This window comes from Martes martes (genome assembly GCF_963455335.1).
Source record: "Martes martes genome assembly, chromosome: 10".
Taxonomy (NCBI): Eukaryota; Metazoa; Chordata; class Mammalia; order Carnivora; family Mustelidae; genus Martes; species Martes martes.
Genome location: NC_137898.1, coordinates 406357 through 508526, shown reverse-complemented (window position 1 = coordinate 508526; position 102170 = coordinate 406357). Strand labels below are relative to the sequence as shown.

Sequence of the window (102170 nt, the reverse complement as noted above, 5' to 3'; positions counted from 1 at the left end):
GAATTCAAGAACTCTGTGGAGGGCTGGGTTGCTGTTGGTGGTGGTGTTGTTGTTTTTAAGATTTTTATTTATTTATTTGTCAGAGAGAGAGCGCGCGCGCATGAGCACAAGCGCACCAGCAGGCAGAGGCAGAGGGAGAAGCAGGCTCCCCGCCAAGCAAGGAGCCCGATGCAGGACTCCATCCCAGGACCCCGGGATCACGACCTGAGCCGAAGGCAGTGGCTTCACCGACAGAGCCACCCAGGCATTGCGGGGCTGGTGTTTTGAATGAACCAGACAGACTAGAGAAGGAAAGTAATGGGCTCAAACTCCTGAGCGCTCTTCTTGGGGCAGCGGGAAGCCGCCCCGTCTGGGCAGCCGACTTCTGACCGCCGTCAAGCTGAAGTCAAAGCCGGCGGGACCGGCTTGTTGCCAAGCAACCACAGAAGCTGAATCTCCGACCTCCCCAAATCTGTGGCAGAGCGGGAGGGCCGCTGTGGCACCTGTAGGGTCCAGGGACCGGACCACAGTAAATGGCATAAGCTAGGGGCCTCCGCCCCTCCTTGGCAGAAGGCCCCCTGCCAGCCTCCACAGCCCCTCTTCCCTCACTGGATGAAGTTGTCCCTGCCCCTGAAGATACTGTAATGACGTCCCTTGAAGGAGTTACTTTGTAGGAGAAAAGTCTGTTTCCCTCAAAGCCCCCTGCCCCCCCACCCCAGACCCGGGAGAGTCGGGTTGCCAACATAAAGCCACGCTCCGACGGGGAAGGCTTAGCCACCAGGAGAACAGGGAAACACAGGAAGTAGGCTTGTGCCGGCAGAACTCTGCAGAACATGTGTGGGACAAATTCGGAGAGAGTGGACCTGTCCCACAGGGCACCCGGCGATCTGGATCAGCCGGGCAAGCGTGAACAGCCGACAGCCTGAAAGCTCGACTCTGGGGCCCGTGTTAAAACAGGCTTGAGATGCCAGAAATTCCGGGCTCTAATGCAGAGAAAGGAATTCAGAGATTTCTTCTCTCCCAGCTCTGGCAGCCAGACGGCAAGGTGTGGGCCGGGCCGGTTCCTCCTGAGGCTGTGGGTGAGGACAGGGCCCAGACCCCGCTTGGCTCGGAGAGGCTGCCTCCTCCCTGTGTCTCCTCATGAGGCCCTCCCTCTGTGGCCCTCTCTCTCTCTCCTTCTCTGTCCAAATTTCCCCTTTCCACAAGGACACCAGTCACACTGGATAAGGGGTCTGCCCTACACCAGTATGAACTCAATTAATTCCATCTGAAGTGACCCAAGTAAGGTCACATTATGAGCGACTCCAACATGGGAACTTTTAGGGGACATGGTTCACCTCTTAGCAGACGGTACTGTGAGCACGTGCAGGACAGGATTTTGAGTCTGTGCCCCCTTTCCATCCTGGCTGTTTGAAACATGACTTTGACAGCTGGGGCTCCATCTCAGATGACGACGACGGTCCCTCCACTCGTCACTACGTCAGCCACAAACTTCCCGTGTTCACACTACTGCCACCATAATTGGGGGCCCTGCTGCCTCCCACCCAGTCAAGGGCCTACTTAACACCTATTCCCACGCCGGACGGCTCAGGTGTCATTGAGGCTTCTGGGACCACAGGAGCCGAGGCCTGCCAAGACACGCCCCACCCCGTGGCTTGTGTTCAAGACCCCTCACACTCACCCCCAGGGAGCTCCGAGGGGCTTGCGGAGCGCTGTCAGTCATCAGTAAACGGCTTCAGGAGCCATGCAGCTGGTGACACCAACCCGGGGAGGGGTAAAGGAGCCATCTATGAAAATCCAGCTGTCCCCACAGGGTGCTGCTAGATCAGGCTTCCTGTCCCCTCCCCCAAAGGAAGGATCCATGACCTTCAGTTTCCCTAAGTTACCTGCTGAAAAACACACCCTTTGACTTTTTTTTAAAGATTTATTTATTTATTTTAGAGAGCGAGCGAGCACGTGCACGAGCAGGAGAGGCAGGGAGAGGGAGAAGGAATCTCAAGCCCTCCCAGTCCGAGGGAGCTCAGAGCCTGACACGGGGCTTGATCTCAAGACCCTGAGATCATGACCTGAGCTGAAACCAAGAGTTGGATGCCCAACCAGCAGAGCCCCCCGGCGTCCCCACTCTGTGACTTTAAAGGCTAGACCAACCGTGCCGGCAGCCAGCCAGCTGTCCGTCACCTCACGGCATTGGGTGTTTTGTGGCAAAAGGGCATCCTTCTGGGCCCAGAGCCACCCAGCAAGTGTGGCCTGATGCAGTATACGTCCACATTAAGATCGGCCTACGAAACCCAGTGTCGGGAAAGCAAACACCTCAACTCAGTCCTTCCTGCTCTACTGCGCCAGGGTCCTGGGGCAGCCGTAACAAATGACACAAACCGAGGCTTAAAAACAAGAGAAATCCAGCTGCCTGGGGGGCTCAGTTCTGTGTCTGCCTTCAGCTCGGGTCATGATCCTGGGGTCCTGGGATTAAGCCCCACGTCTGGGCTCCGTGCTCGGCAGGGAGCCTGCTTCTCCCTCTCCCTCCCTCTCCCTCTGCCCCTCCCCCTGCTGTGTTCCCTCTCTCGCTGCCCTTCTCTCTCTCTCCCTCTCTGTCAAATAAATTAATTAATTAAATCTTAAAAAAAAAAAAAAAAAAAAGAACAAAGAGAGAGAAATCAATCCTCTCCCAGTTGTAGAAACCCGAAGTCGAAGACGAAGAGGTCAGCTCTGGGAGAGACCTGTCCTTGCCCCTCTTCTAGCTGTTGGCGACCGCCGGCGTCCTTGGCTCAGAGCTTTGGAACCCCAGTCTGTGCCTGTGTCATCTCCAGGTCTCCTCCCTTGGGTCTGCGTGTCTCACATCTCCCTCCTTTCTCTTACGAGCATTCCTGTCATTGGATTTGGGGCTCACCTTAAACCCAAGATGATCTCTTCCTAAGATCCTTAGTCACATCAGCAGGGACTCTATTTCCAAACGAGGTCACCTTCACAGGTGCTGGGCTTTGGGACACGGACAGGCTTCTGGGGTCCTCCATGTGCCCCACTCCACCAGCAGGGAATCTGGCCCCTTGGTCTCATCACACACACCCTGCCCCCCCGTTGGTACGGGGTATTTTAAGGTTGGTCGTGGGATGATGAGAAGCAGAAAACGTAGCACCGGCATCACAAAGCGCGCAGCCCCCTGCAGGGCCTCGCACCCATCGCCGACACCTGCCTGGGGCCCATCCCCTGCCTTGCTTCTGCCTGGACACCTTCATACCCGATGGCACATGATACCCGGGTCACAGGCCTCACCGTGGCCAAGGCCAGATGGGCTGGCGGGGGCTCCCACGGGAGACACAGACAGAAAGCATGCTGCGCTGGCTCCGAGCTAAATCTGAAGGCCTCCACTGCACGTGAGGGTGCCCCCTCCTTCCTTCTAGCTGTGGACTCTGCTTATCCCAGACCCAGGGAGGATGTCTCCATCCATGAGCAGGGGCGACTCAGCAGCAGGAAATGCTGATGTGGGTCCCTCTTCCTGGGCTTCCGGCCTCATAACTGGAACGTTCTGAGGTTCAGGAGTGAGATTACACAGTCAGTGACGGTGGGCTGGGCCCCGCCCTTGGGGCTACCACTGGCTGAGGCCTCCCCCAGTTCAAATAGGACGAGTCACGGGTTGCCCCTGCTGGGAAGGGCCTTGTCTTGTGCTGACTTGGCAAACGAGGAGAGGCCCAGGGCCACTTGCGAGATGAGGACTCCCCACTCTCACCACACCCAGGAACACACAAGCCTAGCCCCCAGAAGTCCAGCAGCCACCAGGCACCTCCAACAACCAGGTGCACATGCTCTTGGGGTGTAATGAACTCCCCGTAGTTACTTAAGGACACTTTCTTTTTTTCTTTTTTTTTTTTTAAGTAATCTCTATGCCCGACATGGGGCTTGAACTCATGATCCTGAGAGCAAGAGTCACATGCTCTGCCGACTGAGCCAGCCAAGTGCCTTACTTAGGGACACTTCTGTAGCTGTCCCAGAGGGGCAGCCCCAGGTTAGGGTTGCACGGCTGGCCAAGTTCTCTGAGGTGGGGTGCTTTGGCTCTGAGGGTGTCCCCAGAGCATGGAGGGGTCATTCAGTTGGCAGAAGGAAAGCTTGTCTTTGCACGGCCCCTTGCTCCATGTGGGCGTATACCTGCCCTCTTCTGTCCCTCCCCCCTACCCCCCACCCCCGCCCCGGTGCGGGTGCCCATTGCAGACAAGTAGGGGACAAGGAGAACAGTGTGAGGGCGGGCCAGACCTGGGCTTGAAATTCAGAGCCTGAACCTCTGTCTGGGCATCCCACACCCAGCCCAGGTACGGTGGGCTGCCTCAAAGGCAAAAGGGCCAGGAATGGGGCTTGGACCCTGGGTTTAGGGACCGGGCAAGGGGGTTATACTCCAATTAACATTCAATTTAAATAGGATTTAATTTATTGAAGTTACAAATTCAAAACTTAACTTTTGGAGCGCCTGGGTGGCTCGGTCCTTGGGCTTCTGCCGTTGGTTCAACTCATGATCCCAGGGTCCCGGGCTCCAGCCCCGCATTGGGCTCCAGCCCCGCATTGGGCTCCCTGCTCAGCGCGGAGCCTGCTTCTCCCTCTCCCTCTGCCTGCTGCTCTGCCTACTTGTGCTCTCTCTCTTTCTGTGTCAAATAAATAAATAAAATCTTAAAAAAAAAAGATTTCATCTATTCGATAGATTAAAATTTTGAATGTGGTGAACCCCAAGTTGTCTCAAATGTTCCTGAAACATGAAATACCAAACAAGTCCAGGTTTCATTTACTATGTGGGCGCTAACACTCTGGTTCTGCTTCACTTTAAACCTTACTGCAGGGGTGCCTGGGGGGCTCAGTGGGTTAAGCCTCTGCCTTTGGCCCAGGTCATGATCCCGGGGTCCTGGGATCGAGCCCCGCATCGGGCTCTCTGCTCCGCAGGGAGCCTGCTTCCCCCTCTCTCTCTGCCTGACTCTCTGCCTACTTGTGATCTCTGTCAAATAAATAAATAAAAATCTTAAAATAAAATAAAACAAAATAAACCTTACTGTGGCTGAAAGTTGTGCACCCATTCGAAGTCAGTTTTCTATCCAGGTTCTAGGGCCCCTTGGCATCCACCAGCGGGGAGGGGAGCCTGACACCCCAGAACCCTGCGGGGGGCGGGTTTTGCACTGTCTCTCCTTCCTGCCTGCTCTCGAGTTTCAGGCAATGCTGGCTCAGAGTGAACCCCAAGTGGACTTTGCCGTTCTTCTGCTCTGAAGACCTCTGACCTGAACGGGAGCTCATTTCGACACTGAATCATGCCTGAATGCCTTTCTCACTAGACCTTTGATACTACGGGGTCTCCTTAGCATCCCCAGGACTGAGTAGGTCCCTGGACACCTAGCAGAGCTGACTGGGGTCCTCTCCAGAGCTCTGCCTGACCTGGGGTCACTACCCAAAGGTCAGGCCTCAGGGCTGAGCTGGGTGCCAGGAACACGGAGCCGCCTGTGGCCACGTGGGTCAGCGCTCGCAGCGGCTCCAGGCCTCTCTGGGAGGGCTGCGGGGGGTCAGCTGGCAGGAAATGGGGAAGAGAAAGAAGGAAACAGGACTAGGAAGAGAGAGAACGAAGTTCGGTTCAGAAAGAAGCGTCTCAGCGGCGGAAATGGGGAAGCGAGCCAGGCCGCGCGCCCCGGGGCTGGAGGGGCCGAGCCGGGCGGGGCCGCGCGCCCCGGGGCTGGAGGGGCCGAGCCGGGCGGGGCGGCCGTGCGGTTTTCTGCGGGAGACTGCCCGGAACAGCTAGGGATGGGGGCGGGGGCTGCACCCAGAGCAAAACGCCCGGGGACGAGAGTCGCTGGCCACGTCGTGCCCGGTCCCCGCGGTGCCCATTCCTCCTGACCGCGCTGGGCCGGCGGGGGTTCCGCTGCCTCTGGGGGGGCTCCGGCCTGTGGGAGCTGCCGCCGGCCGCCGCAGACCCTGGAGGCAGGACGGAGCCCCGGGGCTCGGATGGCGGGGGCGCTCGATGCCCCGGGGCCACACGGACGCTGCCTGCGGCGGAGGACTGGACAGCGCTTACTCGGGGGCATGTGGGGGACGTCGGGGGGGGCAGGAGGGAGCGTGGCCGCCAGAGGGGAAGGAGGGGCGCCGGCAGACGCGACTCCCGGTGGTCACCGCGTGGGCGCCTCGCGGCCAGGCTGGAGCGCCAGCCCCCGCCCCTACCCTCGCGGTCCCCCGCCCGGGCCCTGTCCCGGGCTCCCTGCCCTCTGCCCCGGACCGCGTCCTACGCCAGCCCCGGCCCCGGCCCCGCCCCGGCCCCGCCCCACACCGGGGCCCCGCCCCCGGGCTTCGGCCCCGCCCCAACCCCGGCGTGCCGTGCGCGGCGGCTGCGCTCCAGCGTTCTGGGGCGGGACTTCCGGCAGCGCCTGCGAGCGTCTTCCGGTCGCGCGCGAGGGTGGTCCGGCCGGCCTGTGGTACGTGAAGGTGAGCTCCGTGGCGGCCGGCCGGGGTGGTGTCCGCGCCCCGCGTCTCGGCGCCTGCTGCTCCTCCTGCTCGCGCGGCCTCAGTCCCGCGCCGCGAAGTGGGCTCGCGGGGGACGCGTGTGAGAGCAGGAGGCGCGGCCCGAGGGGGCGCGGGTGTGAGAGATGGAGCGGGGAGCGTGCGGGCTGCCGCGAGTGCGGGCGAGAGCGTGCGGGGCCTGCGAGGGAACCGGTGTGAGAGTGAAGGGGTGCGAGCCCGTGTGTGCAAGACAGGGTGGGAGGGAGGACCTGAGGAGACGAGTGTGACCAGCACGCTTAGCGTGACTGAGGTGGGTGTGAGCGTGCGGGGCCGGTGAGAGCGGGTGTGAGCGTGCAGCGCTGGTGTGAACGGGTGTGTGTGAGCGTGTGGGGCCGTTGTGTTTGTGAGTGGGTGTGAGCGTGCGGGGCCGGTGTGGGTGTGAGCGGGTGTGAGCGTGCGGGGCTGGTGTGAGCGGGTCTGTGTGAGCGTGCGGGGCCGGCGAGAGCGGGTGTGAGCGTGCAGCGCTGGTGTGAGCGGGTGTGTATGAGCGTGTGGGGCCGCTGTGGGTGTGAGTGGGTGTGAGCGTGCGGGGCCGGTGTGGGTGTGAGCGGGTGTGAGCGTGCGGGGCCGGTGTGAGCGGGTCTGTGTGAGCGTGCGGGGCCGGTGTGGGTGTGAGCGGGTGTGAGCGTGCGGGGCTGGTGTGAGCGGGTCTGTGTGAGCGTGCGGGGCCGGTGAGAGCGGGTGTGAGCGTGCAGCGCTGGTGTGAGCGGGTGTGTATGAGCGTGTGGGGCCGCTGTGGGTGTGAGTGGGTGTGAGCATGCGGGGCCGGTGTGAGCGGGTCTGTGTGAGCGTGCGGGGCCGGTGTGGGTGTGAGCGGGTGTGAGCGTGCGGGGCCGGTGTGAGCGGGTCTGTGTGAGCGTGCGGGGCCGGTGTGGGTGTGAGCGGGTGTGAGCGTGCAGCGCTGGTGTGAACGGGTGTGTGTGAGCGTGTGGGGCCGTTGTGTTTGTGAGTGGGTGTGAGCGTGCGGGGCCGGTGTGGGTGTGAGTGGGTGTGAGCGTGCGGGGCTGGTGTGAGCGGGTCTGTGTGAGCGTGCGGGGCCGGTGAGAGCGGGTGTGAGCGTGCAGCGCTGGTGTGAGCGGGTGTGTATGAGCGTGTGGGGCCGCTGTGGGTGTGAGTGGGTGTGAGCGTGCGGGGCCGGTGTGAGCGGGTCTGTGTGAGCGTGCGGGGCCGGTGTGGGTGTGAGCGGGTGTGAGCGTGCAGGGCTGGTGTGAGCGGGTCTGTGTGAGCGTGTGGGGCCGGTGAGAGCGGGTGTGAGCGTGCAGCGCTGGTGTGAGCGGGTGTGTATGAGCGTGTGGGGCCGCTGTGGGTGTGAGTGGGTGTGAGCGTGCGGGGCCGGTGTGAGCGGGTCTGTGTGAGCGTGCGGGGCCGGTGTGGGTGTGAGCCGGTGTGAGCGTGCGGGGCTGGTGTGAGCGGGTCTGTGTGAGCGTGTGGGGCCGCTGTGGGTGTGAGTGGGTGTGAGCGTGCGGGCCCGCTGTGAGAGCGGGTGAGAGTGCGGGGTCCTGGGAGAGAACAGGTTGAGAGCCGGTTTGTGCCAAACGGTGTGGGAGTAAGCGTGGGACAGGAGGGTGACCAGCACACTTAGTGTGACTGGGCTGCTGAGCCAGGGCGTGGTGGCCACCCTGTCCCAGAGGCCAAGCCAAAGTGCGGGGCAGGTGGCCTGTGCTGGTTGGGGGACGCCGGGCTGGGTCCCTCTGCGTTGGGCCGCAGGCCTTGAAAGCCAAAGACGTTGCGCTCTGGAAGGTGACTTGGCCCCTCGCTTCCCGCAGAGCCAGGGGACAGCGGGTTGGTGGCAAAATGGACCTCGAGCCCCCTGCGGCGTCCGGTGTCCCCGGCTGTGTCGGGTGCGTGTAGCACGGGGCCGCGGGGCAGCTTCTTCACTTCCGGGCGGGACGCACTCCGGTCCCTGGGCCCGGGCCTGGCACGCCGCCCCGGGGGCAGTGAAGGTCCCCAGGGCCAGGCTCGTCCTGCCTCTCCCGCTGCCCTCACTTCCCAGAGCGGTCTGGCCCCTCACGCGGGAGCGCGGTCGGCTCCGGGACGGGTGCGGCCGAGACTGCGCGCCACGGACCGTCGGCTTGCGGCGAGAACGGCTGGACTCTGTTAGCCAGACAGTGGCTCGTGGTCCGCCGCATGTTGGTGACACACTCAGGGCACATCGGTTAGCATTTCTCATGCTGCGTAGGACTCAAGAGTGAGACCAGTCTGATGAGTCAAAGTCAGTTTCCCTTTTTTTTTAAAGACCTATCCATTTCGGGGAGTGGGGAGGGGGGACAGGGAGAGAAACGCACTCCCCGCTGAGCGGGGAGCCTCTCTCGCCTGACCCTGACTCCGCGACCTGAGCCGAGAGCGACCTGAGCCGAGAGCGAGCGCTGGACGCTCAGCCCACAGAGCCACCCAGGCATCCCTAGAAATCAGTTTTTTAAAAGTGAGGATAGGAAAATTTGCAGTGTTTCCCCAAGCATGGGCAGCTCTGGTGAGCGGCTTTCACGCGACACACGCCTGTGCACACACGCACACCTGTTCTGGCCTGTGACACACCGCTACTGTGGGTCTCACAGAACACTTGAAAGTTACTGCTGTGACGTGCTGTCCTTTGGTCGGCACACGGCTGACAGTCCTCCCAGGAGCCTGGAGTCCCCGGAACACAGTGGCTCTCGGTCGTTAGAGCAGATCGGAGACCCCTGCCTTCCAGGGCCCCCCTCGGGGACCACAGACATGAAGTGGTCACTGACACCACAGTCTGCGGGCCCGTGCTGCCTGAAGGAGGTCACTGGTGTGTGTGAGGAGAACCGACATGAGAGCCGGGGCTCTGCAGAGAGCACGATGGGAGAATTTGCCCTCAGGCCTCCGGAAGGATGGCGGGGGGGGGGGGGGGGGCCCGCGGCACGTAGCAGGGAGCCATGGGAGGCGCCGGACGAGGCCTTGCTGCTGCTCAGGTCCCCCACGGGTCCCGGCAGCTCACACGGTGTGTCCTCCCTACCACATGTCAGGCATTTGGCCTGGAAAGTGCACGGCCGGTCAGGGAGTAGCCCAGCACTCAGGAGCAACCCACTCACGATACCATCGCGCCTCATGCCGGGGCTGGCCGCTGGGCACAGTCGGTGGCAGTGCCAGTCCAGGCCTTGAGCTCAGTCCGGCTCTTTCCGTTGCTGCCTCCACTGTATGCGGAGCCTGGCAGGGCCCATCTCCCTTCCCCCAGACGCGCTCCGTCTCTACCCTTTCCTCTTTCTTCCTTCCCCACGGTGTGAAATAGGCCAAGGGGCAGGTGAGACATAGGCAGAGGGGTCTCTAGGTGGGTGGGCAGTAGGTGGGGCAGCAGTCCGTGGACAGAGGACCTGGAGGCTCCTGGGGCACACCCCAGGCTACTCTGGATTGCTTGAGGACCTCCCTACTGCTTGGTTTCTCATACTTTCCGTACTCAGTGACCCAGACCTCCACCCTGGAGCCGAGGAGGAGACTAAGGTCATGGAGTGGACCCCGGGGGGCTGGGGTCAAAGGTGGGGGTGCCTGGCAGAGTAGCCCCTCCGCCCCACTCCATGTGGCTCCTGCCAGCAGGTGCGCTTGTCCGTGGATGCACAGCTGTCCTCTCAGCTCTGCAGCCCCTCGTGCAAGCATGTTTGCTCAGGTGTCTTTCTGGCCTCCTGGTGGCCAGGCTTCTGAGAGTTAGCCCCTCACAGCTTGGCAGCCGCGATGTCAGCCTAACCAGATGAGTTCTGTGCCACTTGCCCTCTGCTGTGGCTGAGGGAGCCCAAGAGCTGTGGTCACAAGATGGGAGGGGGCAGGGACTGTTGTCCTTGATGATTCTGATGCCAGGAAGTGTCAGGAGAGGGGCTGCTGGGGAGGGGAGGGGAGGGGAGGGGGCAGAGGATGGCAATCTGGACCCGGGTCTTTGCTTCCTTCCCCACAGCCCCTTCAGAATTGCCCTTGCATCTGTGTCCCTTCTGTCCTCCTGTGAGGCCCTTGGGCCAGCCTTTTGTGCCTCCCTGCCTCTTGGGGAGGGACCTCCAGGGCTCCTCACCCTGGCCTTTGTTCTCCCAAGGGCAGGTATGCCTTGCAGCTGCCCAGGGGGTGACGGCCCGAAGCCATGCAGCCTGTGCTGCTCTGCCAAGGGAAGTTGCTGAAGAGGAGGGTTTGGGAGGAGGTAAAAACAGGCTCCCGGCCAGGAGGTTCACAGGGTGGAGGGGATGGAGGGGTGAGTGCTGCAGAGGGCCTGACTCTCAGCACATGACAGGGCGTACCCTGCCTGGGGCTCTGGTGACCCCATAGCCACTGCTCATCAGGAGGCTCTGCTGGCTCCCTGGGGCCTGTGGTGTCTCCTCTGGCTCTGCCACCAAGTGGTTCCTTAGCTGGTCTGGAGGGGGCAGTCCAGCCGTGAGTCTGTGGACCCACACACTTGCACACCTCAGAGCCTCATTAAGACTACAGCCAGCCTGGGCCTGCCTGCTACTCAACTGCCCTGGGAGTGAACAGCAAGGAGGCAGAATGGCTGGGGGGTGGGGTGGGGGGGACAGAACCTGAAGGAACTGCAGGCTCTTCAAAGGCCAGAGCAGGAGAGCCAGAAAATACAGCTGAGCCAAAAAGACGCAGGGTGATCGGCAGATAGCCTCCTCCTTTACTTTGTAGCATCGCCCTGTCTGTACCGTATACACACAGGAATTCTTAAATAAGGCTGGGATCCTTTTGCATGTGTGCGTTTCATAACATTTGCACCCACCAGTGCACCGAGCACCTCGGTGCCTGTCCATACTCAGCGTACGGAAGTGTGGGTTACCCTGTTCAGGCAGTGCTGTGATGAACCACCTCCGTTCCCCACAGAAGCGCAGGAGTCCCCCAGACTCTCATTTGTGAAAGGAAACGTATTGGACAGTATATTTATGACTAGATTGTCATCCAAAAGACTTGTGCAGATTTGGTGTGAGTTGGTGGTGCTCCAGGTCCACACTGTTAGCATCGTCATCTCTGGTGCTCACCAGCACTGTGTGTCAACTCTTTCAATTGCTGGTGAAGCGGAGGTGCTCTTTCTGGGGCTTAAGGCCTCTCTCTGTAGTCCAGGGGATCTCTGTATAGTCCAGGGCGTCTCCGCCTATTCCAGGGGATCTCCGTGTGATCCAGGGGATCTCCATGTATTCCAGAGGATCTCTGCGTATTCCAGGGGATCTCTCTGTAGTCCAGGGGATCTCCACGTATTCCAGAGCGTCTCTGCCTAATCCAGGGGATCTCCGCGTGTTCCAGGGGATCTCTGCCTATTCCAAAGCGTCTCTGCCTAATCCAGGGGATCTCTGTGTGTTCCAGGATGTCTCTACGTATTCTGGGGGATCTCTGTGTGTTCCAGGGGATCTCTGCATAGTCCAGGGGATCTCCACGTATTTCAGGGTGTCTCTGCCTAGTCCAGGGGATCTCCGCGTGTTCCAGGGGATCTCTGCCTATTCCAAAGCGTCTCTGCCTAATCCAGGGGATCTCTGTGTGTTCCAGGATGTCTCTGCGTATTCTGGGGGATCTCTGTGTATTCCAGGGGATCTCCGTGTAATCCAGGGGATCTCTGCCTATTCCAGAGGATCTCTGCGTATTCCAGGGCGCCTCTCTGTAGTCCAGGGGATCTCCACGTGTTCCAGAGCGTCTCTGCCTAATCCAGGGGATCTCTGTGTGTTCCAGGGGATCTCTGCCTATTCCAGAGGATCTCTGCGTATTCCAGGGGATCTCCGTGTGATCCAGGGGATCTCTGCCTATTCCAAAGCGTCTCTGCCTAATCCAGGGGATCTCTGTGTGTTCCAGGGGATCTCTGCCTATTCTAGAGGATCTCTGCGTATTCCAGGGGATCTCCGTGTGATCCAGGGGATCTCTGCCTATTCCAGAGGATCTCTGCGTATTCCAGGGCGCCTCTCTGTAGTCCAGGGGATCTCCACGTATTCCAGAGCGTCTCTGCCTAATCCAGGGGATCTCTGTGTGTTCCAGGATGTCTCTGCGTATTCTGGGGGATCTCTGTGTGTTCCAGGGGATCGCCGCATAGTCCAGGGGATTTCCGTATATTCCAGGGTGTCTCTGCCTATTCCAGGGGATCTCTGTGTATTCCAGGGGATCTCTATGTATTCCAGGCGATCTCTGTGTATTCTGGGGCATCTCTATCTATTCCAGGGCGTCTCTGTGTACTCCAGGGCATCTCTGTGTTACAGGTATCTCTGTATCTTGGGCATGTATAACGTGGGGTACTTCTGCATTATTGGTTATCTCTGTGTTACAATGTGTCTGTATTACACAGTATCTCTATTATGGAGTATGTGTATTGCGGGGTTTGCCTGGCTTTGCAGGGTATCTGTGATAGCATGTCTGTATGGGGTACCTGTGTGTTAGGGAGTTTGAGGTTCTGTGTACTAAGAGGTATGACTACACCTCTTTGTTTCCTATATTTTTGCAGTGGGGCATTTTTTGTTGGAGTGTCTTTTTTCTTTTTTGTGTAAGATTTTATTTATTTATTTATTTGGCAGAGAGATAGAGAGCACAAGTAGGCAGAGCGGCAGGCAGAGGGAAAGGGAGAAGCAGGCTCTTCATCAAGGAGGAACCCAATATGGGGCTCGATCCCACGACCCTGGGATCATGATCCGTGCTGAAAGCAGCTGCTTAACTGAGTGAGCCACCCAGGCACCCCTTATTGGAGCCTCTTATTCTTTTTATTTCTTTTTTTCGTTAACATTTTATTTATTTATTTGACAGAGAGAGAGATCACAAGTAGGCAGAGAGGCAGGCAGGGAGGGGGGGAAGCAGGTTCCCTGCTGAGCAGAGCCTGATATGGGGCTCAATCCCAGGACCCTGGGATCATGACCCAAGCTGAAGGCAGAGGTTTTAACCCACTGAGCCACCCAGGTGCCCCTTATTCTTTTTTTTTTTAATAAATATTTTATTTATTTATTTGACAGAGACAGTGAGAGGGGGAACACAAGCAGGGGGAGTAGGAGAGGGAAACACAGACTTCCCACCAAGCAGAGAGCCTGATGTGGGGCTTGATCCCAGGACGCCAGGATCATGACCTGAGCCGAAGGCAGACACCCAGAAGACTGAGCCCCCCAGGCAACCTGACTCTTTTTCTTGATTTGTAAGAGTTCTTTGCTCATTATGGATAGATAATGGGTAGGAATGCTTTGTGAAGTACGTTCTAATTATTTTTTTCTGGCTTATTCTTTAAATTTGCTTTTTTGTTTCCTAAATGAAAGTGTCGCTTTTTTTTTTTTTTTTAAAGATCTTATTTATTTATTTGACAGAGAGCGCACAAGCAGGGGGAGCGGCAGGCAGAGGGAGAGGTAGAATCAGGCTCCCTCCCCCCCGCCCCCGCCACCAGCAGGGAGCCCGATACAGGCCTCGATCCCAGGATCATGACCTGAGCCAAAGGTAGCTGCTTACCAACTGAGCCACCCAGGTGCCCCTAGAGTGTCATGTTTCTTTCTTTTTCTCTTTCTTTCTTTCTTTTTTAGGATTTTATTTATTTATTTGAGAAGAGAACACAAGCGGGGGTGAGGGGCAGAGGGAAAGGGATAAGCAGACTCCCCACTGAGCAGGGAGCCCAACGCAGGGCTCAATCTTAGGACCCTGAGAGCATGACCTGAACTGAAGGCAGACGCTTCAGCAACTAAGCCGCCCAGGTGCCCCTAAAGTGTCACATTTCTGTGTAATGAATTCCGTTGGCGTGTTCTTCTCTAACCTCCACACTGCTGGCGTACTTGGAAGGGCCTTCTCCGCCTGAGTTTACAGAAGCAGACACCCATATTTTCTTCTAGCCCTTTCCATGGCTTTGCTGTTTTACACTTAAGCCCTCCAGTAGCCTGGATTTCTTTGGGTTGGTGGGAGGCAGCCGCCGTTTTCCCAGATGGCACCCATGGTCAGGGCAGCCCGGAGGCAGTGGGGAAGGTTTTCTGACTAGCAGCAGGGAGACCCCTTTCTGGGCATCTGAAGAACAAGGGGCCGAGCAGTGCCGGGGGCTGGGCAGGCCGCTGGGGCTAGCCCAGGGTAGGGCTCTGTCCCGGGACCAGTGCCCAGGCCAGTGCCACGAGGACCCAGGCCCTATGAGGGGCTCCATTTGGCAGAGGGGACACCGCACACTGCTGGCGGTCATGTGTGCTCTGCTGTCCCCGCAGCCCCTGGCCCCCGAGGTTGGAGCGCACAGTGGCGCTCCCGCCATGAGGACACTGCTCAGCGCATTGTGGCTCGCTCTGGCCTGCAGCCCTGTCCGTACTACTCTGTCAAAGTCAGATGCCGGAAAGGCCGCCTCGAAGACGCTGCTGGAGAAGGTAGGCGTGTTTTGGAGGCTGGCTTCTTCCTGCCCCCTGGAGTTGTGTGTCAAGGCCTGTGATGCTGGACTCTATGGGCCCAGAGCCTAGGGCCTTGGCCTCCTTGGGCTGCCGGCCAGTACTGCCCCAGGCTCTGGCTGATGGCCTGAGGGGGAGCAGCTTCTGGCGATGGGGCTGAGGGTGTGCCGGCCCTCGCTAGCCCAGAGTTCGGCCTTCACCCTGCCTCTGCTTCTTCCCACGGCCACACTCGCATCCTGCCTTGTGGAGGTCTGTCATATGCGCCGCAGTCCGGCGGATCCGACGAGAGACCAGCCACGCCTTTGTGCCATTTTGCTGGGATGGGAGAGTGACTCCTTAGGGACTGTCAGCTCCTCAAGGGTGGGCCTTTCCCTGTGGGTTCCGGTCAGTGGCACTGTGTTGGTCCCAGGACACAGTGCCTACCTGATCAGAGGACCATTGCGCAAGGTCCTGTGGCCTGCCTGTGGACGGCAGGCCCTGACCGCTTAGTCCTGTTGCTTTCATCTCAGACTCAGTTTTCAGAGAAGCCTGTCCAAGACCGAGGTCTGGTGGTGACGGACCTTAGGGCTGAGGATGTCGTTCTGGAGCATCGTAGCTACTGCTCAGCCAAGGCCCGGGAGAGGCACTTTGCCGGGGATGTCCTGGGCTACGTCACTCCAGTAAGCCGGGCCCTGGGGCGGATAGGGAGGTCCCGAGGGCAAGGTGGCCACTGGAGTCCACCTCCCAGGGCTGCTGCCATGCAGGGGCATGGGGAAAGAATGATCGAACAAGTGACAGCCATCCCCTGGGTTTTCTGGGGACTTGTCTTGCATGGCACAGGTGGGCCTGTGGTGTCCCGGTCCAAAGGTGTCTCGAGGGCCCTCTGTCCACAGCTGCAGGTGCGCTCACCTGTTCTCCATTTTCTGCCAGTGGAACAGCCATGGCTATGACATTGCAAAGGTCTTCGGGGGCAAGTTCACGCAGATCTCGCCCGTGTGGCTGCAGCTGAAGCGGCGGGGTCGGGAGATGTTCGAGGTCACGGGCCTTCATGACGTGGACCAAGGTTCTTGCGTTGCTGCTCATCTGTGCTGGTCCTGAGGGCTCAGAGGGTGTGAGTGCATGTCCGCCTGTGTGAGTGTGAGGGTGTGACTCGGGGTGGGAGTGTGTGTATAGCTGAGTGTGTGTGCACGAGCGTGAGACTGTCTGCCATTGGCCCAAACTCTGTCCCCTTTGGCGGTTTGTACGCAGGGTCCAGGGAGGAGGTGTCTGGGAGGGCCCAGCTGTCTTGGCGGCCACCTCTGTGAGCATGCACCCAAGTTCACATAGCTGTTCTCCTCTGGAGTTTGAAGAGGGGATGTGTTAGCTAGTTGTGGTGTTCTGAGACCTGAAGCCATCCCTTGATGCTGGGAGAGCAGTGTCAGAGGACACAGGCTGTACAGCACTGGGACCTAACCCTCAGGCACCCTTTAGCTCCAAGAAACAGTCCCAGCCCCCTTAGAGGCCACCTTTCTCTAGATGTGGCCAGTGCCACCACTTGGTCTCTGGTGGCCCAGAGGTCTGACCTGCCCTGGCTGCTCCGCAGGGGGAGGAGAGGGGAAGGGAGAAGAAGGGAGGGGAAGAGGAGGGGGCTGGACCCACGGAGTCTCTTCTGCCGCCTCCCCTCTTCACGTCCATTGCAGGTGCCCCAGCATTTTCTCCCTCGGGAGTGGGCTGGGTCTTCCTGCGTCCCTGCTTTGACTGTCCTCTCCTCGTCCCACAGGATGGATGCGAGCGGTCAGGAAGCAGGCCAAGGGCCTACGCATAGGTGAGTCCGGTGGGCCTGGGCTGTCAGGGCCCCCAGCCCTTAAGCCACACGCTGTGAGGTAAAGGCCCTGGCAGGAGCAGGCAGAGAGTGATGCCAGCCCACCTGCCCAGTCCCAGGGCTCGCAGCTGGCAAGGGTGTTCTCAGAGCACAGTGGGATTAGCAGGGTCTGGGGATTGGAGCAAGGGAGCAGGTGACAGCTGCACAGGAGGAGCCATGTGGGGTGGGGCCGGCTGGGGACTGATCCAGGTGGAAGACAGTCCAGTAGGAGCCAGGCAGTGAGGAGCTGGAGGAGCTGGGGTCTGGGCATTCAGAAACTTGGTGCGTGCAGGGAAAAGAGGTGGGCGTTACCCGATGCCCCGCCCTTGCCAGGCCATATGGGTGCTCAGCTGTGTGGTCATTCTGCTGTGGTGGCCAGGGGCTACCCTGAGGGCAGGGCCAAGTACAGAGGGGTCACAATCCCTGTGTGGGTCTGTTCCCCCAAGTGCCCCGACTCCTGTTTGAGGACTGGACTCATGAGGACTTCCGGAATGTCTTGGACAGCGAGGACGAGATAGAAGAGCTTGGCAAGACCATGGTCCAGGTGGCCAAGGTGAGGCCTGGCACTGCATGGGGTCAACAGAGGCTGCCCTAGGCTTCCTCTTGGCCACAGAGGTCCTCTGGGCTAGGGAGGCCTCCCTCGGGAGATACCTGACTGCCCACTGCCCTCGCAGCCCTCCAGGCCCCCAGGGGTTGGGGTTGGAGAGGCGCATGAGTGAACAGGACACACGAGGCTGAGCCCTTCTGCTCCCGGCTCCTGTGGAGACCTCCACACTGCACCCTTCAAAGAGGGGCTTCGGGGCCTGCCATGACCTCCCTGATGTGTGGTGGTGGCCGGCTCTGTCACCTTCCCACCCACCCCTCCGAGGCTGTCGGACCCTCCCCACCTGCCCTGTGCCTTTCAGAGCCAGCACTTTGACGGCTTCGTGGTGGAGGTCTGGAGCCAGCTGCTGAGCCAGAAGCACGTGTGAGTGGGCTGTGTGCTCTCCCGGCCCCCCGGCGTCCTGGAGGGGGCTAAAGGAAGGACTGAGGGAGCGCCGCCACGGGGAGGGCCTTCTTCCTCCAGTCTCCACCCGGGGCAGGGGCGGCACCTCAGAAGCATCCGAGGGCCAGCGTCTGGCCCTCACCACGCTGCACGGATGGGCAAGGGAGTGTGATAAGCGTCCCCCAGGAGTGCCCGACCGGGGAGACCGGCCCAGGTGGTAACAGCAAGGGTAGGCCGGGACATGGGCAGGAGCTCCTCTACCAAGAAGAGGTCCGCAGAGTGCGGCTACAGAGTCATCTAGCACACGAGCAGCCACCCCGGCCCGCAGGCTCTACGTGCTCCCCTCACAGTGGCTCCCACACCGCCTGTGACCAGAGTGACCAGGCAGAGTGGGAGTGGTCAGGTGTCTCCTGCAGTGGCCACCACCCATTTCTGTCAGGGACATGGGGTCAGCCCCACAAAGGACGAGGGGTTGTCAAGCTCTCCTGTGCGGGGCGCTTTGAATGTTTGCACAGCAGAGCAGTGGTGTGACCTGCACGGGGCCGGGGCAACAGAGGCTGGCGGGCAGCAGAGGCTGGCGGCCAGCTACCCCTGGCTCTGGAACAGCCATCGCCTCCCTCTTCTGCCTGGAGAAGTCTCAGCTCCAAGCCTGAGCCGCTCCCCCACCTTGCTTCTCCATGCCTGTCTGCCCCAGCAGGGAGCCCTGGGCTCGGGCGGTCCCCCGTTTCTGCCCTGCAGCTGCAGGCCATTCTCTGTCCACTCAGAGGTGGTGTCGGAGTGCAGGTGGAAGGCGTGGAAGGCGTGCCGTTGGCTCTTGTCTCTGCCTGGGGCCCGGCGGGCCTGGGGGCTCCCTGCCCGGGGTTGGAGGGGCAGGCCTGGCTGGGCGGCTGTGGCTCCCACTGCACTTGGGCCCGAGTCTGTAGCCCCGGGAAGGCCCCGAGGCCCAGTTTGTGGGGGGGGTGGCTAGAGAGAACGTGAGCCAAGTTGAAGGGCTTCCCATGTTTGTCAGGAGCTGGCATAGGGCCAGTGTGCATGGGGTCCTGGCTCAGCCCAGAGACCCTCCTCACCTCTCCTCCTAGGCAACAGCCCTGACAGGGTGACCTTGCAGCACCTTCTGGAGGTGGAGCTGGAGCCCTTCCCCTGCAGCTTCTCACCAGGCAGCTTGATTCTGCCCGCTCACTGCAGGGGTGGACGCCTGAGCCGCAGCTAGGATGTAGCAGGCACGTGTGGCGGGCCGGCCAGCAGGGTGGGCAGGCCAGGTGGAGTGGGGCGGAGAGCAGCCAGCAGAGCAGATGGCTCGGGCCGCGGTGCTACCTGGGAGCCATCTCCCGGGACGGGATGGGCCGGGCTGCAGTGAGGCATGATGGGAACACTTCACGAAGCCGTCCCCACCTGTCACCCTCTTTGGGGCGTCTGACGAGGTGTATGAGGGCACCATTTCCTTCTGGAGAGGTCAGCCTGGAAAGGCCGTTGTGGCAAATGCTGTGGGGCACATGGCCTGTGCGGTGTGGTGGGGACTATGGCACAGCACTGCCTGGACGCCCTGGACTCCAGGGTCCAGCGTCCTCCGGCCTCCCTGCCACGTAAGTCCTCGGGAGGAGCAGGTGGTCTGAGCAGGGGTAGCAGGCAGGGCTGGCGCCCAGCTCTAGTGAGTGTCCTGGTCCCCTCCATGTGCGCCCAGGGCACGCAGGTGACCCTGGGTTCCCAGCTGGTGAGTGCTGCCCCAGGAGCACAATACCAGCCTTCCCTTCTCACAAAGATGCAGTCCCAGGGCCATCCAGAAAGCTAGGAAAGCTGGTGACAGTGCTGCAGACAACATGACAGCTGTTGGAAGCGTGGATGGGGCATGTGCCCTGCAAGGGCTTGACCGGAGCCCAGGCCGCCTCGTTGCAGGAGAGACTCCCCCGTGCCAGGCCCCACTCCAGCTGAGCCACGCTCCCACAGTCGGTACCCAGCCCATTCTCGTCCAGACGGCCGGGGCCACACCTGTACCCTGCGCATGTGTGTGGGGCCTTGAGATGGGCACTGGGCCCCGTGCCCTGGCTGTGCAAGGGTAGCCAGGACAACACCCACCGTCCCTGCTGGTGAGCGTCCCGCTGCCCCAGCCCCTCTGATTGGCCCCATGCGTGGGCACTGGACTCACTGTGCTCTGCAGACTGGGCCCAGGCCAGACAACCCAGAGGCAGCTTGGTTTCCTGCAGGGCTCCTGGGTGCCTGTCCCTTGGTGGTCCTCGCTGCATGGCATGAGGGGGAGGGGGAGCCCGGAGCCGGGTTAGTCTCCATTCCACTGGCCATACCTGGTGTGCCTCTAGGGGCCAGAGGAGCCCATGACTGCAGCTCCCTCTGTCCCCCACCTGGTGGCCCACTTCCTGTTGAGACATGTCTACGCCCAAGTGGAGAGTCGCACCTGCTGTCCACCCTAGGACTGAGACAGACGGCTGTGTCTGGGTCTTCCAGGCTCCGGGTGGCCACAAGAGGGGGCTGGGGAGTTGTGGCCAGTGCTCTGGGGCGCTAGGCTAGGACTCTGCCTCAGCACAAGGCCTGGTTGGTGCCGCTGCCCTTGCTTTTCTGGTCCCGAGGCACCTCTCAGGTGCTGTGTGACACCCAGTAGGTCAAGTGGTGTTTCATGGCTTGGGCTGACCCAGTCACCAGCAGGTCAGCATCCAGGATACCTGTAGGTCCTTCCCCACCTCGGGGCCAGGCTGTGTGTCTGGGAGAGTCCAAAGGTGATGGGATGCTGCCCAGACACCCCTTTTTTCCCCATGCCATTCTGTGGGTGACCCTGAGCAAGGAAGGACAGGAACCAGCCACATTCTGAGCAGGCCCAGTTTGGGGGGAGGGTGGCCCCTGCAGGACCTGCCGGGCTGCCTTGGGCGTCTGTGTGGTGCAGGGCCACACTGGAGCCCTCCAGGGTGGTAAGTACCCATACAGGGGCGCCTGCCCTGTAGCAGGTTAGGCTCGGGCCCCTCGGCTTCCTGCCCTTGATCTCCAGGTTCTTCACAGGGGTCTCATCCACATGCTCACCCACCTGGCTGAGGCCCTGCACCAGGCTCGGCTGTTGGCCATCCTGGTCATCCCACCGGCAGTCACGCCCGGGTAAGTACCAAGCTCGCTGAGGGCAGGCCGCTCCTTCCTGGTCGGTGGCAGACCTGGGTGGGTAGATGCTGTGGGGCTGGGGACCCACATCAGCCACGGCAGCAAGTCCTTGCACGGCAGCAGCGGAAGGCTGCGCCCTTCCCCCCAAGCATTGGGAGACATTAGAGGTTCTTAAATTTGAAGGGCCACGTCTTTTAGACACTTCCACTCACTCTCAGGTGCAGCCCTGGACCTTCCCCATGACATAGACAAGTCCTTGGGTGGTCAGGGCCATGTGGTCACACAGCCTCCTTCCCCAGCCCGGCTCTTCACCCTTCTGGACCCCGGGGGACAGGGAGGCTGAGCAGGCCAGGCCCTAGTTGTTGGAGCCGTGTCCCCTCTCCCCAGGACGTCACCTGGTGCCTGGCACCATGGATGCTCCAGCTTTGTCATGAGGACCAGGGGCAGACCCAGGGTCCAATGGCAGGACATTGTTGGGGAGTTGGCCACAGAGGTCCGGGTGGGACCAGCTGGGGGCTCTGCTTGGCGTTTGCTAGCCCGGCGCCGTGGCCCACGGGTACATGCTGCTCTCCCACCACTGGCCCGGGAGGAAGCAGCTGGCCCCCATCGAGTGGCCACAGGGTGGTGTGCTGAGGGGTGGGAGCCGCATTGGGGGGCCTCCGGGGCCTGGGATATCCAGCTGTGGTTCAGAGCCCAGCGGGCTCACAGAAGTACCAGTTGCCACATGGAGCCTGCAGGGCACTCCAGCAGCTACAACAGCTGCTCCCTGGGGCGGTGCCGGCCTGGCCTTCGTGCTCCACAGTCCCCACCACGTGCCACTAGAGGCTGTGGACCGTGCTCCCCTGTGCCCTTTGCTCTACCTGGGCATCGGCCTGCTAGCTGAGTTTTCTCCCCACGTTGTCAAGGTCCTCAGTCCATACCTGTGTCCCCAGGCCGGCACCTCCCTCCTAGAGCAGGGCGGGCGCTGCTCAGCCCAGGAGGGAGCGCAGCCGGAGCCCCATCTCTGCTCTTCATCCTGCACATACAGGCGTCTGTGTGCATGTTGGTGAATGTGCGTGGGGTGCGCGTGTTCTAAGGCTCTGGTGGGGGCCTGCTGCTCCCGGGGCAGGGGCTCTTGTGGCTGCCTCAAGTTGGAGCTGGGGCTGGGCCTGGAAGAGGAGTGTTCCTCTGCGAAGGCCGAGGGGCAGGCTCTCTAGAGCCTGTAGACTTGGCTACGGCACTTGGTGCCCATTTCCCGGGTTTCTCAGTTTCTGTGAGTGGCTCGGGGAGCAGGGGCGGCTTGGCCTTGTCATTGTTTGAGGCCAGGAGCCATCCGTGGGATGGGTGCAGGAGGCGCCGTCCTCAGAGGCAGGGCCGGGGTGCCCACCTACAGCCCTCTCCACGGAGCCTAGCGGCTTCTGGCACAGGCATAGGGCAGGGGTGCGGAGGATGTGCTGGAGAGTCGGGGTGGTGACGGGTTGGCCGCCCCTCAGGGCCACCCCCCCGGGCCGGGCGTGGAAGGGCAGGAAGACTGCGGTGGGTGCATCTGTGCCTGGGGGTTCTTACCCTGCGCTCCCGGCACTGAGGCGGGAGGTAGACAGCCCGCCCCTCACTCTTTAGCCACCAAGGGCAGATGCACCGTGCTAAGGCAGCTGAGGGGGGATCTTGGGGGGACCGTGGCCAGTGTGGTCAGGGCTGAGGGTGGGGCTTTCAGGTGTGATGGGCGCCCTCCTGGCTACCTGGGTGTGCACTGTCCCGGCTGTATGCCAGCCCGGTGTTTCCCCGAGGTTCTGGCTGGTGGTGGCCTGCAGGAGCTCATCCCATAGACGACAGGGACCCCGTACACACTTGCTGACAGCTCCCCAGCAGGCCCAGCAAATCCTGCGTCCTGTCATTTTCTGTGGCAGGACGTCATCGTGTAGTGGGACACCATCGTGCCCGTCGTCCACCTCCCAGAGGCCTGCTGGTTCGGGCAGCCATGTTGACTTTGAGCCCTGCCTCTGGGGTTGCAACCCTGCCCCGTGGAGCTGCTGCCCTAGAGCTGTCACTCAGCTGTGAGCTCCCGGTGAAGGAGGGGCCGAAGGCTTGAGTCGCCCCCAGGCCTGTGGGGAGCAGATAGGGAGGGTGTGGGCGGTGACACCTGCCTTCCACACACCATCTGTCAGGTGCCCAGCAGGGCTGCTGTGGGGGCTGCCCTGTGGCTAGTGGCAGAGCCCAGTGGCCACGCACAGAACCTACACTGACCCCAAGGAAGACTGGGTGCCAGAGAGCTGGTCGGGGCTAGGACTTGGGGTTTACCAACAATAGGTGACCCCTCTCTGGTGTCTGGGGGCAGATAGCAGAGGAGAAGCGGTGTAGCATCGAGCTACAAGCATGTGGCCCCCGGGGAGCAGGGAGATGGGACAGGATCCTCCCTGGGGAAGAGATCAGTCGGCACCATGAGAAGTGGGTCCCCTGGGGCACCTGGGTGGCTCAGTGGGTAAAGCCTCTGCCTTTGGCTCAGGTCATGATCTCAGGGTCCTGGGATCGAGCCCCACATCGGGCTCTCTGCACAGCAGGGAGCCTGTCCCCCCCCCCCCGCCTGTCTCTTTGCCTACTTGTGATTTCTGCCTGTCAAATAAATAAACTCTTTAAAAAAAGAAGTGGGGTCCCCGGCAGGTTGGGGCGACTGCAGCAGTGGGGCCGAGTTCAGACATGGCAGCCGGTCATGGTGATGGAGGAGGGAGGTACCCACCATGTGGGGTAAAGCAGGAGGGGCTGATGGCAGAGGGTTGGGAGTCCTGGGGAGGGCAGCAGCGGTGGAGGCGCACAGGCTGGGAGCTGCAGGAGGAAGTTAAGGGGAAGACAGACCCCAAGGCGGGGGCCAGTGGGCTGCAGGGCCCCACCCTGCCCAGGCCAGCCAGCTCGGTGTGTAGGAGGAACCGTCTAGACGGGAGGCAGGGAGGGCCGGGATGGAGAGAAAGGAGCCTTTGCGTGAACACCGGCGTTGGGCTCGATCTGGTGGCCCTCTCAGCCCATCCCTGCTCTTGGAGTGTGGCCCTGACTTGGCTACGGGCTGTACCCTTTAACTGAGTGACAAGTTACTTTCCAGGGAAAGTGACCTGCAGCCCTCCCAGAGTGGAGGAAGGAAGGGGCGTGGTCTGGGAGCCCCCACAGCCAGCTTGCTCAGTCCTCGGGTGGACTCAGGTGCCAGCTGGGGATGGGGCTGGCTGGGCTGTGAGTGATGGGCAGTGGAGGACACGCGGCTCTTGTCGCAGGACCGAGCAGCTGGGAATGTTCACACACAAGGAGTTTGAGCAGCTGGCCCCTGTGCTGGACGGCTTCAGCCTCATGACCTACGACTACCCCACAGCACAGCAGTGAGTGTCTGCGCCGAGGGCCCCATGGGTTCTGTGCCTTGGGACAGAGATGCTCACCTCCTCTGGGGCCTGGACACTGGACAGGCAGAGGGGGCAAGGCCTGGTTTGTCACCAGCGTGCTTGGGGCCATATGGCTGTCAGCTCTTGGTTCCAGGGACGTAGGGGGCCTGGTCCCTTTTCCCCTGAAGCCCACAATTGCCCCTGCACTGAGCAACCTTCACGTTTTCGGGGCTTGCGAGAGGGGAGAGGACAGCCCTCACGGGAACACCGTCGTGGGGTATCCATCTGTGCCAGCATAGTGGCCGCTGGCACTGGGCCTGCCTTGTTGCCAAGGAGAAGCTGCTCCTGTGGGTGGGGTCACTGCCTCCAAGGGAGCCTGGGGCGTGGGCAGTGTCACAGTGCTGTCCGCCACAGAGGCCTGGGTCCAGCTGGAAGGTGCTGCAGGAGGCCTGCTGTCTGCTGCCCTCCTTCCCCCACGCGCGGCCCACTGCGCCAGCCTGGGGTGCCCACAGTACATGGTGGGAGGCCTCTGCCTGCAGCTGAAACCCACTCTTCCCTCGCCCTCACAGGCCTGGCCCCAATGCACCATTGTCCTGGGTTCGAGCCTGCGTCCAGGTCCTGGACCCCAAGTCCAAGTGGCGCAGCAAGATCCTCCTGGGGCTCAACCTCTACGGCATGGACTATGCAGCCTCCAGGGACACGCGCGAGCCTGTCATCGGGGCCAGGTGAGCCCAGGGTCCCCACGACATGGCACGGCCTCCTGTGCTGGCCTGCGCCCCGGCCCTCGTTCCCGTGGGTCTACGGGACTCCTGGGCGTGGTGGCTTAGAGCTGGGGAGGGGCCGGGCGGGGTCTGAGCCTGTCAGGTTGGGGGACACTGTCCCAGCACTGCCGCCGGGACACCCCTTGACCCCTTGAGGTTCCGCCCTGTCCGAAGGCGGGCAGACCGCCTGCCCAGAGCGAGAGGCAGGCGGGCCTGGCCCGGGAGGCCCCTGGTTCGGGTGCACACCCACACTCCATGCAGGGTCGTCTCCTGCCCAGGGGCCCCTCGTGGCTCTTCCTTCCCTTCTGCTGGTGGCACATTTTGTCAGCCTCATTTGGCGTTGGTTTTTTGGGAGATACTTCTGCTGGGTGTGTCCCCAGGCTGTCTCGTCCCTGTCTTCCTGTTGCAGCCGTCCGGCGACACGGCGCCGGGCGCAGTTTGGTGGCCGTCCTTTCACGTGTTTTTCTTTCTGTTTTTTGCACTTGGTTTGCATTGAGTTTTTGGGACCCATGTGTTTATACTTTTCATGAAATTTGGGAAAATTTTGGCGAGTTTCTTCAAATTTTTTTTTCTGTCCCTTTTTTCCTCTTTCCTCCTTCGGGCTCTCAAATACGTGCGTCAGGTCAGTCGTCCCCGCTCGCCGGCACTCACGTCGTTTCCTCCTTCGCTCGGTGTTCATTGGTGTTCATTGGTGTTCCGTGCCCGTGGCTCGCGTGCTGTCCCCTCCCTGCCTTTCCCGCTCCCGTGCTGTGGGGCTCACGTCCAGAAGTCCGTGCTGGGTGTCCTGCCCCGTGTCTCCGGCTCCTCGCACGTGTGGGCTTGGCTGCTACAGCCGCACTCAGAGTCCGGCCGCCCCGGGTCCGGTCTGCCGGCGCTTCTCTCCCCGTGCTCCTGTCTGGCCGTTGCCCTGCGGACCTGTGCTCCTGGGGTGGACTCCAGATGTTGTGAACCGCTTCGTTTGGGGCGTCCGGACGCCATGCGAGCTGGCCGCTCTTCTGCAGCGCCGTCCCGCCGGCGTAGATTGGGTCCGCACGCTGCGGCCTAGGGGCCTGCCTGTCGCGCCTGCCGTCCTTGCGGGCGCTTTCTCTGGGTCACCTGCAGGCCTGCCTCTGCCAGGGATCCGGCATGTCAGCCTGGGCAGGGGGCTGACTGCTCAGTGTGCCGCCCCACCAGGCCTGTCTATGCCTGTCCGGACCTGTTGTCCATGGAGACCCCGCCAGCAGTTTCCGGGGGCGGAAGCTGTTCGGTTGGCCCTTGGCTAGACTCACGAGTTCCGAGGGGCTGCTCCTAGCCACCTACCCTGGGGGCCGGGGGGCTTCCCTGTTTCCTCCAGGCCCCTCCTGCTCTGAGGGCTGGGCTTCCAGGACAAGGAAGAATGCCCATGGTGGGGCCACGACCGCCTCTCACTTCGGCTATCCCCTCCATTGGGGGGCATCAGGATCTGCTGTGCTCTGTGGCGGGGACGAGTCGGTGGTGGCCCCACCAGGACCACGTCCCGTGTCTGCACAGCTGATGCTGGGGTCCAGTGCAGGCCTGTAGTGCCCACCCCTCGCCTGCCCCTGGCGCCGGGCGCACTCTGTTGGAACGAGGACCTGCCCCTCTCTGCTGGGAAGGGCCTGGGGAGGTGGCGTGGCCTAAACGGCAGGAGCGGAGACAGGAGGCCAAGGACTGGCTCCCCAGCTCCTGGGGCCTGAGGTGGTGCCTGGCCAGTTGGCAGGGGCACTGCCCCATCTCCCTGAGGCAGACTGGGGTTCTCAGCACTGGGCCGCCCCGTACCCAAGAGCTCCCCACTCCTGTTCACCTGTCCTTCCGGCCAGGGCTGCTCTATGCTCCTCCTGTGCTGCCCCTCCCCCACTGCAGCCCCGCACTGATGGGATTGGTGAGAAAGTTCTAGAAGTACTGCTGGGGCCCCTGCTCTGCCCCGCGTCCTTGACCAGGTGCCTGGCTCACGGAGGCAGTGGCAGAGCCGTGTCCAGAGCTTGGGCTCCCAGCACCAGCCCCCAGGCCTTCAGGGAGCCTCGCAACACTGTGTGCCGACCGGGCAGCTGGGCGTAGGGTCCTGCATGTGAGGCCAGAGGGCCCCAGGGCCCCCTGCCCACCCCTGCTCCAGCCTCGGGCTCTGCTGGCCCAGGCCTGTGCAGCCAGGAGGTAGAAGCCCTGCGGTGCTCAGGCCGCCTGCGCTCTCGTACCAACACTGCAGACCCTCACTGCCCCTGGTCCCGGAGACTGGAAGGCCCAGATGCAGGAGCGGGCAGGGCGCCCCCCCGCCCCCCGCCCCGAGGCCTCTCTCCTCAGTGTGGATGGCCGTGCTCTCCCTGGGTCCTCATGGGTCGTCCCTCCGTGCATGTCTGTGTCCTGATCCCCTTTTCCTGTAAGGAGCCCGGTCACACAGGATCAGGGCCACCCCGGGGACCCCATGTTCCCTCCAGCACCTCTGTAGAGGCCCCGGCTCCAGATGTGGCCACATCCTGGGGTGCTGGGGGTCAGGGCTCCAGCATAGGAATCTGGGGGACGCAGTTCTTCCCTGCCACCACCTCTGCGGGGAGAGTCACCGTATTCACTCGGGGTGGGCCCACAGCAGCACGTGGCGTGGATCGTCAGGCTTGTTAACCCCCAGTCTAGCCGTGAGTCCCGCACACACCCACTGGTCACATGCTAGAAGGCACCATGAGGCCTCCAGGGGCGACCAGCATCAAGCCTCTTACTGTGGGAGGCAGGGAGGCGGGGCCTCGATTACGCGAGCCCCCACCCACCACCTGCTCTCAGACTTGCGGCACTTCTGGCTGCCCCCCCATCCTGCTCCTCACCCTCTTCTGAGATGTCCCCCACTCGGGCTGCCAGCCCCCTCCCCTGCGGGCAGGAGGCCGAGGAGGGGGTGGCACGGCTCCGGCCTGAGGGCAGCGGGTTGGTCGGAGGCTGGTCTGCCGGCCCAGAGGATACGGCTGGGCCGTGTGTCCAGGATAAACACAGGCCGCCCTGACCAGTCAGGCAGGAGGCCTCCCCCCAGCCTCCGCGTCCCCCTGGCGAGCAGATGGCAGCTCAGCAGGGCCTCCCGCGTGTCCGAGTGGGCATAGTGCTGCGGCGGCGGGGCCACGGCCCATGCGTCTCAAGGGCACGTGGAGGGCAGGCCGCCGGTCCCACTTCAGCCCTGACTGGTGGGTGTGTCCCATAGAGAGGGGCTGAGGGGCCTTGGGTGGTGGTGACAGGCCCGTGGCCGGCAGGCAGGGGCGATACTATAGCCTCTGGGCATTGGGTGCTGACCGACCTGAGGATTTTGAAGCAGGCAAGGGGCCACATCTGCTTCTCGGGAGGGCCGTGGCGGCCGGCTGCCCCGGAGTCCCCTCCACCCCAGGCCTCTGCCTGCCTCACTTTAGAATGGGGCCAGGCCTGGTGCCCTGAGACCAGGCAAGAGACTGTAGTCCTGATGGTGGCTCCCGGGGTCCTCCTCATCCCCCGCCTCGTCCCCCTCCTTGTCCCCCCCCCGTTTCCCCCCTTGTCCCCCTCACAGCCCCCGGGTAATCACAGGCTGCAGGGCGGAAGGGGCTGACGCCGCAGGCTTTACCTGGTCCTTTATTTGCCTGTGCAGTGGGATCCAGGTGGATAAAAGTGTCATTAGTCCCCAGGGATGTTTGAGGGAAGGAGCAGGTGCCCCCAGGGGGCCCACCTCCTGCTTCACTTTCCCCTCCCCTGGGAGTTCCCCTCTGGATCCTGGTAGGCTGGGGGCCGCACCCTCCAGGGTGGGCAGGAGAGGCCATGGCGGGGGGGGGGGTGCCTGGGGGACTGGCTTCTGAGCCCTGTGAGGAGACCCCGGGGTCCCAGAAAGGGCTTCTCACTGGTCCAGTGGCAAACAGGGCTGCAGTTCCAAAAAGGGACCCTTGAGCCTTGAGCCCCAGATGAGGTGTGGAGGGGCAGACACGTGGCCCTCAGTGTGGTCACTCCCCACAGCCCCCCATGCGGTCAGATTCACGTTTAGGGGGCCTTTGCCAAAGCAGGGTCTCAAGCAGAGCATGTTCCTGGCATAGCACCTTCCCTGGGCTTCGCGGCACAGTGAGCTGGCCCTGTGGAAGGGTACACGGGGCTGCCAGGGATCGGGAGCGATGTCCCCGGCCTCCACAACAGGGGAGTCGAGCCTAGGGAGGCGTCACATCCCCCACCCCAGGTCAGTCTGGGGTGAGAGCTGCAGTCCAGACAAGGACCGCAGCTCCTGGTGAGAACAAAGGACACAGAGCGGGGTGGTGGCGGCTGGCCCCCCCAACGTGGGCTGAGCACTCTCCCCACACCCGGCATGAGCCCCCCTGCACCTGAGTGCCTCCCACCGATGTAACACCAACAGGGAGCTGCCCCTCGGGCCCCTGTGGGTCTGTCTCCACCTCCTTTGCCCACAGCCTGATTCTTCCAGGCAGTCCTCCTGGCCTGCAAAGGGGCCTGACATGGGTGCCCCTTTCAGGGCCACACCTCTTTGATCCGGGAGCCAGATGTTAGAGCTCAGCTCAGCAAGGCTCTGGATTGAGGCTGGGGGGGGGGGGGCTCTTGTCGGGCACCCTAGAAAGGCAGTTCACCAGGAGACACACCCTGGCCAGCCCCCCCAGGAACCTGCAGTGATGTACCCTGTTCCCCACACAGCTGACGATGGGCCAGGCGTGGGGTGCTGGGGGGCCCTGCAGTCACTCAGGCTCACCAGCTCTGCACCAGTAGTAGCCGGGGCAGCCTGTTTCAGGGTTGTCTGCCATCCCTATCTTGGCCTCTCCGACGCTGAGCCCTGGGCCCATTGCGGCAGGTGTCCCCAGTCCATTCCAGGGAGTGTGGGACCAGCCGCTTCACCATCTGCTCTGCCCCAGACGGAGCCAGGAGCCCGTGGTGGGGGCAGGAGGCCAGCTCCCTCAGGCCTGGCCTGTGGCCTCCTGGCCTCTGCCAGCCAGGCCTGGGTTCTGTGGCTGCCAAGGGGGCCTCAGGGACCCTGGTCTGCAGTGCCTGAGAGTCCCTCCCAACTTACAAGTCTCTGCTGGCCATCCCCAGACAGCACACAGACCTGTCATGACCATGGCCAGGCTCCTCTGTGTGGCCCAGTCAGTCTCCAGCTTTGGGGATTCTGGGCAGTTGTGAAGCCCCCGGAGGTGGTGTGGGTCTAGGTGCTGATCTATAGATCCCCATGCCTGCCAAGTCCTGCCCGAGAGGCTGTCCTGCTTCGCTGGTGGGCCGAGATGTTCCTAGGGCCTGGCCAGCCCCACAAGATCCCCAGCACCAGTCCAGGTGGATACCTGTTCTGAACCTTTGGGGTCTGCAGCCCTCACCCGGCGGGGCCTCTCCTGCCCCTGCCCAGGGATCCCCCCAGGACCCCAGGGAAAGGCAGCCCCAGCTGGACCACAGCCAGATGGGTCCCTAACGGGCAGGTCATGCTTGGCAGTGTCCTTGAGATCCAGGGCACCAGAGCGTCACGGGCACTCAGGGGCTTAGGGATGGACACTTCCCTGCAAGGCCAGTCCCTGTGGCCTGACAGCGGCGCTGGGAATCCCCCTCCTCCTGGTCAAGGACAGCAGGTCCATGCGAAGGCCCCATGGGCAGGGAGCTGTGGGGTGAAACTCGCAGGCAGGCTGCTGTGTCCCCGTCGCCGTGCCCCATCTCACTCCAGCAGCCCCTGGGCAGCCTCCCTGGGCTGCTTCTCGGGTCTGAGTTCCCACGGCCCCGGGCCTTCTGTCCGGCCCTGGGCCTTGCTTTGGTCTTCGTCCTCCTTTCCTTTGCTGGGTGCTGCCTCCCAGCGGCCCGCTCCTGTCTTGTTCCTGGGCCTCCTCGTGCACCTTGCTTGGAGTGTGCCCATCCGTCACGGCCCGGCTCCCTGGGTGCCTTCTGCTGTGCCCTGCCCACGAGGGGCAGCCCTGGGGGAGCCCCGCTGCCTGTCAGGGGCCCTGCAGGCCAGGGTCCTCATGTCACCCGAGACGTGACTGGCCGGGAACCCACTGGACTTCCCACTCCAAGGGGGCTCTGGGTTGGCAGGGGCTGCGGTGCGGTGGCTCTGCCGTAGCAGGACCGGCAACAAGGAGAGGCCACTGGGCATGTGGGTCCCACCCTTCGTGTTTGTCAGGCCCCGGGACTCCTGGCCAGTGGGAGGTCAGGAATCTGGGCTGGCGGGGACCCCTCCTAAGGTCGGGGTGCGGGCAGGTCCTCAGGCCAGCTCGGCAGCGGTCCAGCATGGACGGCTTAGACTCGGCCCAGCCCGTCGCGTGCCTCTGGTCTCGTGGGGGCAGGGGTCCCAGCGTGGCGTGCAGGGAGACCTCAGGCCCTGCCACAGAAGGTGAGAAGCCACAGGCTAGTTTCCTTTGGAGTGGAGGGGCCCCTGCACCCCTCCCACCCTCCACCGGGCCCTCCCTCCCTGGCTGTGGCGGGTCTTGCACACACGCACCCCGATTCTGTCTGGCCTCCGTGGTACTTTCCGATGTGAGGCCTTGTCGTGTCGTGGGAGGCGTCCTTCACACCCACGAACTCAGCGTGGCCAAGCCTGCCAGGCCGGCCCGTTCGGTGCCTTCATGTGTGCAGCTGGCACCTCAGATGCCATAGTCTCCTCAGCCAGAAAGAAGCCCTGCACCCTCCTGGCAGCAGCCCCCTGGATGACCGGTGACCACTGAGCCGCGTTCTGTGAATTTGCCTCTCCTGTGACACTCAGCAGTCCCACGAGCGCCTGCTCTGCCCCCAACGCACGTGCCCTCACTCTGTCCACACGGACACTCGTGGGGCAGAGAGGACACAGCAAGAGGCCTGGTCGGGACACCCAGTGCCTTGGTGCCGTCCCACACTTAGCTGTGCAGCCCACAGGTGCCGCCGGGCCCGCTGCTCCCATCTCAGCAGCCGTCTGTCGGCATCTCTGTCCTTCCCCTGCCCCCGAGGGAGGACTCGAGGCCCCCAGCCCACGCGGGCCCAGGGCTGAGGGTCCCAGGCGCTGTCCTGTGCTCCCATGTCACGGGTGCACATGTGACCCTCCCACAGTGGGTGTGCTGCGGGCACTGCCTACACCGACGGGGGTCGTAGCCTCTGTGTCCTGCTGCCTGCCTGTGACAGCCTCCGCTGGCGTGGCCCCTTCAGGTGTCCGGGCAGTCTCCAGGACGCCCACACCCATGCTGCGGCCTCCCCCAGGTACATCCAGATGCTGAAGGACCACAGGCCCCGGATCGTGTGGGACAGCCAGGCAGCAGAGCATTTCTTCGAGTACAAGAAGTGAGTGTCCAGCAGGAGGCCCTAGGTGAGGGGTGTGCCTGCCCAGGCCGGCCAAGGGCTCCGGGGCCACCAGCCCGAGCACCGCCTCCTGAGGGCTGCGTGGCCCAAGCCGTGGGACCCGTGGAGGGCCCTTCCCTGCGGGATGCAGAGACCTCTGCTGGAAGGGGAGACCGGGCCGGCTCTCCCTTCCACTCGGTCGGGGGTGGCGGGAGGAGCAGAGGCCGGCGGGAGGCAGAAGGCCCATCGTCTTTTGCAGAAGCCGCGGTGGGAGGCACATGGTCTTCTACCCGACTCTGAAGGTACGCGTGGGCCGGCCCTGATACTGGGAGTGGGGCAGCAGGTGGAGCCCCTCCCACAGTGACCCTTGCCCTCAGCGAGGCCGAGGGGTGGGGAGTGGTGGGTACGGGGAGGCCTGGCTGACGCTCCCTGCGGTGGCAGTCTGTGCAGGCGCGGCTGGAGCTGGCCCGGGAGCTGGGCGTCGGCGTGTCCATGTGGGAGCTGGGCCAGGGCCTGGACTACTTCTACGACCTGCTCTAGGCCTGGCCGTGAGCGGACGTGTGCTTCCCCAGCGACGCAGTGACCGGTTCACACTCGAAATACAGACTCTTCTCGGTTTTCCGTTCGGTGTCTGCTGCAGTCCTCGAGCGGTGGCCGAGGGGTCCTGGGAGCCAGGCCCCTTCACCGGCGATGTGGGGAGGGGCCGTCCTGGCGGTGTTGCCCAGAGGACGCGGGCCCCTCCCACGCAGCCCTCGCTACAGCCCGGGCCGGCTCTCTCCGCTGTGGACCCCCGGGCTGTGCTGGGGGGGGCTCGGCCTCTCACTGCCCACACCGGCCCGGTGAGCCCGGCGAGGGTGTGGGGGCCGCTGGACAAAGCCCAGCGCAGAGCAGCTGTTCCTGCCCCACAGAAGGACCCTTGTGGGCCCCTGGGTGCCCGTGGGCCAGGCGGTCATTGGGTTCTGCCCGCAGGCGTAGCCAGGCTCCCGGAATGAAACAGCAGGAGAGACTCCGGGACTGCCCGTAGCCAGACAGCTGGCCCCCTGCCCCCCCAGCCCCTCAGCTAGAAGGGCTGCCGGCCCCGGCTCCCCAGCCACTGGGCTCCGTGGGCCCGTGGGCTCCAAGCAGCACAGCCCCCTTGGTAAGCAGGGCCGTCCAGGGCCTGGTGCTGTCCACGGGGCCAGAGTCCTGCCGGGCCAGACCCGACTGACCAGGCAGGCGCTGTATGTGAACTTGGGGCTTCCATGCTGCGAGTCTGGGGGCAGAGGCCGTGCTCCCTGCTCTCCTGCTGTGGGCCATGAAGCAGGAAGGGCTCTGAGGGGCAGGGCCAGCCAGTGCCCTGTTGGAGTGGCCCCACGGAGGAGCCCCGCAGTTCCGAGGGGGACGGGGCCTGCGTAGAGGGACGGAGAGAGCGTGTGGGGGTGAAGCGAAGCTGTCACGGGAGGTCCATGTGTGCACCTGCTGCGGGTGCGTGTGTTCACATGTATGCCCATTTGCTTGGGGGTCGGCACATGGGGCATGTGGATCCCCCAGTCCCCACACCAGCGCCCCTGGCAGTGGGCAGGAGCAGAGGAGGGAGCTGTAGACACAGGCCAGCATCCCTTTGTCCCAGCTTCAGAGGCCTGGACAGGAGGGGAGCCAGGAGGCCGTGGCGCCAGGGCTGGGGTGCTGGGCTCTAGTATGTCTGCAGCCTCTTCTGGAGCTGGGGGTTAGACGGGGAGCCGGACAGGTGAGAAACACTGGGTGTGTGGGGGAAGGTGGGGCCAGTAAAGACAGAGAGCCGGGAGAGGGGTCCTGAGGTCAGACCCCCAGGGGCACCCACACAGAACAGTGAGCCTCGGAGAGCCAGCAGGTGGGGGTCTGGGCTGGAGGGCAGGGACCCTGGTGGACCTGGGCTCCAAGGCCACTGGAGGGTCATGGGGGAAATTGAGTCAGGGCTGGAGTCTGAGGGTCGCATAGGAGGCTGTGAGCGGAAAGGGTCCCAGGTCTGCAAGCCGTTCCCATGGGTCCAGTGAGCTTGCACGTGGGGTACTCAGGAGCAGCCGAGCGTGGGGCAGGTCTGTCTCTGGTCACACGTTCGAATGGGGGGGCCTGGTTCCCAGCAGGAGGGCTCCATGGACACTGGGGGGAGGGTCATGTGGGGACTGCTTTGCTGGATGTGCGACATTCCTGCTGGTTTTCCAGTTTGCGGCTGGTAGGTGAGAAATGGTTTAGTTTGGGGGCGTTAACCACATGCCCTGACATCACTACACTTTGGTTCTGGTAGTTTCCATGGAATGAGGACAGGTGGGGTCGGTGGGCTTGTGAGCACAGTGGCTGTCAGTCGTGCTGGCTGTGGTCAGTGCTTGGTTGGGCATCCCCGGGTGGGCCTGCCACACAAGGAGAGTGATACGGGGTGTTCCTGGGGGGGTGGGGGGAGGGCAGCACCTTGGAGCCAGCAGGAAGGAGGGCTGGAAATGGAGATTTGGGGGGCCGTGTGCCGCACAGCTAGTGAGGCTCCTGGGAGGGTCCCATCCTTCCCCTAAGCTCCAGACCCACGGCCTTCCCCGCGCCCATCGCTCCTGTCTCCGGAGCCCCCCTGCGTTGGTGCACCTGCTGCATCGCTCCCCTCCTGACAGCCTGACAGCCCGTACAGATGAGAAGTTCCGGGGCCAAGTTCACAGGAACAGAGAGGGCCCTGGGGCAGGCAGGGCCCTGGGACTAGATGGGGAAGGAGGCACAGGGCCGTCCTGAGACACTGCACCACCAAAAGATTTCTCAGAGGGGGTGGGGGCTGGCCCCAGAATCCCACCCCAGGCACTGGGCACATCCCTGGGGGTCAGGCAGCAACAGATGCAGGGGTGGGGGGCTGTCCACACACTTTATTAAGATGCACCCAGAGCCTGCCCAGGCTCTGCTGTGGAATGTGGGTGGCGGGGCGGCAGCCCCACCTGGAGCACCGGGAGCAGCGGTCAGCCCTTCACCCCCATCCCCACTTGTGAATGACCCCAGCCAGGGGGGCAGACACTGCTCTGGAGAATACACGGACATGAAATGTGCCAGGAGCCCCTCCCGCCTCCAGCACGGTGCTCACCCAGCTGGCTGAGGGTCTTGGCGGGGGGGGGGGGTGCAGTGGGGGCAGGGTTGGTGCTGAGTCCTGCAGCAGGAGAGGAAGTGGGGACACGGACACGGGCATCTCCCAGTGGGCCGCATCCTTTGGCAGCGAGGCAGGGGTGGCAGGCAGTGGGCACCCTACGCACAGTAGGTGTCCGCCTTCACCACCTGACAGTACATGGTCATAGCGAAGGTCAGACCCAGGATCTGTGGAGACACAAGGGGGGCTGGGCAGGACTGCTCCCGGAGGCCACAGGCCCCACCTCACAGCTTCCTCCCTGGACGGCCCGTACCCCACTTCCCCAGGGATGTCTCCCCCAACCCTGGCAGCTCAGATCCCTCCCAGCCACATCCCCGAGCCTTAGCATAGGGGTCACCCTGGGGACTCCTAGCGCTCAGCCTCCAGACCTGCCTTTCAGCGTGGCTGCTGTGGTTCTGCTGGTGGCTTCAGGGCCCGTTGGCTCCGTGCCTCCCTCCCTCCCTGCACATCCTCCACCTGGGATCAACTCTGACAATGTGTGACCTGGCTGGGACCCACCTATCACTGCACCCCAGGAACAGGGCTGCCCGATGTCCGGGTTTACTGACACTGGCCTCCAGCTCCTGCAGGGTCTGACACTCCAGGCTTCCACGGGGGCCAGGAAGCCTGGCTCCGGCACCAGGCCCTGGGCCGCCCACCCTTGCTCGGCACTGGCTGGGCCGTCCCGTGACTCACCCACCACAGCTGCCAGGCTTAGGCCACGGGAACAGGCGGGCCTGCCAGTCCCTGAGAGGTCAAAGGTCACCTCCCTGTGGCGTGGCCTCTGACCACACCTCGAACCCCACCTGTGCTCAGCCGTGAGGGCTCGGGGCACTCCCACCCGGGTGCTGGTGAGCTAAGCTGTGAGGTCAGAGACCGGGGTGGGTCCCATGGCTCCCGAGGCAGGCCCCGGCCAGCGTACCTGTACCAGTGCCGTGCACAGCCCAAAGATACCCACAGCCAGAAGGTTCTCCTGGAGCCACATCTTCACGGTCTCGTAACACGGCTGGAGGAAGGGTGTGCGTCACGGGGGCCGCGGGGCTGGCCCTGCTCCCCTCCCCCGGTTCCCCTGGGGCCAGGACGCCTGGGGAGGGAGGTGCTCACCGCCTTCCACCAGGTGCCGGGTGCGTGAAGGCCACAGCTCTCGCTGAACTCCAGGCAGCAGGAGTCGGGCACGCGGGTGGCGTTGTAGACCTCGAACCAGTCGGTGTAGTTGGAGACCCCGCAGCAGCGAAACTGTGGACAGGTGCAGGGGCTGGGATGGTTGGGGGGGGGGGTGGGCCGTGTCCCCTACACGACACACCCCCATCCCCTCTGCCTACACACACCCCCCCAGACTCACGTCGGTCTGGATGATGCTCCAGGCGTTGGTGAGGCCCACGTTGCCTGGGGTCCCGTACAGGTGCAGACCCTTCTTTAGGTCCTGCTGGGCGTACCTGTCGATCTGCAGGTGCGGTGGGTCAGCAGGACACCCCCCCCCCAGCCAGCTCCACCTCCCTCATCCAGACCCTACAGGCACCCTGTGCCCACTGTCTCCCTCCTTGGAGTCCCCTCCTCCCTGAAGCCCCCATCCCGATGCCCATCCCCACCCCTGGGTCCTCTGTGGTGCTGAGCACTGGTTGGCACCAGAGTCCGCTGCCTCAGCTGCAGGTACAGAGACAGACGGACACGCACAGAAACACCGACCGGTCTGTACCCGCGGGTTTTGAGCACACGCGGCTCCGTCTGTCCACCAAGGGGCCCAGAAGCTACGACGCCCCGGTGGCGACGAGCACACCGGCCCCCGGAACTCGGTTCCCCAGACCGTCCTCCAGCGAGGGAACCAGGGCTCCCGGAGGAGAGGCTGATTCCAGGCCTGGGGAAGGGGAGCCCAAGCTAGGTCTGGGGGGTCGCCCAGCGCCGGAAAGCACGCCGACGGGAGGACGCCAGAGGGACCCAGGAGCCAAGTGAGAGCGCCCAGCGGGCAGGGGGGCAGGAGCGTGAGCAGAGGAAGGAGCAGGTGTGGGACACAACCCGGACAGCAGGAGCTCAGCACTGCTCCCCTGTCCCCCACTTCCTGGAGGGCCAGAAACCTCCCCAAGCCTCCAGGCCACTGGCGTCCCCCTCTAGGCCTGGCCTCTGGTGGCTGCGGTTAAAGCCACGTCCCCCAGTGAGTGGATGGCAGAGGCTTTTGTCCACCAAGTGTGGGGCTTGTGACTGCCATTCCCAGCCCTGCCCGCACCCTTGTCACCCACAGTGCTGTGGCCCTAGCTGGCTGGTGAGATCAGAGCCCCCCCCCCCGAAGCTGGGGAGGGCAGGGGTGGCCGAACCTTGTCAGTGTAGGCGAAGAACAAGATGGTGACGGTGGCCTCCAGCAGGAACACCAGCAGCAGCGTCACGAAGAACTGCACAGGGGACCCGGCCTTGGTGACTTGGCCGCCTGGCCCCTAGCTGGCCCCCTGGCCCGTGCAGCCTCCCGAGGGTGGGGCCGCAAATGCAGACGGACGCCCCAGGGCTACAGGAACCTCCCGCACAGGTGTCCGTGCCCCGGAGACCGGCAGACGCCCCCCCCTGCTGCCCCACCTCCCTTGGGCTCCTGCCCTCTGTGGAGCGAGGGCTCTTCTCTTGCTCGACCAACCTCAGAAGCACAAGTCTCACCCCTGCCAGCACACATGTGTGCTTTGTGCCTGTGTCCCTGTGGCGGGCAGGGAGAAGGTCAGACCCAAAGACCCCGAACCGTGCCGGTTACAGCCGACAGAGCAGCCAGGGGTGGCCAACACCCCCTCGGGAAAGACCACGGTGAGGAGAAAGCCACCAGGAGCCTGCAAAGCCCCACCTGACCACACAAACCTTGCCTGCTGGGTGGCAGCCATCCCTCCCCTGCCCCGTGAGCACCCCCAGAGCCACACGCAAGCGGGGCAGCAGAGACAGCCTGCGTCCACCCTGCCTTCCCTGCAGACAGGAAGGGGATGGGCTGGGGAGAGCGAGCCCTGTCCTCCCCCGGGATCCCGATCTGGCCTTCCCTCAGTGCGGGCCCAGGACTCAGGGCCCACAGTGCCACCAGCAGGCCCCGCACTCTGGACTTCAGGTCACCCTGCAGGGAAGGCTGGGGCCGGGCCCCCCACGCACACCGCACCTTCCTGCCCCGGGGCAGCTGGGGACCCAGCCACACCCCCACCCTCTGCTCCAAGGGATTGGAGCCCCAGGCCCTGACGGGAGCCTGTGAAACCGGCTGAACACCCGGGACAGCTGCACAGATTGGGGGACAGGCCCTCTGAGCCCCACCCTGGGCAAGGGCTCCACAGACGAGATCAAGCTGCAGGAGGCCTTTGCCAGACACGCTAATTGGTGATGAGCCTGGCCCCTCTCCTCCCCGGTTTAATGCTCCCGAAGATGGGGACCCGCGGCCTGCCTGTGAATCTGTCTCCACCGCACAGGAGGGGACTGCGAGCCTCTCAGCAGAGGGTCCTGGGACAGGAGCTGGGCAGGGGCTCCCAGGAAGGGTGGTCTCAGCAAACAGGCCCGAGAGAGGCTGGAGGGGGCCCCGCCTGGCACTCGTGGGCACATGGGGGGGTCTCTCTCCTGTCGGGGGAGGCTTCCACTAAACTGACTGAGCAGCTCCCCCAGCAACCAGGCCCCCCCCTCCCCAGCCCCAGCCCCAGCAAGGTCCCCAGGGCCTGCCACAGGCCATGGCTGTGACCTGTTCCGGTCCTGCGGGGTCAGCACAGGTAGGGAGCAGGGGCCCAGAGATGGAGCCTGCGTGCGGGGGGCACTCACGGTGAGCAAGAGGCACTTGTTCTCCTTGATGGCCCCGATGCAGCCCACGAAGCCGATGGCCATGATGAAGGTGCCGGTAACGATAAGCAGGTTGGCGGCCGACAGGGACGGGAAGGAGGAGGACAGGGTGGCGAAGTTCCCCTGGGTGGCAGCCAGCCAGATGCCGACACCAAGGATGCCACAGCCTCCCAGCTGGGACCGCCAGGGGGGAAGAGAGGGCCGTGAACCCACCATCCACACACTCCAGGGCAGGCTGCACTCCCACCAGACCCCGGTGGTCACCCAGAGTGGCATCCCACAGGCCCACCCTGCTGACCTTCCAGGGCCAGTCACCCCTCCCAGCCTTGTCCCAGCACCCAGCCGGTTCCCCCAGTCACAGTGATGGGGAGTCCAAAGTCCGCCACCTCTGGCGGTGGGGAGCAGATGGTCTGAGGACACTTTCCATTCAGGTCACAAATGGGGTGCCTGTCCCTGTCCCAGGGACACAGTGAAGCAGCCTGGGCAAGGGGCCCTAGGGCCCCCCAAACACCACCCCTCTAGGAAGCATCCCCCTCTCCCCCAGGTCCACAGCCTCTCTGGACCTGAGCAGTCAGGGAGATGACCCCTGGAGACCCTGCTGGGCCACGCGCTCCCCTCTTCCTAAAACCACCTCCCAGTGGGTGGCCACAATCCCCACGGGCCCCCCTGGCGTCCCCGGCTGTCCTCTTCTAAGTGCAAGGCCCAGAACATGCACCAGGCCCCCGCATGGACGCCAGCACAGGACGGAGCAGAGAACCCCATCCCTGGCCCTCACTGCCCCTCCCTTTCACCCACTGGGGCTGTTACTGAACTTAGTCGCTCCTTATTACAAACACAATTGAAGGGACACCTGGGGGGCTCCGTGGGTTAAGCGTCTGCCTTCGGCTCAGGTCATGATCCCAGGCTCCTGGGATCCAGCCCCGCGTCGGGCTCCCTGCTCTGTGGGAAGCCCGCTTCGCCCTCTCCCGCTCCCCCGGCTTGGGTTCCCTCTCCCCTCTCCCGCTGCCTCTCTGTCAGATTAAATAAATAGAATCTTTAAAAAAAAAAAAAAAGCCATTGAAATGAGAGGAAGAAGGGGGAGAAAGCAAAATGGTAAAGAGCCCAGCGGCCTCTCCTGGTGCCGGGGACACCCAGCCTTGGCGGGGCAGGGGTGCGCCAGGGCTCCGGGTGGCCTCAGAAACAAACAGGAGACTGTATTCCAGATAAGCCCCATGAACACTGACCAGCTCCTGGTCCCCCAAAACCTGGGCTTCAGCGAGACCACTTGGTGACTGATGCCTGCTGGGCTCTGGGGAAAGCCAGGCGGCCCTGCCGGGGCCCCCTCCCCACTCCTCAACATCTGGCGGGGCCCCCAGGGCCCCCTGGGCACGACCCCCAGTCCTTAGAGTGATCCCCCCGTATGCCCGGGACAGGCCGGCTCACGGAGTCCAGGGTATACCGCAGCCGCCCAGGACCACAGGCCCTGCCTCACCCCACAAAAGCTTCCTGAACCTAGAAGGTCCGACTCCCACCCAATTTCCCAGACCGGGGAACTGAGGCTGGGAAGTGAGCCTCCCGCCCAGTGAGTCAGAGGCACAGCCAAGGGGAGCCAGGGCCATCCGCACACAACGCCTCCCCAGCAACTGGACGGGCTCCCCAGGCCCAGCAGGGACCCCATGACTCTGCAGGCTCCACCGGCTCTGAGGCCCCTGCCCAAGGAGGCCTCCCCTTCCCACGTGCACATCCTCACCCCTTCCCCCAACGCCAGGTCAGCCTGGCCCTGGGGTGGCGCCGGGGCACCGCTCCGTTGTCCAGGAGTCTGGGGAGTGTGCACTCCGCCAGGCGGGCCGGAGACTGCGATTGTGGGGGTGGGGGGCATGGAGCTCTCAGACCAAGAGCAGGGGCCACGGCTCCCTGGCTGTGGGCATCTGGGATCCCTCTGGGCCTTGCCAAGGGCTGAATGGGGCAGGAGAGCCCCCAGCTGACATGCCCACCACCATCCAGTGTGGGGGTCCTCTCTGGCCTCCCACCCCTTTGCACCTTCCACAAAAGCAAGAACTTCCGTCTAAAAGTTCTAAACAATACCTCTGCTGAATGCTGCTGGCTCAGGGCAGGGGCCTGGAAGCTGGGGTTGTCCTGCCTATTTGAGGCCCCTCCCCAGAGTAGGGTGGGGGTCCACAGCTCAGGCAAGGCGCAGGGAGGGGGCAGGGTACCAGTTTAGGGGAACCCTGGTGCGGGGCCTGACCTGCCCCTGGCACTGACCACAGGGCCCTGGAGGTCCCCAGAGGGCCCAGGATGGACGGTGACAGAGCCTCTGCCAGTGGCCTCCTGAGAGGTGGTCAGTGGTGCAGTGATCAAACTCAGGGCCGTGACCAGGGGCCAGGAGTCCGGGGTGGGGGGGCTGCCCAGACGAGGTGGGAGCGCAGTGGGGAGACCCACCCAGAGGAGGGGCTCAGACTGCCTTGGTGCCCTCGGTGAGCACCCAGTGCAAGGAGCCAGCTGCCCCGTGTTGGGGGGACACAGACAGGAGAGGTCTTCACTGCAGATCTGGGCGTGGGCACCGCCCCAGGGCAGTCCTGGAGGTGTGGGTGCGCCTGCAGGGATGGAGGGGCGCTGGCACTGTCCAAGGTGCTGACCCCGGGCAGGCCGCCCAGGGGACACCCAGCGCTTCTGGGCACCCCACACCTGCCTGTGCGAGGCACCACTCAGCACCATGGGGCACAGGAGGCTGGGACAGGCTCCGGCTCATTCGATCCTCCCACCCAACCTACAGATGAGAAATGGAGCCGAGGAGTTTTCTGGAGCTATGCCCCTCCCCCATGCCTGCAGGGACACCCAGCACCTTGTCCCTACAGCGTACCCACTGCCTCCGGGATCTCCAAAGCAAGGTTGAAGCTGGGGTTGCCCAGTGCGGGGCTGTGCTGGGGAGCAGGGAGGGAACCGGGTCAGGGTGGGTGTGAACGTGGGTCACCTCCCCATGAAGCGGGACACAGTAACCCGCCGCCATGCCCAGGCCTCATGCCAGCTTGTCCCCCACTGAACCACACAGCCCCCACTCTGAGCACGTCATGTCTCCGGGCTGAGCCTCCAGGAGTGGGGCCTCAGTGGGGGACAGGGGAGGACCGCCTCCTGCGGCAGGTCCCCGAGCAGAGGAATTACTCCTTCTTTACAACCCCAAGTGCCCGCCTTCAAGGACGTCGGCACACGGCTCCTGTCAGCAGGAAAATGAGCCCGTCTGAGCTCCCTCGCCCCATGGGGACACATAGAAGGACAAGGGGAGGACACGGGGAGCAGAGCGGCTGTGGGGGTAGGGACTGGTCCAGGTCTCCGTGGAACCCAGGAGGGAACTCCTCACCCCCAGCGGCGGGAGAAATGGATTTCCATAATTAAGTCTGTACACAACGTCCCACCTCCACCCTGAGATGGCAGGAGAGACCCACACTGTGATACACACACCCCTCACCGCCACCACGTCACACACCCTGCTGCCACGGGCACCCCTCACCGTCAGTGTCACACGCCACGCTGCCACGGGCGCCCCTCACTGCTACCATGTCACACACCATGCTGCTGCGGGCACCCCTCACCGTCAGTGGCAGACACAGGCTCATGTCACAGACGTGCTGCCCTGTGACCGCCGTGGCCACAAGCCCCAAGGCCCTCTGTGTTCAAGCATGTTTGCACAAACCAGTCGCTAAACACTCAGACACATACACTAACAAAACACACACGCACAGTTAATAAAACTACCTATAATTTTGAAAATGTTTCTGTGTATGCAGCTTTTAAAACATTTTGGCAGGAAAATTATAGCCTCCAAGTGCAGGGAAAAAAAACAAAACCCGTTAGACTCGGACAGAGAACATCAAACACAGGGTAAGTGGGGCTGAGGTCCCTGGGAGGCTGGGACCCCACCTGAACCCCACGGACGTCCAGCCCCTCTCCCATGGCTTGGGGCACTGGCTGAGCTCCCCTCCCCAGCCACGCAAAAGCCCATGACAGCTTGAGAGGGGGGCCCAGGCCTCCTGTTGGGTCCCCCACCCACGCCCTCCCATCAGCTGAGGCCTCTCGGACTCCCCCCGCGCACCTGGAGCCTTATCTCCTGCCCTCACCTGTCACCAGCTCCAAGCTAGCGCCTGGCTTGTGCTCCCCCCTCATTCCTGCTGTCCCTTCTCTTGCATTTTTCAGTCTGGCCTAGGGCTGGGGGTAGAAGGACCACAAGTCTGAGATGCCAGCGCCACACCCAGGCCCAGGCAGGGGCAGGTGTCAGGTGGCCCTCTGCCACGGCCCCTCCGGCCCGCAGACGGCAGGACAGCAGACGGCAGGACAGCTGGCCATGTTCTTGGAACGCGGCGGAGGGCCAGGTGCCTGCAGGGGCCCAGCCTGTGCCCAGAAGCCCCTCTCCCGGCAGCCAGCACAGCCTTGGGGCACGGCAAGGTGGTTCGCCCCTCCCAGCCAAGAAGAACCACGAGGGGGCCCCATCCGTACAAGTTAGGAACTGTGGGACGCGTCGCCGAGCCAGACCCCAGGGGTGCAGCTGCCCCAAGGCAGGAGTCAGGGAGACTGAGCCAAGGGGCTCGAGGTAGGTACCTCTGGGCTGACACTGGCCATTGTCACCTGGTGGCTACTCGTCCGGCCCCTCACTGGAAAACTACACGACAGGCCGCCATTCCTATGGGTCCGCAGGCCCCTGCGCCGTCCTCAGCCCCAAGGCCCAGACACGAGGAGAGCAGCCCCACTGACTGAGGGCCCTGAAGCCAGCGTCCCCGCAGGAGGGGTTGGGCAGGGGAACACAACAGCCCTGGCCAGCAGCTTCGGAAGGTCAAGTCTACCCTCCAGGGCAAGGAGGAGCTCACCGGACCACAAAGGGGCATCCAGGGGACAGGTAAGAACCCCAAACGGACACCCAGCCGGCTCAGCCGGTGGAGCATGAGACGCTGATCTCGGGGCTGTGAGTTCGAGCCCCACGCTGGGAGCAGAGATGACTTAAAAAGAAGACTTTTTTAAAAGGGGGGGGCACCCAGGTGGCTCAGTTGGTTGAGCAACTGCCTTCGGCTCAGGTCATGATCCTGGAGCCCCGGGATCAAGTCCCACATCGGGCTCCCTGCTCGGCGGGGACCCTGCTTCGCCTTCTGACTCTCCCCCGTCTCGTGCTGTCTCTCTCTCTCTTTCAAGCAAATAAATAAAACCCAGCCATGCGGAGCGGACCCTGCCCCCAAGCGCAGAGCGAGCAGCCTGGAGGCGGGAAGGGGGCCGGGAGGGACCCCCGCCAGGGAGGCAGCAGGAAGGCAGGCCCCCAGCTTGGCTGACCTGAATCTGGGAGGAGCCGGGCACCTGCCCAGGGGAGACACACAAGCACCCTGGCCCTGCTGGGCTCAGACCCTCCTCTGCCCAGGTGCCCCCCACACCCGGACCACTCGGAGCACGGAGACTGCCCCTGGGTTAGCCCTGAGCACTCTGCCCCAGAGCAGGGGAGGCCGGAAGGGCACCTCCTCCCCCTCTCCCCACCCTGGGCCTCCCCTCCCCCTCTGTCCCCGTGGGGGCCCGAAGAGCCCCAAACCCTCACCCCGTGCCCAGCACCCCACCGTACACCCCACCTGTTCCTGCGTACCGAACAGGGCCCTCTTTGCCAGGATGGGGCTCCCGGGAGACACCCCTGCCCCCACCGTGGGGACCCTGGCCCTAAGGTGCCCGATACATGTGCAGGCCTCCGAGGAGGGCCAGTGTGTCCCTGCCGGAGCGGTCTGCTGCCAGCAAGGGCCCCACCTGCTATGGGAAGGCAGGAGAGCATCTGGGGGTCAGTTGGCTCTGAACTCTGAGGGGCCCCCACCAGCAGCGCCTCTGCCGCTCTCCTCCTTCGGGGGTGCCGGTTTCTTCCAGCTCCCCCGTCCCAGGTCACCCCGGCGGCAAGCAATGGGGAGGACAAGAGGCGGGCCTGTTTCCTTCGCTGAGAGGAGCCTGGGATCTAGCCTGTCCACAGAGGACCAGGCGGCTGAGGCCCGGGACAGTGAGGTGATGACTCTCGCCTGCCCGACAAGGACCCACGGCTGGAACCCTCAGTCCTGCCCAACCCAGCAGGAGCCCCCAGGAAAACCCGTCAAACGGGGCACATGAGTCAGAGTCAATCATCCGCTGAGCCCACCCTCCCCCTTTCCTGCCCCTCCGGGCCGAGTCAGGAACTGTGGTGTCGGCCAGGAGCACCCGACAGCCCGGGGAGCAGGTGGTGTGGGGACGGCAAAGCTGGAGGAAACAGGCGTGCAGATGCCTCAAAGGGTCACTGTGACGGCCTTGCGGGATTCTACCTCCAGCAGAATCGAGGCCCTGAGGTAAAGGGGTGCCAGGCGGGGCTCGGACAGGAGAGTCAAGACGAGGATGAGACCAACTTAGAGAAGTCATTGCACCTTGGCCTCTAAACAGGTACGAGGGATGGTGCCCTAGGGGCCCCTCACCTTCCTGTTCCCCTCCCCCCACCTGCACCTGCAGCCGGGACTCCTGCCCCCCCACCCCCGACCAGGGCCCTGGGCACCCACTCCCTCTGGGACCCACACCCAGGACAGGCGTGGCTGCCCCCTCAGACACGATTCCCCCCAACCCCAGCCGCAGATGATGACTTTCCCCCGGCCCGGCCCTGCAGGGGGTCAGAGGGACTGACACAGGTGAGTGTCTTGAGGTCCAGCCCTCGGGGACTCTCCACCCACGACCGCGGCCCTGACCCTGCAGTTAGCTCCAGGGGAGACTAAGGCATGACACTCAGAGGCCTCCCGGTGACAGTGGGAGATGGGGTGGGAGGCCAGCACGCGCAGGTAGCAAAGAAGCTGAGGCCCGGCGCAGGGTGCTGGAGCCTCTGTCCCCGCCACCCGCAGGCTCACCAGCACAGGGACTCAGCCTCCTGACCGTTCGCACCACGCCTCGCCAGTGCTTCCCGCGGGCTGTGGGCAGGCCCCGATGCCCTCTCTGACCTCCGGGTCTCAGATCCCAGCTGGGCACCGCGCTGGGGCAGGGACAGGCCCAGGTCAGCAGCAGGGGGCCAGCTGGCTTTGCAGGGAGGCAGAATTGGGGAATAAAAGGGAAACGGACTGTCCTGCCCAGGAGGGGATCCCAAAGGGGTTTCTGACCCACCGCAGACACTGGCAGAGCGTGTCTGTCCTGCCGCTGGTCGGGCTGCTCCTCAGGCTTCACGGGGCAAAGACAGCTCAGCCTGGGGACCCGTGGGGCGGCGGGGGGGGGGGAACTGGAGGAGCCCCTCTCCCTCTGCCTGCAGGCAGCTCCCCAGATCACTGAGGAGGGCAGACAAGGGAAGAGGCAAGTCTCGCCCATCTCCTGGGACCTGACTCTCCCGCACACACCCCGCCCCCCGCCACCCCAGGATCTGTGACAACCACCGCTGTCAGGTGCGGTCACCCACAGTGACATGCCAACTCCGCCAGCTGCTCGGTACCCGCCACACTGGCACCCACTGCATCTTGTCAACATCCCCCACCAAGAGAAAATGCTCACCCCAGTCCTGGGCCTAGGGCCCAGCTGCCACCCACCCCTGCTGCTGGCTCCTGGCCTCACGGTGCTTCGATCAGGGCCGGGGCCTCACCCCTGCCAGGAGTCTCTTGTGGAGAACAAACTCTTGGGGTGACTGCCTCTAGAAGCAGGCACCTGGGCCAGGAGCCCCTTGGGTCACGCCACAGGGCAGCCCAGGCGGGCCGCCCCTCCCGGGGACCCCCGACTCCAACCACAAGCTGGGAAGAGAAAAGCAGCCTGAGAAGGGAGGAAGGGGCAAAGGGGGGACCCCGGTTTCTGGGCATCTGGCCTGAAGATGAGCTTGCAAAGCTCAGCCTCCCCCTGGGGGTCCAGAGCCCAGGCCACACCCCCTTACTCTTTGCCCTGGAAGGAGGGAGTGACCTTGGCACCCTCTCTCCCCCGAGCCTCCCCCAGCCCAGCGGGAGAAGCCCAGCCCAGCCAGGCCTGTTCCAACCTGCTCAGGTGAGACAAGGCCACAGGAGGGCCTGCTGGGCCTCTGCAGTTATGGGAGCCCACCCCAGACCCCCCACCCCAATACACACACACACACACACACACACACACACACCATGCAGGAAGAAGAGCCAGCAAGGATGCCGGACGCGTCCCTAGCACACTTGGTGACCCAACATCCTGCCCGGTGAGAGGCCCAGCCAGAGAACTCACCGCTGCACACACCCCTCCCCTCCCGCCGCGCTTCCAGACGGTGGATGGGTCCACCTGGCCCCCAACGGCCCCTTGAGAACCACGGTCCTTGGGCGTACTTGGTCAGTCCACTGAGGACGGGGTGGGGGGGTGCGGGTCGAAGTAAGGACGCCCGCTGGGCGGGGGGAGGCGAGGGGAGGGAGGGGAGGCATCAGCTCCCGCGCACGGCCGGCCACGACCGGCGGGTGGAATGCGGGCGCCCTGCCGTCCCGTCCCGCGCCCAGGTGCGGGACACGTCCGGTCTCAGGAGGAGAGGGGACAGGACGCGGGCAGCGGCCCCGACCGCAGAGCCTCGGACAGAGCCTCGCGGTACCGGAAACCCGCCCCCTCCCCGGCCGCTGCGGCCCCGGCCCCCCGGCCGGAGCCGCGACCCTGCGCGCACAGCCCCGCCCGTCTGCGTCCCGGCGCCTCGGCCCCCATCCCCGCTGGAGCGGCGACTCCGGCTCGGCCCCGGGCCCCGCCACTCACCCAGAAGAGCAGGTTGAAGGCGAACATGAGGAACTTGACGCCCTGGAGACAGCCGCGCGCCATGCCGCAGCGTTTCAGCTCTAGGAGGAAGATGAAGGAGAGGTCCAGGTACAAGACCACGTACTTGTTGCCCTTGGGCGACGTGTAGCGCGCCTGGGCCGCCTTGGGGCCGGGGCCGGCGTGCAGGCCGAAGAAGGGGCCGCCGTCCCCGCCGTCCCCGCCGTCCCCGCCGTCCCCGGCGCCCGCGCGCCCGTACAGGCTGCTGTAGCGCCGGAAGGGGCCGCCGCGCGCGAAGCCCGGCTCCTTGCCCTCCGGCGACGGGCTGCGCCGGTACGCGGACTCGTCGGTGCTCGAGCGGCGCATCGCGCCGGGGCCGCCGCCGGGCTCAGCGCCCCGCGCCCACCGCCCCGGAACGCCGCATCCCGCCCCGGCCCCGGCCCCGGCCCCAGCCCCGGCCCCGCGGTGGCAGCCGGGCGCGCCGCTCCGCTCCGCCCCGGCGGCGGCCCCGCACACCTGCCCCGGTCCCCCGCGCCGCAGTCCCGGCCCCCGCCCCGCGCCCGCCCCGCGCCCGCCCGCCAATCCGCGCCGGCCCCGCCCCCCGAGGACCACCACCCCCACCCGCCGCCCCGCCCCGCGCCCCCGGCCCCCCGCCCCGTTCCCCTCCGCCCCGCCAATCCGCGCCCGCCTCGCCCGCGCACCCCTTCCCACCTCGCCGCACCGCCGTGCGGACCCCTCCCCTGCCCTCCCCTGCCCGCCGCCCCGCCCCGCAAATCCCACCGCTCCGCCGGCGCGAGCCAATCGCGGCCCCGGGGCGACGGCCCGACCCCGCCCCGCCCGCGCTGGCTCCCCTCGCTCTCGCCTTCCCCCGGCCCGGGAGGAAGAGGCTCCCGAACGGCAGGGACAGCGTCGGAGGGGGCCGAGGGCGGAGCCCCAGGCAGCGCTCAGCCCCGGGAACGAGGGGACCCCCCCCCCCGGCCAATCTACCGCCGCGGCCGCACTGCCCCCCGCCGGGCCTGGAGACCTGCGACCGCACTCGAGATGCAGGGCGCTATGCAAATGAAGGGGTGACCCAGTTGCTTTCTGGGGATGACCCGGGGCAGCTTCGACTTGGGTTCCCCGCCCGGAGAGACTACAAAGCCCGGAACAGCGCCTGGGATGCGCACTCTCAAGCAGCTTCCCACACTCGCAGCCTGGGCTGGCGACACCCGCGCCGGGACCCCAGAGCCCCCGCAGCTCACACCTTAGATGGGGAGAGGCCTCTGTCGGGACAGGAGTCAGACTGGGTTGCCCACCCTGGGGAGGGGGGGGGATACCTTGCTGGGGGAGGAGGCGGGACTGCCCCTGAGAGGGGCTGGGGCAGGGAAGGCCAAATGGAGAGGGTGCCCAGGAGGTAGGATGGCGGGTCACTCTGCAAGAAACAGGGAGGCTTTCAGACCCACAGGGAGGGGCCTGAGCGCACACCAGGGCACGGGTATCACTAGGCACCTGAAAACGGGCCCGGACCTCAACTCCCACGGCATCTGGCTTGTTCAGGGGGCCGGGGCGGGCTGCCCCTGCCCTGGTCCTGCTTCTCCAGGGTAGGGAGAAGGGCCGGTCTCCGCAGCATGTGACCGTGCAGTCACACAGAAGACTGCTGCCACCGTCTTGGAATTACTGGTAAGTTCTGAGGGGGCCTCCGGTCTCATTTCGCACCAGCCTGGGCTACAAGTCAGACCCTGCACCTCCCACACTCAAGTGCAGACGCGGACCCACGCCCAGCTCCCAGACTCCCAGGGTGACTTGCACACACCCTGGGACACACACCCTTAGACTGTCACTCGGGGTGTGCACGCATGCTGGGGTACAGACACACGTGCGTCAGGAACAGTCTCCAGGGACATACACCATCACAGATGGGGACAAACGTCCCCTCAGCTGCGCCCACTCGTAGGGGCAGCAGGGTCTCTGGGCCCCCTGGTGTTGGGGGCAGACAGCAGCATGGAAGCCAGATGCCCCCTTCCTGTCTAAGAAAGAGCTGAGCCCCCTCCCCTCGGCGCTCTGCGCCTGGGGTCTGTGCCCTGCACCCTGGGCTTGGGCTGTAGCCAAGGCCTCTACCAGGTCACCACGGAGTCCCCTGGCAGTGTCCACCCAGCAGACAGTCCCAGACACTGAAGTCCAAAGAGGGAAGGGCTGGCAGGATTCCTGAGCGTTGGGGAACAGAGCTCAGAGGGGAGAGAGATGGGGAGGGGGAGGACGGGGAGGCAAGGGTGCAGGGGAAGGGATACTGACAAGGTGACTTAATGACAGACTGAGCGGTGAGGGAGGCAGCAGGTCTGGGGGGTTGTGCAGCAGGCAGAGCAGGACTGTCTGGAGGGCTGAGGACCCAGCGAGGTCTGGCAGCCTCGCTGGGCCCCGAGGACCACTGGCATCAGCCCTCTGCCGCCCCCTGAAGGTCCTTCGTAGAACTGCAGCTCCAGGCCTCAGGGCAGCGTCTGAAGGCAGTTCCCCCAGAGCAGAGCTGGCCCTGGCAGCCGTGGGGACAGGAGAGTCCCAGACTCCTTGCCTGTGTCACCCAGCTGGCCAGCCTAAGGTCTCCCACAGCCCCTCTACCCTTCCCAACCCCAAGTGTGCTTTGGTGTGTCTGGGCCCCAGGAAAGGGACGCCACGGTGGCCCCACCCGGGCCCCGCCAAAACCTCTGCCCACAGCTCTGCTCAGGGAACAAGCGGCGCCCTCGAGACCCCGGCGCCCCCGTGGCCCGAGTCAGCCAGCCCCACGGCCCTGTCAGAGGGTGGACACTTGGAGATCGCGTGGGAGCACGTGTGAGTGCCCTTGTGGCACACGCGGGCCAAGGGAGGATCCACCCCATCTCACCCCATCTCACCCCCCATGCAGCACCCCCACAAGCGGGGGTGGGGGTCGGACACACTCAGGGAGGCACACGGGCCTCCGGGGCAGAAGGAGACCTACTGCCGGCTTGTGGGGGGAGGGGGCGGGGTGAGCGCAAAGCCTGAGGAGCAGGAGGCTGTCTCCCTTTGGCCTGGCTCCCTGGGCAGGGCCTCTGAGGGTGAGGAAGTGGGCTCGGCCAAGGCTGGGAGGAGAGCAGAGATGGGCAGGACTCCCCGTTGAGCCCCCCTTGGAACCCCTTCATCACGCTGGAGCGGGCTCCAGCGCCCAGGGTGCTCTCACCTCCGTGTCACCCAGCTGTCACCATCCCAACATCCCCCAAACATCCCATCTGCAAAACCCTGCAGCCCCCTGCAGGTGAGTAGGACAGTCTGATCTGAAATAAAATTGGAAAATTCATCCAAGGGTCCTGGGGCCAGTTGGAATGAGGACACAGGTCCATCAGAGCTGAGGCCAGAAGGGGGGCTTCCCTCAATGCACTGGCCCGGCATCAGGGACCCTGTCCAGCCTCTTCCACACAGGAGTCCCCCTCCTCCAGCAGGTGGGGCCCAGGGAGACATGTTCAGGAGACCGTCTGCGTGGGGACCAGGCGAACACCCAGCTGGCAGCGCCCTGGGCCAGGAGTGGAGGAGCCCACAAGGCCGTGCAAGTCAGCCCCACTACTGCCCGGCCAGACCGCGACATACCTGCGCTTGCCGAGGGAAAGAGGCCAGGCGGTGCTCGGTTCCCCAGCTGTCAGGTCAGCCAAGGCAGGCTGGAGCCCTATGCAAGGAAAGACGGGCGCAGTGGAGACCACGTGGTACCGACTGTGGGGCTCCCAGAGGCTGGCCGGGTACCTCGGGAAGGAGGAACAGCCCTCCGCGCAGGACCATGTCCCTGCAAGGGCCGGAGAGGGCAGCTGGGGGCTAGGTGGGGGTGCACTGTCAGAAGCAGGGGACCAGAAAAGGGGCAGGGAGGGGGTTCAAAGAGGGCTTTGCTCCCCACCCAAGGCGCCCAGGGAGGGAGGCAGGCTTGCACGCAGACACAGAGGCAGTGCACGTGGGGTCTGTGCATACAGAGATCACACGTGTTCGGGCCAGGTGGGGGTCACGGCCTCAACCCCCCAGATGTCCAGCCTTCGGTGTCCACCTCCCCCAAGATGCCCTGCAGCGCACCCATTCCTGGGCTCCAAGCACATGTGCGCCCTGAGCCGCCAACCCCACTCTCCCCCCACCCAGATGGCTGGTGATGACTCACCAGGCCCGTTCCCCTGCCACCGGCATTCGTGGAAGGATTCTGTCCTCTCCACCAGCCAGAGGCTTCGAGGAGGGGACCCCAAGCTCACGGGGCAGGGGTCTGAAGGCGTCCCAGTCAGGCCCCCCACCTCTCCCTCCTCACACCAGGTGCTCCTTCCAGCCTGGGAGCAGGGGCGGCAACGGTCTTCTCCGCAGCCCAAGGGCAGAGGGGACTGCAGGGGTTCAAAAAGTCACCGTGGCAGGTGTCCGCCCCCACGCCCCTCCTCTCAGGGGCAGCCCACCCCTGCCAGTCCACCAAACCCATGTCTAGGGCTGACGGCAGGCCAGTGAGCAGACGGAGGTCTGCAGGTGACTCACACCTGTCCTCCCCAGAACCTTGGTGGGGAGAGGACGCACCTGGGATCCCCTGGCAGTCCCTGTGCCCAGGGACGAAGCAGCCACGGAGGGCTTTCAGGCCCAGAAAGTAGCAAGGGCAGCGCGTTGGGGTGGGGGGTGGCAGGGGAGGGAACACACCTCATCCACTTCCCTTGATAACCCCCTCTCCAGGAGCTATGGGGCCCAAAACCCACAGCAACATTCTAGAAGCTAAAAACAATGCATCGTACCCCACCATGCCCCCACACCCCAAGACCTGGGCATCGGTGGGGATGGGCCTCCCAGGCAGGGCCTAAAGGGCTGATCCAGCAGCAGCCACGCAACCCTCCTGGGCCCCCAAAATGAGGAAGTCCCATGGCCAACACCAAGCCGAGGCTGGAGGAGACCCCTGCCCCGCCACGCTGACAGCCCTCACCCCCTCGGCAGCCCCGGCCCCTCCACGGATGACCTCTAGCCCTTCTGGCTCCCACAAGTCCAGAGCCTCTCACTGCCATCTAGGGCCGCCCGGACACAAGCCTGCTGCTGGGGCAGAGTGCGGGGACCAGACAGGACCAGGGCGGGCTCCGTCTCTCCCTCCAGTCCGGCCTCCTCCTCCAGGAAGCCTCCCTCCCATTGTCTGCTCTGGGCTTCCTTTGAACGCAGGGTGTGACACGCCTGTACCCCAGAAGGGTAGCTGCAGGGGCATCAGGGACGGGGGGAGGGAGAGCCCCAAGGACACACACCTACAGTCCTGGGCTGGGTCTTCTCGACTCGCCAGGGCTCTGGGGTGGCGAGCAGCCGGGGGGCCTCAGGGGGGCATAAGCCGTGAGAAGGCTGTGGGCACCCACCTGGCCAGACCCAGGTCCCACTCCAAGAGGAACCACCCCAAAAGCCGAAACAATGATGGGAGGTTGCCAAGGGCGCGGCATACCCTAAGCCCCAGAGGGAGAGATCTGGGGGGCGGTGGTGGACCGCGGGTGGTGCAGGGCGCAGCCGCCTACCCTGGGCCCCCGCAGAGCTCTGAGGCGGCTCTGAGGAGGGGGAGGCCCTGCCAACACAAACAGTCTGTGGTGTCCGCCTTCCTGCTGCTGATCCGGCCCCGCAGGCCCAAGGCCCACCCGGGCCCCCGCCGTGGGGGAGGGGCGCCCCCCCCCCCCGGCCTCCCAGTGCCACACAGAGCTGAGGCAAGACTCCGGGGCCGGGAGACACCCAGTCCAGGGGGACGGTCCCTCTGAAGAGGCCGCCAAGGGGCCCCCGGCCTTTCCTGGGCCCAGCAAGGCCAACCCCCCCACCTCAGGGTCTCCCCCCACATCCCTGCTCCTCCTCTCCCAGGTGCTTCTCGGCTGGAGGTGGCAGTGGACAGAACACCATCAGGACCCCTAGGGGCCACATTTCTGCCCACCGCAGGCCCTGGTAGCACCCTGCCTCAGGCACCCACGGTGTGTGCCCACCCACCTCCAGGCCACCAAGACCCCTACGGAAGCCCTACAGGGCACGCGCTGTCCCCAAATGCCCTTAGCCCAGGCTTGTCCAGAGGGCGGTCAGGTAAGGGCAGTCGCCTCAGGCACGCCTGCAAACACCACCAGGGCCCAGGGCTCGCATGGTTACCGCGGGCAGGGGAGCCCACCACACCCTGAGGATCTGCCCAAAGCAAGAGGGGCCAAGCCAGCACAGCCAGGATCGGGACCCTCCAGCTGGGCAGCCTCTGGTTCTACCCACAGGTTGTTCAAACTGGTACCAGGACGGCGGGCAGGGGCAGCTGACTCCCTGTGTACGGGGCAGTGCTCTGCGCCCGGGCGTCTCGGCTGCAAAACCACCCGCTGATCTCGCCTTGTGCCCAGCCTGCCCTTCGGCGACCCGTCTTCTGGCAGGAAACACGGCTCACGGGTTCCCAACCACATGGGAGCACAGCCCTCCCTTCCTCCCTGTGCCTCCCGCCACTGGGGGCAGGACACCCCATTCTTGAAAAACCGGCACTCTCCCTCCCCTGAGCCCTGGGCCACATCTGTGCTGACACTGCACACAGAGAGGAGACGCAAGGGCCCCCCTTCTCCTGCAGGCGGGTGAGGCACCCGCCCCTACTCCCCACTGGTGCCCTGGGCCTCCATGTCTCCCTCCTGCCCACCCTGAGGACAGCCTGGCCCAGGGCCCAGCTACGCCCCCACAACACACACACACACACACACACACACACACACACACACACACACACGGAGGGACCCGGCCACCCAGGGCAGAGGCAGGGGGCAGGGCTGACCGCTGAGGCTCCCAAGTGTCCCCCAGTCGGGGCAGAGCAAAGACAGTAGAGACGGGGAAGAGGACCAAGCCCAAGGGACCTTCCCGCACACCTGTGCTGGGGGCAGGCACACAGGTTGAGGTGGGGCAGCCCGGAGGCTCCCCATGGCCTCTCCTTGCAAATCAGGGAGCTGGAGGGAGGAGCCCAGGAAGAGGAGGCGGCCACCACCCCCAAATCCACACACCGCTCGCAGAATTCCAGGAATGTCAACTCGGCTCCGGCCAGAATCAGGGAGGGAGGCTCATTCCCCTCACTCTTTCGAAGTAAACAACTGCTCAAGGCAGGAGCATGGGTGGGGCAGGCCCTGGGCCCCTCCTCCAGGAAGCCTTCCACCCCCACCAGCTCCCCAAGGCCCACCCGCGGACAGCCTGGATCCCTTCCACGTGTCCCTCACCTCCACAGTTGCCAGCAGCCTCTGCAGCTGAGTGTGGGTCTGACCCCAGGCCTCTGGGACTCAAGGCCCCCTATCCTGTCCCTCTGTCCAGGGACAGGATGTGCGTCCAGTGGGTGGGGTGGGGGTCAGCTGGGAAGGGAAGTAGCCTCACTCGTGGCTCTGCACGTGGCAGCGGGGGGATGACAAATGCACTGGGCAGGCTGTCCAGGACCCAGGCAAAGGTGGGGGCACAAACTCCAGGCCAGCCCCACCCAGGCCCCAGGGGACCCTCTGGCTCCCGCCCCCTCAGCTAAGGCCAGAATGCATCATCTACCCTGAGAGGGCCACGAGCTGATGCCTGGGACTCAGCACAGGCCCCACTCACCACCAGCAGAGGTCCAGATGCCCCAGGCCTGGGAACCTGGCCAAGCCCCTCCCACCAACACAGCCCCTGAGTCACGGGTGCCACCCTGCAGCACAGCCATCCCCCACAGCCCAGAACTTCACCTCCTCCAGGGAGCCTTTCTTGCCTCTGGCTGCACACTGATCTCCCCCCAGCCTCCAGCCCCAGGGCCAAGGAGCTCACCTTGCCCCATTTCCAGAGACACAGCCAGACCTTCCTTTAAATCCTCCGTGGCTCCCGACCCATCACCTCTAACTCCACCACCTCCTCTGGCCCTAGCACAGACTTGTGGCCTAGAGCGGCCGGCAGGTTTGGCCTCCAGGCCTGTATCTAAGGGTTCCCTTTGCCAGGATCAGGCCACTCCCTTGCACACACTCGGGCTCACCCCTGGTGAAATCCTGCTCTTGAGGGTTCGACTCAAAAGGCACCACTTCCATGACGCCCTCCCTGACCACCCTCTCCAGCCGCCGCTGCTTTCTGAGTCCTCAGAGGCCCGACGCCCCCAGATCACCGACTACCCAGCACGGCCCGGCCCGCACCCCCTCCCAGACCCCTTCCTCGGGAGGAAGGGAGGAGGGACGCGAGCCGAAGCGGATCGCTGGAGCGCGGGGAGGACGGCGGCGGGGCTGCAGGTGACTGCCCGGCCGGGACGGACACCGTGCGGGCGAGCGGGCCGGGCCACGGCTGAGAACCGGACCGCCGAACTGGGCCCCAGAGACACCCCCCGGGCCCCCGGGCGCGCGCGGCAGGGGCTCCGGGCGGGGCTGGAGGGACGCGCCCGCAGGGACGGCGGGAAGGCCGGTCCGTGGCCGCCCGCCCCCGCCGGCCAGCCCCTGGTAACCCCCGCCGCGGGTCGCCGCGCCCGCGCCCCCGGCCCCGGCCCCGGCCCCGGTCTCGGCCCCGCCACTTGTTGCTGCGCCTCGGCTCGGGGCTCCGCGCTCGGGGCTCCAGCTCCGCGCCGGCTCGCCTCGGCTCGGTCCCGGCCCGGCTCCGGGTCCCGGCTCGGGGGCTGCGGGGGACCGGACCCTGGCCGCGTCCCCCCCGACGGGCGCGGTACCTGCGCGCGGTCCGCCTGCCGCGCGGCTGTCAGTCATGCGGACACGAGGAAGGCGAACCGCCGCCGTTGGGCCCTTTAGGCCGCGCTAGGACGCCGTAGTCCGGGACGTACCAAAGCGGCGGACGGGGGGAGCGCCGCCTGCTCCGGCCGCGGCCGCGCGGGCCCCGGAGCCCCCGGTCCGCGCGGAGGGACTCTGCCCGGCGGGGAGCCAACGGCGGCGGCAGCGGGGCCGGCAGGGCGGGCTGGGGGCGGCCGGGGGCGGGGGAACGGGACGCCTTCTCCCCCCGCGCCATGGACGCGCCCGAGGCGGGGCCGGCTCCGCGGCGGAAGCGCCGCCAGAACCGGCCGTGCGGGCGCTGCGCTGCGGCCGCCGCCATGATCATCCCGGTGCGCTGCTTCACCTGCGGCAAGATCGTCGGCAACAAGTGGGAGGCGTACCTGGGGCTGCTGCAGGCCGAGTACACCGAGGGGTGAGGCGCAGGGCCGCGCGGGGTGGGGAGCCGGGGTCCCGGGGTCTTCGCCTGCGGGGGCGCGGGGCGACGGCTCGTTCGCGGGTCCGGGATTGCGGGACTCCAGGGCGGCGGCGGGGTCCGGGGCGTGGGCGCAGGGGCGGAGGACGAGTCGGGGCCGCGGTGCGCAGGTAGGCTGCGGCGGGCCGCGGGGGCGAGGGGACGGCGGGACCCGCTCCCCCTGGATGCCCCGGGTGGGAGCTGCCCGAGCCGGCGTCCCCTGCCCGCCTTGCCGTCGCTGCGCAGCGGAGCGGTGCCGCGGGCGCTGCGGAGGCCCTTACGGCGGCTGGGGCTGGGTCCCAGGGGCGCTGACCGCTCCAGCTGGCGTGAGGGACGGGAGGAAGGTGGCTGCCTGGAGAGGCGTGTGCGTCCCTGACGCGTGGCGCGGACGCCGCGGGCAGGGCGCTCCGTGCCCCCGGGTCGGCCTGGACGAGCAGGTCTGCTCCTCTCGCCTCAGGGATGCCCTGGACGCGCTTGGCCTGAAGCGCTACTGCTGCCGCCGCATGCTGCTGGCGCACGTGGACCTGATCGAGAAGCTGCTCAACTACGCGCCTCTGGAGAAGTGAGGGTCTGGCGCCCGCGCCCTGCTCCCCGCGGCAGGCTTACGCCGCCTGCCGGCCCTGCCCTCCGCCCCGTGGGCCTGTGTCTCTGCTCCGGGGGCAGCTGTCCAGTAAAGGTCTTCGCTGAACCGAGACGAGGTCCTGACGTCGGTGTGGCTCTGTGTGGCTCCGCGCCGCTGGTGTTTCTGCGTCCTGCCTCGTGCCTGAGGCTGCTTGGGGTGGACGGGGCTGCCACTGCCCAGGGGAGGGAGAGCCAGCCAGCTGGCCGCCGTTCAGCGGGGAGAGGGGGGTCTCCCGGAGCATGGGCTCTCACAGGCACAGCCCCCCGAGAGCGCTGGGGCTGGGGACGCAAGGGGCACGGGCGTGCCCACCCCCGGGTCCTGGGTGCCCTGTAGGCTGAGCACAGAGATCCTCACGTGCTTTTCTGGGGCCTGACTAGAACGCCTGCTGTGGCCTCGGCGGCCCGTCCTGAGGGTCTTGCCTCCTGAGGGTCTTGCCGCCGGAAGCTTCTTGGCCCCAGCCGAGCTCAGCAGGCTCCTTCCCTTGGCCTAGTCCCTGTGGAGGGGGGAGGGGCGGTGCCCAGCCTCCACAGCCAGCCCTGGGGAGACTCTGGGGTGACAGGGTTTGCTAAGCTCCCAGTGCCCTGGCCATTAGCATGGACTCCCTTGGACTTGACTGGCCCGAAGAGCTCTCTGCTGGGGGCTTCCGTCCTGTTCTAGCTCAGGCTCAGGCCAGCAGCTGTCACCCCTGATCAACAGGCCCTGGTGTCCTCCAGTGGGCAGTAGGTGGGAGTGTGTGGTTGGGGGAGAGGGAGGCGAGTTTCTTGGGCACCTTCTTCGGAGCAAACACTGCTGCCCAGACATGGACACAGGGTCCTCTGACAGCCCACGGACAAACCTGCTGTGGGGGTAGGGGCAGGCAGGGTCTGCCCAGGGTCTGGGTCCTGCAGAGCTCTGGCCTCTCGTGTCCTCTCCAGGCCTCCCCCAGCCCCTGACGGCTACACAGGCCAGAGGGCATTTGGAGACAAGCAGGCCCGGGCTGCCTGAGGCCTCCGTTGCTGCTCCAGCCCTGCCCCTTTCCCATCGCAGAATGGACAGGGTTTTTCTGCTTCTCGGCCTGTGGCTAGCCGTCCCTGCTAATAGCTCTTCTCTCTCTGGAGTCCCCTCAGTCCTTGGCTCACACGTGGCTGCCCCGGACCCCTGGGATATGCCCTCCCGGCCCCTTGTCCTGGCACTGGGTGGGTGATTCTGTCCACCCTGCTAGGGGGGACGGCCCTGAGGACCGGGACCCGGTCTGTCACGAACAGTAAGCTCACGTGTCCATTCCACAAACGTTTATTGAGCGCCTGTCACGTGGCACGAGCAGTTCTAGGCATTTGTGATACAGCAGTGAATAAAACCTACAAAGCCCCTGCTTCTGGGAAGGGGGCAGGGCAGTGCACAGTGAATGTGTGGCCTTTGAGTGAGGAGAGTGGTGGGGAAGTCCCAGCAGGGGCTTGGGGGCAGCAGAAGCCAGGCTGGGGAGGGCAGAGGCACAGGACCCACAGGGCAGGCTGGCTGAGCTTTCCCGGGACCAAGTGGGGGTCTGTGGTCCAGTGGTGGGCACCTGGCAATGCCCACCAGAAGCTGTCCTGTGTTCCTGGCACCGCCCCTACCCAGCAGTGCCCCCCTGGGGTTTGCCCCACCACTGCGCAGGGGTGTATCTGGGAGTCTGAGAGCACCCTAGAGTGGGCCAGCCCCTCTGGCTGAGCGCAGGGAGCACCCCGAGACCTCCCGTGCAGGCAGAAGTACTCCTTCCCCGCTGTGGCAGGGGTGCGTCTCAGGCCTTTGGTCTGCAGAGAAAGGCACTTGGAGGTCCCTCTGAGGGTAGGGGTCCCCAGAGGTCACTGGCGTGGGGTGGGTGCACAGGCTGGAGAACGCTTCTGGGCGGCGTGGGGAAGGACCAGCACCCTGGGAGCCCGGCCCCCAGCCCTCAGTAGTGTCAGCTCAGTAGTCGGGCGAAGCTGCGGCCGGCGGCGGGACCGCGCATGCTCAGTAGTGCTCCAGCTTCAGGCTCTTGTACAGGCAGCACGTGAAGACCATGCCGAAGACCTGCGGCGCGGAGCCCGCGTGAGCGCAGCACGGCGCCGGCCCCGCGGGACGCCCCACCCCACCCCCACCAGGGCCTGTCCCACCCCAGCCCGCACCTGCACGCAGGCGACGCCAACGCCCACTGCCCCGATGACCCTCAGGTGCTCCTGGATGAAGGTCTCCAGCCTGGTGATGCAGCCGCCCTGGTGGGGTAGGGGTAGGGGCCCTGAAGGCGGGCGCGTCCAGTCCCACCCCCACGCCCTGGGCCCCTGGCTCCTCGGCCCCTCACCAGGGAGTCCGGGCACCTGCCGGCCTACCTCCACCTTGTAGATGTTGGACGCGTGGTCCCGCTGCCCACAGCCGGGCACCACGGTCTTGCAGCAGCTGTCGGGGACCACGCGGCCACCTGCCTGGCCCGAGCGGATCCACTCGCTGTCCCGCCAGTCCTGGGAGTTGTTGCTACCACAGCAGTGGAACTACAGCAGGAACACGGTGCGGCCGAGCCCCCGAGGCAGGGACACCCCCCGCCCCAGAGGTGCATGGAGGCCAGCAGGGCTGGGCACGCTCCCCACCGCGCCCCCACCCACCTCCTGTTGCAGCCTGTCCACGGCACTGGTCACACCCTCATGGCCTGGCTGCCGGTACCGCCTGGTCATGGTGTCCTTCAAGTTCTCCTTGAGCTCCGTGTTCAGCTGCACAGTCCCAGACCCCCCAAGTTGGGACAGGTGGAGGCAGGCGCAGATGGGGAAGAGGTCTGGGAAAGCCTCCAAGCAGGGCTAGGGCCAGCTGCTGGCTGCGGGGGTGGAGGGGGAACTGGACTGGGAGAGTCACCAGGTGGCCATGGACGGAGTTGGGGACAGGGAGGGAGCTCCAGATCCCATGGACACTTTCCTCCCCACACGAGCCCCCAGCCGGGCAGTCTGGGTGCGACAGGTAGGTTGTCCATCCCTCCTGTCCCATCCCCCCCACCATGATCCAGCCCCCATCCCCAGGGCCTGATGGCCCAGTGCTCAGCTCCAGAGCATGGCGGGGCTGTGCCTGTGCATGTCTGTGTGTCCCTGTCTTACACGGCACATCTGTATGCGTGTGTCCCTGTGTGTGTGTGTGTCCCTCCAGGTACCTGTCTCTCCAGGCCCCTCACCTGCTGGTAATAGATGTAGGCCAGGACACCAGCAATGATCTCCAGCAGAAAGATGATGAGGAGCAGGATGAAATACTGGGGGCGGGGGGGGGGGGTGGCACAGGGACCCAGTCAGGTGGGGCTGGACACAGACATCCCCGTCCCATGAGGATTCCTAGTGTCCAGGCACAAGGGAGCAGGACCCCCAACCTCAGAACCCAAGTGGCCACAGAGGGCTCCAGGCAGCAGGTGGCGCTGGTGTCTTCCCTCAGCGGGCCCAGCTGGGATGTGGGGACTCGGGGCTGGACAAGTGGGGTGGGAGCACCCCCACCCCACCCCACCCCCACCACCGGCCACAGCAGGGGCCACAGTGTCACTCTTGAGCCCCATCATTCCCTTCTTTCTCATCAGGGCCCCAGGGCCACCCCCAGCAGCCCGGTGGGTGGCCCCCACTCAGGTACCCCCACCCACCACCCTGCTGACCAGGCGCAGCAGGTTCCGCCGTTCCTTGAAGGTGGCACAGCAGCCCAGAACACCGGTCACCATGACGACGACGCCAGCCACCACCAGGATGTAGGCTGTGGCCAGGTAGGTGCCCGAGGCCAGCAAGCTGATGTAGTCACTCTTGAGGGCCAGCGTCCAGATACCCACGGCCATGACAGCCAGGCCGGCCAACTGTGGGCAGCGCACGCCAGTCACCACCTCGGGCCCCAGTTCTGAGAGATGGGGCTGAGCCCCCAGGCCAAGGCTCCTTCAGGGACCAGGGATGGGCAGGAGGGGAGGACGGCTGGCGGCAGGGGGAGGGGCGCCCGCTCCTCACCCAGAAGCAGCAGTTGAAGGTGAAGAGCAGGTACTTGAGGCAGACAGTTCCGCATGTCGCCTTCTCACTGAACTCCCCCATCCTGGGGCTGAGAGACATGGGGATGTCGGTGAGCCCACGACACCGAGACGGAACTGCAGCGTCAGTCAGACACCAGTGGGGGTGGTAGGAGAGGACACAGATGCCCAGGCCGGCCCCGGCTGAAGCCCAGCCAAACATCGGCCGCATGGACATCCCGGGAAGGTGTTCAAGAACCAGGATGCTTGCTGGGAGAGCAGTTCAGGAGCCCCGTCTCCCCCGCTCAGCACCCCCCAACGCTCCCCCACCCCCAGCCAGGGCGGATGCCTACTGCCCGCAGCCAAGCTGAAGGCCGGGCCCTGGAAGGCTGAAGGGCCTGGCTTCCGAGACCAGAGCGCAGGGCGCGAGGGAGAGGAGGAGGACCCCGACTATTACCGGCTGACTCACCCTGCCGGCAGCCCGGGGAGGAAGCCCCAGCAGGCACCTCGGGTGAGCTCATTCAGGCCCCACCCGCGCCCACCACAACATTCCCGGGGCTCCGCGTCACCGGCTGGCAGGCTGGCAGGCGCCTACTGGCGGCTGGGGGGGTGGGGAGGCCGCCGGGACACAGATGGATCTGCCCCTTCATGGCAACGTGGCCTCAGGGAAGCCCCTTAGCTGTTTGTTCAAGGGAAGGCCTGCCCTCCTCCTCGCCAGGGTGGGAGGAATAGAGCCGGCAGGAACAGACTCCCCAGACCTGGGGGTACTTCCTCTGCTGGTCGTCGTTACTGGAAAGGGGGCAGCCCCCCCAACCCCAGCAAGACAGGACCCTACAGGCTGTGCTCCTCCCCCATGGGCACCCAGGGACACCTTGCTTGCTCTGGTGTGGGCTGTCTGCACTGCGGAGGGTGGAGAGGGCCCCGGGGCACAGATGGCAGTGGGACGCCCCAGGCCGTGTTTCCAGACAAGCACAGCACCTCCAGGCGCTGGACTTTCACCTGCCCCACCCAGCACTCACCTGGCTGCTGGTGGGGGCGGGCTCCTCTGTAAGACAGGTGACCGGAAGTTCCCTAGGAGGCTCTGCTAGAAGGGCAGGGACAGGTCCCAGGTCTGGCCCACGCTGGAGAGGCAAGATCCTGTCACCCCCTCCTTGCGGCGCCCCTGGCCTCGAATCCGGCCCAGCTGGGCTTCCAGAGTAGGCAGCGTCCACTCCCAGCGGCAGGGAGGGGAGAGGCCAGGCCCGGTATTTTGGTCTGTGCTTCGGTGGGCAGGGCGGAAAACATTTCTGGAGAGTGTGCTCCTGGGAGGGGAGGGACCACTCCCTGGGCCCTCCTGCCAGACCCGCCACTGCCCCTCACCCCACCAAGCCGCAGTAGCCGCAGGCCACGCAGACCCGTTCGCGGAGCTGGGGGTCTGGAGGCCCCAGGCGCCCGCAGGCTGGCCCTGGGCCGGTGGAGAGGCCCCAGCCCCCGCGGCCCGCGCGCGGACGACCGGCGGAGGAGGGGCCCCTCTTTCCGGGAGTGCCTGGCGGATGTGAGCCTCCTGGGAAAGCGCCGGCCAGAAATAGTTCCTGCGGCCTGGGACACGGCTGCCCCACCCCGGCCGTGGGAGACCCGCGCCGCAAGGCCAGAAGCCCCGCACTCCGCGCCAGCCAGGCCGGGGGAGGCGGCGGCGCGTCACCGCGGTGAAGCCGCCGCCCCCTCCGGGCGAGCCCACCGCGCGCCCACCTGCACCCGGGCGGAGGGACGGGCACGGGCGTCCAGAGACAATGACCGAGGCGCTCAGCTGGGGCCGAAGGGGCCGCCAGGCCCGTGCGAAGACCCAGGAGGCGCCTCGCCCCGCCCCGGGTGCCCCTCCGCCCACCGGCTCCCCGCGTCCGGCTCCCTCCGGCAAGGGGGAGCTGCTGGCCGGTCGGCGGACCGGGCCTCCCGGCGCTCCCGGCCCTCCCTCCGGGCGCCTGCCGCCGGGCCTCGCGGTCCGGGCCGCAGAGGGTCCCGGGACATCCGGCCCCTCCCTGCCTGGCCAGGCGGCAGACTCACCCGCCACGCGTCCTAGTCCGGCCGGGCGGCGGCGGCGGCGGCGAGGATGGGGGGACCCGGGGGGCGGCGGCTCGCAGCGCGGAGACTGCACGGCCGCCTGGGGGCCTGCGAGTGCGACGCGCCCCGCCCACGAGCCCCGCCCACGGCGGCTGGCGCTGGGCAGGTCCCAACAGTGCGCGGCGCGCGAGGGCGGCGCGGCTGCGGCGACTTCAGAGCGCGCGGCCGGCGGGGGCCGCCCGGGACTGCGGAGGCGGGCGGACGGAGGAGCTGGGCCGGGGGCTGTCAGCCCAGCGGAGGCTCTGGACTGTGTCCAAGACCCGGCTCTCCTCTAGGCCCAGCCCGGGTTCTGGTTCTCTCCTCGAACCTCAGCGACCACCAGGAGGCCAGAGGGTCGGCAGAACAGATGCTGACCTTGGGGGAGGGTCTGGAAGTGTGATCAGATGCAGGAGTGGGGTCTCTCTGGGTGCATATGGAGGGCGGCCTGGAGCAGAGGCCTGGAGTCCCTGTCAGAGCCAGTCCAGCCTGGAAGGCACCAGTCCTGGGAGGCGTGGAAAGGGGTGAGGGAAACGGGAGAGCCGGCTGACCTGGACTGGGAAACCGACTGTGGGAGTAAGGAGGGGGAGGGGACTCCCAGCCCACCAGGCGCATTCCCAGATCCAGGTAGGGTTGGTCAGAATCTGCAGTCATTTCGAGTAGCTCTCCACGGACAGTGGGCAGCACTTGTCTCAGCTCCTTGCCCAGAGTTCATGGTTCTGGCCAGCAGCTCTCAGCTTCCCAGTGAGGGTGGAGGGAGGGGCGTGAGAAGCGGCTGCCGGGGTGGTGCATCTGTGTCCCAGGCCGCGGGAACAATTTTTGGCCACTTTGGAGTTCCCACTCAAGACTGGCTCAACTCCCGTGGGCCCAGCCGGTCCACCCAGGGCTGTGTGAGGACTCGTGTGGGGAGGGGTGGTCAACGAAGGCTGGGAGCAGGCTCCCTAGTGAGACAATGGGTCTCGGTCCCCTTGCTCCCACAGAGGTCCCCACGGGACTTCAGCTTTAGTGGACAGGGAGGTCGTGAAGACCAGAGACATGCAGGGACACGTGCAGCCCAGCACCACAGGGCTGTGCACCTGTGCCGCGCACAATCCACCCACTTGCCTTCGGTGTTGATGGACACCCCATGTGTGAGCCACACGCGTCCTGTGGCTCTCGCACACACAGCCCAAGGAGGTCACAGTGCAGTCAATGGACTTCATTAGGAGGAGGGAGCTTTTCTGCTGGTCAGAGGTGGGTTTGATGGGATGGGGACAGGATGAGGACCAGCAGGAAGGCGCCTACATTAGTTCCTTCATGTCTGCATGGAGGCAGGCCACGCAGTCCACTGAACAGAGCCCACATCCTGGATAGGCAGCACCTAGCCACGACGCACCACCTTCAAGGGGCGGCTTCTCCAAGTCTCTTGGGGATGGTCAGCGGGCACTGGGAAGGGGGCCAGAGCCACGTCTCGGAGGCCGAGCCCAGCAGCAGCAGCAGCAGCAGGTGGACCCTGGCAAGCGGGCCACGGCCAGGGCTTTCCTTCGACCACTGCTCAGCCGCTTGGCCTCGCAGGCGTCCCTCTGGTCCCGCAGCCGGGTGTTCAGCTCCCTAGGGAAGGGGAGTCCGCGGGCTCTAAGCTCTCAAGAGGCAGCATTCCGGGGTGGGACATGTGGGCTCTGCTCTCCCTCAGACGAGAGGAGGGGTGTCCGGCCAGAGCTGCCGCGTGAGGGATGGAGGACAGACACACCCCCCAAGTGGGATGGGGCAGTGGTCAGGAATGGCGGCAGCTGTGCCAACCCCCTTTCCCGCCGGGGCCTGAGCATCCCCGCACCTGAGGAGCTCCAGTTGTCGCAGGAGACTGAGCTTCTCTTTTTGCATGTTCCTCGAGACTGCGACCACCTCTCTGCGGGAGGGAGGTGGTGACCAGCGTGCAGGGAGGCTCCTGGGGCGTCCCGCGACCCTAGCCCATGCAGACCCTGAGGGCAGGGATGGGACATGGTGGGGGGGGGATGGAAGTGCCGCAGACCTGGGCCCCCAAAGCGGTCCCGCCCCGCCTCACCCGCCGCCCCACCCGCTCCCCGGCCCGCTGCTGGGGGTGGGCCTCCCCCCCCACCGCCCCCAGGCACCGTAGGGTTTGCTCCCGGCGGCCCTGCGCATCGCCCTCCAGTCTGCGGAGCCGCTCCTGCGCGCCCTCCAGCTGAGTTCTCAGCGCCGCGTTGGCCAGCCACAGCTGGGCGTTCTGCGCCTGCGCCTCCAGCTGCTCGCGGGCCCGGGCCTGCAGCTGCTGCTCCAGCTGCTGGGTGAGGGGGCACCCGAGCTGCGGAGGACCGTCCGCCTCCTCTGCGGGGAGCTGCGCTTACCCGACTCCCAGCAGTTCCGGGGCGGGGGGCACTGAGACACAGGGGACCTCCAATACACCGGGGAGTGCGTGGGGGACGGTGGGGCCTGGGCTGGGGGGGTCGCGCTCCTCCCCGGCAGGGGCGGGCGGGCGGCCACTCACCTCCCGCTGCCGCAGGCCCGCGCGCTCCAGCTCCTGCTCGCGGTTCTGCAGCTCCAGCTCCAGGAGGCCTCTGCGCTCCTCCCGGGGGAGCTCCTGGGATTCGCGGGGAGCCCCTGAGCCTCAGCGGACCGTGGAGGGGCCGGGGCCGGGGGTGGGGCCGGGTGGAACGAATTCAGGGAGGGCGGAGTCAGGGGGACCCGCGCGCCCGGGATTGGGGGGGGCCGGGGTGGGGGCCTCGCGCCCACCTGATCCCGCAGGCGCCGGCGCTGCTCGCGTAGCTGCTGGTCCATCTCCTCGTACAGACCCCGCACCTCCCTCTCGTGCTGGCTCTCCCGCCTTCGGGGGACCGGGAGTGAGACAGCTGCCCGAGCCTGCCGGCACTACAGACCCCAGCCCCGCCTTTACCGCCTCCCGAAGTCCGGCCACCTGGCCCCAAGCCTCGCCCTGGCCCCAGCCCTCACCGCCGCAGCGCCTGCTCCAGGCTGTCCCGCTCTCGGGCCGCCTCCTCCAGGCAGGCGGACGCGCGCATCAGAACGTCCTCAAAGGAGCCCAGCAGCTCCGGTCGCTCGCGCTGCAACCGGGTCCAGAGCATCTGCACCGCTCGCTGCCTGCAGGGGGAGGGCGGGGGCTAAAACTGAAGTGGGGGCTCCCCGACCCCATCCCGAAGGCTGAGCTCTCTGGGGACTTGCAGCCCTGGATAGACCGGCCACGTTTGCTGCATGCCGGGTGTCCCTCTCGGGGGTGCTTTTGCCCCTGCCTGGGGTCAGTGTGTACAGGGCTTGTGGGGCAGCGGGGTGTCTTGTATATACACAGGGCTGGGCCGCGTGCCTGCCCTTCTTCCCGCAGCCCTTCGGCTGCCCCCTGAAATGCAAATTATGCGGGAAATCACGTTCAGCCCCTCCCGAGTGTCTCCCAGCTAAGAGAGAACCACTGAACTGCAACAGGCACGTGGGGGTCATGGACAAGTAGCATGCACGGCGGGGACGGTAGAGGAGGGAACTGGGAGCCGGGTCAGCACCAACTCACTCGCCCAGAACTGGGGCCACCCCCAGCTGCTCCAGCACTTGGCAGAATCTCTCCTCCTCCTCTTCTTCCAGGGAGCCCTCAGTGCCTTGCACATCTGACCAGCCCGACTCAAAGGTCTCCTCTAGAGCCTGGAAGGGCAGTGTGCCCTGGGCTGACTCCACCCCCACAAACTTCCCTGTGGACAGGGGAAGGTGAGATTACCAAGGCTGTGTGTTAGCACCCCAGCTCGGCCTCCACTCCCCCCCCCACACACACACATCCTGTCCTTATTCTGAGCCCAGTTTCCTGTTTTTCTTCCTTATTCTGGCCTGAATCTTAGTTTAGGAATGGGAGGTAACGCCCGGGCCAGCGTGGAGTAAGCCCGGCTCCCAGCCCCACCTGGGTTTGGCACGGAAGTGAGGGGTCAAGGAGCAGGAGGGTCCGCTGCACTAACGAGGGGGGGTCCTCTGGGGCATGTGTGTATCGGTAGCAGTCGGGGCTCCACAGGGAGGCCACGGAGAGGCACATCTGCCATCTGTGTCTGGTGTGGGCCCCACATGGGCCCTTGGGCTCTCAGTGCGGAGGGGGGTGGGGTGGGGAGAGGGAGGGGCCTCAGGGGCTCAGCTCACCCAGGCCGAGGCAGAACTCCCGAGCAGTGAGGAAGCCTGTGTGGGCCTGATCCAGGCTCTCGAAAACGGCCTCTAGCTGTTCGGGCGTGAGGGGCAGGTCGCTCTGCAGACCCTAGCCGGGCAAGGATGCCAGCGCTGAGCAGCCAAGGTCAGCCCCTGGCTGGGGCAGCCTCTCGGGACTGGGCATTCACCTGCAGGTCATGCCGAGTGATGAAGCCCTTGGCGTCCTTGTCACAAAGCAGAAACAGCTCCCGGGCCTGCTCTAGCATCTCTGCCCTTGACCTCACGGCATCCTGCTCCTCCTCCTCCTCCTCCTCCTGGGCCTCCCCAGGCCTGGCCACGGGGCTGGGGATCTCTGCCATCATGTGCTGCGAAGTCAGGGAAGAGTTAGGGCCCAAGCAAAGCTCAAGAGAGATGAGGGGGGAAGGGAAGGGAAGGCGGAGTGGCCATGGGTGAGGACTAAGCTCCGGTGACAGGGACCCGCGAGTCAGCAGAGCGGCCTCCTTGCACCAGCTGGGAAGATGGGGGAAGGCGCGGCAGAGAGGATGGAGGTGGGGGCGGGACGATCCGTCGGGGGTCGTGCTGCAGACAAGGGGTGTCATGGGTAGGAGTGACGCAGGCTCCAGGCCTAGAGGCTGCAGCTGGGGGGGGGGGAGCCAGCGCAGGAGGAGAGGAGGGGGGGAGCCAGCGCAGGAGGAGGGGGGGGAGCCAGCGCAGGAGGAGGGGGGAGGGCAACCTCGGTGTGGGGCGGGAGGCGGGGGAGCGGTTGTGGAAGAGCTCGGGGCTCCTGGCGGAGAGCTTGGGTGAGCGACTGGCCCGCGAGCGGGGAGGAGCTGAACGGGTCCTTAAGGTGGGCACCTGGAGACCTGGCCGGCGGGGCTGGGCCAGCGGGAGCGAGCGTTCAGCGAACCCCGGCGAAGTCATTAGCCCCTGAGCCTGGGCCTCAGAGGTCCTGGCCTCCAGCCGGCTGGCGGACGACGTAAGCTCCTCCCCTTCTGCCGCAGGCCCTCCCCCGGGGCCCCGGGCCCGAGGGGTGCAGATGCAGGGTCTCAGCCCGGGATCCCGATACCTTCCACGGCCCTGGTCAGGAACACGCCGGATTCTAGGCTTGACGGTCCTTCCCCCAAGCACTGGGCACCTGTGCTGTGCCGGACTCGCCCCCTCCGGTTCGCGGAAACTTCGCCGGTCCTCCCTCCCCGCGGGGCGCCCCGCCCCCTAATCCGAGCCACCTGTCGTTCCCACACGCCCCGGTCCCGGATTTCCCAAAGAACCCCCAGTGTGGCGACACTCCCCCAGCCTGGGGGATTCTGGGGTCCTCTCCTCTCAGTCCAGGACCTTGATTTTCTCTCCGGCCCGTATATTCCCGGGGCGGCGGGGTATCGGGGCGCCATCTCCAAAGGGGGGAGGTCTGAGGAAAGGCGGGAGGACGGGACTGGGGGGCCAGAGCCGTCTCCCCCATCGCGCCATCCCCTCGCCCCGGCGGGCGCCCCCACCTCCCGCGGTTCGTGGGCTCCGGGGACTGGAGGTCCATCCCGGCCGGAAGCTGTGCGGCGCGGGGCCAGGGGAGCGGGGAAGGAGGGCCGGCCGGGCGGGTGAGCCGCGGCGCCCACCGCCGCTCCGCTGCCCGGGACCCCGGCGTCCCCGCCCGCCAGACTCGAGGGTCGGCGCGCCCCGCGGCCACCGGGGTGGAGGCGCGGCGGCGGGACCCCCGGAGGCGCCTACCTGCGAGCCACCTGCCGCGCGGCCCTCAACTCCGCTGCGGGAAAGGCTGCGGCGCGCGGGGGGCGCGGGCCCGGAGCGTTCCCGCAGCCCTGCAGGAACTGAGACCCCGGCGGGGGCCGGGCCCGGGCGGAGCCGCCGCCGCCACCGTCGCTGTGTCTCCGCCTCTCGGCGCTGCCCGGGCGGCCCGGCTCTCGCCCCACACCTCGCCCTGCCCCCGAACTCCGGCGCCCGCGGCGTCAGTGCCCGCCGGACGGAGTTCACGGCCGGGCGGAGATGCCCCCGGTGGCCCGGGGACCCTTCCGGAGCAGGGCTAAGGCGAGGAGCCCAAGACTGTCCTGAGGATCCGGATTTAAGGCGCCAGAAAGCATGTGCAAGACCCAGCCAGACCGGAGACAGACCAAAATATCTTCAACTGGCTCTCCGGAGTTGGGGGGGGCCTTTACTTTCTTGCCTCTGCTTTCCCAATTTTGGTCTTTCCCGTGGTCAAACAATTAGCATGTACTATATTACAAAATGGTATCTAAATTCGCGTCATAACGTTGGGGGGGGCAGAAGGGGGTCCCCTTGCGCAGCCTGCCCCCCCAAGATTTCCTTCTGGGGCACAGCCCTGATTTGGATTCCCCTTGTAGGAGTGCTGGGAGAAGGAGCTCGGTGGCGCTGGCATGGGACATTCCTGCTGGGGGAGAAAACCCATTCTCTTGCCAAAGGTCCCCCTCCCTAGTTCCAGCCCAGCCCCTGCACCCACCTGGAGGGTGGTTGGGGGGTGGAAGCCTCTGCTTCTCCAGGGACCTGGGATCCTGCTGAACTAGAATAGGTCGGGCCTATAGGACAGGACCTTGTGAGCCAGAGGGGGCCGGCTCCTGGCACAGGCACTCGGGGAGGGGACCTGCCCAGCCGGCTCTCCCAGTCCTGCAGTCCCACCGTTATTGTTGGCCAGGGGCTGCTGCCACCGCCTGACACCTTGGTCAGGACGAATAGCTCCAGACAGACAGCGAGTCAGTCACTGGGCTCTGCTCGAGCCCCTCAGTCATGGGCCCTTTTGGTCCCCCGAAAGAGCTGGATCCTCTCAGACTGTCCCAAGCACAGGACGCTTTCAGGAAGCTATGTCTCCCACGGAACAAGGTCCAGCCTCCTCAGTGTGTGGGGGGGTGTCAGACCTCACCTTGCCTGACATTCCATACCCCTCCTATGTATTGGCAGGAGACCGTGCACCCTGTTTGGTGGGGAGTGGGCAGGGGACCAAGGTGTGTTACCTGGCCAGTGAGCTCTGCCAGGGCGAGGGGGAGGCCCAGGGCCTTCCGCCAAATGCAGAAGTGGAGCGGGTCCCCTGTCTCCTAGGTCCCCGGTGCTCAGCTCTGGAACCCCGCCCTCCATAGCCTTCCAACCCTGAGATCAACCTCACCCCCCACCTGCGTCACCATGGAGTGGAGATGCGGACGCCACCTTTTGTAAACATTTCTTGGTTTTTATTTAGCAAGGGTCTTGGTCCCGGCATTTCTGCTGGCCCTTGGAAAGCTGTGCCCAAGGGCCAGGCAGCAGACCTCAGGACGAAGTGGGGCAAAGGTATAGGCCCTGGCCAGAGAAGTGGGCCAGAAGCCAAGAGGTACACAGGGGCCTTTAGGGGAAGGCCTCAGGCCTGGCTGGCAGAACCAGACGCCGAGCCCCAGCAGAGCGGGGCCCCGGAAGGCCGGATCTGGAGAAGAGACGACGGCCGGGGAGTCACACACAAGTGAAGGAGGCAGGGCTGGGCCGTGGCCTTTATTACATCCGCTTTGTGAAAATAAATAATTCTTCACACACGTTCTTCGGCAAAACAGGACAAATGAGGAGGCCGTAGCAGGTACAAAGTTCTCAGGAGTAATACTGCACTGACTGGCGGGGGCACCTGCGGGTGCGGCCCCGCCCTCCTCCCCACTTCTGGGGCGGGGCCTGAGGGGGAGACTAAGGCACAGGTGAGGGGAGGGGTGCTCTGGACCCACGCCCACTCAGCGCAGCACGGGAGTGGTTGGCGGAGGGGCTGACAGCAAGTCCCCTTCTAGCAGCTGTGAGGGGCCCCATCTCCTTACTCCTGCAGGGGTAGTAGAGAGAGGCCCGGGAGTGGGGGGGAACTCAGCCCGCCCCAGGGCCCCACCTCACAGGGCAGGGAAGCTGGGGGAGCCCCCGCCCTCCGCGCCCTCCGCACCGGGACCCCAGGGGGCTGGGGAAGGCCGGCGCAAGGGCATTCAGCACGGGGGCAAGGTGGGTGGGCGCTGTGGGGGCGTGGGGGCGTGGCTGGCGGGAGCACGCATGCGCAGGGCATCCGGCGGGAAGGCCACGTTGGTGCAGAAAAGGCCCAGGAGCAGCTGGCGCTGGCACTCCTCCCACTTTGCCAGCGCGTCCCCCAGCGACAGGCTGTTGCGCATCCAGCTGGGCAGCGCCTCACTGTAGGTGGCGCAGGACAGCGGCACGGAGGGCAGCGACCGGGCGCGGCGCAGGTCCACCTGCTCCGACAGGCTGCAGGGGGGAGGGATGGAGGGCAGGAGCCGTGAGTGGAGGCCGCTGAGCTTTGGGCCCCAGGTAGACCCAGCAGGGAGCAGGGCTCACCTGGCGGGCAGGTGGCTTCCCAGCTTCCTCTTGGCGCGCATCACCAGGTACTGGCAGAGGCTGCCCGTCTGCTCCTTCATCCACCGGATGTCCTCGGGGACGTCGGGGAGCCACTCCAGCAGGCTGGGCGGGACGGGAGGCGTGGCCTCAGGGTCTGTGGCTCGGCCCTCACCCCCATGCCCATTCTGCCCCGCCTGTGCCCCAGCTTCTGGAGACCTTGACATGCCATCTCTGCGGCCTCCCCCAGCCACTGGCCTTTACTCCAGGGCGCCTACCACTCATGGATGACCCCCGTGCTCTTAGCCCCAAACCCCCACTCCCCTCACCGGATGGTGAAGGACACCGCACTCTCCAGCGGCAGTGTGTAGGGCACCATCATGGCTGTGGCCAAACGCACAGGCAACATGTTGGAGAAGGTGGTCAGCAGGTCCTTGGGCTCTATGCAGGCCTCCAGCAGGGCTGGGGGTGGGACACAGGAGGGAAGCTGACCGCAGGCTGGGGAGGCCTGGACCCCTCTGCTCCACAGCTTCCCCCCACCCAGAAGCCCCCTGCCCCGCCCCACCTCCACACACCTTCATCCCCCCAAGCCAGGGGACACCATCCCCCCTCACTGCCTCCACACACCTTCATTGAGCCGCGAAGGCAGATGGTCCAGGATGTGATCCTCCCGGGACGGCTGTAAGTGGCCGTCCCCTGGGGCCACCTGGGCGTCCTCCACATCCTCATCCTTGAGGGGAGGGTTGTGTGCAGGGGGCAGCGCCAGCAGGGGGTTGGGCCGGTTCAGGAGGCCTGGGTGGGGCCCCCCAGACAGGTGATCAGCCCCACAGGCCAGACAACAGTGCGGAGCCACCATCCCAGCCCAACCACAGCCCCCGCTGGGGGCCCCAACGCACCGTTGCGCCTCAGGAAACGCAGGCCATCCCTGTAGCCCTGCTTGCACATCTCTCGCAGCACCTGAGGCAGCAGGGTGGTCAGTCAGAGCAGGCGGCTGCCCTGTCCGGCCCCCTGGTGGCCCTGGCACTCCTCCCCTCTACCGAGCGAACTCGGATCCAGGCCAGGGGACAGGCCGAGCAGCCACAGCTCTCGACCGAAGAAGCCGCCGGCCCCGGGAGACGCCATCTGGCACCTCGCTCCCAGACGCTGGGTGAGGAGAGGCCCTGCACACCCGGCCTCCTGGGCGCAGGCCTCACCCTGGGCTAGGGCAGACTCCCCCCAGGCTAGGTTGGTCTCACGGTGGGTGCCGCAGACTCACCCCGGGCTCCGGTGGGAACAAGGCCTTGGACAGGCGGTACAAATTACGCAGGTTGAACTGGATGCTGGTGTTGGTGACCCGGAGCTCGTGGATGTTGGTGGAGCTGTCCTGCGGGCAGATGTCACTCTCCCCCGAAAAGGGGGACACGGTGATGGTGTTCTTGAGCTCATAGAGCGGCAGGTTGTCTGAGATGCCGCCATCAACATAGCGCTGCCACCGGGACACATGGTCACACGGGGTGGTGCCTGAAGCCCGAGATAGCTAGCCCACTGGGCCACCCGGGGCCCCACCCAGTGGCTACTTCCTTTGTGCCTTTCACCCACTGGGCGCTGGGCATTGGCCATAGGCCTGCCCGGCCTCTGGGCAGATGGCTAGAGCATGGGGGGTGGGGCAGAGACAGCCACCGGAAGTATGTCTCCCTGAGCCCTGCCTGCTGTTGGGCAACTCGGGGAAGTGAGGCAACAGGCCATGGAAGGAGAAAAGGGCTGGGGGAGGGGGGCACGGCTGGCCCCCATGGCCTTCCTCTTCCCCACCGCCTTGTCCCACTGCTCACACAGTGGCCAACTCTTGTCACCCAGGAAATGTACCAGGGATACTTACTACACCCTGGAGGGAGGGAGGGATGAGGCCACAGTACACAGGGATGAAGGTGCTGCAGACATTGGCCTGTGGGGCAGGGACAGAGGGACAGGGAGGGGTGGTGAGCAGAGGCCTGGAGTTCATAGTGCACCCCCAATGCGGCCCCAGCAGGGCCCACCTGGATGAGCTCGTCCTTGGAGCTGAACTGGGATATAATGACGTTCTCGCCATCAGAGACACGGGTCAGGGAGATGCCCAGGCGCCCACTGGCACGCTCGTGGCTGTCAGCAGGCAGGGTCTTCACCAGGCAACCACGGATAGTCTTTACGAGGTTGAAGGAAGGGTGCAGTGGACCCAGGAACCGCTTCCGGGCTTCCTTAGACACCTCGATGATGTTGGCACCTGCCTCGCCTGGGTCAGCAGGGCCAAGGGTCAGGCGCCAGCCCTCCTGGCTTAGCACACCCCCCATGGGTCCATGCCCGGAGTCCCACAGCACGCAGACTCATGGCATCTCCATTTACCCTGGAGAATTCCCAGTGTCCAGCACGGGGCCCGGACCACAACTGGGACTTTTGCTACCTGCCCCTGGAGAGACAGAGGCAGGCCACCACCCAGGGAGGGCTGAAAGCTGCAGCCAAGGCCTGCCCTCTGCCCGGTATTTCCCAACTTCTTGGCCTGATCCATGAGTCACTCACTAGGCCTGGCCTGGCATAGTCCCCAGCCTGGGAAGGGGGGAAAGCAGAGGTTCAACCCTGACCAGCCTCAGCCTTCACCCACTTGGCCAGATCCAGATCCAGGCCTGAGGGCATGAGGCTGGAAAGAGTGGGGTCCCACCACCCCTGAGAAAGCCCGATTGGGACCCACTGCGGCTCCCACCAAGACTCTTTTTGGAAGCCCCTGGCGCTGGCCTCACACCAGGGCAGAGCAGGGGCCCAGGAGTGGTCACAGAATTGCCGGGCCTTGGGGAGGAGCTGCAGGTTACACTGTCCTAGTCAGAAGTTGGGCCAGAACCTCCCATGCTGTGGGGACTGCAGCTCCCCAAGACCACTCATGAGAAACAGGCTTCTCGGGCGTGGGAGGAAGAGGTGCTGTGGGAGCCAGGTGTGTCCTGAGGCCAGTGTGGATGTACAAGAGAACCCCTGGCCTGAAGGCTTCTGAGGGAGGGAGAGGCAGGGCCATGGAGGTGAACCCGCAGCTGCCAAGGATGGAGAGCTGTGCTCCTGCCACCCCACCTCCCCCAGGGCAAAGGTCATGGGAAGGAGGCAGGGGTGAGCCCTGGTCAGGCTCCTGCTGGGCAGGGCATTTGAGAACCTGATGACCCTCTGTCACCTTGGCTGCCCTAGTAGGCTGGGGGCTGGGCATCATTCCCAGGACTCCCTGAGTACTCCGTGTGCCGTAAACAGAAGCAGCGAGCGCCTGCCGGAAGTGTGTGTGAGCGGAGGAGCCCATCCCAGTACGCACAGACCTCTGCAGTCCCGCCCACGGGGCTGGAGAGCTCAGAAGCACCTCCCACCCCAGGGAGTGGGCAGAAAAAACGTTGACCGCAGCTGAGGACCCAGGGCCACAGTGGGTGGTGTGCAAGGAGGGAGAGGAGTGGGGAGGGCCTGCCATGCCGGGCCTGAGCCCTAGGACTTCTCTTCCAGATCGCCTGGGAGGCACCAGGCCACAGTACCCAAACGCTCTTAAGGGGCCACCGATATACAGGGCCCCGGGGACATGGCAGCCTGGAACAGCCCAGCCCCAGGACACGGTGACCGCTGGCATCCAGTCCACTGCCGGGCTCCGGGGTGGTGAGGCCCCTCCCCCGGCTCTCACGGCCTCGCCCACGAGTTACTTTCTCTTCCCGGTGAAATACCCCTGCGGCACCTGCCGGCCCCTCCAGCCTTTGCGCCCGGAGCCTCGGTCCCGGAGGCGCGCACGGTCGCACCCCAATCCCTGGACGCCTCCGAGCCAAACAAACCAGGCCCCGCCCCCGGGCCCGCTCCCGGGATCGGACCTTCGGCGGGGGTCCTGGGCGCGGGCAGAGACCCCTCCTCACCGCACCGCGGCCGGCCAGCTTCCCCAGCGGAGGGACGGGGGATGCGGGGAGCCGCTCTCCGCTCTCGAAGAGCATCCGCCCGGCCTCCGCTCGCCCCGGCCGGGGCCCCCCCGTCCGGCCTCCGCTCGCCCCGGCGGGACCCCCGCCGGCCCCCCGCCCGGCCCCGCTCACCCAGGCAGGCTCCGGTGACCAGCGCCGTGGCCGTGAGCGCCCCGGCCGAGGCGCCGTAGATGTGCGTGGCGTTGGCCACCAGGAAGGGCGCGTGCTCGCGGAGGCAGGAGGCCACGCCGATGTGGTAGACGCCCAGGAAGCCGCAGCCCGCGAACGAGATGTTCCACGTCGCCTCCTTGGGGAACATCGCTGCGGCCCGCCGGGCTCCGGGGCTCGCCGCGCCCCGCGCGCTCCCGCTCGCTCTGGGGTCCGGGCCGGCCCCGCGACCGCTCCCGCTCTAGGTCCCCGCCGGCCGAGGCGGAGACGCTGCGCCGGGCGGCGGCGCCGCGGGGCTTTTAGCGGGGGCGGGCGGGGGCGGGGCCGGCGCGCGCGGCCCAATCGGAGCGCGCGGGGAACGGCCGCGCCCCCCGGGGGCCCTGGAGCCCCGCCCCCGGCCCCGAGACCCAGTGCCCGGCCTCCGGGGGCAGCGCGAGGGGACCCACGGGGGCCTGGGGGTGTGGGGAGGGGCGAGCTCGGGCCTGGGACGCCTGGAGTCTGGGGGCGCGAGGGCCTCGTACCAGTCTGGATACTTGCGGGGGGAGGGCCACCGGTGTCCGGGCGGCCGCCGCCCCCTTCCTCTGGGGTCTGCCTACAACAGCCACGTGGGACACTGAGGACCCCAGGGCCGGGACCCCCAGGACCGACGGACCCATCCACAGACTGACCCATAAATATCTGGGGGCGGATGCAAACCACACACAACTTTCAGAGCTAACACCAGTGCCCTAGAGCCCAACCTGGCCTCAAGCCCCGGCCGCCTGACGCCGCCGCCCCTTCGCAGATGGGAACTAATCTGGGTTTACTTCATCCGGGGTGTGGGGCTACTTGGGTACGACCCCGGCCCCGCCCCGCCCCCGCTCAGTACCCCAGCAGGTGGAGCACTCCAGTGACGTCACCCTCCCGCCCCTTTTCCGCATTTTTCTCTCTGACTGTAGGGCAGGCCTCGGCTGGCTTGCTTCCAGGAGCCGGCCCGAGCCTCACCCCACCTCCCAAACAAGCGGCTGGTCTGTGCTGGGGTGGTGGGATGCCCCCGTGTCCCCAGGAACACCCCTCCCCAGGCAGGAGCTTGGCTGAAGACCCAGCCGGTGCCAGGGCTGTGGAGATCTGGGCTGCGGCTTGGGATCGCCCCCTACACAGGCCCAGTCTGAGAACCCAGAGCAGGGCTTCTTGCACCGGACAGGGCCATCTGGGTCATGCTGTCCATCCCTCAGCCACCCGTACTTGGCACCGACAGTGTGCCTGGCAGAGGGACCCACACAGGAGAGAGCAGCCGAGCAAGGTCAGTCCAGATGGAGCCCCAACTGGGGGGTGGAGGTGGGGAGACATTGTTTACGGAAGCTCAGAATGAAGGCTGAGAGGGGATGGAGTGTGCGGGCAGTTAACCCAGGAGGGACACAGGGCTGCCTAGGCTGTGCCATGCAGAGGTGCTGGCGGGGAGGGGAGCCAGACCTGGGTACTGGGAGAGAGGAAAGCAGGGGGTATCTAAGTAAATTTGACCTAGACATGAGTGCTCTTTAGTTTCGAGAGTACAGATCTGTTGCCACTTTGGTTAGGTTCATTCTTAGGTATCTTACGGGTTTTGGTGTAATTGTAAGTGGGAATGGTTCCTTAGTCTCTCTTTCTTCTGTCTGGTTGTTAGTGTATAGAAATGCAACTGATGTTTATAGCAGCAACGTCCACGACAACCAACCTCCAGAAAGAGCCCCAATGTCCATCGACAGATGAGTGGATAAAGAGGATGTGGATACATACAACGGACCGTTATGCAGACGTCAGAAAATGAAATCTTGACATTTACAGCGACGTGGACGGAACTAGAGGGTGTTATGCTGAGCCAAATAACTCAGTCAGAGAAAGACAGTGATCATATGACGTCACTCATATGTGGAATTTCAGAAATGAAACAAAGGAGCACAGGGGAAGGGAGGAAGAATGAAACAAGGCGAAATCAGAGAAGGAGACGAGCCACAAGAGAATCTTAACTCTAGGAAACACCGAGGGCTGCTGGAGGGGAGGAGGATGGGGGGATGATGGGGTAACTGGGAAATTAAGGAGGAGCACTGGGTGTTGTACACAACTGACGAATCATCGACCTCTACCTTTGAAACTAACGATACACTATATGTTAATTAACTGAATTTTACTTTTTAAACATATTTTATTTATTTGAGACAGACAACATGAGAGAGAGAGCACCAGTGGTGGGGAGGGCCAGAGGTAGAGGGAGAAGCAGACTTCTTGCTGAGCAGAGAGCCAGATGCAGGGCTCCATTCCAGGACCCTGGGATCATGACCCGAGCCAAAGGCAGAGGCTTCACCGACTGAGCCCCCCAGTCGCCCTTAATTAATTGGACTGAATTCAAATAAAAATTTAAAAACAAAACCAAAAATAATTGTATCCTCAAAAAACCCTAAAATTTAAAAAACAACTAGAAAGATAAATAAATTTGACCTAGACAAACTTGACCTTCTGTTGTACATGGGGATCCCATCCCCCAAGCGCTCTGGATGGATGCAGAGTGCAGAGTATGACCCACACCAGGATGATCACGGCCCCTACTGACTGAGCCCCTGGGGCTGCTGCCAGCAGCCACACGGGGGCAGGTGTGACGCGGCGGGAATGAAGGTGGCTCTCCAGGTTGCCCTGGAAGTCCAGGGGTTCACCAGGGTGGCCACCAAGAGGGGAGCTGGGCGGTGCAGGCCGAGCCAGGGACTTAAGAAGGTCCTCCCTGACCTGCTCCAAGAAGCCAGGGTCCAGGCCCTTCTTGGTCCTTAGGGACTGGAGCCTTGAAGGGTGGCGCTGCCCCAGTGCAGGGAGACCTCTGCCCCTATTTCCACACCAGGGTTGAGCTGTTTTGGGTACACAGCCCTCCCTCCAGGCTCCTGGGAGCGTCTGCTCTGGAGCAGGAACGCAACGGCACTTCCAGGAACCCTGGCTGGGGGTGGGAGGTGGGCCTCGCCTCCTCCCAGCCAGCGTGGACAAGAAGCCCTGGTGTTTGCTGCGGAATCATTCTGGCGGGCGCTATGCTCCCCTTCCCATGGCGTCTTCTGACCACACAGGGCCCTTCACTTCAAGGTCTGCCCATGGACTCAAGTCCCTCTCCTCCGGGGAGCCCTCTAGCTGAACCTGGAGCCCTATCCCCTCGCCACCTGTGTCCTTGGGCATCCACATCCCCCACACCCCCACTCAACATTAGTGTCTTGCAGCACATGCTGCTGAGAACCTGGCAATGACGCTCACTTCTCCCTCTGGGCCCATGTCCCACCCACCAGAGGGTCTTGGGGCTTCTTTCCCACATCCTGTGCACACTCCTACACCGCAAGCCCCCTTCCCCAGGTTTTGGCTCCCTACCCAAGGGGGATCCTCCACCCCCCAGCTATCCCTTGTTACACTCGCTCTGTGCTCTCCCCCTGCAGAACAGCTCACCAGCCGCAGGTCCTTCCTCAGAGCTGAGGCACACACCCCATGCTGGCCCAAAGGCTCCACCGTGGGAAGCAGTGTCTCCTGAGTGGGATGGCGTTGCTGGGCAGAGGACCCAAGGCCCAGGATGGTGGCCGGATGGGCAGCGGGAGGAACTCTGCCTCCCATTCTGGCCAGAGCTTGGCAGCAGAGGCCCTGGCAGGCCCGCCCCGTAAGGACTTCACGGCCATGTGGCCCAACATCACTCTCTACAAGCCACTTCCACATCTGCCCCGGCCACCAGATGGCTGGGTTACTCAGAGGACCTATGGGACTGAGCTGCTCAAAGATTAAAGCAGAGCTTGAACCTGAACCGGACCCACCCCTGCAGGGAAACCTCAGCATCCCGCGGGCACCACCACCACTCTTCTCTCCTCTCGCGCAGCTGAAGAATGCTGCCACCAGTCCCAGGGGAACCGCTGGCCTCCACCAGCCAGAGCCACCTTGGGGCAGTGGAGACCACCCAAGGCTGTTTTTTAAGTTTTCTTTTTTTTTTTTTTTTAAAGATTTTCTTTATCTTTTTGGCAGAGATCACAAGTAGGCAGAGAGGTGGGGTGGGGGGGAGCAAGCTCCCCGCTGAGCAGAGAGCCCGAGGTGGGGCTCAATCCCAGGACCCTGAGACCATGACCTGAGCCGAAGGCAGTGGCTTAACCCACTGAGCCACCAGGCGCCCCTTTTAAGTTTTCTAGTATGTCCCCCTGAAAGCTTCACTCTGGGAAGGCCCTGGCTGTGCTCAGTAGCCAGGACTGTGCCCAAGAAGGCTCACGTCCCCTCCCAGGTACCCATTTCCACATGAGCTTCTCCTCCCAGGAACTCCACCTCAGCAGAAGCTCTGGTTTCTCCTGCAACGAAGGCCCAGCCACCCACCATGGGGACCGCACACCTGCCCTGCACCAAAGCCACACTCTTACAAAACACTCACAAACCACTCCAAGGATACATAAAAAGGGTTTTATTTGCCAGTGGATGGGGGTGAACAGGAACCTAATCGAACAAGCCGAATCCCATGTCGTCATCGGACTCCTCCGACTCCTCCTTCTTCTCGTCTTTCTTTTCCTCGGCTGTGGACAGGAAGGGGGCAGTGAGCAAGGCCCGCAGCGCAAACTGGAATCCCAGCGGAGACCCGACCCCACCGTCCACTCACCTGCGGCAGGGGCGGCGCCAGCGGCAGGAGCGGCAGATCCTGGGGCGGCAGAGACAGCGCCGGCGCCCCCAGCAGGAACACTGGCCAGCTTGCCGATCCCTGCGGAAACCAGAGAAGGTGAGAGCAGAGCAGGCGCTCCGCCTGAAGGTTGCTCGCAGACAGGCCGTCGAATGCGTGGCGGCCCATCACCAAGCGCCGGAGTCACCGGCTCCTCTGCTCTCCCACCTGCGCCGGATACACACGCCGGGGCCCCGTGGTGTTCCGTGTGTGGAAACTCGGCGTCCGGCTTCCGTGAATCCCTCCCCCAAAGCTGAGCCACAGCACCGCACCACGGTTTCAACCGGGCAGGGACGGAGTCTGCGGGCCGGGTCCAGGTCCTCCTCAGGGACCTCGGACAGGGCTTCCGGCCGAGCCGGCTCTGCCTCTACGAGCCCACAGGGACGCAGTCGTCCCAACGGTACAGCTTCCACACACTTCCCATCGGCCCAGCCCTGCCTCCAGAAAACCATGTGCCCAGCACAGGGGGGCAGGGCCCGTGGTCACCCCCGGCAGCAGCCCCAGTCTGTGCTCCAAGCCCTTCCCGGAGAGCACACGGTGCCCCCCGCCCCCGAGCTGCGCCGCCGCCAGGGCTGTCCAGAAGCGCCCCCGGCGCAAGCCCACGGAGCGGGCCGTCTCTGGCGGGGCTTCTGGAGTACTCTGGTCCACAAGCGAAACCCGGCAGGCCACAGGCTGGCCCGCGGGCATGAGGATGGACCCTGACAACGAAAGCCGGCCGCAGGCGACCTCACCCTGGGCGATGACGTCTTCGATGTTTTTCCCGTTCAGCTCACTGATGACCTAGAATGACCACAACCGGCCGTTACCGGAGACTCGCGTCCACGCCTCCTGCCTTCGCTGCGCCTTCTCCAGCGGGGGCAGGGCCGGCCGCGGGAGCGCGCCGCGAGAAGACGCCCCAGAGCCTGCAGGCCCGCCCTGTCCGGCGCGGAGACACCCGCACGCGGCCTCTCCGAAGACGCGCTGCAAGGGGGAGCCGGGCACTCCCGCGACTCCCCGAGACAGGGCAGCGGAGCGACTCGGCTTAACGCCCCCTCACGGAGTGAAGTCCCCAAGGGCGGCGCCCTCGCTCGCCCCGAAGCAGGCCGGACCCCGCCTCGGGACCCCGCCTCGGGACCCCGCGCGCACGCGGGCGCCTCCGGCTGCGCTTCCCCCGGGGCAGGCCCGCGGCGGGGACGCCGGGGCCGAGCGGCGCGGCTACCTTGTTGAGCCGGTCGTCATCCGCCTCGATGCCCACGCTGTCCAGGATCTTCTTGATGTCCTTGGCGCTGGGGGAGGCGTTGCCTCCGAGGGCGGCCAGCAGGTAGGAGGCGACGTAGCGCATCCTGACGCGGAAGGAGAACACAGGCGGCCTTACCCCGAGGCCTCCCGCCCCGGCCCCGGCCCCGGCCCCGGCCCCGGCCGCGCGCTCCGGCCGCCGCCTTCCGCCAAGCCCCGGCCGGCGCCCCCCCGCCTGCCTCCCGCGGCCCCCCCAGCCCCCCAGCGCCCCACAGGCCGGCCCGCGCCCCGGCCCCGCCGCCTACTGACTCGGCGGGGAGAAGCCTCACGCGTGCGACCTCGGCGGCGTCAGGGACGGAAAGGAAGGCGCCGGCGTGGGGGGCGGGGGTAAGCCAGTACCCAGAAGCCCCCGGGACACGCGCGCCGCGTCGAGCGGGCGCCTCCGAGTGACGTCACGCGGCGCCCAGGCCGCGGAGACTGGAGCCTTCGAGCCGCGAGGGCCGGCTGCCTCCGCCCGCGAACTCCAAGCCCCAGGATGCACCGCTGCCGGAAGTGCGGGCGCGCCGCCTGTGCGGGGGCACGTGGCCGGCCTTCCCGGCTGCCTGCGGCCGGGCATCCGCGTGGACGGTGCGCGGCCGTGAGGTGCGGAGCGGAGCGGCCTGGGCCCGACGGCTGCTCCCCTGCGGGGTCGCGTGGGCTCCGAACTGACCTCCGCGCACGCGCGGACGCCGCGTGTGCCACACGTTCTTGCTCGGTGCCCGGGAGCCCGCGGCAGGCCCGGCCCTGCCACCCCGCAGCACGGGTTCCAGAGCGAGGACACCCGAAAGGGGACAAACCGGCCGACCCGGGCGGACCGACGCCCGGAGGGAAGATGTGGGGCGAGCACCCGGCCGAAGGGTGGGACGCCGAGGCCCCGCGGCGGCTGCAGATGGCGGCCCGTGGGGGGCCGTCACGAGCAGGGAGGCTGCGGGGGGAGCGCACCGAGCACCGGGGTGCTGGTGCAGACCACCCCCTTCCTGGGGGTGTCGCCGCCGTCATCGCCTCCATTTTATGGTGGACGCGGCGCGGAGAGGTTCTGCTCAAGGCCTCCCACGTGGGGTAGAGTGGAAACCCTCCTGGCAGGGGTGGGGTGCTGCTGCCGCATGCAGGGAGGGGTCGTGTGCTCGGGGTGCTGTAATGCGGGAGGCTGAGCGTCCTGCGTGCGGGTCAGCCCGCCGGGTGCTTTCCCCGACGCAGCCGTCACCCGCCTCCACCTCCAGACCGCTTTCCCTCGTCCCAAGGTGCATTGCACCCCTGCTGAAGAACTCCCTATGCCCCCCTGCAGCCCCCGGCACCCACCAGTTTAATTTTTGACTCAAGGGACGTTGACTCCTCTGGTGGCCTCGCGTGGAAGCAAGTACAGTAGTGATCCCTTGGGATCTGACTTAATTCAGCACCGCGCTCCCAAGGTCGCTTCAAGGGGTGGCGTGTATCCGAATTTCCTTCCCTTTTAAAGCCGAGTGATGTTCTTGTGATTGTTTTTCTTTTTAAGTCTTCTGGCAAACAGGTGGGGCGCCTGGGTGGCTCCGTCGGGGAAGCGTCTGCCTTCGGCCGGGGTCAGGATCCCGGTTCCTGGGATCGAGTCCTGCATCAGGCTCCTTGCGCGGCGGAGAGACTTCTCCCTCGGCCTCTGCCTGCTGCTCCCCCCGGGTTGTGCTGTCTCTCTCTCTCTCTGACGGATAAATAAATAAAATCTTTTTTTTTTGTTTTTTTTTTGTTTTTAAGTCTCCTGGCAGCAATTTAGAAACTGAATGTGTGACAGGAGCTGGGGAAAACGGAGGGCTGGCAGAACTGCCCATCCTGGGAGGGCTGGTGGCAGTGGGGGGAGCCGGAGGAGAAGAGGGTGCCGGTGATTCATTTGGGGCAGAGGGCCTGAGCACAGGTGGGACAGGCTCCCTTGAGAGACGTAGTTTGAGGTTCCTGGCCTTGGCCCTTTCCAGTTCTGTGATCTCCGGCAAACTCTGACCTGTCAGAGCCTCCTCCTCCCGCCCTGTGAGATGCAGACAAAGATGGCAGGACTCAACGCGCGCGGAAGCCCACTGCAGGGGCGCTTGGGCCGAAGTGATTGTCAGGAAAGCAGGATCACAGGAGCTGGGACCGGGTCTCCCGACAAGGCCCAGGAAGGCTTCCTGGAGAAGGAGGCCCTTGAGGCCGGCTGGGGAATGGCACAGTTAGTGCCGTTCCGCCCCTAAAGCCGTCCTCCGCCCGGAGATCGCACCAGCTCCCTTTAACCTGGGGCCGGAACTCTCAGCTCCGGAGAAGGGCGGGCCCGAGGGCCGGGAATCTCTGAAAGGGCGGGTTTCGCTGCGCGCGGCGCGGCCCTTCCCGGCGGGAGAGAGAGGCCGGGCCCACACGACCCACAGGAAGCCGAGCGCGGCGGGGCTGGCGGGTGGCGGGTGGGGTCCGCGGCCGCGTCTCCAGGGCTGCGGGCAGGCCGAGGGCAGGCGGGCGGGGACGGACTCTGAGCCCTTTCGCCTGCGGTCCCAGCCAGGAGCAAGGGGCGTCCTGACCCGGCGGGACCCCGAGTCCCGGTCCTCTCGGGAACGCGCCGACGGAAACCCGGCGCTGGGCGCGCACCGGGGACGGCGCCCAGCGTCGAGCGCAAGGTATGCGCAGAGCGCGAGCGGGCGGTGGGGACTGCGGGCTTGCGGGGCGCTCTCCACGGCCGGGACCCGCTCCCAAGCCGTCGGAGCCTGGAGTGTGCTGACCACTGCCCTCATCAGCAGCCCTAGGTGCGAACAGGAAGCGTGAGAGACCCCTCCTCCAGCGGTCAGGAAGTGGGGTCCCATCGCCAGGACCCCAAATCGCCGGGTGGCTCACACTCCAGCTCCCCCCCCTTCACTTATCTGACCCAGACGGAGGCAATCACCCCTTTCCTTGCCGGGGCCACTGCCCCCACGTGGTAGATGAGAGTCCTCCACCTGTGGTCAAAGCTGGTGGGTGTGAAAGATGGTGGCGGGGCCGGACCCCAAAGCTTATGCCCAGAGGGGGTGGGGAGGGGCTGGACAGCCAGAATGGCCTGACTGCTCTGGGAGTCTCTTGTTCACATTTTCACAAGTGGGATGTGAAGCTTCGTTTCTCCCGCCTCCCTCCAATCAGTTCTCCAGGCTCCTCTGCACACAGGTCTTCCTGCCTGCCACCCTCCCAGTCCTGGGGTTCTCATTCCCCAGCCCTATTTCCACTCTGATCTGTCCAGCTGAGGCTCTGGGCTCTGTGGACCAGTTGGCCTAGCTCAAGACTCCCCCCCGCCCCAGCCAGAATCCCCACGCGCCTGAGTAGGAGGAGGGCCCATCCCCACCCCTCCCTCTCCTCCCCCTGACTCCTCAGCCCCCCCAGGCTGTGCCTGAGCAGGCCCGTTTGGCAGGCTGGGACATGTCTGGCCCCGGAGGACAGCCTGTGGGCTATGGCTGCAGAGGCGGAGCGGCTGGAGCCCGAGGCAGCTGCTCCAGAAGATGCTGCGGGAGAGGCTGCGGATGCTGTGGATGGCAAGCCTGGGGACCCCCGTCTCCTGCTTGGGAACCGGTTGAACCTGCACCTGTACCCCCGGGGCTGCCACCGGCTGTTACATCTGTGTGCCCGGCGGGCCCCGCAGCTGCGGGAAGTGGAGTTCTTGCAACTGAGCGGCCACGAGGACCCTCGGCTGCTGGAGGCCACCCTGGCCCAGGTGCCGGCCAACCTGCAGTACCTTCGCTCTCTGGTCCTCAGAGGTGAGCCCCACCCGGTCCCAGCCCTGTCCCAAACCTGCCCCCCGCAACAAGGTGAACCGGGCTGAGCCCTGGCTCCTGGAGGCTGCAGCCGCCCAGTGGGGTCTCTCAGCAGACCCCGGTGTGGGTACTCTTCCTGGGGCAGGTCATGGGCGATAGCTGTCAGCTGAAATGAGCCTGCGGGATCTGCGCCTGTGTCCCTGCATCTGCTGGTGTCTGCATCTGTCCCTCTCCAACTGGGGTTGGGGTCCAGACCTGTGCAGTTCTGGCTCGGAGGGCCACTTCTGCTTTCCCCCTTTCTAGGTGGACGACAGCAGGACGTGCTGGGGGCCTGCTCCCGGGGCTTCCTCACCACCCTGCCCGCTGGCCTGAGTGCCTTGGCCCGCTTGGCCCACCTAGATCTGAGCTTCAACAGCCTGGAGACACTGCCGGCCTGTGTCCCGCAGATGCGTGGCCTGAGCACCCTGCTGCTGTCTTACAACTGCCTCTCAGAGCTCCCGGATTCCCTTGGAGCCCTTCCCTCCCTCTCCTTCCTCTCTGTGAGCCACAACTGCCTGCAAACGCTGCCCCCGACGCTGGGATCCCTGTCCGCCCTGCAGCGCCTTGATCTCTCAGAGAACCTTCTAGACACCCTGCCCCCAGAGATTGGAGACCTGAGCAGCCTCACCGAGCTCAATCTGGCTTCCAACCGGCTTCGGGGCCTGCCAGTCTCCCTTGGTAAGTCGGAGTCGTGCCCCTCGGGGCTCCCTGGGCCTGACGGGGAGCGCCCTTCAGCCGCTGCCCGGTTTCCACTCTTGCCCTCCCTGGGGGCCCCTGCACACACCGGCTTGGCCCACCTCGGAGCCTTCAGTCCTCCTTGGTGGCCCTTGTTTGCCGTCCCTCCCTGGCCAGGGTGGGGAGTGGCCCCGAGGGTCCTCCGCCTGCCCTCAGCTGCCCCCTGCCCCCAGTGGGGCTGCGGTCCTTGCGGTTCCTTATTTTGCACAGCAATCTCCTGACCTCAGTGCCCTCCGGCCTGGCCCACCTCCCTCTGCTTGCCCGGCTGGATCTGAGGGACAACCAGCTTCGGGACGTGCCCCCCGAGCTACTGGACGCCCCCTTTGTGCGCCTTCAGGGGAACCCCCTGGGCAAGGCTCTACCTGCCTCCCACAGTGCCCCAGGTAGGCGTGTTGCTGGGAAGGGTCAGCCCACAGACAGGCCAGGGCGCAGATACCAGAGATCTCCTAACAGCTTGCCTGTCCTGCCCAGAGACGCCTGTGACCCTCGAAATGCCCAGACTGTTCCTGAACTCAGACTTGGACAGGTGCGTGCAGGGAGGAGAGGCAGAAGACGCACGTCTCTGCCTTGTCGCCATGTCTGGGATGAGCACTGTGCTCGCGCCCCGGGGCCTTCCGGAGTCTCCCCGGGCCGCCTGAGCCAGCCGCAGCTCTTCTGGTGTCTGACCCGATGCCCATCCCGTCGTGCAGCTTCCTGGTGACTCCCCAAGGCTGCTTGGTGACCCTGGCCTGTGGGGTCCGCCTGAGGTTTCCTGCTGGGGCCACCGCGGACCCTGTCAACATCCACTATCGACTCCGGCTGCCGGAACCACACCTTGTCCCCTTGGGTCCCCATGACGCCCTGCTCAGTGCTGTCCTGGAGCTGCGGCCCCACGGGGTGGCCTTCCAGCAGGCACGGCCAGGGCATTCGGGGAGGGGGGCAGAGCAGGCGGGCCCAGGCATGGGCCCCAGTGCTCACGCCAGCCCGGTCTGGCAGGAGGTGGGCCTGTGGCTACTCTTTGTGCCCCCCCGGGCCCGGCGCTGCCGTGAGGTGGTGGTCAGGACCGTGAGTGATGACAGCTGGAGCGACTTGGAGACGCACCTGGAGGAAGAGGCACCCAAGGTGGAGCCCCCCAGGCCTCCCTGGGAAGGAGCACTCAGCCCCCGGGAGCGGAGCGCCTCCCCCATCTGCCCTGCCTGGTGGCTCCGCCCTGACCCTGATTCCCCTCTGACCCTGTTCCCTCTGACCCCGCCCTCCATGCCCAGCGGCTCTGGGCTCACTGCCAGGTGCCCCACTTCTCGTGGTTCCTCGTGGTTTCACGTCCTGTATCCAACACCTGCCTTGTGCCACCGGAGGGGACATTGCTGTGCTCCTCTGGACATCCTGGGGTCAAAGTCACATTCCCCCCTGGTGCCACCGATGAGCCTCGTCACGTCCGCATGCAGGTGTGGGCAGGGCAGCCACTGGGGGTGGTGGGCGGTACCTCAGCACCAAGGTGAGTGTCCCGGGTGCCCGGCTTGCCCCAGGTGGTGCACATGGCCAGCAGAGAGCTTCGAGCCCTCCTTGAGGAGCCCGGGGCGGCGGCCAGCCCCCTGCTGTGCCTCTCCCAGCGTGGCACCTCCAGCTTCCTCCAGCCTGTCACCGTGCAGCTGCCTCTGCCCCCTGGTGTCACAGGTGAGAGGCGGCCAGCGTGTGTGTCTGTCCGGGGCGGGGGCGGGGGGGGGGGGTTGCCTAGCTGAAGCAAAGCCACGGGATGGAGGGGGCCATGCTCTCGGCAGGGGAGCCCCTGCCCTGGATGGCCCAGCCTGTGGCCCCCTCGCGTCCCCAGGCCTGAGTCTGGACTGCGCTCGTCTTCACCTGCTTTACTGGGCGCCTCCTGAAGCGGCCTGGGATGACATCACGGCCCAGGCGGCGCTGGAGATCACCCACCTGTATGCTCGCTTCCGGGTCACACACTTCTCTTGGTCAGTGCCCCCGGCCCCAGCTTCCTTGGCCCCCGCCCCGCAGCGCGCCCGGGGCCGCCCGCGCTCATCCCGGGCCCTCGCAGGTACTGGCTCTGGCACACCACCAAGAGCTGTGTGCAGGGCCTGGCTCGGAAGGCCTGGGAGCGCCTGCGGCTGCACCAGGTCAACCTCATCGCCCTGCAGCGGCGCCGGGACCCCGAGCAGGTCCTGCTTCAGTGTCTGCCCTGCCGCAGGGTAGGCGCAGCGCCCGGGGCTCTGGGAGGGCCGAGGCGGGCGGGCGGGGGGCTGCGCGGGGGTGCAGGGCACCAAGCTCCTTCCAGCGGGTGCTCCACCCCCGCCCCCAGGTGGACGCCACCCTGCAGCGGCTGCGGGACCGGTACCGAGGCCCTGAGCCCTCTGACACAGTGGAGATGTTTGAGGGCGAAAATTTCTTTGCTGCCTTCGAGAAGGGTATTGACGCGGATGCTGGTATGCTGCCCCCGCCCGGAGGGGACGCCGGGGTCCGTTCTTCAGGCTCCCTACCGAGCCCATCCCGCCCCCCCAGATCGCCCAGACTGTGTGGAGGGCAGGATCTGCTTCGTGTTTTACTCACACTTGAAGAACGTGAAGGAGGTGTATGTGACCACCGCCCTGGATCGGCAGGCTCAGGCTGTGAGGGGCCAGGTGGGTCAGCGGCCTAGGATGCCCCCGGCTGCCCAGGCAGAGGCCAGAACACTGAACCCACCTCACCCCAACGCTAGGTGTCCTTCTACCGGGGAGCAGTGCCCGAGGAGGTGCCCGAGGAGGCAGCGGCTGCCCGGCAGAGGAAGGGCGCAGACCCCCTGTGGATGGCCACTCTGCCCATCAAGCTGCCGGTGTGGCCTGGGGTGGGGGGGCAGCGTGGGTGAGGGAGGGCAGGGCCGGCACGGCAGCCCGGGGCTGGTCAGGGGGCAGAGGGCAGGGCTCACTGCACCCTTTCCTCCTCACAGAGACTGCGGGGGTCCCAGGGGCCAGAGCAGGGCCGGGGGGCTAGCCTCTCCCTGGCTCCTCTGAACCTGGGTGATGCTGAGACTGGCTTCCTGACCCAGAGCAACCTGCTGAACGTGGCTGGGCGCCTGGGCACTGACTGGCCGGCCGTGGCCCTGCACCTGGGCATGCCCTACCGCGAGCTGCAGCGCATCCGACATGAGTTCCGGTGAGTCCCTTTAGGTATCCTGATGCTGGCTCCGGACCGGCCTCAGGCCTGGGTCCAGGCCTCCGTGAGGCTGGTGAAGTTCTGTCCAGGGTGGGTGGAGACAGCAAACAGGCAGGAAAGGGAGGGTCCGGCCACAGCTCACCCAGGGAGCAGGCAGTCCCCCGAAGACGGTGAGTAGAGCCCTGGGTGTGACGTCTGGGCCTCTCCGGTACTGTTCTCCCTCTCCCTGCCAGGGACGACCTGGATGGCCAGATCCGTCACATGCTCTTCTCCTGGGCTGACCGCCAGGCAGGGCAGCCCGGGGCCGTGGGTCTCCTAGTGCAGGCCTTGGAGCAGAGCGACCGGCTGGATATAGCTGAAGAGGTGAGGGCTATCTTGGAGCTCGGCCGCCAAAAGTACAAGGACAACATCCAGCGTGCGAGCCTCACCCCCAGGGACCTTGCCCTATCCGAGCCTTCGGCATCACAGTCCCCAGAGTCCGCCCAGGCCTAGACCCCACTGACTTGGGGCTGGCCCCTGATGTACCCTGGCCAACGGTCAGATGCCCCCATTTTCCCACCTGCCCCGTGTATGGGGACAGTGACCTCGCCGTGTGTAACAAATGTGTACTGTTGTGGTGGCTTCTCAGAGTTCAGTTTATTCCTCGGGTGGAGGAGTGGGCGGAAGGTAAGGGGTGGCCTGAGATCAGAGGCCTGGGCCCTGCTGGGAGGAGACTTTGTGTAAAGACTTCGCTACACACCCCCTCGCCGCCCCCCCTCCCCCCCCCCCCGTTTGCTCCTGCCTCCTGCCATGTGCCCAGGAGGGGGAGGAGCTCCAGCTACAAAGTAACATTGGCGTAGCAGCCATGGATACAAAGTCACGGGTGTGCAGGGCCCGGCGTCACCCAAGGTGGCGGGCAGGTGCTCCGCCCCATCAGTCCCCGCCAAGCGCCCACCGTGCGGCCGGGGACCGCTCCTGCCCGAGGACACCCTCTTCCGAGCATTGCCTGCCTCCCGTTGGCCCGCCGGGGCGAATCCCTGGGCTCCTGGCCCACGCGGGGCCGCGAGGCCCGCAGACCCAGGAAGAGCTTTCGGGGCCGCGCGGCTGCGGCCAGGCCGGCGCAGTGGCCGCGGCGGCCGGGAGGGGGAGCCGGAGGCCGCTCGCCGACGCCCGGGGGCAGGGGGCGGAGCGCGCGCAGCGCCGAGCAAAGCGGACGCGCCTCCGCTCCGAGCAGCCGGGCGCGCGGCACGGCGGGGAGGCGAGCGCGGCGGCGGCGGCAGAGCGCGCGGTGAGTGGCGGCCCGGCCTCTCCCTTCCGCTGCGCCCACCGGCTGCGGCCCGGCTGCGGGGCGGGGGGGGGGGGGGGGTGGGGCCAGGGGCGCCGCGGCGGCCGGGGAGGGTGACAGCTGCCCCGACGAGGCGGCTCCGGGGCGGGGAGCGGGGGAGGTCCCGGGGCCGGCGATGCTCCGACCGGCTGCCGCCCGGGTGTGGGAGGCCGTGCTCGACCCCGGGCGGTGCCGGGCGCGCTCCCCGAGCACATGTGTCCCCACGGGGTGGGAAGCTGGGGCCAGAGACCCAGACGCGGAGGCCGGACCTTGGGGGAGGGGGCGCACACGTGGGACCCCGCCGGACTTGTGCGGACACGTGCGTGGCTGGAGTCGCCATCGCCTGGCGGGGGCAGCGTGACCGTCTGGGCCCCGTCTGGACCCCCTCCTGAGGGACGAGGGGCCTGAGCTGGCCTCCGAGCTGGAGCCCGCAGCCCCCACCGCAAGCCTCCTTTGTTCGCGGGTTGGGGCCCCTCCGACAGGATGGAAAGCGCCCCCCCGGCCCAGGGAAGGGACGTGGGGAGATTGAATGGGCAGCCAGCGGCCAGCGCCAGGCTCTGATCGTCACCCCCATCGCCTTCCGTGGGGGGTGGGGGAGGGGGAGCTCAGCGGCTTCATTTGTGGGAGATTTTACCCCTGGGGGGTCTGGAAGGAGCAGCAGCATCCTGTGGCTGAGCTCTGTGGGCAGCGCTGTCCACTGCCTGCCTTCTTCCTCAGTTTACCTGGCTGCAGAAGTGGGGGGGGGGCAGTGAGGGCTGACAGCCCAGCCAGGGTGGCTGGGTTTCCATGGCAACACGAGGGGCCCGGGAAGGTCGTTCCACAGAGGTCTCCTGAGCAGGGAGTCGGAAGGGCAGAGTGAGGTCCGACAGAGGGGGGTTCTGGGTCCAGTGGACCCCTTGCCAGTCTCTCCAAGCTGGAGCTCCTTCATCCTCACTGCTGTCAGCCGGGCAACCCTCTTCCCTGCTCCGTTCGGAGGCCTGAGGCATGTCATGTGAGACCCCAGACTCCTGTCTCCTCAGGCTTGGAATCCCTGGGCCTGCCCCTCTTCCCTACACAACTGCTCCCGTGCTCACCTTAGACACCCCGTCTGACTTCCAGGACCCCCATCACCCAGGGTCCTTCACCCTGGACGGGAGGTGGGGTCTGGTACTGTTCAGGGAGGCGGGCTCCCTCAGTCCCCTGGAGGGCAGGGCTAGGTCTCAGGGAGACCCTGCCCCTGACAGCCTTGGGCCACTGAGCTGGCTGTAGCCAGTCCACCTGGAGGTGGGTTGGGTGGGGGTGGGGAGGGAGAATCAGGTTGAAGTTCAGAGGCTAGATTTTTATCTACAGGCTAGGGCACCGGGAAGCTGGTGCTGGGGATGGATGCCCTGGGTGTGTGCGTCGGGGGCCCCTTGGCTGGGCAGAGGGCTCTGGGAGTGCCCATTCCGTGCCCTCCGGACCTGCCAGGTGAGCAGTTCTGGGTGGCAGCTGCAGGCCTCTTGACACCTAGCCACCTCCTCCCTGGCCTTTTTTTTTTTTTTTTTAAGATTTATTTTTTTATTTATTTGACAGAGATCACAAGTAGGCAGACAGGCAGGCAGAAAGAGAGGAGGAAGCAGGCTCCCCACTGAGCAGAGAGCCCGATACGGGGCTCGATCCCAGGACCCTGAGATCATGACCTGAGCCGAAAGCAGAGGCTTAACCCACTGAGCCACCCAGGCGCCCCATCCCTGGCCTTTTTAAAAGTATTTTTAAAATACTTTTAAAAGTAGCAGGGGAGGGGCAGAGGGAGAAGCAGGGAGCCCGATGAGGGACTCATTCCCAGGACCCCAAGATCATGACCTGAGCCGAAGGCAGACACTTAACCATCTGAGCCCCCCAGGCGTCCCAATCTTAGCTTTTTAATAGACATGTTTTGTTTCCTGTGTCCTAGAGTGCGGTTTCCATGAAATGTGTCTTCATCCAACAGACACAGGTCTCACGAACAGGAGTGGGCACAGACCCATCTCCACCCCCACGGGACAGATTGTCCACACACAGGATCTGAGCACAGAGAGCGCCCCATCCTCTGGGTCCCAGAGCCCTAGACAGATCCAGCCTGTGCGCTGCAGATGGGAACTCACGGGGCATCCAGGGTCGTGGCGGCCTCGGGCTGGGGTTCGTATGGGCGGCTGCCCCGGCTTGGCTAGGTCAGCCTGAGTCAGGTCCACTGCCCTGTGGGCTGGTCAGGTGTCCGAGGCGGGGCCCTGGCTCTCAGAAGTTGGCACACCCCCTCCCATCCCTTCTCCCACAGCGCCAGAGAGCCTCAGCCCAAAGTGAAAGAGAAAGTCCCCCCCTCTCACCAAGGCCGGCCCCGCCCCGCCTAGCGGCCAATCCCCGCAGCGGGCCCCTCCCTCGGCCTCTGGGTCTCCTCCGAGAGCCTGGTAGGCTGTAGTCCTGGAGGTGCTCCTCGGGGTGAGACGGATTGGGGCCTGCGGGGGTGGTGGGGCTGGAGGGGCAGGGGACACAGGGACAGATGGCCCGGGGAAGCTGAGGTGAAGGTCACCGGTCCTCAGAGGGACCAGGGGTGTGAGCCAGCCTGGTGACCCTGGGCGGCAGTGCTGTGGGTAAGAGCCTGTGACAGCTGGCCTCTGAGGGGGCCTGGGGAAGAGGTGGCGGGGGAAGGCTCCGGGACTCTGGGAGGCCCAGGACAGGAGGCTCCGGACGCTGGCTCTGGCTCTGGCTCTCCTGCCCTGTCCTTAGTGAGAGGGGCCCCATCTCCCCCAACCCCTAGAGTGGGCCGGGGAACAAACCCCAGGGAGCCTCAGTCCGGTGTGCCCTTCCCAGCTGCCCCCTACCCTGTGCTTCCAGAGGACCTGGTCTGTGCGTGGGTGTCTGTGTCCGTCTGGGAGTGGGATTCCTGGAAAGGGTGGGCAGGAGGGTGGGTGCTGGGCTGGGTGTGAGTGAGCCTAGTGCTTCTCCGAGGGGAGGGGCTGTCTGGGGTCCATGGGAGCGGTGGAGGGGGGCTGCACCTGGCGCGGCAGCATCTTCCCGGGTAGCTGTGAGCTGAGCCCAGGTTGGGGGGCTCCTCAGCACCTCCGGCCTCCATCCTGAAGGGGGCAGGCGCCAGCTGCAGCTGCCCAAGGAAGTGGGGGGTCACCGCAGTCCGCGGTCGACCTGCCTGGCTGGCAGATTCACTGCCCCAGAGGCGCCTGGCCCTTTAAAGGCAGGGTGCGCTCCTGTGCGCGTTCAGTGTGCACGTGAGTGTGTGTGAGCGTGAGCGAGGCCAGCTGGGAGGCTGCGTGGGGGCGGGGGCGGGGGCGCCTTGAGGGGAAACTGGGTGGCCCTGGGGATGGGGCCGCGGGTGAGTGAGGGGCTCGGTGCCCTTGCATGAGACCTGGGGGGGAAGCTTATTTCCCTGGTGTGCCTCTGAGTGGTCTTTCCCTCCTTCCGCTGACTCCCGTACCCTCTTCTGGAACAGAAGCGGTGGTTTTGAAATTCCCCGGAAAGTGGAGGACCGCCCCTTCCCCCTCTGTCCCACCCACGCTCCGCCCGCCGCCACCCCGTCTTCCCCCGGCTGGCATCCACCTCTCCGGCTACCTGGGTGCACGCAGTTAAATGGCTGATAAGCAGATCAGGTCAGAACGTGACCCCGCCTTCGCTCTCGGCCCCACCCCACCCCACCCCACCCCAGCCCGTGTGTGGTTCTGACCTGCGGCCGAGGAGGCCAGTCCTGACACCCCCTCTGCTCCCACAGTCTGCCAGCCAAGCTCATCAATGGCGGCATCGCCGGGCTGATCGGGGTCACCTGCGTGTTCCCCATCGACCTGGCCAAGACGAGGCTTCAGAACCAGCAGAATGGCCAGCGCCTGTACACCAGCATGTGAGCAGGCCCGCTGGGCGCGGGGGCTGGAGCCATGTGGGGGGGCAGGCTGCGGCTCGACTCCAGTCCTGCTCCTGCGTCCCCCTCCCTGATGGACCAGAGGGGAAACTGAGGCCAGGGCCAGCCTGGGAAGCGCAGGTCTGGGTTAGGGCTGGAGCCGCTGCCAGCCCCCTGGCTCACCCCCCCCCCTTGGCTGCAGGTCTGACTGCCTCATCAAGACCATCCGCTCGGAGGGCTACTTCGGCATGTACCGAGGTGAGGTTGGGGACCGGGCGGGTTGGGGGGGGCCCTCCTGCAGCCTCAGAGGCCGCTGGCAGAGCTGGCAGGGCGCCTGCCGTGGCCCGTCGGACCTGGGTGCTGGGTGGACGGCACAGGCCGGGCTCTCCAGGGCGGGGCGGTTCTCAGCAGCCCTCCCGGAGCTCAGCCCCTCCCCCCGCCTGCTGCGGAGGCCAGCGGAGGCCAGCGGAGGCCAGCGTGGCAGGGCGAAGTGTCTTCACTGGGTGGTGGCAGGCTTCTCCCCTGGTTCTGGGGCAGGTGGGACTCCATCTGTGCTGGGAGACCGGAGGGGAGGGGGTGGGGCCCAACCGCAAAGCCGCTTAGCAGGCGGTCCCCAAGCCTGGCTTTGCCCAGACTTGGTGCGGAGGGACCCGCCACTGCCTCCCTCTGCTCTTGCTCGCCCAGGGCCAGGGTCCTCCAGGGGAGGCGTTCCTCAGGGAGGCCAGAATGGGTCCATCATGCAGGGAGGGTGAGGGGAGTGCCCAGAGGAGGCGCTGCCCCTGCCCGGTCCTGCCCCGCCCGGCACCGATGTGGGTGAGAGGGCGGGAGGGGAGCCAAGGAGTGACTGGGGTGGGGCTCTGCCAGCTGGAGGCTTGTGCTGGCTGAGAGCCTCCCTAGCCTGCGTCACTGACCTGCCTGTGCTCCCCCTCCTGTGCCCCCCCACCCCCCATGCCCCACAGGAGCCGCTGTGAACCTGACCCTCGTCACCCCTGAGAAGGCCATCAAGCTGGCTGCTAACGACTTCTTTCGATATCAGCTCTCCAAGGACGGGTGAGGGGCTGTGAGCCAAGCTCGTGCAGGGGAGGGGTCTGTGCCTCCGGACAAAAGATAGCCACAAAGGATAGCTGTCTGCCCCTCACCTCCTCCCTCTCCTCACCGCCTCCTGCACCGGGAAGGAAGCAGATGCCGAGTCCAGTGGTGCCTCGGCCCCAGGGGTCCCGGCCCCCAGGGTGGGACTGGGGGGACACTGACCAGCTTTCCCGTCACCTGAGGGTGGGGCTGAGAGGGCAGCCCCTCGGGCGCTTGCGAACCCCAGCTTCCGCGCTGCTCTTTGTGGTCCTTCCGCCTTTCCCAGGCCCTGCTTCGGGGGCCATCTGTCTGCTGGGCTCGGTGCCCATGGCTGGCGGGCCTGAAGGGGTATCCGCGGCTGGCGGGTGCCGTACCCCTCCAGGGCCGCACCGCCTCCCCGTTCCCAGTCCCCTTCATGCCCAGGGCAGCAGGCGGCCCCCCGGGGCGGCAGAGGCATCTGGGTCTGCCACGGCACCGTGGCCCTCACCCCTTCTCCGCAGGCAGAAGCTGACCCTGGTGAAGGAGATGCTGGCGGGCTGTGGGGCTGGCACCTGCCAGGTGATCGTGACCACCCCCATGGAGATGCTGAAGATCCAGCTTCAGGACGCGGGCCGCATTGGTGAGGGTGTGGGGGGGGCCCGAGAGCTGGGGTGGGGGGTGACAGCTGGAGCCGCACCCCTGCCCCGGGGGGGAGCCAGCAGGCCCATCCCTTCTCTCCCCAGCTGCCCAGAAGAAGATATTGGATGCCCAGGCCCAGCTGTCGGCCCAAGGGGGCGTCCAGCCCTCTGTGGAGGCTCCGGCCACCCCCCGGCCCACGGCTACTCAGCTGACCCGGGACCTACTTCGGACCCGGGGCATCGCAGGCCTCTACAAGGGCCTGGGGGCCACACTGCTCAGGTGGGAGAGACGGTGAGGGCGGGAGGAGGGAGGCCTGCCCACCATACACCTCTAGGTCACCAGCGTCTCTCCCTCCCCACACAGGGACGTCCCCTTCTCCATTGTCTACTTCCCCCTCTTTGCCAACCTGAACCAGCTAGGCCGTCCCGCATCGGGGGAGAAGGCTCCTTTCTACGTGTCCTTTCTGGCTGGCTGTGTGGCTGGGAGTGCGGCTGCCGTGGCCGTCAACCCCTGTGACGGTCAGTGCCTGGGGCTGGGTCAGGGGCGGGGGTGGAGGCGGGCTGGGCCCCACACTGACCCGCACACCCCTGCAGTGGTGAAGACCAGACTCCAGTCGCTGCAGCGCGGTGTCAACGAGGACACCTACACGGGCTTCCTGGACTGTGCCAGGTGGGATGACCCCGGGGCGGGGGGTGAGGGGTGGGGTGCGCAGCGGCCCCGACCACCCTCCTGGGGCCTCCTGGACTGTGCCGGGTGGGATGGTCCCGGGGTGGGAGGTGGGCGGGCAGCAGCCCTGACCACCCTCCCCCTGCAGGAAGATCCTGAGGCACGAGGGCCCCACGGCCTTCCTAAAGGGCGCCTACTGCCGCGCCCTGGTGATCGCCCCACTGTTCGGCATCGCTCAAGTGGTCTACTTCTTGGGCATCGCAGAGACGCTGCTGGAGCTGCTGCAGCGACCCCAGCACTGAGCACGGCGGCCAGCCGCTCCCTCCAGCCAAGTGGGACCAGAGCAGGGCCGGAGCCAGGTGGCCTGCCCAGGACTGAGCAGGAGACAGTCTCTCCCCACCCTTCTCACGTGGACGGGGGGAAGCAGAGGAAGGGTGCAGGGTCCACGTGGTGCACACAGCGGCCCCCGCGGGGTCCTGCCTGCACGACCACTGGGATCAATGTCGTATTTATGTAGAAAATGCAGAAATCTTTACATTCCTGGAGCCAGCCCCTGCCACAGCTCCGCCCCGGCCTGAATACCCCCAGGGACAGAGCTGGTCTCTGGGCTGGGGCACCCAGGCCTGGGCAGGGCAAGCGGGACCCTACCCTCCAGTCTACCAGCTCTTGTCCCCGAGGCTTGGCCCCTAGTCTGTGAAGGGGACCCCGCACAAACCTATTTATTAACTTGCCGAGCACAAGTGCTCTGTCCATCCCTCTGTCCATCCGTCCAGCCTCCCCCTGCTGCTGTCCTTCTTCACTTGGCCAGGACTCCATTTTGCCCCCCCAGCCAGCCTTGCAGGAGGATTGGGGTCTCCTTCCCCCATATTGAGCCAGGAGTCCCAGGCAGGGGTCACACTGAGTTCTGACTCCCAGGGCAAGCCCCCCCACTCCACTGTGGGACCCCGCACCCCTCCTGGTGGGCTTCTCTACCCCCACCCCAGGCGGGGGGCACGTAGCGGGTGAGGTCTGTGTGCATGTGCAAATGTTCCAGGGAGCAGTTTGTGTCCACCAGCCTTCCCCTGGCCTGGCCTCTCAGAGATGGGGCTGGGGGCAGGGGTGGGTGGCTTCGGGCTTTACCCACGTGGCCAGGCAATGTGTGTGTGTTTGTGCTGTGTGCGCCCTGGGCTCCTCTCTGACCCCGTTCAGGAATTTATTTTCCCAGCGTGGTTCTTGCTGCACCTCAGCAAACCCCTCCTCTGAGACCCCCCACCCTCCGGCGCCAGGATTGGCCCGTGGGGAGGGCAGACATAAGGACCAGTATGGAGCCTGGGGGTACCTGCTCTATTTCCGGGGATCGCACCTGCTCCCGCAGCCCTCCGGCGGCCCGCCCCACTCCCCGGGCCCCTGCTCAGGCCGCTGACCACACTCCGTAAGGGCCGCCCCACTCCCCGGGCCCCTGCTCAGGCCGCCGCCTTCCCGGACCGCCCTCCTCCGCTGGTGTCGTGAATCAGAGCGGCCGCCCCGCCCCGGCCACGTGATTGTGTCGGTGATTGACCTGATGTGCTGGTGCTGTGTACCCCCACCCGGGCCCGTCCTCGGAGGCCCTTTCCCGGTGACACTACCTGGGGCTCAGGCCTGGGCCCCCCAGTTCACGGTTCCTGGGAGCTGCCCTCTCCCGCCCCATCTGTACCTTGGAAGCTGCTGCTGCTTACAGAATTCTATTTTTTCTTTTGAAGAGTTTTAAGAAGTTGTAACTTTTTGTGTCTTGTCCTGTGAGAAGATAAATAAATATTCTAAGTAGATGGCTCGTCTCTGGAATCTGTTGGGGGGAGGGGCGGAGGGGGAGGGCAGCCTCTCTTTTTGGGGCCGGCTCCCCTGTCCCTGCAGACCCGCCTCCGTCCGCCCTCCCGCGGGCCGGCACGGGGCCCAGGAGCGGGGCCCGGGCTGGGGGCCTGCAGACTCCCGCACGGGCTGGGGCGGAGAGGCGGGAAGGGCAGTCCCCGCTCCTCCGTGACCGCAAGCCGCCCTGGGGATCCAAAGGGGAGCCTGGGCGTGGGGGCCCCACAGGTCCCCGCCAGCCGGGGGCGCGCGGATGGCCGAAGGGGGCGGCGCCGGTGGTGATGTGGCCCCGCCTCCCGGGCTTGCGGCGCCGAGAACAGGGCATTGTGGGAAACTCCCAGTCCCCGCAGCCGCCGCCGCAGCCGCCGCCCGCCCTGGTCCCGTGGAGAGCGCGCAGCGCCGAGGTGGGAGCGCCGGGAGCAGCAGCGTAAGACAGCGGGGGCTCCGGGGCCTGGGGCCGGGGGGGTGACGGGGTGGCCCCGCGGGGCGAGTGGGCGGCTCCCGCCTTGAAGGTCACTGGGGGCGCACGCTGGGCCCCCGGCTATCTCCAGCCCAGCGGCTCCTGGGAAGGGGAGGGGGCACTGGCTGACGTCAGTGTGAACCAAAAATAACAGGGGCTTGGAGGGGAGGTCGGGCAGGAGACCACCTGCCGTTTGCAAACTTGACCCCCAGCCGCTGGGTGCCCATCCAGAACAGCAGGGATTGAGGGGCTGCTGGGACTCCGTGGGAAATGGGGCCGCAGCTGGGCTGCTCCCTGGGACACCCCCGATATGCTGTGACCTACAGGTGACCTTCAGGTGTGGTTAGTGTTCCTGGCCTGGGCGGAAAACCTGGGCCTCTGCTTCCCACATGTGCTCCCTTTCCTTGGTGGGGTGAGGGGTACTCATCCTCTCGGAGGAGACACAGACGGGGGGTGTCTAGGTCTTTAGAGAGATGGCTCAGGCCCAGCCCGACTCAAACATCGAGGATCTGGGCCAGGCTTTTCCTGTAGTCCGGAACGCCCATCCTCTGCCCTGGCCCAGGTCTGAGGATGCTGAGGCTGACGGACGTGGCGTACGTCCACACCAGGCTCACACCAGGGGACCCCCCCGCCACACCGCTCTTGCCCCAGAAGCGGGCACAGCCGCAGACTCAGAAAGGACTCCCTGCCCTTGAACTGGAGCCTTGGGGGCGGGTACCAGGAGCTGGAGAGGGGCAGATGGCTTGCCTGGAGGCACGGGGCCTGTCACTGCCCGCCGGCCTGGCTTCTCCAGTCTCCCAGGGAAACACTTGAGGTATGCTGTACCCCAGTTCTGGCAGCCTGGGGCCTCTTCCCACACCAATGACACCACGGAGCCCAGACTCTGGGTTCCTGCCCTGCCCCCCTCCACCGGGACTCAGTCCTCCCAAGCAGGTACACTCTTGGTTCTGCCCAGGCACGCCATAGCTGCCACGCCCTCCATTGACCACATAGCCTCCTCTCACTGCCCCGTCCAGGGCAGATGGAAATAGCACAGGCATGGCCAGGACCATTGTGCGGAGGGCTAGTCTCACGCCGCACCCCCAGCCCGTTCAGGGCCAACAGGCTCTGCCTGTGTGGTTCGAGGGGCTTCTCAGGGAGTGGTGGGGGACTGCTGGAGATCAAGCCCTGGGAGCACATGCTGAGCGGGGTCTTCTGGGTGGAGGGTGGTCCAGGATGGTAGGGAGCTAAGCAGGTGGGCTGAGTCTCTTGCCATGGCCTCATTGCGTCTCTCCCCAGGCCTAGATAATGCCCAGGGGTGAGCTGTCCTGAGCCACTGAGTTCCAGCTGCCTGTCTGTCCACGCACACCCCACGAAGCCTGCCAGCACCGCCCAGCATGGAGTCCAGGGGAAAGGCGACCAGCAGCCCCAAGCCCGACACCAAGGCTCCACAGGCCGCTGCTGAGGCCAGAGCCCCACCAGCTGCAGACGGAAAGGCCCCTTCAGCTAAGCCTGGGAAGAAGGAGGCCCAAGCAGAGAAGCAGGAGCCTCCCGCAGCCCCCACACCACCAGCGGCCAAGAAGACCCCGGCCAAAGCAGACCCGACCCTTCTCAATAACCACAGTAACCTGAAGCCAGCCCCTGCGGCCCCCAGCAGCCCCGATGCCGCCACCGAGCCCAAGGGCCCTGGGGATGGGGCTGAGGAGGGTGAAGCCCCCAGCGGGGCCCCGGGGGGCCGAGGCCCTTGCCCCTTTGAGAACTTGACCCCCCTGCTTGTGGCTGGGGGTGTGGCCGTGGCCGCCGTAGCCCTAATTCTTGGTGTGGCCTTCCTGGCCCGGAAAAAATGATGGCTGGTGCCCAGGTGGGGGCACAGCCACTTCCTGTACAGATCTCAGGAGCCTAGTGCATGCCGAGCTCCCCCACAGTTATCCACACGTCCGTACATGCGCGCCATATAGACACATAAACCCCCACACATGCAGAGGGACAGACACAGACAGGCCCCCAGCCGTGGAAACCCAGCCCGCTCGCTGGCCCCCAGCACTTCCCCCTCCCAGTCTCTGGGGTTTACTGCGCAGCACGGGAGGAGCCACAGCACGGGGACGAGGTCTTTGCTGTGGCCAGGGTATTGGGGGGCAGGGGGAAGAGAGGACTTTGAGTATGGCCCACCTGCCTGCGTGTGCCAGCCAGTTCCCAGTGGCCCCAGGGGTCCCATGCGCTTCCTGGCAGACAGGGCTGGGAGGGGTCCGGGATGGGCTCTGACAAGGCCCAGCCCATGTGGGGACATTAAAGGGTACGGCTGCTTCACTCTCCCCATTTCTGCTCTTTGTTTGTAGCTGGGCAGGGTTGGGGGGGGTGCTCCATGTGGGTAGGGCCGGGGCAGTGGGGTGACCCGAACCAAGCCTTCGCGGTGGCAGAACTTCCGTGCCACCTCTGTCCACCACCTGCACCCTGGCTGGGTGGACAGACGGTGCAAAGGCCGGTCTGGGGGTGTTCTCACCGTTCACCTTCTAGCGTGTGCCCCAGGGGAGCGGCCAAGGCTGGGACCACAGCACTTCCTGCCCTGGGGCATCCGAGAGCCTGGCAGGGAGGCCGGGGATGGGGGTGGTGGTCAAGGAGGACCTGCCCAGCAGCTGCGCTTGCCCTGTCCCCCGTAGACCGCCCCTCCCACCTCACCCAGCGTCCTTTGATTCTAACAAGCGTATAAATGCAATAACACAGAAAGGAGCTGCTTGGCGGCCCCGCGTCCACTGCCCTGCTGCGGAGGGAGGGAGGGAGACCGCTGTGCAGCCCCTCCTGAGCACGGAGCCGGCTTGGCCCGAGGCACGGTGGCCGCGGGCACTGTGGGCGCTGACACGTCCTTGCCTGGCCAGCCCACCCCTGGAACCCTGGGCCTGAGTGGAGGCCGAGTCTGAAATAAACTGTCTTGTCTAATGGCTGGGCTGGCGTCCTCACCTCCCTGGGACGGGGAAAGGCAAGGGCTTCCCGGTGGGGTGTGGGAGGTGGTCTCATAGCCACAGCACCAGGCTTTCCAGGGAGGAATAGGGAGCTCCAGGTGCCACCGTCCGCCGCCCCCGCTCCATGCCTCTGAACCCAGACCCTGCCCCGTCCCAGACCGCCGCAGCCA

At 65.4% G+C, this 102170-nt stretch overlaps 10 protein-coding genes across 45 annotated transcripts; 5 read left to right on the top strand and 5 right to left on the bottom strand.

The window, feature by feature from the left end:
* Positions 1-5213: 5213 nt before the first annotated feature.
* Positions 5214-32606, top strand: CHID1 (chitinase domain containing 1). 13 transcript variants are annotated; one of them, XR_013967530.1, is made up of 14 exons: positions 6338-6417; positions 13743-13869; positions 14613-14765; positions 15293-15442; positions 15693-15825; positions 16522-16566; positions 17049-17155; positions 17508-17569; positions 20591-20683; positions 23920-24021; positions 24591-24746; positions 31908-32013; positions 32245-32287; positions 32427-32606. XR_013967530.1 is itself a non-coding variant. In XM_080815728.1 (14 exons), exons 3-14 carry the CDS (start codon positions 14655-14657, stop codon positions 32523-32525), a joined length of 1182 nt encoding a protein of 393 aa, XP_080671854.1. In that variant the 5' UTR covers positions 6352-6407; positions 13743-13869; positions 14613-14654; the 3' UTR covers positions 32526-32606. The 13 variants fall into 13 exon arrangements, 9 of the variants coding, with proteins under 9 accessions (XP_080671856.1, XP_080671852.1, XP_080671857.1 ...); XM_080815728.1 differs by having other exon boundaries at positions 6352-6407; positions 31908-31988; XR_013967532.1 differs by having other exon boundaries at positions 6364-6407.
* A 2218-nt stretch (positions 32607-34824) lies between these two features.
* TSPAN4 (tetraspanin 4) lies at positions 34825-56344 on the bottom strand (the record flags this gene model as incomplete). 14 transcript variants are annotated; one of them, XM_080817544.1, is made up of 9 exons in its annotated part: positions 34825-35282; positions 36017-36100; positions 36199-36349; positions 36437-36538; positions 37404-37478; positions 38851-39042; positions 47533-47612; positions 51103-51178; positions 56135-56236. In XM_080817544.1, 7 exons carry the CDS (start codon positions 47593-47595, stop codon positions 34942-34944), a joined length of 1008 nt encoding a protein of 335 aa, XP_080673670.1. In that variant the 3' UTR covers positions 34825-34941. The 14 variants fall into 14 exon arrangements, with proteins under 14 accessions (XP_080673670.1, XP_080673663.1, XP_080673666.1 ...); XM_080817537.1 differs by having other exon boundaries at positions 36199-36330; positions 56135-56207; XM_080817540.1 differs by lacking the exon at positions 56135-56236 and adding an exon at positions 55261-55371 and having other exon boundaries at positions 36199-36330.
* POLR2L (RNA polymerase II, I and III subunit L) lies at positions 56258-57335 on the top strand. Its single transcript, XM_080817550.1, has 2 exons — positions 56258-56604; positions 57101-57335. The coding sequence occupies exons 1-2, from the start codon at positions 56426-56428 to the stop codon at positions 57207-57209; spliced, it is 288 nt and encodes a 95-aa protein (XP_080673676.1). The 5' UTR covers positions 56258-56425; the 3' UTR covers positions 57210-57335.
* A 1185-nt stretch (positions 57336-58520) lies between these two features.
* Positions 58521-63383, bottom strand: CD151 (CD151 molecule (Raph blood group)). Of its 6 annotated transcripts, none has more exons than XM_080815369.1 (9): positions 63249-63383; positions 62228-62253; positions 61213-61300; positions 60876-61067; positions 60414-60488; positions 59860-59964; positions 59590-59748; positions 59389-59475; positions 58521-59293 (listed from the first exon to the last, which is right to left on the bottom strand). In XM_080815369.1, exons 3-9 carry the CDS (start codon positions 61291-61293, stop codon positions 59234-59236), a joined length of 759 nt encoding a protein of 252 aa, XP_080671495.1. In that variant the 5' UTR covers positions 61294-61300; positions 62228-62253; positions 63249-63383; the 3' UTR covers positions 58521-59233. The 6 variants fall into 6 exon arrangements, with proteins under 6 accessions (XP_080671495.1, XP_080671492.1, XP_080671493.1 ...); XM_080815366.1 differs by having other exon boundaries at positions 62228-62329; positions 63249-63379; XM_080815367.1 differs by having other exon boundaries at positions 62228-62292; positions 63249-63377.
* Positions 63384-64459: 1076 nt separating this feature from the next.
* CRACR2B (calcium release activated channel regulator 2B) lies at positions 64460-69931 on the bottom strand. 4 transcript variants are annotated; one of them, XM_080817051.1, is made up of 11 exons: positions 69865-69931; positions 68256-68477; positions 67589-67765; positions 67398-67509; positions 66790-66964; positions 66225-66371; positions 66009-66099; positions 65764-65856; positions 65390-65556; positions 65095-65166; positions 64460-64871 (listed from the first exon to the last, which is right to left on the bottom strand). In XM_080817051.1, the coding sequence occupies exons 2-11, from the start codon at positions 68319-68321 to the stop codon at positions 64697-64699; spliced, it is 1275 nt and encodes a 424-aa protein (XP_080673177.1). In that variant the 5' UTR covers positions 68322-68477; positions 69865-69931; the 3' UTR covers positions 64460-64696. The 4 variants fall into 4 exon arrangements, with proteins under 4 accessions (XP_080673177.1, XP_080673180.1, XP_080673178.1 ...); XM_080817054.1 differs by lacking the exon at positions 69865-69931 and adding an exon at positions 69120-69404; XM_080817052.1 differs by lacking the exons at positions 68256-68477; positions 69865-69931 and adding an exon at positions 69120-69270.
* Positions 69932-70849: 918 nt separating this feature from the next.
* On the bottom strand, positions 70850-76052 carry PNPLA2 (patatin like domain 2, triacylglycerol lipase). Its single transcript, XM_080814944.1, has 9 exons — positions 75743-76052; positions 73712-73944; positions 73555-73620; positions 72955-73164; positions 72596-72656; positions 72327-72491; positions 72029-72161; positions 71703-71825; positions 70850-71612 (listed from the first exon to the last, which is right to left on the bottom strand). Exons 1-9 carry the CDS (start codon positions 75927-75929, stop codon positions 71342-71344), a joined length of 1449 nt encoding a protein of 482 aa, XP_080671070.1. The 5' UTR covers positions 75930-76052; the 3' UTR covers positions 70850-71341.
* A 4125-nt stretch (positions 76053-80177) lies between these two features.
* On the bottom strand, positions 80178-82371 carry RPLP2 (ribosomal protein lateral stalk subunit P2). The gene is made up of 5 exons (XM_080817776.1): positions 81966-82371; positions 81640-81763; positions 81173-81221; positions 80385-80483; positions 80178-80301 (listed from the first exon to the last, which is right to left on the bottom strand). The coding sequence occupies exons 2-5, from the start codon at positions 81760-81762 to the stop codon at positions 80225-80227; spliced, it is 348 nt and encodes a 115-aa protein (XP_080673902.1). The 5' UTR covers position 81763; positions 81966-82371; the 3' UTR covers positions 80178-80224.
* Positions 82372-84474: 2103 nt separating this feature from the next.
* Positions 84475-89916, top strand: PIDD1 (p53-induced death domain protein 1). The gene is made up of 16 exons (XM_080817775.1): positions 84475-84631; positions 85060-85402; positions 85703-86116; positions 86347-86556; positions 86645-86699; positions 86863-87064; positions 87149-87274; positions 87418-87597; positions 87679-87826; positions 87981-88116; positions 88200-88350; positions 88461-88584; positions 88661-88779; positions 88857-88970; positions 89085-89290; positions 89524-89916. The coding sequence occupies exons 1-16, from the start codon at positions 84602-84604 to the stop codon at positions 89780-89782; spliced, it is 2817 nt and encodes a 938-aa protein (XP_080673901.1). The 5' UTR covers positions 84475-84601; the 3' UTR covers positions 89783-89916.
* Positions 89917-90485: 569 nt separating this feature from the next.
* SLC25A22 (solute carrier family 25 member 22) lies at positions 90486-98566 on the top strand. 3 transcript variants are annotated; one of them, XM_080816406.1, is made up of 10 exons: positions 90486-90557; positions 94033-94189; positions 94309-94434; positions 94634-94689; positions 95391-95481; positions 96000-96118; positions 96222-96396; positions 96481-96635; positions 96711-96786; positions 96932-98566. In XM_080816406.1, the coding sequence occupies exons 2-10, from the start codon at positions 94170-94172 to the stop codon at positions 97083-97085; spliced, it is 972 nt and encodes a 323-aa protein (XP_080672532.1). In that variant the 5' UTR covers positions 90486-90557; positions 94033-94169; the 3' UTR covers positions 97086-98566. The 3 variants fall into 3 exon arrangements, with proteins under 3 accessions (XP_080672532.1, XP_080672533.1, XP_080672531.1); XM_080816407.1 differs by lacking the exon at positions 90486-90557 and adding an exon at positions 93090-93178; XM_080816405.1 differs by lacking the exons at positions 90486-90557; positions 94033-94189; positions 94309-94434; positions 94634-94689; positions 95391-95481 and having other exon boundaries at positions 95492-96118.
* Positions 98567-100440: 1874 nt separating this feature from the next.
* Positions 100441-101969, top strand: CEND1 (cell cycle exit and neuronal differentiation 1; the record flags this gene model as incomplete). The annotated part of the gene is made up of 1 exon (XM_080816154.1): positions 100441-101969. One exon carries the CDS (start codon positions 100441-100443, stop codon positions 100888-100890), a length of 450 nt encoding a protein of 149 aa, XP_080672280.1. The 3' UTR covers positions 100891-101969.
* Positions 101970-102170: the final 201 nt, after the last annotated feature.

Excerpts from the sequence above, each read along its gene's own strand:
- CHID1 (XM_080815730.1), top strand. The coding sequence starts at position 14,655 with ATGAGGACACTGCTCAGCGCATTGTGGCTCGCTCTGGCCTGCAGCCCT. Across the intron at positions 15,826-16,521 it reads CCTTCATGACGTGGACCAAG|GATGGATGCGAGCGGTCAGG; the intron begins GTTCTTGCGTTG and ends CTCGTCCCACAG. Across the intron at positions 24,747-31,907 it reads GAGCCTGTCATCGGGGCCAG|GTACATCCAGATGCTGAAGG; the intron begins GTGAGCCCAGGG and ends GGCCTCCCCCAG.
- SLC25A22 (XM_080816405.1), top strand. The coding sequence starts at position 95,614 with ATGCCGAGTCCAGTGGTGCCTCGGCCCCAGGGGTCCCGGCCCCCAGGG. Across the intron at positions 96,397-96,480 it reads CTGGGGGCCACACTGCTCAG|GGACGTCCCCTTCTCCATTG; the intron begins GTGGGAGAGACG and ends CTCCCCACACAG. Across the intron at positions 96,636-96,710 it reads GGCCGTCAACCCCTGTGACG|TGGTGAAGACCAGACTCCAG; the intron begins GTCAGTGCCTGG and ends ACACCCCTGCAG.
- POLR2L (XM_080817550.1), top strand. The coding sequence starts at position 56,426 with ATGGACGCGCCCGAGGCGGGGCCGGCTCCGCGGCGGAAGCGCCGCCAG. Across the intron at positions 56,605-57,100 it reads CAGGCCGAGTACACCGAGGG|GGATGCCCTGGACGCGCTTG; the intron begins GTGAGGCGCAGG and ends CTCTCGCCTCAG.
- CRACR2B (XM_080817051.1), bottom strand. The coding sequence starts at position 68,321 with ATGACTTCGCCGGGGTTCGCTGAACGCTCGCTCCCGCTGGCCCAGCCC. Across the intron at positions 66,100-66,224 it reads CTGGAGCAGGCGCTGCGGCG|GCGGGAGAGCCAGCACGAGA; the intron begins GTGAGGGCTGGG and ends GGTCCCCCGAAG. Across the intron at positions 64,872-65,094 it reads CGACAACTGGAGCTCCTCAG|GGAGCTGAACACCCGGCTGC; the intron begins GTGCGGGGATGC and ends CCCCTTCCCTAG.
- CD151 (XM_080815369.1), bottom strand. The coding sequence starts at position 61,293 with ATGGGGGAGTTCAGTGAGAAGGCGACATGCGGAACTGTCTGCCTCAAG. Across the intron at positions 61,068-61,212 it reads CCTTCAACTGCTGCTTCTGG|TTGGCCGGCCTGGCTGTCAT; the intron begins GTGAGGAGCGGG and ends CGCTGCCCACAG. Across the intron at positions 59,749-59,859 it reads TGGACAGGCTGCAACAGGAG|TTCCACTGCTGTGGTAGCAA; the intron begins GTGGGTGGGGGC and ends TTCCTGCTGTAG.
- PNPLA2 (XM_080814944.1), bottom strand. The coding sequence starts at position 75,929 with ATGTTCCCCAAGGAGGCGACGTGGAACATCTCGTTCGCGGGCTGCGGC. Across the intron at positions 73,945-75,742 it reads GGTCACCGGAGCCTGCCTGG|GCGAGGCAGGTGCCAACATC; the intron begins GTGAGCGGGGCC and ends CTGCTGACCCAG. Across the intron at positions 72,492-72,595 it reads GCGTTTCCTGAGGCGCAACG|GCCTCCTGAACCGGCCCAAC; the intron begins GTGCGTTGGGGC and ends GGCCCCACCCAG.
- PIDD1 (XM_080817775.1), top strand. The coding sequence starts at position 84,602 with ATGAGAGTCCTCCACCTGTGGTCAAAGCTG. Across the intron at positions 86,117-86,346 it reads GGGCCTGCCAGTCTCCCTTG|TGGGGCTGCGGTCCTTGCGG; the intron begins GTAAGTCGGAGT and ends CCCTGCCCCCAG. Across the intron at positions 88,585-88,660 it reads GGGTATTGACGCGGATGCTG|ATCGCCCAGACTGTGTGGAG; the intron begins GTATGCTGCCCC and ends CCGCCCCCCCAG.
- RPLP2 (XM_080817776.1), bottom strand. The coding sequence starts at position 81,762 with ATGCGCTACGTCGCCTCCTACCTGCTGGCCGCCCTCGGAGGCAACGCC. Across the intron at positions 81,222-81,639 it reads ATGACGACCGGCTCAACAAG|GTCATCAGTGAGCTGAACGG; the intron begins GTAGCCGCGCCG and ends TGGTCATTCTAG. Across the intron at positions 80,302-80,384 it reads TGGCGCCGCCCCTGCCGCAG|CCGAGGAAAAGAAAGACGAG; the intron begins GTGAGTGGACGG and ends TCCTGTCCACAG.